We start from the raw sequence: 144179 nt of genomic DNA, 5'->3' as shown, positions 1-144179 counted from the left end.
AGCTAAGTAGTTAAAGTTTTGCCCATTGCTCCTTAAAGCAGCTGTGCAGAACTTAGCTGTTTTGGATCATGGTGGTTAATATAGACCTTTTCCTGCAATTTCAGGGCACACTCACTAGGTCTGTAGCTACTGAATTTCCCGCCAAATGTACTACTCACTCAAAAGCACTGTTTCTTCTAGTTGTGTGATACTATGCCGTTTGCATGATATATGATGAAAGAAAGGTTCATCCAAAACTGGGCCAAGTTCGCTTTGAAATGTTTGTAAACCGCAGCAAAACCTTCAGCTGATCTAAGATGAGATTTAAGTTCATAAAGGAACCAGGCCATTTTACTTGGGTTCAGCTTTTATAATGCATGCCTCTTATAAACTATAGTCTCAAGGGAACATATTCCCTTCTCCAGATGGCATTTACATACTCCCCATACAATCAAGCAAATTATCTTTTTTATATAACATAAAGCTCCAGGATTTATGGCTATGTCCAGGGGAAGGACAATCAGCTTATTAAGACCCAATTCCTTTCCCCTGCACAGGCATATTAGGGCCCAAGAGGCAGCAGAATGATTGTGCTTTCGGAGGGTACGTAGCAGAGCAGGAGTCATCTGCACCCTCATCATAGCACAGAATTGGCTCAGTCCATGCCACTGTGTAGGGGGACTGAGCGAGGGCACAGCGGCCACACAGAGCACTGGAGGAAGAATCCATTCCAGAATCCTGTTCCTAGCAGACAGGGCTCTCCATCCCAGTGGCTGGCATCAGATTGTAGATAGTGTCAGCAAGGAGACCAAGGACTGAAGGCTACTGACACTGAGCTACTGTTTTCTTCCTAGATATGGTCTCTTCAATTCAAGGCTGAAGCACATTAGCAGAATAATATAGGCACCGCTGTATTTCATTCATTTTAAGGATCAACAAAAAAACTTGCGCTTCTAGAATCAGATGCCTTTCATAGCACTAAAAAACAAACAGCATAAAAATCAGAGAAGTGCACAGTACCTGCATTTTACTGCAACTCTGAGCACCCAGATAGGACCCAGAGAGACTTGTATGGGTTTGGTTTCCAGGAACTTTAATGTTGTGTTGTTGAGGTGATGAAATGGTAGCATAAGTCACATTAGCAATTGAGTTGCCCTTCCAGTTCTGTTCTGATAAATACTATAATAATAATACTTTGTGCTTAGGTAATACCTCTTATTTGGGGAGGGCAGAATGGTTTATGAAAGGTGAATACTGTCCTTATTTTATGCACAGGAAAACAAACAGGGGGGTTCCATAATTTGCCCAAGGTTACCCAGAAAATCTCTGGTAGTTGAGAACAGAAACCAGGTTCCCCTGCCTTCTCTAGCCTCTAGACCACACTGCATCCTCTGTTTGTTATCTGTGCACTTCCTTCATGGATTAAGTTTTCCTTTTGTTTAAGCCTACACTCTGTACTCTGTAGTTTTCCCTCTATCCCTTCAGTCTCTCCTGACCACACATTGGCCTTCTAAAGGGAGAAATATTCTGTAACAGACAAGATGGACTTTCAACACTTTTGTAACAACTTTCATTCTAAAAAGAAAAGTAGATGTAAAGAATAGCCTAATTTAAGATCTAGGGACAAATTCAACAAGTCTCCTTCAGCTTGTTTCTACCACAGCTAACTGTTGCTTACTTCACACAAGTACCAAACACTGGGAGAGATCATTTGATCTCTAACCCTTTACCCAATTTCCTTCCTCTCTGACTCTCCCTGCCAAACTAAGCCTCCCCACATACACCCTTTTTATACTGTGTGCAGGGGTATGTGTAGGAATTAATTAACTCCGCACAGCTGGCCCAGCTAATCCCTACAGGCTGTGTAAACCTCTAGCCACAGAGTAAGGGTTAACTCATTCCCTCCCAGTGCCTAGGTGGGGCCTATACACCTTCTCATAGATACATGTATTTATATCAATTTACATATTTCAGCTTTCTGGACCCATAAAATCTTTCAAGCAACAATCTCAAGTACCACATCAAAAAGACACAGGGATATATGATTTTAAATGAGACATAAGTATCCGCAACACATTAAAAACCAAAGTTTGTGTTTATGACCATTATTGTAGATCCAGTCCATGCAAAACTGATCTTGTCCTGCAGAAATTAGGAAGAAAAGCAGGGCTGGTGCTTTTCATCATACAGTAAGTTCTGTATCATTCATGCTTGTACCTTGCTAATAATAAATAATAATAATAATAATACATGGCATTTATATAGCACCTTTCATCTGAGGATCTCAGCACTTTGCAAACAGCTACAAACCTCACAGATGCTAACATCATGGCCTAGGTTCTTTTCGGGTTAAACTTTCAAAACTTTACATACCATATGAGCATGTTAAAACCAGGAAATGAAAGTGCCTGTGACCCCACAGAATTCGACACGCATTCAGTTTTAAAATCTGGTGCAAATATTTGGCCACACTATGCAAGCATGGCCTTGGAGTGTATGGAATTAGAATATTATTGTTACATTTTTTTCTTATCATCACACCAAGGGCTTCACTCAGCCAAAGTCTGCTCTGGGAGATGGAACAGTGGTTCTCAAACGTGTTTATATTGGTGAACAGGTTTAAATAGGGAGTCCTTCGTGAACCACCTTCACTCTCAATCTCCCAATCCCACACCTTTCCGTCATTGCCTTGGGGGAAAGTATTATTAGGACAGTATTAGGGACAGGAGATTAAAATGCACCTACTTTACTGTGAAGGGTATAGATGCTAGGTCAAGATTCCTATTTTTACCTGCTCTGTTTTATTTCCTCTTCCTGAGACAAATCCTGAAGTCAGTGAGAATAGGAGTGGGCTTCAAGTACTCACAAGCATCACTGTTTGAAGACTGATGGCTGCCTCCCCCCTCTGACTGAAAAGCCTCCATGGACCAATCCTAAGTGTGCCTTGGACCACAGTTTGACATTGAGTGAGATAGGATAACTCACTCATTTAAAAACTGATGCTTGCTCTTCATTCTCAGGAGCTTTCTTTAAAGGGAGATGATGATAACTGACAACACAATTGCTTAGGCAATGCAATATTTCATTTTCATTTATAAGCCAGTTTGCTTGGCTAAAACTTCTGTACTCCTCATTTCCACTGCTGCGCACTGTGCTGGGAGCCATCTAGTTGCCACTTTCTACTCTAGAGGCAGCTGCTTTTCAATGGTGCTTTGTAGGTGTATTGTTGCAAAGTGCTTTGGGATTTTCAGGATGGAAGACACTATAGAAATGTGAGATATTCTATTGTGTTTCTGATTAAGATTATTATTAAACCTTCACTTTGTATTAGCCAGTTCTTTTCGTGGCTCTTAACAATCACTTTACTACTGAAGTCAGCGAAATGTCATCAGTCCTTTCAAATTAGAGATAGGGCCCAACCAGATCCATTTAAACATCATTATCCAACCCCAGAACCCTGGGAGATTTTAATGAATGGGACCTGCATCTTACTCATCCCTAGATTTGTAAAACAAAACTGATTCGATTTTGCAAACCCCAAAATACCCTTAAATTTGCCTATTTCTATATGCGGAATGGGATAAACCAGAACCATTTAACTGAATCAGGCTCCCCTCAAAATTGTGGGGGGGTTCAAATACAACCAAATCACCAATGAACATAGTTTTGTCCATCTGTACTTCAAATCCCTATTTTAGTGTAACTCTAGAATATGGCATATTGTGAATAAAAAGGCAGTCTCTTTTACTGTTCAGATCATCTGAAACAAAAACAGTAATTAGAACACACACACACACACACACACACAAACTCACACACACAAAGAAAACCTTTATCAGCCTAAGTTAGTCCAAATGGTCCAGTAAGGAAACAAAAAAAAAAGGAACAAATGCATTGTGCGAGCAGCCTAGTCATTAACAGCTCTACACAGAGACGGGAGCTTAACTAAAACATTATTGTTGAAATGAAAAAATAAAAAAAAGCAACCCACAATTATGACATTCAATTATTCTATTAAGTGAAATTAACTATTCTTCTTGTTCTTTAAAAAGAGCAAGATAAAGCACAGGAACCAAATAATTAGGTCAGCAGCAATGAATTCTGAAGAAAGGCTGTCTAGACTTCTATTTTCAAATTCAAGTGGTTGGGTTTTGTGTGTGCATGTGCGCGTGTGTGTTTGCTCCTTTGAATTCTCAGGGTGGTCACATTAATAAATTTGCCCCGGCAGGTAGAGCAAAGTCTGAATCAAGGTGTAGCATTCTCGCTTTGATGTCGGCTGTCACACTTGAATGCCTCTGGATCTCTTTGGCTGCCGTCAAGTCTGTTGTTGTGGGAGACCAGGTAAACCAGAGCTGTTCTGCTCTTTGGCACAAGTCGAAGGAGAATTGGTTCAGACTTCTTTGAAGCTGTGAGGTATTCTGGTCTTTACCAATCATATACATAAAATGAACATATCCAGTAGCAAACTTTCAAATAAAAACACATTGCTTCTCACTTACCAGAGAGCAATTATCGAGCATCTGTTTGAAAAAGGTCCTCTAATTAGGAACCATACAGTCTCTAAGGTGCCACAAGTACTCCTGTTCTTTTTGCGGATACAGACTAACACGGCTGCTACTCTGAAACCTGTCAAGATAAATAGTGCATTGCAATATGTTTAGCAGATTAGAATGCAAAACACATAAAAACATATAGAGGAGGAGAGGTGGAGGAATACTTTCTCTGGCTGGGAAGTTGTTGTACATTTAGAGACAGAGAGCAGAGAATTTCCCCAGCTTTTCCTTGCCTACAAACAAACAAACATAAAAAAACACACAAACAATGCAACACCCAATGGTGATTATTACTATTAAGGACCTTCTTTGTCCATAAACAAGCATTCTAAAATGAATAGGCAATGTAAAAATAAGAATCCATCATTGGCTTTTTCTTGGGCACAAGGAGACTGATTTCAAAGATGGACTCACCAGAGAATGCCTGTTATTTTATAAAACAGGAGTACTTGTGGCACCTTAGAGACTAACAAATTTATTAGAGCATAAGCTTTCGTGGACTACAGCCCGACTATGCATCCGAAGAAGTGGGCTGTAGTCCACGAAAGCTTATGCTCTAATAAATTTGTTAGTCTCTAAGGTGCCACAAGTACTCTTGTTCTTTTTGCGGATACAGACTAACACGGCTGCTACTCTGAAACCTGTTATTTGATGTATGTTAGGAACTCCCCTGGATCACATCTCTGTTTACCTCAGTGGTTCATAGCACAAAAACTTTCATACACATTGTTCTAAAATGTTTCCATTTTAAAAAAGAGGGTGAAACCAAGATTGAATGTTCTTAGAAACTGGATCATTGCACTATATTCTAAGGATGATATTGTGGAGTAAACTACAAACTTTTCCCTGGAGCACTAAAATCTGAAGGTGCAGGCATTTTAATGGAACTCTTCAGTCTTTTGTATGCTAGAGACCCTATCCTCCAACCCATACTCACATAAGTACTCCTTGCTCATGCAAGCACACACACTGAAGTCAACAGGAATTTTTGAGTGAGCATTGAATAAAAACTGGGTAAGGGCCTCAAGATTTGCCCCATTTAAGATTAAATGAAATAGAGTATGAAAGTACAAAAACAGCTATTAATACTTTTAACCTCATTTTTTTAAATCCAACACAAGTGCATAGTTTACTGATTTATTCCACTCCCTCACACTTGTCATCTCAATACCTAGACCAAAAGTAGGGCTAGAAAAATTCTTCCAAAGCCACCTTAAGCTGAACTAGCATAATAGTAAGGTCTATTTAACTTAGGGGTGAGAGGAGGAGGTCATGGAGAAATTTGAGCAAGCATATAAAATCCAATCAAGCCCAATTGCTGGAATTCACCTTGTTACACGGGTCTCCTGACAGAATACTGAGCAATATAGACATAGCTACAATATACCACACACTTTGAAATAAAAAAATAAGGTAGAAAACACTACAGGTAAGAGTGCACTTATTTATATCTTCTGGAGAGAAAAAGTGATAAACCACAGCTGCTGTGGGAAAACAGAGAGTAAATTATTTCAAAGGAATTTCTAAAGAAGGCTCCAAAGATATTGAGTATAGCTTGCATCCAAAAAGTATCTTATGTCAGGAATAGCCTCATGACCATTTCTAATTAGACTTAAATTTTCAGACGATTAATGTCTAAACTGTACTGGGAGGCACTAAAGTGGATCCTGATTTGGGAACTACAGTACGTTGCAGTCCAACAACAAAAGCTTGTAGAAAATGATCCAGGCAATTTCATCCTGTGACGAAGAGGCATCACACAGCATTATACAACACCAGGCTAGTCATTTGGAGAACATCCTGTTGCCTGATGCATTATAGTAGACTGCCAGAAACTCTTGGGCCAATTTAGCTATGACATCTGGGGAGCTAGTACTCTGGTCAACTCAGTTACTTGAGTGTACAAGTTGTCACATTTTCTCTTTATTTGGATTTTTCTATATGATGTAAATGTTCAGTATCACGTTATTATTTATTATTATTAATTAACAGCAGTATTACGTTAATGCCTAAGGCCCCTAGTCATGGACCAGGATCCCATTGTGCTTGGCACTGTACAAATACCGAATTACTATTATATCAGTGTTAACAATAGAACGTAGGGGTACATTTTCAAAATTGCCTAAGACCCAGATCCTCAGAGATATTTTGGCATCTAACTCCCATCGCTGGGCACCTAAGAAGTTTTAATAATCTAGGTCTAAGTGATTTAGGAGCATAAGACCAATTGGCTTTGGGATTTAGGATTTTAAGTCAATTAGATGTGTTTGAAAATTTTATTCTATATTTTCATGCTACACTATTGAAATTTACTAATCAATCATTTAGAAAGGAAAGAGTAAGAACAAAATGATCCTCAAAAGTACAACGTTTATAGCATGATATACAGATAGTTCTGCTCTCTACTCTCACAGATGGCCCAACTATAATTCCCTAATTTAATTCATTAATTAAAGCCTATGCTAACTGGCAGGACAAATCCAGACAAAAGTCCCTTTTTAGAGCCATACCCAGACTAAAAAAAAAACCCACATCCAAACAGCAAACAAAATTCATGCACACATCATAGTACCACTGAAAGATGGTAGATACATTTTGGGTCATTCAATCTCCCTGCCCATACAGAAGTATTCCTTGCTATACATTCTACTCCGCTGTAAATGTCCCAAATAACGGAGCTTTCATTGCTTGGCTTTCAAATCTGTTCCCTAGCCCTATACATCTCACTGTCAGCCAGTTTGTTCCAGAGATTCAGCTTAAAATGTTCCCTTTCTTTATTTCATCCCCTTCACTCCAATTTATACCTCCTGGCACTATCTTAAATATCGTGATTCCTCTCCTTCCTTGCAAAGTCTGAGCCAAATGGACAATAAGCATAAAGGTCTTAAAAAGCATCTAAACAGAGCAGAATTTGTTTGTTTCACTGTAGTTCCTTTTTTCCAGACTGCTGACATCTCTGCAGGTAGCGCTTTTGCCTCTGGGCAATAGGGTCATAGGTTCATACTACAATAAAGAGGAAAAGGCTGAGGAAACTTCCTTTTCTCCTAGCCTAGCACTGCATGTGTGCTATGCACTGTATTCCTCCACTGCTTCCATCTGCTACATAAACATTTAATATCCCATGACTGTGTTGAAGAGCTGATAAATTCTGACACTTTGGCCCATTTTCTCTCATAAACCTGCAGTAAGTAGTAGTATATCTGGGACAGTCTGTTTGGCAGGAGAATGTATTCAGAGTCTGTACGCATTTCTTCAATGCATTTTCAGTATAAACTATTTAAAATTCTGAACTGAATATCTTTCAGTAATTATTGACCTCACTGTCCTGATAAAATAGAAATCAGCCTCCCTCCCCACTCCAAAACAGCATTGGGATTATTGACGTGAATATTTCTGCTTATTTACAGTAGATCAGAATTAGTAAAAGAGATAAAATGGAGGTTTTGTATTGTCAATTTAACATTAATTACCTAAATCTCTTTGAGGACATGTAACAAAACCCCCCGACATTTGTGTCAGAAAGATTATGAGAACATATTGCCAAATCATAGCATTGCTGTGCTCTTAGACAGAATTCAAATTCAAATCCAGACTAAAGATGCTACATCTGTCACCCTTGCCCAGCAAAGCCCTCTTAGGTTCAAAAGTTAGCCGTCCTCCTGCCTTCCTGCACCAAATCTGCTCCTCATCCCTAGAGATTACTAATCGGGATTTCTCCGCACACAGTTGACAGGGAGAATAAAGCTATTGTGCCTTCCTAATAAATCAGACTAATCACACATTTATAAAAAGCAAATTAGGAACACTCTAGTTCAGCCATTGATAGTGAACAGTAAATAAAGAACTGGCTGGAACAGTTTTAAAATGTGTTTAAATTTTAAAGCACCATTGCTTTAAATAATTAAATAATTGTTAAATAACTACATTTTGGACTGGCCTGATTGTCCAGTAATCCTCTTCACTGCCACACAGGAAACCCAAAAAGGAGGCTTAAAGCAGACTTTCATTTTGGACTATAGAACCAGGAATACCAGATAAAATTGTGACAGGGCCAGCTTAATTGTTCTTCCTTCAGAAGTAAAAGGTGGAATTTAGTATCCATTTGAAATACCCTGGGAAATGTAGGTAATGCAATTGTCTTCATTGAAATTTAGCAAATATTATTCTTATTATTTTTATTGTGGTAGTGCCCAGCAACCTAGTCATGGACCAGAACCCCACTTTGGTAGGTGCTGTATAAATACAGAACAAAAAAGACAGGCTACTGCCCCAAACAGTTTACAATCTAAGTAAGTATCCTATGTTTTAAAACTGTGCCCGGGATCTCTAAGAATCACAGGTAGTGAGGGCTTCAGTTTTATGTCTCACTCAAAGCACAGCACCGTCAGTACCAACTTGTCCCATAACAACATGCGGGGACATAGGGTTAGTGTGGGTTCAGGGAAAAGAGTGCCGCCTATTGGATCACCAACACCACTTTCTGTAGGCTGACCAGATAGCAAGTGTCAAAAATCTGGACAGGAAGTGGGGGGTAATAGGTACCTATGTGAGAAAAAGACCCAAAAATCGGGACTGTCCCTATAAAATCGGGACATCTGGTCACCCTAACTTTGTGTAACATTAGGTGTTCCTTAGCAGTCTCCTACCCAAATATTGACTTGCTTCTAACCTTTTCAGGCTCCCATTCACTGAAGTCAATGAGAACTGAGGTGCTCAGCATGGGGCAGGAGATGATCAGCACCTCAGAGGACTGAGCCCTTAATACGTGAGATCTTACAGGAACATAGCACAAAATGGTATGACTATAGATATAGCCAGACATTAGCAGAAAAATCGTGTGGATTCCAGCTTCATGTGGTATTATGCACTATTATAAGCAATTTTAAAGTGTTCTTATTTGCAGTTACTTCTTTGAAAATAAAATCACTTTTCTATTTCAGTTGCTGAAAATCTCTAGTTTTTGCAAGCACCCAAAGGCATGGATATTGTTAAAAACCTGTGACTTTTGAATTCTTATCCATATATTTGCAATCTATTCAAGCATCCAGAAAAGGAACGGTAAGAGACTGTGCTAATGCTTTTAATATTAACCTTTAAGCTTGGTCTAAAATGAAATGAAAACATAACATTCATATGTAAATCCAACTACGTTTCAGGTCCTTCCTTCCCTTCGGCCCTAACTCCCTAGTTATTCCAGCTACAGAACTGCGGGTTATTAAGGAGAAAGAGAGAGAGAGAGAGACTTTCCACATGTAAAGTCCTGTGGAATTTAATAGGAAATTATCATCTTTCTATGGAATTTTATATCACAGAGAATTATGTATCTCTGCTTTAGAATTCTAGGGGATGGCATCCAAAATTCTAAAAGAAAGGATTCTCTATTACATTCCATAGAGTGTCTCAGTAATTTTTGTAGGCCCCCATCTCATTTCTATAGCTTCATCCCTAATCAGCTGTATAGCTCTTTCCCATAAGGGCTTAAAGGAGGAAGAGTAGGCAGTGATCTGTTTTGACTGAGTCAGATAGGCTGTGCCTTCACTAAGAGAAAAGGATTTTATACATGAAAATCATAGTGGGGACAAGACACCTATAGTTGTAACTTGTAAGGTAGGTGAGGGCCAGGTAAATACAGCATGAAAACCTAGGGTTTACCTCACAGGTTGTTACAAGGAGGAGGGTGAGAAATTGTTCTCCTTAGCCTCTTAGGATAGGACAAGAAGCAATGGGCTTAAATTGCAGCAAGAGAGGTTTAGATTAGACATTAGGAAAAACTTCTTAGCTATCAGGGTAGTTAATAGGTTGCCAACTCTGACTGAAGCTATTGCGGGAGATTTTCTTAAAATATCCTGTTAAAATCTCCTGGATTGCTTTCAATAGTCACCGGGAGATGGATGCCAATTCTGGGAGACTCCAGCCCAATCCTGGAGGGTTGGCAACACTAGTAGTTAAGCACTGGAACAAACTGCCTAGGGAGGTTGTAGAATCTCCATCACTGGAGGTTTTTAAGAACAGGTTAGACAAACATCTATTAGGAATGGTCTAGTTATGATGTAGTCCTGCCTTGAGTGTCGGGAACTGGACTAAATGATCTCTCCCTTCCAGTCCTATTCTTGTATGATTCTATGACTCAATCAGCTAACACATGTTAAAACTAAGTATTATCTTTATATATGGTTGCATAGGCGCCAACTTCTGCTGGCACCGGTGGGTGCTCAACCTCCCTCTGCCCCCGGCCCTTCCCCAACTCCACCCCTGCCCTGACTCCACTCCTGCTCCGCCCCCATTCCAATCCCTTCCCCAAATCCCCACCCCAGCCCTGCCTCTTCCCTGCTTCCTCCCCTGAGCACGCCAGGTTCCCGCTCCTCCCTGCTCCCTTCTAGAGCTTGTTATGCTGCGAAACAGCTGTTTTGCGGTGGCAAGCGCTGGGAGGTAGGCAGAGAAGTGGGGATGTGGCACACTCAGGAGAGGAGGCACTCAGGGGAGGAGGCAGAGGCGGAGGTGAGGTGAGGTGAGGTGGGGCGGCGGGGAGGGGAGTTTGGCTGTCAGTGGGTGCAGAGCACCCACTAATTTTTCCCCATGGATGCTCCAGCTCCAGAGCACCCATGGAGTCGGCACCTATCTATGGTTCTAAACCTGCTTAGAGACTTTATACGCTTTGCCTATTGCCTTTCAGTTGTCACCAGCCTGAGAAAGTGTAAGTATGTAGTCAAGTATCAGAGGGGTAGCCGTGTTAGTCTGAATCTGTAAAAAGCAACAGAGGGTCCTGTGGCACCTTTCTGTTAGTCTTAAAGGTGCCACAGGACCCTCTGTTGCTAAGTATGTAGTGAATGTTTCCTTTCAACCCCTCTCACTGTTCCTTTCTCTAATTTATGCTGAAAGATCATCATACTTTCCTTGTGATGTTTGATTATATACATTTCCCAACCCAGAAAAATCCTAAAGTTACAGGGTAGCTTGTGATGACCTCTTAGTATGAACGAGCAGGAGAAGGAGATGAGTGTTGAGAGAAAAAGCTCTTGTTTACAAACATTTCTCTTTAATTATTAACTATTTATGGAAGAAAATAGCCACAAATACATGATTGGCAAATTGACTTATGTTTAAATAATGTGTCTAAAGTTTGACTGAGCACAGAAGTTCATCTTTAAATAAACAAATAGTACCATAATGTTATAATCATTAAATATAAATGAGGAGCAGCCATGCTACCAACCTGCCACACTAAAGTTATATAGGCACATCTGAGTTTCCTTCAGCTATTTCTGTGAACTGTGAAGAGATTCAGACAAGGAGAATTCAGTGAAATGCATTATACTCACAATCTTTTATTTCATTGTATTCTTTCCTGCTGTAGTTAAACCCACCGGCATACTGAGGTTGCTAGGAAGGGGAATGGAAGACCATTTTCTAACGTTGTCAACATAAAAAGGTAACATGTGTGTTCTCTCTGAACAGAGAGCAGTGGGGATATACCTCAGCTTTTCAACATTTGCTGTAGTGTTTCCTTTAACACCTCTTGGATTAGCTATTCTCTCTGGGGCACAACAGGCAACAACAGAAATAGGCAGGTAAGCAGAGGTTTGTTTTGTGTTTCTGTGCGCTAGATGGGTGCTTATATCTGCCAGTTGGAATGTCCCTCTGTCTCTCCTATGTTCATCACCATAGTGTTTAAGCACCTTAAAGGAAAATAACAAGAGGTTCATTGCCATGTGAGCTCTCTCCTCTCCCATTTGTGGCTGTGAGGAGGTAATAGGTTTTCATTCTTGTGGGGGGGTGGGAGGTTCTGTTTGCTTTACTGAGGGAAAACTATGTCAGAGAGCTTTTGCACTTGGATCTGAAGATGGTGAGAGGTTCACAGTCACTCTGATTTCTTCAGAAAGAGAGCTCCAGAATTAGGACCTAATCGCTGAAAAACAGAATCTTATAGCTGAAAACTCTGGCTTAGATCCCTACTTCAGCTGAGGCTTTCCCTGTGCTAGGAGAATCCTCAGACACTGCCTTAAGGTACCTTAATGTCTTATGTGCACAACTGGAGATTTAGGACTTAGGAGGGGCCAAAGAGCTGGCCCCATATCTCCAGCTCTCACAAGTCTCTCTCTTGTTGTGGATAGCATCTTCCTTCCTGAAGAGTGCAACTGTAGTGAAAGTTCATGGCTGCAGTGCAAGAGGTGTTAGGTTGGTCCTAGCCCATGGAGAGCTTTGAACGGCTCTCCTGCAGAGTAACCTTGGGAAGGTCACTTATCTCTCTGTGCCTCAGTTTCCCACTTTTAAAATGATATGTACTTCTTTTGTAAAAGCACTTTGAGATCTGCTACTGAAAAGCCCTATGTAAAAGCTAGGTATTATTTTATTATTGAAGATTAGGCTCATGATCTTGAACTTGATCCCGTGTTTAATGCAGAACCAAAATGGAGTCCACAGCACTGGGATCAGGGGTTTCCCCTTGCCAGTCATGTCTAGTAGTTTTGTGTTCTGGACTGGCTGGAGGTTTTCATATATTTTTGATATACAATATAAACTATATTTATAATGAAAAGGCCTAAAGATTCTTTAGAGAAGCATCTTTGGCGGCTGCCCCCTTTCAACTCACAGTTACAGCACTGAAGTTCACATTCACTGCCAAAGGGTAATCAAGTTTTAATGCAAATTTGAGAAAGCAAGAGAAACTCTGTTGATAATTATATAAACAAGGAGAAAAATCTGTAAAACAATCTGGGGTGAGTGCAGTACAAACATCAAAGAAATTCCTGCCCCAACGATATTATAGTGTAATTCGGACACAGGTATCAGGTTAATTAACTGTCACCACTGATTCACCACTCATTGCACTTTGTACAATTATTACACCTATACAGATGATCATTCTTCTACTTATTTATGACAATGGTAGCATTTTATAACCACTTTGCACTTTATACAGTAGGAAATGGCTCCACAAGGTGCAAGATCATGGAGAATTAGACCCTATGAGTTTAAAAGATATAAGACAATGTTACAAAGGATGGGCAATGCTATAGAAATCATTGAGGAAGGCAGGATAGAAACGTTGGGATAGAGCAATTAAAAGCCTTGATTTCCTCCTCCCCGCCTCCAGCATATGGCAGGGATTTGGACCAGAAACAAGTGATGTCTCCCCAGTGGAGTCTGACTTCTGACCTACAGGACAATGGAGTCACAAGCTATCCTGAGACTTGATTGAGAAGCCACTTCAACATTTCCATAAGTCATTCTGCCATTGCAGATCTGTCACAATTTTGTCAAAGTTTTGCAGAATTCTGTTGACACAGTGTCATCTCAATAAATGCCAAGGAAAAAAATGAGTTGGGGCAGGTGCGAGCACAGATTTCGAGTCTAATGCGTGGGCTGCTGCATGTCTTCTGACATAATCTAGGCTCTCATACTTGATGTTTTTCTGGAGCCGTGGTGAACTCTTCCATCCTTTAAAACAATCAATCTCACTTAACTAATTTGAGAAGAAAAAATTAAAATCAGAATCACTGCTTCCCGTTGCAAAGCATCCTCACCCAAGCTAGGTCTGTTAAAAAATAACCTAACAGAAATTTGGGGCCTGATTTTCCTTTACTACTTCACACTGACCTGGCTGGGTAAGTAGACCTTAAATTACATTTACATCAACTCTAAGGACCCTTTACGCTTGCCGGAGTGGTGTAAGATGGCGTCAGTATAAATGAGGATTCCGGCCATTCTTTTTAAAGCACGCTTGTAGTTGATGTATCAGGCATACACATCATTTTCAATTCGTTGTTTTAAAGGAAGCATGCTGCTTTTGAAAGGCCAGCAACACTGGACATGGACAACACTGGAACTAAAGTCCACAGAACATATCTCTTGTCTCATACTTAGGCTGTAAGCTCCTTGGGGCAAGAACTGTCTTTTTGTTCTGTGTTTGTATAGCACCTAGCACAATGGGGTCCTGTTCCATGACTAGAGATCCTAGACAATACAATTAACTTCATTTTGGGTCCACGGATGTGCAAAACATGAAAAACAAAAGGCCCAATTGTTCCTGTGCCTCCAGAGTATGAGCATTAATATTTCTGAATATTTATATGAGGGCTCACTATATAAACAGCTGTCCCTTTAAGACAAGATGGGGGAGATGAGGAACGATCAAGTTTCTGCCACTTATTGTAAACCTCTCTCATTGAAGAGCCTCTCTTATTAAGAAATGCTGTACACATAGAAACCACACATGGTAAGGGAGATCCAGCAGCCCACTGGCAATGGGAAAACATTGTGGCTCTGATAGCATTAAAACAAATGGCAGCACACACTGAATTTTCCCTTCTATGGTACTGCTTTCATAGCTTATTCCACAGTCTTTCTGAAACAGGTTGGTGTTCTCAGTCCAATTCTTACTGGACAGATATCTCTGCCTCCAAACCTTTTGGCACAGTTGTTAATGTTCTCAGCTGTGAGCCTGAAGACTTAGGACTAACCCTAAGAGATGGCGTGTGCCTGCTTGTATACCAGCTTGGAGGTGCTTTGTGCCTCAGCCCCCTTAACAAGTATGCCATCTGTGATAGTGGCTTTGATTATCTGGATATCTGTCTAGTAAGGACTACACCGAAACTACTTATCTCAAATAGGCTAGAATAACCATAAAATAGTAACAACTTTTGGTCATTATTTAATTGATCAGGATTCATATCAGTGGCATTGTGGTGACTGGCTCTGCATCCAATCCCCTGAGTCTTCCAGTCCCTCATATATATTCTTATATTCTTCCTATATGTTCCCTTCTTGATCTGGACTCCTTCCCAGGCAACAGCATGAAGGAGATGAGTTAGGAATGAGATGTAAATGGCAAGGGAAGGGTTTACAGTTTTGTACAGAGAATTATGCAAATTTCAGTTTTGCTAGATGGAGTTTGGTGGTTTTCACTGAATTTCATCCAAATCTAAAACTAAAAGGGGTTAGAATCATACAGATCAAAACTGATGGACGTATTTGTATGAACCGCTGAAAAGTGACACGCAACTTGAACCTAAGTAGACTTGTGAGTGGATAACTAGCAAAGTTACCATAGACAATAAAGGGGAAGGGATGCAGATCGGGATAAGTAAAGAATATGTCAGAGATCTTCTGACCAATTTGAATTAATTCAAATCAGCAGCGGCAGATGCTATTCACCTGAGGGTATAGAAGGAATTAGCTGAAGAACTCTCGGATCCACTGGCAATAATATTTACAAACTCATAGATGACATGAGAGGTCCCAGAAGACTGGAGAAGGGCTAACATAGTGCCCATCTTTAAAAAGGGGGGGGGAGGAGCCAGGGAACTATACACCAGTTAGCCTGACTTCGATACCGTGAAGCTACTAGAGCAACGGATAAAACATTCAATTTGTGAATACCTGGAGGATGAAGGGGTAATCCCTAGCAGCCCACATGGATTTACCAAGAAAGAATCATGCCAAACCAAATTGAATCATGCCAAACTAGCTTGATTTCCTTCTTTGACAGGGCAACTGATCTGGTGGATGGAGAAATGCCGTGGACATAATATACCGGGACTTCAGCAAGACTTTTGACACAGCCCCACATTACATTCTGATAAGTGAGCTGGAGAAACGCAGGTTTGACAGAACTAACATTAAGTGGATACATAATTAGTTAAACAACTGCAAACAAACTATTTATGGAATGATGTTGAATTAGAGAGAGGTCTCAAGTGGGGTTCCACAGGGATCTGTTCTGGGTGCAATAACCAATCTTTATTAATAACCTGGATGTATCAATAGAGAGCATACAGATGAAGTATGGCCATGATACAAAGCTGGGTGGATGCCAATACTCTGGAGGACAGAGCTAGAGAGATCTTGATAAATTGGAGGACTGGGCTATAGACAACAAAATGAAATTCAACAAAGACAAGTGTAAGGTGCTACACTTAGGGAAGAAAAAACAAATGCACAAATACAGAATAGGAGATAACTGGTTTGGCATCGGCACTGCTGAAGAATCTTGGTGTTGTGGTGGATCACAACCTCAACATATGTCAACAATGCAATGTTGTTGCAAAAAAATGCAATTTTAAGTTGCATTAAGAGAGGCATAGCATGCAAGTCACTGGAGATGATAGTACTGCTCTACTCGGCGCTGCTTAGGCCTCTGCTGGAGTACTGTGTTCAATTTTGGTCACCAATGTATAGAAAGGATGTAGAAAAACTGGAAAGGATCCAGAGGCAAGCGACAAAGATGATCAAAGAGATGGAGTGCAGGCCATGTGAGCAAAGGCTGAAGAAACTGGGTATGTTTAGTTTGGAAAAGAGGAGTGTAAAAGGGGATTAGATAGCAGTCTTCAGATATTTGAAAGGCTGCCATAAAAAGGATGGAGAAAAGTTCTTCTCTTTTGCCACAGAGGGCAGGACAGGAGGCAAAGGGTTCAAACTGCAGCATAGCAGATGTAGATTAAATCTCAGGAACAACTTCCTAATGTAAGAACAGTAGGACAATCGAACAGATTGCCTAGGGATGGTGTGGAAGCTTCTTCACTGGAGGTTTTCAAAAAGAAGCTGGATAGCCATCTGTCTTAGATGGTTTAGATACAACAAATCCTGCATCTTGGCAGAGGGTTAAAGTAGATGATTCTTGTGGTCCCTTCTAACCCTATGGTTCTATGATTCTGTGACTTCAGTTTTATGGGCCCTATGAGAAGTAACATATGCAGATCTCCATGGAGATTCCTCCACCACTTATGCCCCAGTTGTCTTCTGCCTTTCCCTGATCTCCCTCAGGCTAAGACAAACCCACTCCTCCTCACCAATTTGTATAGTGCCATAGCCTCTGGGAAGTCAGGAGGCAGAGCCAAAGTGCAATTTCCCAAGTAAGGAGCAAAGCGGGACAGCTAGGAAACTCAGTCCACATTGGCCCACAGGTATCCAGAAGGGATCATAGATGGGGAATCTGAGATGCTTCTGTGACCGGTGGATCATGTGTGAGCTGATGGCATTAGGAAGATCAGGACCCTATTCAGCTGCATAGGTTGCACAGACCTAAGATCACCAGTAGCTCTAGCCAATAGAAATACACATACATCTTCAATGATTTGAACAGAAAGCTCCAGTCATTAAGAAGCTGGTCAGGATGTCTTTAGAATTAAGACCTTTGATAACTGTCTGAGTGTGCACAGACAGAGGCACATTTTGAAAACCTGGTCATAATTGACACAACATAACTGTCACAACACCCCGGTGAGGCAGGTCTGTATTAGCGACCCACAGTTTATAGGTGGGGAAGGTGATGCAGAGAAATTGAACACATTGTTTTATTAAGCTAAGTTGGCACAGCCCAGAACTACAAGACAAACTGCACAAACCAGGAAGGGAGCGGGACACATCTGAAAGTATTTTGTCAGTTACTTAGGAAGAAAAAATACACTAGTGCTAATGTTTCAGACTTGTACTGCGAGCCTATTAAACCCAGCATTTGATGCCACAATGCCCATGAACTCAACAGTCTTTCTCCTCAGTAATTATATAAGTTGTAAAATGTCATTTTTTTCCATAAAGGTTAGCCTAGGTGGACAAAGGTGAGTTACTTCTAATATTGGCAGCTGGGTTACACATGCTACGGGTGCGCACACACACATGCACAAAAATCCTCATTATTAAATCACAGAGCAATTAAAAAATTAAAAATTTCATAAGACCCCACATAAAAGAAATACAAGTGTTTAATGATGGATTATAAAGTGAAAGTGAGAAAAAAGTAAAAGCTCAGCTGTCTCTGGGGCTTCCCTTGTAGCCTGTGATACTGATTTCTGTCTTCACCCTCTCAGAAGCCGCAAGAGCTAATAAATTCCTGGCTCCCCTGCCTGGGAGCCAAGGCCGATTAATATCTGCCTACCTTGTTACCTAATTCATTATGGAATAGCAGTTAATTTGATTTGATATTATTTTAATAAAATTCTGTAATATATTAGATTGTTTCAGGCTATCAAAATAATTTTCCAATTATTACGGTTACTCAAGCAAGTCTTTTTTTCCCTTCATGAGCGGCAGTTGGTCTGACTCAGAATACATTAGCTCCTACAGCTTCATCCTGGCCAGAGGAATACGAAGTATATGCATGATTACACCAGAAATGTTATTGCCAGTAATGTGAGCCTGCAGATCAACGCAAAGAGTCCACAGATTGATGTGCAATTACAACCCCCATGACGTCATGACACAGGCGATTGCCCTTCTTCTACAACTGCACTAATGAATAAAAAAATCTTTTTCGTATATCCTGATTCTAGTGGGTCAGCGGGAGCAATATGCTGAGCTATGGTGGAATAGACATTGCATCGCACAGGGAGCTCGCTATTCTTATTTCTTCGGCCTGCAGTGGTTGGTATGACATAACACAACTGGGCCACCCTCCAAGGAGTGAGGCTGCTGTCAGCCACTCTCACAACTTTTGGCCACCTCACACAGAAGCGACTTGAGTTTCTACTTTGCAAGCAGCTGACTGCTCTTTCTTCCTGATAAAAACAAATGCAGGAGAGTCAGTGAAAAGGGGAAACAGGGATGGAAGGTGATTTAAATAGAAAAAGGCAGTCTAGACAAAAGAGCAGGTGAAAACACTGGAGTTCCATTTGCAGTTGTACCAGATGTCATAAAATGTCTGCCTTTATACATGAGAGCACCTTGGTCATAAGCTTCTCAGGTTAGGATAGTAGATGAGATAATCAGTTTCAAATGTCTCGGGCTTTTGTTGGGGATGGATGCCAGTCACCCTCAGCTGTAGATTCCCAGTCACACACATAAGGAACTTCATTGGTTTAGCTATTTTAGAATATATTCATATACAAATAGAAAACAGGAATATAAAACCACATAGCCCAAAAGCCTGCTCCTGTTCCCAATGAATACAATATGAGTTTTCCCATCACCTTCAATGAGAGCAGAATGGGATCCTCATTTATGATTTAAGATGTTCATAATAGAAACTTAATTGATAAGCTTCAAATTCAACAGCCAAATTTCACCTCCCTATGTTTGCACAGTGCCTGTCCCAAAGAGGTCCTGATCCCAACCAGGATCTCTGGGTGCTATCCTAATACTGTATAAGCTTTCAGAGTAGCAGCTGTGTTAGACTGTATCTGCAAAAATACCAGGAGTACTTGTGGCACTTTAGAAACTAACAAATTTATTTGAGCATAAGCTTTCGTGGGCTACAGCCCACTTCATCGGATGCATAGAATGGAACACACCGAAAGAAGATATTTATGCATACAGAGAACATGAAAAGGTGGAAGTAGCCATACCAACTGTAAGAGGCCAATCAATTGAGATGAGCTATCATCAGCAGGAGAAAAAAAAAAAACAAAAAACCTTTGTATAAGCTTTGTTACCAATAATATTAATAAATACCAAACTATGATTTAATTGTGTGTGATAATAAAAGAGGTTGTATGGTGATAGCTTGAATGCCTATGGACATAGGAAGTGGTGTGACCACATGCCCGTCTCTTACATCTTGACACCATCAGCTCTCTATTGAACAGTAATCTCTGACCCTGCTGTGGCCCATCCTATGACAATGTTAAAGTTCACCGAGGATCGCTGGGCTGTTTCCAGTCTTTCCTTGCATGGATTAAAAAGAGAACTGCCAGTACCTGATTTTCAGGCTGCCGATCATTTTTTTTAAATGATGGTTTTCTGCCTTATACAGTGCATCACAGTTCCTTTTTCATATTCTGCCTCCAACATGGTTATTCCTATTCCATTCAGTTATCTTAAAAGAGTGGTGGCTGACCCATGGGATGTATGTCAAATATGATTTACAACCCTTTTCATGCTTCAGCAGAACTCAGTGGAAACATAAATGGATCAGAACATATCCTACATACGTGGAGAAATACAACTTCTTTTTGTTTTAGTATTTGTAAATTGCCTTATTATTTCCATTGCTTAGCTATCATTAGGTGCATGAAATAGCACTGTTAATAGCAGGGGTGTTGCAACTACACTTATTGTATAAAGAGTTTATTATTAAAAGTAAATTGTATGCAACCTGCCAAGTGAAAGCACTATCATACCAAACCCAGGGGTTAGTGTAATTTTTTCCTCTGTGCATCAATGTTTTTTAACTTAAATTCCCATTCTAGTGGGTTTAAAGTATTGAGACCAAAAGGCTATTGTCTATCAGAAGGATATTAGTGAAAGATGACAAAAAGGAAAAAATGTGTGCCTAATATGAGATTACTTGCTGCTGTAATCCTCCAAGATAAGAATATTTTTACGTTTTCATTTTAAAAATCAATGCATCTTTTCTCCAAATTTTATTTTTGCAAGTACTTACTAGATAAAAATATAACAAAATTGTTGGCTTGTCACAGAATTCACATACACAAAAGGCTGCTTGAAAGCATTTGCTGTTTTAAATATACCAGATTTCCAAAAGGAATCTTCAAATACAATATTTGACAGCTAAATGCTGTGGCTTACAATCTAGCTATCTATAGCCTATTGTCAGTTCTGGGAATTTTATGACTTTTTACATTAATAATGAAATTTAAACAATTTTTAAAGGTAACTATCAGATAAAAAAAAAAAAAGAAAACAGCCAAATTTTTACAAAAAATTCTACATTATATCATGAAAAGATCCCAGTGTCATTAATGAAGTTCTTCAGACACTCAGTATTAGTGATACTGAAGTAAATTAACCAGAAGACCTTCAAGCTTCTTGATCTTAGATCTCAATCCTGAAACTCACACAAGTTGTCAATGGATCTCAGGACATAAGTAGGGTTTGAAGAGTGGGGCCTTTACTATATAAAAGCAAGAAACAGGGTTGGTTCTCATGATTCTTGCATAGAAACTGGTAGGTTTAAATTCTTTTCAACATCACTAATGCATAATCAGCTAAAATTATTTTAGATCCTAGAAATTGTTACAAGATGGTTATAAAGTCTTTGTGTGGACAACTTTTCCATTTGGTGGTAAAACTGGAAGACCTTATCACTCTTTTATAACTTTCCATATAATTTTTATGAACACAAACATAAAGCATCAAAGACTGCAGGCTGAAAACTTCTCTGTGATCCAAACCAAGTGGCAAAATTAAGTCCTGAAAAAGTTAAGATTCACATCTGGTTTATGGTCTGCTTAGACAACTTGGCCTGAGAACATAGCACAGGAGTAGACTGATGCAGAGTAAGGCTCAAATTTAATAATCAAGCTTGGTTACTGAATACAGCTATAAAGATGGATGAAATGAAAAGTTTGTATTACATGTCTCCACTCATCACATAACAAAATAAAATAAAATAAAATAAAAGAAAAAGAAAAGAAAAGAAAAGAATGGTATGTTTGAAATTGAAAGGAATGGACCATGCTGAAGAGCCATGAGATATAAACAATACAGAATAAGACATCATTGTAAACAAGGCCATATCAAATATGTCGGAGTGATTTATCAAATAATGGGAGAGAAGAAACTTAGGCCCAAATCCCGCAAACACTTACACATGTTTCACTTTGCATACATAAAAAGTTGAAGGTTGCAGAATCTGGCACTTAGACTTCACTACTTTTATGCCAATGGACAGCACTGCCAGAATAGTTACCATCTGTTCCCCACCCTATTTCCTCTTTCCTTACTCTACCCTTTCCTTCCATGTTAGTCAATCTTCTTTTTTGCCAGCAGAGCCACTATGGTACCTGTGTATTCTTCTAGCCCTGCTCTTATTGCAGGTCCCCTAACAGAGTCTGTTTCAGATGAGGTACATTAGAAAAGGCCTCTAATGGAAAATTTACATACTGTGCTATTACAAAGCCCTTGAAAGGCTCTCATAAGTCTAGCTTTATTTACAGCAGCTGGGAAATAGGCTTGACAGAAAGGAATATCCAGGAAGTGACATAGAGAAATGTTCTCATATTAAACCGATGGCAGCCCAGACAGCAAGGACTTAACTCTAGATCTAAAATGCTTTCATTCCATCACTAGACTTTCTGGATTACTTTTTAGACTTCTAACTAGATAATCTTCACCCTAGCCACAGTATGCTATTTTAGGTATTTGCAGGGGCCCCATTATCATATCTGAGTGTCTCACCATCTTTAATGAATTTATCCTCACTGTGCCCCTGTGAAATAAGGAAGTGTTAGTAACCCCATTTTACAGATGGGGAACTGAGGCACAGAGAGGCTATATGACTGGCCAAGGACACACAAGGAGTCTATGATGGAGCAGGGACTTGAATCTAGGCTTCCCAAGTCTTATGCTAGTGCTCTAACTTCTGGGCCACGATTCCTCTCCAGATAGAGAAGTCAGTGACTATCAGGCAGAAGCAGATGATGTACTCTGCTTATCAGTGTACCTTCATGTTTCTGGTGGATTGCACTCTAATTGCTATTATATTTGGAGAAATAAATACATACAATGGGTAATACTGCTAAGAAACAACACATCTTTGACATGTGCAGTGACTTTTGAGAATATTTTAGGCACTGTACTAATTGTTACAAATTGTTTTTGTTAAATACATGTCACATTATGTCTCTGACATGCCAATAAAAATATAGTATTTCACTTGAGTAAAATATATTTTATATGTTAATATTTTTTTCTGGGTATTTTTTAAGGAAACCAACAGCATGAGTAAAATTCAGGAGGTCAACAGTAAAGTATCTTGCAGTATAGAAACATATCTGCACTTCCTGTATAACGACAGATATAATCAGCATCCGGATAAATAAAAAAAGGTCAACTAAAGGGCAGATCTGAACTCATCAGCATGGAGGAAAGAGCAGTTGATATGTTAGTCAATGCATTAATGACAACAGATTTCTTAAAAATGGAAGTGTTCTGTGGCTTTACAGTCCTCAGATTATTCCATTTGGAAACAGAATGTCCAGTCTTCCACTGAGCAAGTGAGAAAACTTGGCCATGGAAAGAAAGGGCCTTATTCTTCTTCCTCTGACACTGGAGTAACTACTTGAGTTATGAAATTAGGGTGAGGGCAGAATTAAACTCAAAGCTTTCAAACAAGGTTTTCTCCCAAGTTAATATTTGGATCGTTAGCAGCTGAAGGCAGATTTTTATAACTAAAAATATATAACCACTTCAGTCTGAGATCATCTCATGTTTTCTAATATGTACATGATTGGGGTAGTCCAATACTTGGCTGACAGACCTTCAGAGAAAACCCCCAGTGCTACCAGCAGCAGTGATGTTTATTCAGAGATGAAGGATGGTTCATTGGTTTGGACACTACCCTATAACTTGGGAGACCAGCATTCAAGTCTATGTTCCACCTCAGAATTCCTAGTTGACCTTAGCCAAATCACTTAGGCCCAGTTTTTTAAAGGTATGTAGCTGTGCTCAATGTCACAACAGTTAACTGATTTAGGAACCTAAATATTTTCAAAAGGGATTTAGGCACCTAGTCTAAATCCCATTGACAGAAGGAAGTATTTCTTCACACAATGCACACTCAACCTGTGGAACTCGTTGCCAGGAGATATTGTGAAGGCCAAAAGTATAACTGGGTTCAAAAAAGAATTAGTAATTGATGGACCCTATCCTCCATAAATTGATCTATTAGTCAAGATGGTCAGGAACACAACCTTATTCTCTGGGCATACCTAACCCTCTGACTGCTAGAAGCTTGTACTGGATGACATGGGATGGATCACTTGATAATTTCCCTGTTCTGTTCCTCCCTCTGGCCACTGTCAGAAGACAGGATACTAGGCTAGCTGGACATTGGTCTGACACAGTATCACCATTCTTATGTTCTTCTTAGCAATTGTTGCGTAGTATTGTTGTGCAGTGTTAAAAAGTTGCCATGTTTCACCCAAACATGGATGGGCAAAGTGATTCTTTAGTAAACACTTTGCAGTCCATTAGGGTGAAAGTTAATTCACATATAAATGTGAAATAAGCCATGCACTGAAAGGTTTTGTTTCACAGGAGCAGAAACTACAGTTAATCAGACCAAGTTTACTTGGAATTGAGCCTTAGTTTGATCAGAAAGGTTATGAATTTTAACAAACTTTTTCACCATCTTAGCAAGATCCATATGCACAGCAAAACTTGAAACCAGGAGATACTAACATAGTTGCTGGTTTCACTGTGAACCTTTCTCACAATTCTGCCACAGTGGAGAACTTGATGACCTCAAAGATATACTAATTACTTGCACCAAATGTAATACCGCACTTCAAGTACGAAACCCAAAGAATGTGCAGAAGTTCTCACATTGAGACTTCCCACTGGATAAATTAACGTAGCAGAGTGTAAAAAACAGTGCAGCAGAGCGTAAGAGGGAACCCATTGGAGTCACTGGGCCCACCAAATGGGTGGAAGATAGAGCAACACTGGGGAGGCTCATGCTGAATGGGATGATTATTAGTGAATCTTTCTCAAAGCCTTTATAAATCTCTAGTGATTCCTCTTTCTTGAAGCTTCTTAACTTACAATGATCTGTTACTTAAAGCACTGGCCTGGTATTCAGGAAGTCTGCATTACTACAGGCCAGATATGTGATGTCACTTAAAGTATCTGTGCACTACTTTCTCCATCTGTAAAATGAGAATAAAAACACATATGAGCCTCGCCACCAGCCCTTGGGAGGCTGAATTCATCAGTGTTTGCAAAGCACTTTGAGACCCGTAAAGCGACTAGATGATAAAGTACAAAGTGTTATTGTAGAGACTGCAGAGACTCAAGACACCGTGGTTGGGGCAAATGCAAGACACTCTATTTCCTGTTTACACAGTCCGTTACCACCCTTGTATATGCCCCCTAGTGGCCACCCTGAATAATGGCTCTAAATATTCACAATTAACACCACAGTTGTTATAACAAGATAATGTTACAATAAATGAAATATTTTTCAGTGTTCCCTATATGTAAAACTAACGATGGATCATACCTTTGGAAAAGAAGAGCGTGGGGGACCGTATGTTTTGAGGGCAGGTCATAGGATACATGTTGTCTTTATCTGCTAGGATTCTGAAATGAAACCAGCCCAGATTGCTAGGCAGTGTGACGAAAAGTGTCAGTAGATCAATTCCAAAAAAAGTGACAGCAGTGTCAATTCCAGCAGATACATCAAGAAGTGAATGAGCATGAAATAATTAATATGTAGAGGGAAAGTACTGATGGACCTCATATTTAAATCCTCCATCCAATGTGAAGCTGCATAAAGAAGGTTAATGAGATGCTGGCTGGACTCAAAAGAGTAGTATATAACATAAAACCAAGGATATATTTACATTCTGCTTTTAAGCATTGATTGGACCACATTTAGCACTATAATGCCTGATTCTGATCTCGGTTACACCAGTGTAATTCTAGAATATACCCAGTGACATCAAATCAAAGTCAAAGTCACTGACGTAAATTCTGATTTACAGTGGTGTGACTGAGATTGGAATTTGGTCCATACTGTCCATTTAAGGGCACTTTATATAAAGGAAGACAGCAATTCAAGACAGTACAATGTAGTGCAACTAAGTTGATAAATAGAATAGAAGAGTTTGAGGAAAGAGTGACAAAATTGGGATTATTTAGTCTTGGAAGAATAATAAAGATGCTTAAGCAGTGACATGACTGAAGTATTTAAACTAGTTAATGGTTATTATCAAATTAAACTTAATGCTCTATTTGCGTGTGTTGAAGAGACCAGAACTAGGGGATTTAGGTTTAAGTAAAAGGGATATATGTAAGAAGAATTTAAGGAAGTATTTTTTTTACAGGGAGACTGTCAAATATATGGAATGGACTTCAAATTCAGATACGGAAACAAGCAACATTCATATATTTGTTAGTACAGTATGATTATTTGAAACCTAATATATTTATGTTACATCAGTGAGCTTTGGATTCAGGAGTAACAAACCACCCTTCATCAAGAGCTAATTTTTCACTGATTATTTCCACCCACATAGCAAGATCAAATCTGAGGGCCAGATCTTAAATTGGCATAGTTCCACCAAGCTACATCAGTTACACCAGCTGAGGATCTGGCCCTTCGCCATGCTCTCATTCAACAAGACTGACTAATTCTTATGTCTCAAGAGGTCAGTTCTGAGACACATTTGCAAGGGAAGCTTACACTACTGTTGTCAGGGCTGAACCTGTTTTATGAGTAATTAAAGGATTTCAATCTCCAGTGCAGTCAATCTGGAACCTTTCACAACCACAAATTCACATTAGCGGTGGGAAAAAACACAATAAAAGAGAAAAAATAATAATTTAATGAAAAAAAAAATAAGGGCTGTATTAACAATCTATCGTTGTTATCTCATTGAATCGCTAATGGAAAAGATAAAGTCATTCCTATTCTATTCTATATAGGTTTTTATACCATGCCCATCACTAGAGTTTCAGAGCATCTTCCAGTAGTTCATTAAGCAATGCGACTACATATATCATGTGTTGTTTGTTCTCTTATCCTCTCCCCAGAGGGAAGGTCAGGTGCAGTGGAGTGTCTTGTTTTGGTAGGGTTTTTATTACAGATGGCAAGGTCAAAGAAATCTGCCTTGCATTTGGAGCAGAAAGTGGCGAGGTTTATGACGGTACTTCATTCCTGGGGGAGTTCATTTCACAGTCTCAGACCACCCCGAGAGAAGGTTCTGTCACCTGTACAGACAAGTTTTACTCTTACTGTTGAGCGATCCATTCCCATGCAACGTGAGAGAGAGATCAATTTGGAAAATGTCTGAATGGGAAATGTCACAGAATTTTCCTTCCATAGTCCCACATGCAGGTTTTTTCCCTGGGAAGTAGCTAAACCCTTCTATCCCTCCCACCCTTGTAAGGCTTAGAAACAGGATTAGGGTAAGAGAAAATCTGAAGTTGCTTAAATGAGTGGCAATAGGAGAATGTGTGTTAATATGTTATCTTTTTCACACCCGATTTTATTACAAAACCCAGTTGAAGTATCATGTCAGTGACCTGTAAAAATCCCAGAATCACCTTCTAACCTCAGAGTTAACACCATGGCAGTGAGTGTGACATCAAAACTTACACACACAGAGACATCCATGCTGGAAATATCTTATCAATAGCAGCATGTGGGTGCCTCTTTTGTGAAACTGTTCTTCAAATTATAGCTTTTGGGGATGGTGAGTAGTAGCATGCCAGGCATAATTTTAAAGCAAGATCATGGATGGGATTTTGAGACGATCATGCAACAAAAGTGCAACACACAGAAGTGTGGGCAAAGAAATAAGCCAAGACTTTCAAAAATAACTAGTGACTTTGCATATCTCTGTTTCTGAATACTCAGCCTAAGACACCTTAAAAGGGCCTGATTTTCAGAGAGAAGTTGCCCAGCATTTTCTGAGAATCAGGCCCTTGTAGGGTGTCTGAATTTTAAACCCCCAAAATTGAAGCACAGCAAATCACTATTCACTTTTGAAAATCTTTGCCTGTGTCTTTATTTCCTAGCTCTAATCACATGATGTGTCAGGATTACAACACTTCATACCCTTGCCAAATGACACAGTCAGGATCCACTAACTCCACTGGCTATTGATACAAACCACTCATGGAGGCACTAGTCCACGCATGCATTGGCCTATATGGAATAATAGGGGATCTTGAGAGCCATGCTTGCCAAAACACCAGTGCCTACTGCATGGTGGAACTACTTAATGTAATAAGTTGGAGCAAAGCTCTTTTGGAAATGGTTTCTTTCATTCACTTGAACAATTTGCATGTATACTGCCTGAGTACATTGGGAGTCCTTCTACAGATCAATATGTAGACTCAGTGGATGACATTCTAGCTTAATTGAAGTCAATGGGAGTTTTACTATTTACTTCAGGGGGCTTCACTCAAAAACCTTCATGATTCTCTATAAATGACTACATTGATTTGGGTTTCTCAGTCTTTTAGTTTTCTCTTTGGTATTCATCTTTCTCCCATCATTAAGGTATCTGAAAGCCACACAAACTTTAATGCATTCAGCCTTACAACACCTTTGTGAGATGGGGTACAACTATTTCAATTGTGCAGAAGGGGAAATGAGTCACAGAAGGACTTTCTGCAGTATCTGTGGCAGAGCATAGACTTGAACCGAGATCTCCCATGGCCCTGGATAGTGTCCTAACAAGTGGACTATTATTTCCAATGTTACTGTTACAGCTGGTTAGGAAACAGAATCTCTGTCCCATGAAAAATGTCAAGATTTTGGTAAAATAATAAGTCAGACCCCAACTGAAAAGACAAAATTTTGAATATTTGACAAAAAGGAATTCAATTTTGAAACATTCCGTTATGGTAAATTCAAAACATTTAACTTCAATTTCAACCATTTTTATATTTTAAAACCATTTTGAATATGAAATAAAGTAAATTTTGAAACAAAATGAAAAAATGAAACTTGTCATTTTGAAAATGTGGAAACATGACATTGACATTTTTCAGAATTTTTTCGATTTTTTTCACAAACATCTTGTGTTGAAATCTATAAGATTTTACACACAAAAAATTGGTTTCTTCAAAATGACATTTTCCAACAAAAATCTTTTAAAAAATTGACTAGCTCTAGTTACTATGACAGATGAGGCTGTTTCTCTAATAGTTCCTTTATCTGCCATCTCCTAAGAAGATGAAGCAGAGATAGTATCTACCTATGTCAAAGTATTTACCTTTGCATGTTGTTCTGTTGAAGTTATATTTGTATGTGTCTTTATTGACATGACAACAAATATGTTTCCTTGAGCCCATCTTTAGCCCTGCACACCCATGTGAGAGCCAGGCACATCTATCTCTTTATGAGTTACCACTTTCTTCTCTGCATAGGTGATAAATGGGAGCCAAGTAGGAGTTTCTGGTTATATAAGTGTCTTCTGATACTAGCCAGTTTTCCATATTCAGTTTAAATACATAAGCATTTTAGCACTATATCCAAATTCATCTCACTTCCTGTTACGCCATCCCAAATATTGCACTGAGCCTGCTTTACTCCCCAATGATTACACATAATGGGCAATGTCTGGATGGAACTATGCTGCAGGGGCTGTGAGCAAATGAGCCCTACAATGTGAGACAGCCCTACAGTTAGCAGAATCCACTTGCATTATTTCAGGCAGTGAGATTATTAAGTGTCATAGGGAGGTCATTCGATGGAAATATCAGAAACTTAGTCATATTAAAATTTTATTACCAAATGCTTCTATGCCATCTTAGTCCATCTTTGCCTTTTCAGTGCATGAATCAAGAGAAACTTTGGCTCAAACTGGTATGCTAAATAACAATTTTATTTTTGGCATTGTAAGCCAATGCCACCTCTGGGCATGAGAGCCAGTGGCACAGAAGGATGTTTGGGTTCTTAGCTCGACACAAGAAAAGGGACTGAAAGCATTTTGGTAAAGGAAACAAAAAGGAAGCTGGATAGTTTAAAGGAAACACACATAATGGATATGTACATATTAAGAACATTTACGTGAAAAGCTGTGTCATGCCATCTTTCTAAATTTCATCAAATGATCTGAAATTAGAAGGTGAATATTTAATGTAGATAATGTATGGAAAACAGAAAAACCATAATCCCAAAATAACAAATCATATACCAAATCTCTTCTCCTTGAATTTCAAAGGAGCTACTTCTGTCCCTATAACAGCTTGATCTTGAGCTTACAAAATGTGCTTTAGTTTTGGGGTTGGGGAAGGAGCAATATTTTTGTTACACAACATAGCACTGTTATGTTGTGTAACAAAACTAATTAAATGAGGGTGTGGACTTTTCATCATCTCAAACTAATCCCTGGTCTGCACTACGTTGGAAAATCTGTACCCCTGAGCAACGCAGTTATACTGACTGAGTTCCCAGTGTAGACAGCCCTATGTCGACGGGAAGTCTTCTCCCATTGACATAGCTACCACCTTTTGGGGAGGTGGAGTACTTAAACCAGCGGGAAGAAGCTGTGCAGTGGTGGTGCAGCTGCAGTGCTATAAGTGTAGACAAGCCTTCTGTGATGCAATTTTGGTCACGCCTGCTAATGAAAGGCCTGAAAGAAGTAGAAAAAGTTCAGAGAAAAACCTTTGGAAGATGCAGTGTGATCTACTGGATTGGAGCTCAGGGGACCTGGGTCCTATTCCTGCCTCTGCCACTGACCTGATGTGAGTCACTTCACCTCTCTCTCATCCCTTGTCTATTTAGTTTACAAGCATTTAGGGGAAAGGAACCGTCTCTTCCTATATGTGTATACAGCCCCTAGCACAATGAGACCTCAATGTGCTACTATAATAAAATAGTTAGTGACGTCTTGGGATAGTAGCAGTGTTTGTGTGTGCATGTCTGTGGTAGGGAGGAAAATGTTCCATATGAAGAGATTCAAAAGATGAGGACTATTTAATTTAGGAGGGAGAAAAATAAGAGATGTTCTAGAGATATATGAAATGGGCTAGAGAAGGTTAGATGGGCACTGTCCCTTAGCCTGTCCCATAACATAACAACATTCCATGAGATTAAAAGGTAAGAAATTCAGAAGGCATGAATGCAAATACTTCTCTACAAACATAATCAGCCTGTTGAACACACAGCTGCAGACTGTTACAAGGCAAATAGTTTAACAAGGTTTGTAAAAAGGATTAGAAATGTATTGGTCAGTTCCTATGTTCCTATCTATAGCTGTGTTAATTTTGCAATGGTTTTGCAGCATTACATCATATCACCCTATCAAAAGGGTTTATAAATAAAGGGACAACCCACTAACAAAGCTTTGGTAACAAAGCAGGGCCTGATTTCACAGTATTGCAGTGGAAACAGGTGAAAGAAAAGTTGTTTTTGTAGCTAAGGAAATGGACAAGACACAGGTGGTCTGAGATCAATTCCCAAGTCTCCCATAGACACCCTGTGTGACACTGAGCAGTATTCCTTTGCTGTATGCACTGTTATTGTAGCCATGTTGGTGTCTCTCGGACACTGAGCAAGTTATTTAGTCCCTGTGTCTCACTTCCCCATCTGTAAAATGGAGACAATAATACATCCTCTCCCCCATGCTTTGTCTGTCTTGACTAGTTAGACCATAAAGGTGAAATCCTTGCCCCGCTGAATTTGATGGGAGTTTTGTCATTAACTTCAGTTAAGCCAGGATTTCACCCAAAGCTCTAACTATGTTTATGTACAGCATCTAGTACAATGGAATGCTGAACTCAGTTGGAGCTGTCACGTGCTACTGTACTGCAAATAAGAAAGGTTAGTGTACATGGGAATTTTTTTTTATCCATTGTATAAAAGTCCCCACAAACACAAAGGACTTCAGAATATTACATTAAAAATAGCTTTTTATTTTTTGCAAGATCTCCAGCATTTTCTCTGTGCAGACTAAGGACTAACAGCTCTTCATCGTATTTACAGGAAAAAATGCACAGTGCTAACTAATCGCCACACGCCATGGGAGGAACTTCTGTTTTTAATAAAACCAATCTGGTCTAGATCAATGATAAGGGGGCATAATTTCTTCAAATGGGAAGCCAGAACTTTGAAAAGAATCATACAGTCAACATTAATCTGAGATCAGGGTCTGCAAGGGAAGCAGAAATCAGTGGGTTTGCCCTTTACATGAATAAAGGGTATTGTTCCCATCAAGGGGAAATGGTAGCAAAGTGCTTCCACCAAGGGAAGGGGGAATGTTTTGCTGAAGAGAACACAGTGCTCCTGGAGGGTGAAATGTCAATGGATTGGACTTCTTCCTGCCCTCTTCTACTATTTCTGCCCTCTCATTCTGATGTGGATCCTTTTTTGGGGCTGTCTAGATAATGGCTTCCCTCAACCGCCATAGACTACACTCTTACATCTACAGGGTCCTGGCAATTCTTCATATCTTCTCTATCCAAATGATTCCCTATGGCCCCTCTCCTGCAATTTGGTCTATGCAGGTGGCCTCATTGTGTATGCAGACACCCATTCAATGGGCCTTTGCTTGGGTGCAGCAGTTCAGCCAGGAAAAAGCTGTAGGATGAGGGCCTTGGTTTTCTTTCCCTCTGCTTCATGCCTATATTTCCCCGGGGATCTTCTGTCTATTTCCTCATGTACTGTTGCTGCAGAGACAGTGTCCATATTCTCCACTCTGAATTCCTCCCAGCTACACAATCAATCTAATTTTACTGTCCATTATTTCTGTATTAACGCATTGGTGCATAACAAATTGTTAAACAGAGGGAAAACAGAGTTGTCTTTGGACAGTATGGATCCCAAACGGAAACTGCAGGGAGAAGAAAAAGATAGCAGGTGTCTGAACAAACCAATTGTCATATTTGGACTGAAGGACAGTATTCAAATGCTAGACTAGAGCTCAGTTCATTTTAAGCAGCTGTCCAGTTGGATAGCTACTATAAACAGGGTGGCTTGTAACAAGCATATTTTTAGCTTGAAGCATTTCCAAATATTAAGGGTGAACTGAAAAAAGCAAATAGACCATCATCAGTACTGTTAACAACAATAATATCTGAGACTTATATAGTGCATTTGTTCCATAGATCTCAAAAGCATTTCATAAAGGTGGAGATGGGTTATTATCCTTATTATACAAATGAGGAAACTGAAGAACAGAGACATGACATGGTTTACCCAAACTCACATCACAAGTCTATAACGGAATCAAGAACAGGACCCAAGTCTCCTGACTCCAGACAGATGCTCATTCCACTAGATCAGAATTGCACCTCAAGAAAGAAAGAAAAACTGAAACAAGACACTGTATGAGCTTAGATTTAAAAAATCAGAGTTAGTTTCATTCTGAAATCAAAAACAAAAATAAAAATCAGAAAATCTCTTGTATTTACCAGCCAAGACCTACATGCACAGTTCTGTGCTTCCTCTGAGAAAGTCAAGGACCACATAAGTTCTTTCTTCTACTCCCTGCTACAATTTAGATATTAGTTGAGATACCAGCTCTTGTAGAGGGAACAGATCTTTGAACTCAGGTCTTGGCATACAAAAAAAGAGCGGGGTATGGGAACTGATTTTCAGATATTTAGTTTTAAATATAAAATCATCTGTAGTTTTAGTCTATGTAACCTGCACCTAGGGCCACCTCCAATAGACAGTCCCTCTCCCAACTGTAAAATATCCCCAGGGATTCCAGGACAATTTTATTCAACATTTAATTAGAGATATGCTTTGGCTAAAGCATCTGACTTCAGCTGGTCTCTTGAGTGGTCAGCTAGGACAGATTTCACGACATACATTCTGTTATAGATTTGAGATTTCAGAAGTTTACTCATTTAGTTACAAAATCTCTCAATTCACCCTTCAACTAGTGCTTAATTTGTGCTAGGACTTGCCAGGGCTGAGCCCTGGCATCTCTAGGCTTGGCAGTTCATATACCTGGCACCTCTGGGCTTGCTGCATCACTTATGATTGTAAAAAAATTGCTTAAGCCCCAGCACATAATGGCTTGAGCCCTGGCACCTCTTTCATTACAAATTAAGAACTGCCTTCAACTTCTAAGCAAGATAGTGAATGGGCGTGTGCCTTTGAGATCACTGGGGATTTTGGAGGCTCAAGGTCAAATTTTCAAAGGTGAGCACAATGACTGTGCTTGAAAAAAGGCATTCACCGCCAAGACAGTCATTTCTGAACCCATTTGAACTCAGACACACTCACATAACCATGCAGCATTCTCTCTCTCACCATACATATTTATACATATATAAAATCACACATAATATACACCTGCTTTTATTTGAAATAAAAATGTGTTCATATGAATTTACAGCCAAAAGCAAACGTTTTTGTTTTCATTTTTTTTAATGTTTATGGCCAGTTTCTCACAGCTAGCTCTAACTCTAGATGCTGTGAAAACTTTCTGTGCTTTTATAGGGTTCCAGCAGGGGGTTGTCTAAAAGAACACCAGATTTTTCCATTTCTGCTACAGATGAAACCACCAGGAGGATGAATGTGTCCACGGTGTTGGAAAAACAGACAGACAAGACATATAGCCAACCATCAAAGTTACTTTTTGGCAAAGAGTTTAGTGAACAATCAACCATTGTCATTGCAAAAACAATAAACGTTCCCCTATGAAACGGTTTCAGAGTGTTTCCTCTTCACCATTTCCTCTTCAAAAGGGTCAAGTAGAATAACATCTATCAAGAAGAGCATTTAGAAACCACCCACCTGCTCTTGCCAGCCACCATCAACTCATGGAAATGATGCTGGTGTATCTTGGGGAAGGATAACAGGTCATCTGTCTGCAGAGGAGTTTGACTGAATAAAAGAAGAAAACACTGACTGAAATTCACAATCCATTACCTTAAACTAGATCTCTAAGAGCCCCCCAAAGTCAGTAAAGATAATGGCTTTCTATTTCAATGGGTTTTGGATTAGGCCCCTCAATGAAGAGTAGTGAAAAGATACGCGTGAGTGAACCGATAGGAGAAATCTTTTGAAACGATACAGGATCTTCTTACTTTTGGAGCTTATTTCTGGAATCAAGAGTTATTATAATCAATAGATATTTTGTCTAAAAGAGATGCTATGGTTCAAACAGAAGTTATAGGCTTGATGCAGAAATTACTGGATTAGATTTTATGGCCTGAGTTATGCAAAGGATGGATTAAATTATCATAATGATTCCTTTTGGCTTTAAAATCCATTAATCTATGAATAAGAACACCCCCTGAAAATGAACAAAACATTGTTCTTTCATCCATTTATCAGTGCAGTACATTAAAAAATCAAAATATCTTCCATGGTACAAATTCCTCATTCAAATTTGTAATCTTCCCCCACGGCTCTATATCGAACATCTGTCTGGTTCTCTGACTTCGGAAACACACAAAAATATTTTAATGCATTCTGTGAAGGAGAAGCCTTCTAAGAATCTCTCTTCAAAAGATCTGTTTGTTCAGGGTGTTACTGTGTGAGGGTATGCAGTGAGCATCTGATAGTGAAAAGCAGCTGAGTGTTGATAATGTATATGACAAAATGGAAGGGACTACCAAAATCTGGATTCTTACAGCAGAGAAGTTTAATATGCAGGTCAACAAGGAGAGGAGGAAGAATCGGACATCCTGAAGGGCAAATCATGCTACAATTCTATGCAAACCACTGAGCACAAATGACAAGTACACCCAGAGACAACACTCATGTGCACAAATACTTTTTACAATCCCAGACTCTGTAAGGAACATGTAAGCATCTGAGCTTTGCATTTGCATGCATTCTAAAAATGATAGAGGACTTTTTTTCCTACAAGCTGCTATTTAATTTATTCACAAGGTCGATTTGGAAACAGTGTTCAAATGTTTTGGAAATACGTCAAGAACATCGTTTTATTTCATGGTATTGTAGTAGCATCTCATTATATTAGTCTAATAGGAATGCAATACAATGAAAAAGCTATTGTGATGGTATTGTACTAGGCTAAATAGATAGAATGTTATTACAGTACTGTAAAAAGAAAGATTTATAGGTTAGCATTTGCATTGATGAGTAAGAACAGCACATGCAGCCACATATTTGGCTATTTGGACTCCCAAGGAAACTAAGCCTTTTGTTATATTCAGAGTAATCAGGCATTTGATAGTGAACAAACCTGCTTTTGCTAGGGAAAGCAGCAGCAAGGGAGAACAGACGTGTTGACTCAGCTTCTGGACCACTTCTTCTGTCATACTCCCCAGAGGTTTTATCCTCTTTCAACAAGAGTGTCAGCATCTCTGACAGAATCGGATCCCATTGCACATCAAAAAGAGCCTCTTTTTTTTTCAGTTTGCACAAGAAAGGGGCACAATTTTAATTGCCACAGAAATGCAGCCAACTAGGAAACAAACCTACCTTGTGTGAACTGAAGAATGTTTTTGCCTTCTCCAAGATATTTCCCGCCATCACTTCAGGCATCAAGTGATAGTGGAGAGGGCTTTTGGTTTTGTTTTCCCTCGGTTCCCCAGCTATATACATTTGCCAACTCTGAGCAGCCATCAGTAGGGCACTCCCCAAAAAATAATATTTAAAAACAACCTCAGATTTCCCTCCCTGGGTATGTATGAATCAAATCTGTCAGGATGCTATTTAAAGGAAAATAGCACTGAGTATTGCAATATAGTTAAGTAAACAAATGTGTACTAGATAAGAAAAAATTCTGAGTGTCAGATACTCCTCTAGTTGTGCAGCCTTAAATGGAGCTATGTTTGATTTACACCAGTTATCTGGCCCTTTATCATTAATGTAAATGGTAATGCCATTTGTTGTTAAATATCAGGAACTCTTTTGCTCTCCCAATCCCCATGATTATTTCTGGTGTCTCTCAGAAAGGGCCAACATTTTAGTGATACCTGTTCCCAGCAGGAATTCCAGTCTGCTAATGATGTAGTTTAAACCTCAAGAACTAGTGCTCCGCTATGGGAAAAGGCCCTGATTCAAAGCCCATGGAGATTAATGAGGGTCTTTCCATTGACTTCCAGGGGATTCAGATCATTCCTAAAAGAGAAAAATTCAAAAATGCCTGAGATTAGGTTCCCAATTCCCACCGAATGTGAATGTAAGTTAGGTACACAGCTCCCTTAGGCACCTTTAAAATCCCACACAACATGACAAATTTCAAATGTCCTGTGAGATAAATTCTAGGGTGGAATTTTCAAATGTGGAACTAACTGCAGTCACTGGGAGTTTTAACCTTGACTTCATTGGGAGCAGAGAGAAGCCAATGCTAGGGGCTTTTGAAACTCTCACCCTAATGTTTGTTTGGTAACTGAATAGGTCAGTCTGAAAGGTCGATGTTTAGATCAGTCGTTCTCAAACTAGGGCCGCCACTTGTTCAGGGAAAGCCACTGGCAGGCCGGGCCGGTTTGTTTACCAGCCACATCTGCAAGTTCGGCCTATTGTGGCTCCCACTGGCTGCAGTTCGCCGCTCCAGGCCAATGGGGGCTGCAGGAAGCGGCGTGGGCCGAGGGACATGCTGGCCACCCTTCCTGCAGCCCCCATTGGCCTAGAGGTCAGTGGGAGCCATGATCGGCCGAACCTGAGGACACAGCAGGTAAACAAACCAGCCCGGCCTGCCAGGGGCTTTCCCTGAACAAGCAGTGGCCCTAGTTTGAGAACCACTGGTTTAGATAACATTATACTGAACAGACCTCCTAGCCTGACCAAGGGTCCAATCCTGTGAGGTGCTGAGCATTTCTTATGAGGTACTGACTGGTGCCTTCTAGGAAGTTGAAGGCACAGCAGCTTGCAGAGCTGCTCCAGACTAAAAAGCAAGTCCAGTCTTCAATAGGCGTGGCTAAATATTACTGTCATTTTGTAAATAGTTTCACTGACATTGTATCTGTTATCACAGACTTACAAAAAAAAATAGTGTGGACAGAAGCCTGTCAGAAAGGTTTTGATGAGCTAAAGAAAATTCTGGCAGGGAAGCCTGTTTTGGCCAGTTCAGATTTTGACAAAATGTTTGAACTGTGTACTGATGCATTGGACACAGGGTCTAGAAGCAATACTGATTCAAACAGGGGAAAGTAACAAGAAACATCCCGTTGCCTTCTTAAGCAAAACACTGACACCCACTGAACAGAACTCTTCTGTCATAGAAAAAGAATGTTACACAATTGTGTGGGCAATCAAGCTGTTACCTTATCTATTAAACAGAAAATGTAGGATCCTGACAGACCACTTGGCATGGGTATGGCTGCACAGGACAAAAGGTAACAACTTCAAACTGCTATGCTGGAACATCATTCTCCAAGAATATGACATAGAAATGTTACTTGTTAATGGTAGAGAAAATGTAGTGGCAGATGCATTGTCCAGGTAACAGTTCTGAACCAACTCTAAGCCTACAGGTTAGAATAGTGGCTGACCCTACAGCATCACTGTAAGAGGGGAAGAGTGTTCTTCGATAATAAACTTGTTCTTGTTTTCAGTACACAAAGTGGCAATCCTGAGTTGTATGTTACAAGCTGGTGTGTCCTGTTCCTTTGGGAACAGCAGACCTGGTAAATCTGTGAGTGTTTAGTGGACTAGGGGCTGGACACTTCAGGAAAAGCTCTGAGGACTTGGGGTTGGTGTGTGCCTATTGCTACCGATACGGCAAGAAAGCAAGGCCTACAGAAGTCTAGAAGACGGTGCTTGTGCTGCCAGAGTCTGGTGGTTTCAGGGTGTTGATCCACAGCAGGCAGAGACAAGCTCTGCTTCACGCTAAGGGCAGGTGAGCTGCTGCACAACTCTGGGTACCCCTGGGGAGTGTCACAATGTTTGGATAGAGGATGGCCTGAAAGGGCGATGTTTAGACAACATTGTACTGAACAGACCTTCTACTTGGCCAAGGGTCCAATCCTGTGAGGTGTAGAGCTCTTCCTGTGAGGTATTGACTATGCCCTTGTGGAAGTTGAAGGCACTGAGCAGCCTGCAGGAGGTATCAGCACCTCACAAGAACAGATAGTTTAAGAAGGCATTCTCCTTCCTATAGTGACTGTAGGTACAGCCCACGCCACACCAGCTTTATCCATTAACATAATGCTTGCCTTCTTCACAGGAGGTAGAGAAGCCCAATTCATTATTACTCATAGGAATCACAATTTCTTCCCTGCTTCTTCCTAGTTCTTGGGAGGGGAAATAATTCATTCCAACCTTTGTATAGGGTGCAGGTTACTTCCTTCACTCATGCCCAAAGGCCGCTCTAGCTATAGGCAAACAAAGGCATGTCTACACGTACAGCGCTGCAGTGGCGCATCGATATAGCTGAGCCGCTGCAGCGTGTCTGGTGAAGAAGCTCTACACCGACCACAGAGGGATCTCCTGTCAGTATAGCACTGTCCACACCAGTGCTTATGTCGGTGTAATTTATGTCGCTCAGGAGAGGTGGTTCATTCACACATATGAGCTACATAAGTCATCCCAACATAAACTGTAGCGTAGACATAGTCCAAGGCAACTGCCTAGGATGCAGATTTCTGGAAGAATTGATTTTACATGGTACCACAGGCCAGTCTATGGGGGTGTGAACTGCAGAGCCCTTGAATGTGTAGTTCTCCAACTGCCCTGTGGAGATCCTGCTGGCACAAATGACATTGATGTAATCTGCTCAGGTCAGGCAGGCCGCAGGGCAGCCTCGTTCAGAGACACCCCTGTGCACATGCACTGCAGGGGTGCCTGCTTTGATGGCAGGAAGCAGCAGTGGAGAGGAGCCTCCCATCTTGCTGGGCTTGGCAGGTAAGAAGTGGTGGGGGGGCTGGGCACTTGGTACTACCTACTCCCAACAGGGGTTTGCCTGGGGGAGGAGGTGAGGGTGAACCAAGAGCATCCCTGCCTCCCCATCTCCCATAGGCAACCAACTCCCTCCCCACTGCCTCCCACACAATCACCCTGCCTCCACAGGTACCCAGGCTACCCCAGCTCACCAAGAGATGCCAAATACACCCCTGCCTCCCACACAATCCTCACTGCCTCCCACAGGCACCCAGCCCCTGCTTCCCACACAACCACCCTGCTTCCTGCAGGAGCCCACTACCCATAAGCCCCCTGTATTGTCCAAATCACCACCAACCCCCTGCCTCTCACTCTCTCCAGCACTGCCAATTTAGCTGGCTGGGCTATCACTCTCCTGCAGTGGGAGTAACATGAGAACATAAGAACGGCCATATTGGGTCAGACCAAAGGTCCATCTATCCCAGTATCCTGTCTTCAGACAGTGGCCAATGCCAGGTGCCCCCGAGGGAATGACCTGAACAGGTAATCATCAAGTGATCCATTTCCGGTCGCTCATTCCCAGCTTCTGGCAAACAGAGGCTAGGGACACCATCCCTGCCCAACCTGGCTAATAGCAATTGATGGACCTATCCTCCATAAATTTATCTAGCTCTTTTTTTAACTTGGTTATAGTCTTGGCCTTCACAACATCCTCTGGCAAGGAGTTACACGGGTTGACTGTGCATTGTCACACCAGTCATGATTTTATAGACCTCTATCATATCTCCTCTTAGTTGTCTCTTTTCCCAGCTGAAAAGTCCCAGTCTTATTAATCTCTCCTCATACGGAAGCCGTTCCATACCCCTAATCATTTCTGTTGCCCTTTTCTGAAACTTTTCCAATTCCAATATATCTTTTTTTGAGATGGGGCGACCACATCTGCACACAATATTCAAGATGTATTCAGGAAGGCAGGGGCTAGATGATCTCCTGAGGTCCCTTCTAACATGGGAGACACACAGGTATCAGGTTTTATTCCCCTTCATGGCTGCCTTGTTCATTTATTACAGGAGCAAGTGCAAAAGTGTAAACAGAAATGCTGTCATTGGTTCTCCAGCTGTTTTTATTGGTAGAACCATTGGTATGCCATGCTCTGAAGAGCCTATTGCTATTGCCAGCTGCCAAGGAACAAAATCCTGGCCCCATTGATGTTAATGGCAAAACTCCCATGGACTTCAATAGGGTAAGGATTTCACCCTAGGTACCTTAAAAATGCCAGCCAAGCTTGTTATGAAGTAAAACATGCTAAGGGAGCCATGATACTGAGATAATATAATAATAATAAAATCTAAAGAAATAAAAATTAATGCCCTTCCCCAAGAAGCATTTTTACCCCAAAAAGAGAGACGAGCAGAGACTCTAGGAAGTCCACTAGGGACTTTATTATAGCTGTTGATTTTATGTGGAATGCGTGCACTCAGATATTATGGTGACAGGCAACAGAATAAACCCAGTGAGAGAGAGAGAGAGAGAGAGGTGTCCTGTCTAACACTAAAACTCAGAGAGCTTCATATCTCAGAACAAGGACCTTCCCCTCTCCAAGAAAATTACAGCTATCCTGTGGGATGCTGCTACATGACTTTTCCCCTCACTGTTGATGATATTATTACATCAACAAGCAAGTTAGTTGTTCCAGTTTCTCTGTAATAAGACTATATCCTTATTGGACAACCTCTGGTTCTAAGACATCACCCCAAGGAACCTCCAGACATATCAACAATAATACTATTTTATATTTTTTAATAAACCACCTTTATTTAGTCATTAGCTTTTATCAGTCTCTTATGTGGTCACTTTAGACAGGTTTCATCACATTTTAAGTAACCCAAAGAGACAAGTTTAAAACAAGTTAAAGAGACTCACCATGCCCCCCCCCCCCCCCCGATTGCACTACACAAGTTTTATTAATTTCATACCTTTACCTGGACCCCTGGATTACAGATTGCTCCAAGGTCAACGATTCACTGAAGTCTAAACTGGAGAATTATTAAGAAATAGATGGCTGCTAAAACAGATAGCAGATCAGAGTTGGGAGTTTAAACACCCAGCTCTTATGAGTGTTCATGAGAGAAGTGCAGATATTTACCTGCATTCAGCAACAAAAATATATGCCTATTTAGATGCTAATTTCCTTTTTTCAGTATAAATTAAACAAATTCATAGTAAATCCATATATTTCAATTAACTCGATATAGGAGTCTATGATACATTCTAAAATGCCTAGATCTTGGTGTTTCCTAATACAGATAAACTTTAAGGCAGTGAGTGTTGCCTGATGTTGGGCAAATGAGACTGAGAGTTAGGATTCCTGTATCCTGTTTCCAGTTTTTCCACTAATTCATTATGTGATATTGGTCAAATCACATAAGGACAGTTTCTGATACTATTACAATGACCCTACTCCACAAATAGTACCACTCATACTAATGGGACTGCTTGCAGAGTAAGATGCTATTCATTTTGAGTTAAGAGAATTACACTCTGGCCCTAAATGTCCGTGGGACAAATTTGCAGGTGATTTTTGTGCAAATTGGTATAAATATACATATTTTTCCAGGCTGTTCATCATGTAAGTCACACTAGCTTAGACTCTCTTAGGACTAGATTTTAGGGCTGCCGATTAATCGCAGTTAACTCATACGATTAACTCAAAAAAATTAATCAAGATTAATTGCAGTTTTAATCACACTGTTAAAAACAATAGAATACCAACTGAAATGTGTTACAAATTTGTGGATGTTTTTCTATATTTTCAAATATATTGATTTCAATTACAACACAGAATACAAAGTGTACAGTGCTCACTTTATATTATTTTTATTACAAATATTTGCACTGTAAAAATGATAAACAAAAGAAATGGTATTTTTCAATTCACCTCATATAAGTACTGTAGTGCAATCTCTTTATCGTGAAAGTGCAACTTACAAATGTGGACTTTTTTTGGTTACATAACTGCACTCAAAAACAAAACAATGTACAACTTTAGAGCCTACAAGTCCACTCAGTCCTACTTCTTGTTCAGCCAATCACTCAGACAAACAAATTTGTTTACATTTGCAGGAGATAATGCTGCCCTCTTCTTATTTACAATGTCACCTGAAAGTGAGAACAGGCGTTCGCATGGCTTTTTTGTAGCCGGCATTACAAGGTATTTACATGCCACATATGCTAAACATTCATATGCCCCTTTCATGCTTTGGCCACCATTCCAGAGGGCATGATTCCATGCTGATGATGTTCATTTAAAAAAGCACTACAGTACTTGTATTCGGTGAATTGAAAAATACTATTTATTTTGTTTTTTACAGTGTAAATATTTGTAATCAAAAATAAATGTAAAGTGAGCACTCTACACTTTGTATTGTGTGTTGTAATTGAAATCAGTATATTTGAAAATGTAGAAAACATCCAAAAATATTTAAATAAATGGTATTCTATTATCAGCCCAATTAATCACACAATTAATCATGATTAATTTTTTTAATCACTTGACAGCCCACCTAGATTCTAATATCAATACTCCCAGGTAAATATGAGGTAAATCTACTAGTTTCATATTTAAATTAGTGAAACTGAGAGCAGAAGTCTTCCCCTTATGTCTATTTCCTAACTTCTACATCTTTACACTTCCTTCTGCCTTGTCCCTGTATGTCTTGGTTCAGTAATCTGCAAAACTTATGTAAGAATCCATACTGTACTTACAGGTATACAGTATAATAATTAACCAGCTGTGAATATGGTTTGAGACACTCAAATAAAAATCTGTGGGCCCAATCCAGAAAAGAACTTCACCACATGCTTAACTTTAAGCATGTGCAGAAGTGCTTCATTGGACCAGAGTCTTAGATCTCAGTATCATTATTATTCTATCTTCCATACCAATTGATTTATGTATTCAGTTGTTTCTGTGTAAACAGTTAGAAATCTTTTATGATTTCACTCAGATTTCCTGGAATGAATTTATGATTTAAAGTGAAACTCACAGATTCAAGCCAAACACATTAACAGAAAAAAAAAAAAAGGGGGGGGGGGGAATAAAACCATGAACAAATGTCCCTCTTTTTAAGTGTATTGACTGGGTGGCTAAAAATGCGTCAACTGAGTTCCCAACATTTGTGTTGGTTCTACTCATTCAGTTCTGCCCATTTAATAAAGAAAAAAAATAGTGTGTGAGAAATTGGAGCTAAGACACAGAACTACCAATCTCGGTTTTCTTTTTGTTAGCAATAATATGAACAATGAAAGAAATCCAGTAACCTAGGGTGTTTCTAAATATGAGAGGTCTTTCATTTATTCTTACCCACATGGAAAGGCATTTTTGTTTAATTAAAAGTGCAAAAGGTTGACTGTTTACACAAAAGACAAAACACTACAGTCCTTACACAGGTAACTTCAAGGATAAAACCTGGCCACCTACTAAATATATACATAAATTCTTACGTGACCAAAAAAAAAAAAAAGGATTATTGGATTGTATGGCAATGTGCACACACAAACACGCACCCCTGCTTATCAAGGCCATAAGAAAGAAAATGAGAGCAAGTATCTAGTAGGTGAGTTTCGAAGAACAGGGTGTTCTTAGTCCAATTGGAAATAATTACAGTACTCTAAAAAGAGGGAAGATAATTTAGTGCCATTTCAACTGACTAAAGTGGTTGGATTAACTGCTGACATGAAGTAAAGTGGGAGATTTTTGCAGAGGGAAAGATAAAGTTCTAGTAGCATATAAACTTTATAATTACCAATACAAAACCTTTTTGTGCTGGTAAGTTCAAATAAAGGCAGTTACAACAGCAAGCATATGAGTCTTGAAGCAACCACCTGCTCAGAATAAACTAGTTTATTACTGACCAATTAGCATTAGTTTTCCTGTGCAGACCAGAGTGTTGTTATACTGTTCTGTAAAATGAAAAATTAAGTCAAAAGAGGTGTATTATTTTACAAGTGCTACATATGTGTACTCTCCCTTCAGTTTTCCTCAATACAAAGCTATGATCAGAAAAACTTGATATCTGTCTATATAAAATAATCCAAGAAAGAGATACGGTCTAGTGGATTGAACACAGAAATAGGGACCAAAAATTCCTGGCTCCACATTTCCAATTACGCAGAAGAAAAAACTATAATAAATAATAATCTTTGATTGGAGAAACAGATTTGGGAAGCAATGTGGTCTAGATAGGTTACAGGACTGGGAGTCAGAAGACCTGGGCTCTATCCAGTCTTAGCTACTGACTAACTCGCTGTGAGATGTTGGGCAAATTACTTCATCTCTCTGTGCTTCTCTTTCCCCTCCCACCTTTTGCCTGCCTTATCTATTTAGCATGTAAGCTCTCTGGGACAGGGACTGTCCTTAACTATGTGTATATGTAGTGCCTAGTGCAATGGAGCCCTGTTATCTCTCGCTAATGCTATTCTCTATTTATGGTGTTCTGAAACCCATACTTTTCATACTTCAGAGACTTAGTCTGCCCTCATTCAGAACATTTGATGACACCACCTCCTTTCCACTTTCTTCATCACCTTCACAGGCTTCTTATCCATCTCCAAATTTAACTTAAAACTGTCCCCCAGCCATTCATATCTCTGGATGAATTTGCTCTATCCTGTCTCTGTTTCCATACCTATGAGTTCAATCACTCACTGAATTCCTCCATTGTTGGACTCCCCTCTGGCCCCTGGCTGTAATGGGACACAATTGGGGCATGGTATTTCACTTGCACTACCATATGCTGGAAATTCCCTCTTCCTCTGAGTTACTGAATCACTTTCCCTCTTAATCTCACTTTAGAACCTTCCTTTGCTCTGTACTCCCAATCTTGTTGTGAAAATGAGAGGTTCATATATATGTATAAAAATGTTTAGCATTACTTTGTAAAATTGAGTTCGTATTTTTACTAGGGATTGTGATGTGCACTATACAGATGACTTTTTGTCCATGTATTGGTAGCTGTGATCAGGTTAACAAATTTTAAAGCTATCGTATTTGCAAATATATGGGTGGCGAAGGAAATGTTTCTCCATTTAGAGGCAAAGCCAACTCTCCACGTATGATTTGGACACTGCTTTACACACCATATGTCATTGCATAAGTCCCTGGAAAATCTGGGCAGTATCAAAGATATCCAAAGTTGCCATTTTACTCAAGGATATTAACTTCCAGGTTGATTTAGTAAATTTGAAATGCCTTCTGGGAGAGGAACGGAGAGAAACCAGCCAGCCATTCTAGTACAGTCTTAATGGCATACACTGAGAAGATACAGATGATCAGTTCTTGGATAGATACAATGTATCAAAACTATCCAGTTTCCCCTCAGTTTTCCAATCCAAGAAAGCTATTTGGAGCAGGGATTGAAGACAGTTTGGCACAAGCAGTCAATGATTGGCCAGACTTCAGGTCTACTCTCTCCAACCCCCGAGTATTTTTAATTGGAAAGAAACATTAGAAATCCACAGTCTGACGGTTAGATGGCTCCAGCTTTCAGTTTCTGGGTCAACAACACTTGATCAAGGTAACGTGTATCATCCTCACAAATGGGCTTTCTTGTTCAGCTGCATATACTGCCGAAGGAGATGCTGAGCTGTTTGAGGAGGTCCTTTGAACAATAAAGCCTGGAGATTTTATTGGATTATGGGTATAAAAAGTTAGAGCTTCTTTCCTCAGAGGAGCTAACAAACAACAAAGGAACCCTGAACTGGGTCATATTTTTTTCCTCTTTTTTTTTCTTCACCAATAGAAGGCTTGGTCCTTCAAGGTGCTGAGCAACCTCAACTCAAATGGAAATCAGTGCGTGTTCGGGGTGATCAAAATCTCATAAGAGGCTCTTGGCACTTCACTGGTTCGAGTCCAGTCCAGGAAGAAGATTAAGAGAAGACCATCTACCAGGATGTGAAGAAACAGCACCTCTGATGGTGCAGTACTAATTTAAGAGAAAGATTCTGGCTAAAGGAAGAAGGTCATGAATAAAATAATAGTAGAACGAGTGCATAATATAGGTTAGAGGCCTTAAAAAGGACAGCTACTTGTGGAAAGTCTTTCAAATTTACTTCTCAGGTGCTTGTGTCCTGCCTGTTCTGCCATCTATGAACCATCTGTTCATGATCTGAGATGTCTATTCTATCCAGAAGTTCTGAATAATTTGTGCCATAATGATTTGGAGACTAACTGCAATAATGAGCCATAATCTTTTATTTCAAACCCTCATTGCAGGGAAGGTTCTTATGCCTTTAATTTTATTAATTTATTTTCCTCTTTGCCTTTGGGTTGAAGCTGAAAGGAGTTGGGCACTTCAGAGAGATTTTAGTGGAGATTTACAATGCCATATCATCTTCCTATTGTTGGTGGTTGCTCAATGGATGAGAAATACAGAAGCAATCCTAGCCTTTCTGACAGGGGCTGGGGAAGGGTCTGAAAGAAGCTGTATCAGAAATATCCACTGAGCCTCTGTGGTGCTCCCTGGGGATACCCAGGGTTGAGAGGCACCTCACTACTACCTGCCCTTAGTGAGAGAGAGTCTTGTCTATGCCTGCCAGGGATCAGCTCAATGATAACCTCAGCCAAAGGCAGCACAAGTACTCCTCTCTCAGCCTGCACCGACTCTGCTAGCCCTCATGTAGGTTAGTGATAGATACAGTCCATCCATGAGTCCTCCAAGCATCCCCCTGCAATGTCCAGCCCCTTATCCACTGGACATTCACAGAATTACCAGACCTGCTCTTCTCAAAGGAACCAAGGAATACACCACAACTTACTGATTACACCTTAGATCCCAGCTCTGCTTAACTAAAGCACTTAGATATGTTTTTAGTGAGAACAAGAATAAGTTTATTTAACAAAGAACAGAGATTCAAATAATAGCAAGTAGGAATAATGGAAACCAAGGATTTCCATAAAATAAAATCTTAACACACATTCTAGAGCTTAAAATGTAACTAACAAGATACTTCCTTGTCTAATTATGTACTGCTTACCCAAAAAAGCAACAGAGAGTCCTGTGGCACCTTTAAGACTAACAGATGTATTGGAGCATAAGCTTTCGTGGGTGAATGCATGCATGCATCCGACGAAGTGGACATTCACCCACAAAAGCTTATGCTCCAATACATCTGTTAGTCTTAAAGGTGCCACAGGACTCTCTGTTGCTTTTTACAGATCTAGACTAACATGGCTACCCCTCTGATACTGCTTACCCAAAGTCCATCTCATAGCATTTTTCAACCAGGAGGGCTGAGGTCCTCCTTTCATGAGACCAAGACCACTGCCAGTTTGTCTCCCCCAGATGAAAGATGTCAGTGTGTCTTTCTGCACCCCTAGATATATTAGACCAGTCCTTTGTTCTTTACCTGTAAACAGGGTTCCCTTCCCTGATGTTCATCTCTTCCTATTAGTTTCTTCCCCTGAAGCCCCCACAATCTCTTCATTAGGATTTGTCTTAGTTTGTAAACTGATTTCCATTGTAGGACACACAGTACACAATGATCTGCTAGGGAGATAAGTGTCTCCCATCTCCTGTCTGGTGGAACCAGTCTTAAGGTTAAGGTAATGCTACCTCTGGGTGTTCTGCATTTAATTACAAGGTCTTATGAACATAATTTCCAGTATACATACGTATCTATTTACATATTAAACACACATACATTTTGCAAAGATTATGATGATCAGTTTGACACAGGCTTGCAGAAGAAACCTCAAATGATACTTTTTGGTGAACTAGAATGTAAATACCAGACCCATGGGATCCCTGTAGCCCTTATACAGCCCTGTGACTCTGCCAGTTGGCATCAAGGGGTCCTTGGGTCATACTTCCTCCCTAGCAGCAGATAACAGTAATTTGAGGTATCATAATACAAGATAACTGCGGGGGTGGGGAGGAAGGGAGAGATTGTGTTCAAAATTACTTCTGTTTTAGTTTTTACAATTCAGTCTAGCCTAAAATTATTCTTACACCTATCTTAATGAGAGAAAAAGGATGTATGTGTGGGGGAGGAGGGATGAAAAAATAGGATAACTGTGGGGATCTAGAAGTTGTAGTGTGTTCAATTAATCAGAGTCTTCAGTTGTGAAAAAAAAAAGAAAAAACAGTCTGTGAACATATTTAAAAACTGCTAATGAAATATCACTACTGTATCCTATGGAGTCTCTTTGAGATGCTCAATGAAATACTTCAATTACAAAGTAACAATTTCTATTGTTAGGAGTTGCCACTATTCTCTTTTTATTGATGTCATAAAGAAAGTATTTATGAGATGAGGTTATTAAGATCAATAGTATAAATGGAACACCTAATTCTATCTTTTTTAGGCCAGCACAAAGAATTCCTCCAGTGGAATCTGTGAGAATAAAACGTGACTGGATACTGTCATTTAACCCTAATCCAAATGCAAAGAGCTCACCCTATTAACAATGAGTCATTTTTTACATGTTTCTCAGCTCTAAAACTATCTTGTCCCTAAGTAGCCTTTATGAAACGTACAGATTTGAATTCATTGCAGGATGGGATTTTCCACATTTATGTGTAGTACTGAAGCTCTATTTTAAAATAAGAAATAAAGAAGAAGGTACAGGTCTTTTTTATTTCAAAATCCATTTAGTGAAGTGTTTTTAAACTTTACTAGTTTTGTGTTATGAAAAATTTCTACATGCAAGGAAAAGAAATTATGGACTTTACAGACGATACTTTAAGACAACCCTGTTCTTCCACTGAATAGTCTCAGTTCCTAAAAAGCTACTTTATGGACTGGATTAACCAATCTGATAATGAATACATGGATTTTTGTTTTCGTTTTCATTTCCCCTTCCCCCACCACACACACAACAATAGAGAATGCTCTTGGGCCAAGCACTCACAAATAGCTCCCGTGATTCGGTCCTTGTTTGTCTTTTGCAATTGTAATAAATAGCTCCATCAATCATTATTAATCTAGCTCATGTTTAAATAATATCACAGTCTATCTTAGTGGTCACCATTAAAAAGATAATATTTAACAACAATTTACCACACTATAGTATCTGACGTACAGCATTTAAGGTTCAGTTTTGCAAACCCTGTTTCACCTGAATAAGAAAGTAAGGGTTTGCAGGGTCAAGCCCCCATTTTTTCCTAAAATTTCCCTTAATCTAAGGGAAAATACTGCAGATCCTCAAGACCTAATCCTGCAGGGCTATGAGCACCTCCTGAGAAATACCAAGTCCTCTTCTCTCCCAATAGGGACAGGAAATTGAGAGAGCTCAGCACCTCAGATGATTGAACAGACTAGGGGTGTGCAGCTCCACACTGACTGTTGTCAAAGAATGTGTGTATGCAGATAAAATAGACTTTCAAAACAAAAGAGTAGACATTGCTGCACCTCAACACCAGCAATAGTTACTTATTAGGAATACACGTACAACTAGGGTAGGCTCTGTTTGTGTCCTTTAGATGGCTTTAAGGGCTGCAAAAGTCACAGAAGGCTTCGCCAGTTATTGCATGTCAGTGCCTGGTGTAAAAATATATTTTGTAGGACATCCTTAGTCACTGGCTGGGAACGAGGTGTAGAGCTGTGTCTGCAATGGGAAACAGAGAGATCATGGAATTCAAATCACCTTCCACACTGGTCCCATTAGTCCTCTTTGGATCCTAGTTCTCTTTTCCCCTGCAGGTCTGCAGGAGTTACCATAAAACCTTCGAGACTCTAAAAGAGAGATGGCAGCTGTGTCCTGCTGAAAGGTATTTGAGGAGGGATCAACCACTTGACCACTTGTGTGCGTTCATAATGCCTCTTCAATGCTTCCTCATGGGCATTCCCCAAAGCCTGCTGCAGCAAGGGTAGGATAATGAAGCAAACACATTCCCTCCTTTGGATACACATAGGCCTCTGCAGCTCTGGAGTCCTTCATGATCCAGAAGGAGTGATACACAGGCTGTGGGCCCTAACTACTAAAGCTATGCATCATGTAATGTCATCATAGTATTTTTATTTCAGATCTTTTGTTCCAAGGAGCTGGAGAATGTGGCTGTGATCCTGTTATTCACAGACACCAATGTAACATCCTGAAGTTTGTCCAGACTCTACAAAAGTGCAAGGGAAAGTTAAAAAAAAATCCCTATGATAATGACGTCTCGCATCACTGTTGGTGCAGAAGGAGTCAGCAAATAAACACATATGTGTGAGTTCAGAACAATGAAAGAACCACAAACACGGCTACATGTGAGACAGGCAAGATTGTCCATGACCATTGCAGGCTGTTGTATCCTTGCTTTGCGCTGTTCATGTTTTTCACAAAAGATGTTAATGTGCTTTGCTTCAAAGTGGTTAACAATGACACGACAAAGCAGCTGCTTGTAGCTTATAGGATGGTTTGGGTCAAGTAATAAATAAAGTTAAGTTGCGGCCTAAGTTAGCCCATGTGTACAGGAGTGTGGGAAATTGAAGTTTCTAGTGTGAGAAAAGTTAAAGATAAGTTGGAGACAGACTGTTATGGGAAAGGAAGAGTTAGCAAGGGCAAGATCCAGGGTTATGTTACCATTATGTTTTGATTATAACTGGTTTGAGCAAGGTTTTAATGAGTGTTTTTGAAAATTGTCAGTCTTTTATTAAAATGCTATATTGATAGTATGGTAAGGACATTGGTGCAGATGTTAATTTAAATAATGTGTAATGTAAAGAGCCAATAAGAAGGTGGCAGAAATATAATTATGGTAAAGGGCAGTTTAATGTTAATTAGTATTATAATGGAGTATAAAAGGAGTAGTTTTGTTAAATTGCAGGGGAGCTCCAATTAACACACAAAGGGTACCATTATCTTCCAGGATTATAAGGCCATACTTCATTCTGTTGTCACTAGTCTGATCATCCATTTATACCATTTAATCTTTGAGTGTGAGTATAAATGTAGTATTGTATAAGTAGTCAGTGCAGACCTGTTTCCTTAACTAATCATATTTTTCTCCTCTTGAAGTTTGGTTGTACCATTCAAAGTGTCACCTAGTGATCCTCTACTAAAGAAATTTTCTGTAACTGATCTAGAGACTCGAACCTGAAAACTAAGTTGGGTTTTATTGCACCCTTATCTTTCACAACTTAATATTAATTGTGAATATATCAACATAAAGGTTACAGAAGGTTACACGCTCTCTTGCTCTATCATGGGCTGTTGCTTTCCAGTCACTGGAATCAACCTGACATGCTTTCAAGTTTGACTTCAGTGTGTCTTTATGTAGTTTGTACTGACCACCAGGAGAACAGGTGCCTTGCTTTAGCTGACCATAAAATATGGATTTTGGTATTCCTGAGTTGACCATACGAACAAGATCCCCAGATCAGCTCACCTGAGCTTTTATGAGCAGGTTTTGAATGCCAGACATCCAACAACGATTAAGGGTTTCAATACTGGAAATCTCGTTTCAGCATTTGACTCTTCAAACAACAGACCAAAGACAGCACATATGGAACTGATCAAGTTTCCTAATGTGGCAGCGATATATTGTCCATGTCTCACAACCATATAGAAGAACAGGAGTACTTGTGGCACCTTAGAGACTAACAAATTTATTAGAGCATAAGCTTTCGTGGACTACAGCCCACTTCTTCGGATGCAGACTAACACGGCTGTTACTCTGAAACCATATAGAAGCATTGTAGGAACGATTGCCCAATAGACATTTAGCTTAGCACTTATTTTGGCACTCCTATCATTCCATAGGTAGTGTGACAACATTCCAAATGCAGAGAGTGTCTTGGCTATATGATAGCCTCATGTGGCATTCTGTGACAACATACTCATTAAGTAGCAAAACTTCTCCACAGACTTTAAAGGAGCATTGTTGATGTTAATAACCAGGTAGATGTGCAACTCCTAGCTCAGGTTGGTATAGTACTTCACTGTTCTTTAGGCTAATTGTGAAACCAAAACAACTGACAGCAGGAGGGAAGTGATCAGTTATAAATTGAAAGTCATCGAGTGAGCAACCAGTATCAGCAGATAAAAGCTCTTAGTGAGTAAATCTGCTGCTTTTGGGCAAGCAGGGAGGCATTGCAGATTAAATAGCTTCCCAATCAACGACATCAAAAGCTTCTATTTCAACTTTACATGCAGTGTTGATCACAGTTGTTGTAGGAGCAGCAAATTCAACACCATTAATCTGGGCTTGAATAGGGACTGGGAGTGGCTGGCTCACTACAGAAGCAGCTTTTCCTCTCCTGGAATTGACACCTCCTCATCTATTATTGGGAGTGGACTACAGCCACCCTGATTGAATTGGCCCTGTCAACACTGGTTCTCCACTTGTGAAGTAACTCCCTGCTCTCCATGTGTCAGTATATAATGCCTGCATCTGTAACTTTCACTCTATGCATCCGAAGAAGTGAGGTTTTTACTCACGAAAGCTTATGCCCAAATAAATCTGTTAGTCTTTAAGGTGCCACCAGACTCCTTGTTGTTTTAGGAGCAGCAGTGATCTGTATGCTCTGTATAACCTGTATGTTCAAAAGGTTTGTTACATCTTCCCCACTCCCCTTCTGTCTCTTCTCCCTCTGAATACCTGTGAAGTGGCTTTCCCCCTCTCCCTCCCTCTTGGAATGCTTGTGGAATGAATGGGCTGCTTGAACAGCTGGAAGATCAGAAGAGCTCCCAGGTAGAGACTGGGAATGGCTGAGTCATTACTCTACTTGAATCTATTTCCCTATCATAACTATCCTTACACCTCTTGTCAACTGTCTGTAATTGACCATCTTGATTATCACTACAAACGTTTTTTTTTCCTGCTGATAATAGGTCATCTTAATTAATTAGCCTCTCAGAGCTGGTATGGCATCTTCGCTGTATGTATATATGTATATATATATATATATATATATATATATATATATATATATATATATATATATATACTCTTATTATATGTTCCATTCTATGCATCTGATGAAGTGGGCTGTAGCCCACGAAAGCTTATGCTCAAATAAATTTGTTAAAGTCTCTAAGGTGCTACAAGTACTCCTGTTCTTTTTACAGGTAGACAAGATGTCTGGGACTCTAATTAGGCAGCGCTCACACACCCAATGCATGGACACTGTCCGAGGTGGAGTGTGACCAACCAGACATGGCCAAGTGATCTCTAGTTGCAGGCCATGAAGAGCAGGTCCTTAAAAGGGGAAGAGGTCATGTGCTCAGGAGTGCACTCACAAGACTGTACCTCCCGTAAAGGCCCTTCGCCTGGACTGCCTGGCCAGTGGTTTGCAGCATTGCATTCCATCGTGCCTCGGGAAGACTTACCTTAAAGACTTACCTTACCAAGAAAAGAACAGGAGTACTTGTGGCACATTAGAGACTAACAAATTTATTTCAGCATAAGCTTTCGTGGGCTACAGCTCACTTCTTCAGATGCACCATCCATTGCTGCGCTGTGGGACATTTACCTTGAAGGATCCTGACATCTCCAGTGCCATGCTTGTCCTGGGAGTGTGAGTATGTGAGTATGACCCCCCCCCCATTCTTTTGAGCTTAGTTATCAGAATAATAAACATGCTGCTTTCTGCCAAACTCTGGTGGGTCATTAGTCCTCCCTAAGCTTATTAGCTGGCCCAATTTCAGGTAGCAACAGTGAGCTCAGTTTTGAAGTCAAAACAGAAGTACGTCGGGATGTGTCATGTCTGCAACCTTCTTCAACATTGCTATCGACTGGGTAATGCAGCGTACAACAGAAGCCATGCCAAGAGACATTAAATGGACACTCTTCTCATCGCTTGAAGACCTGGACTTTGCAGATGATGTCGCTCTCCTATCACATACCCAACACCAAATACAAGAAAAAACAACTTGAGTCAATGCATTGAGCCAGCAAATCGGACTGAAAATCAACACAATAAGACAGATATCATGATCTTTAATATTGCCTCACCATCACCAGTACAGATAGAGGATTATGTTCTCACCAGTGTAGAAACATTCATATACTTTGGCAGCACCATCAGCCAGGACGGTGGAAAAAGCCAGGACATCCAGAACAAAATCAGTAAAGCCAGGAACACCTTCAGGAGCTTAAATACAGTCTGGATATCATCAAAATACAACACCAAAACCAAATTCAAGATTTATCAGAGCTGCGTACTTTCAACACTACTTTATAGTGCAGAATGCTGGGGAATGAGAAAGTATGACCTGTCCAAACTCTCTTTATTCCATACAACCTGCCTTAGAAAAATCCTTCATATATTTTGGCCCAGAACTATCTCAAACCAAGATCTATTGATACAGTACAGCCAAGAGGATCTGAGCACCATCATTGCCAGGAGGCGCTGGAGATAGATTGGTCATGTGCTTCGGATGGAAACTGATTCCATCTCCAGAGTAGCAATAAGATGGACACCTGAAGGGAAGCGAAAACGAGGCCATCCGAAAGCAACATGGCAAAGAGCTGTGGAAGCTGAGCTGAAAAACCTGGGGCTCAGCTGTGGAACCATTGAAAGATTTGCCAGAAACAGGCAGGAATGGAGGAGCTTCATCACTGCCCTAAATGCCAGAGGCTTAATAGGAACAGGACGATGATGATGATGAACAGTGCAGAACTGGATAAATACTATTTTATTTTTAAAGTACCCTACACCACCTGTGAGTTATCTGGTCTAGACACACGGATGTAAGAGGTGCTATGAGCCCTCTTCAAACTTCACCCCATCCTCAATGCAGGTCAACAAAAAGGGGAGTGAAGTGCACAGGGCTTTGGCTCCCACTATACAATGTGCCTGCCAGAAGAGAAGATCCAGCGTATGAGGTAATAATTTCCTGCTGGGATAGGCCACCAACAAATTATGTCCTGATACAGGGGTGAACAGGAAAGGAAATGTGGCTCAAAGAAATGTGTCCCTTTCCCTAGATGCCCCTGGAGGCATGTTGTAGTGCACCTCCCCGTAGTATGAGCTGTGTTGCTGTGGCCAATCTAGTACATGATAAACAGAGCTGGTGGGATTTTCTTTTTCCCCAACTGACAATTTGTCATTTTTAATAAAAAATCCTGAAACCTCAAAACCCCAAAACTTTTAAGTTTTCAGATTTTTGGTTTTCCAACAAAAAACAAACAAAGTATCATCAAGAAAAAGATACTTTTCACACACACAAATATCAATTTAATCAAAAACTCCATTTTACATAGACAGTTTCAGAGGATTTTTTTTTTTTGACCAGCCCTGTTAATAAAAATTGAGACAAATTGCAGCTGAGTTTAATAGAAAATGCTATCCCTTCTAGGTATTTTAAACCATCCTAAAGAACTCTACAGCTGGGTATAATTTTCAATAAAATTCTATAGGACTTTTCCATAAGAGATACCACTACCATGGGTTAAGAACCACTGATTTAGCTTAAAAGGATTTAGCTATAAAGTTATCAGGATCCAGGATATAATGAGGACTTTGTCCCTTTCTTCAGGACTGATCCCAAAGGATGCTCTGGCTGGATTATCTTCTATAAAGTGCTCGGTCACAAACACCCTGGGGAGAGTTCCTCTTTAAAAGGACAGCATCGTAATTTAATAAAAATCTAATCTATGGAGATCCATTACTATACAAGTGGGAATACCAAACCTAAATGGGCTACTAATATGGAAACTTTTATGAATTTCTTGCTGCACTCCTTCTATTACCACATTTATAAATGACCACATGGATTGTGCCATATCACCTACAGCCGTGAGATTATTTTATATGCCCCTGTGGGCTGCAGTCTTTAGATACAACAGAGGTGAGTGGAGGGGCTGGTTGCAGATTTTACTGGGAATTCCTACATTTTATGGGCTTGTATCTCAACCGTATCATTGTTTTAAAAATTGCTTTTCTGTTTAATAGTAGGAAAGCTCAACCTCAAAATAGTAAGAACTCATGTTTCCCTTTATTCAGCGCTGGATCAGTCTTGAACTGTAATGTAAAGAGATATTAGCTATGTGAGTTAAGATGCCATTAGCTAAACTATCCAGGAAGGGTAGCTTTGTCAATTGTCATTAACACATTTTTTATCCTGGTACTTTAGAGATCAGGAGTGTTAACCTGGAAATGGTGTTCTGATTTAAATCTCTTTAATGCTTTGATGGCTTGGTCATTCTTTCATGATATCCCATTGCTTATTTCAGAGATCAGAGTCCTGCCGTGGTTCAGCACCTGTAAATTGCCAGTATTCGTAACTCACTTAAGAAAGGGGGGAAAGATCCCTTCAATTGTTTCGTGAGTTAGTCAGATGTGTCATAAAACTGTCATCTTGGATTATTGCTTAAATGTTGGCTGCAGGCTGGAAACGGTATGTCCATGCAGCCCTCGCCCGGTTCAGGTGAGGTTTATAAAAGGGAAATTGTTGCTCTGCAGGGAGATATCTGTTAACCATATTCATTTGTAAAACTGGTTACATATTTTGGCACCAGCTTGTATAGTTTGACACTGGCAAAGCTTTTGACAAGATGAAGTGGATACACTGTGTTTATGTAAGGTTCTCATAAAGTGCAGATTCAGAGCAAACTTTATTAGCTAGATCTGAGCTCCATCTGTGTCAACCAGCAACTATTTCTGTAGGAAAGACCTCAGAGCTGCTGCCCTTTACCCTTTAACAAGATACAAAGCAGGGATGCTGGTGACATGGGACTCACAATTAGCAGAGCAGCATTCCAGCATCACATTCATTGTTCTGCTTTGTTATTCAGATGCCCTTCACCAAGCTACAAGGTTGTATAGGCCAGGTCCTGGTTAGTGCGGAGCTCTTCCTGAGAGATGTTAACACCCTCCACTTCCAGGAATAGCAATGGGAGCTCAGCGTGGCCAGAGCAATGTAGGAGGTGCTCAGCATCTCACTGAAGCAGGCTCTCTCTCTATCTGTGTGTGTGTGTGTGTGCGCACGCACACACGTGCAGGTGTGCGCATGTACTTGTTAACATGCCAAACTAGTTTTGAGTAGCTAATCCCAAAACAAAAATGTAATAGACAAATTACATATTTCATCATATACTCAAAGAATAATCATTGCTAATCTATGATAAAGCAGAGTTGAATATAGTTATAGTATATATTTTAAAGCACAATGTTGCCTACTTTTTAAAAAACTGCCATTAAAACCTAACTAATTTATCTAGGTATTTATACAACATTCATCACTGCAGTCTTCATCACCTTAGGAAATTTGGTAAGAGGGAAAAAAAGTAGGAGAAAATAGGACAATAGAGTAATCCCTCTGCAATTTGATTGCTTCTTATGGGGTACTGGATGTAGACTATCCCAGAATGTCACATAATTATTAGTGTATGTGGCTAGTTGCAAGGGTCCACCAACATGGAGTTCATCATAGGATCCTGGCCCAAGTTTGTAAGAAAAGAATAAGAAATAGGTGAGAGTGTAATTAACTTGCTGGCTCATTATTGGACGTTGCGCTAACACCCAGTGCAACATCTAGCCAGTCGGGGGCTCCAGAGTTTCTCCAATACAAGAAAGGGTAGTTTTGCCTTATGTCATCAGGGACCTGGCTCAGGTGGGAGGCAGAGGCAGTGTGTAGAGCTCTGCACAGATACAAAAAGGTGTATCTGCATCCGATCCATGATCTGCAAAAATTGTCTGTGGATTTTCAGGGCTCTAAACAGCTCCATAGGTCACTGCGCAAGAGTGATGCAGGGCTGTGTCAAGCCCACAACCGTCCCTCCAGCCCCACTTCTCCCCAGAGATCTCCTGCCCTGCCGCCCGCTCCGCCCCTGCCGTATCCCCTTCCCCGCTCGGGGCAGGGAGGCTACAATTCTGGGCCTTTCTATGCATCGCCGCCCTCTCCGTGGGGGGCTTGGACATCCCTACGCAGTTGCGGTGGCTCTAATGCACACAGCCATTGCTGCCTGCTCATTTAAAGAACCATCACACCTTCAAAATGGCGCCTGGTCACTCCATTCTGGGAGTTGTAGTTTACCTCCTCCTTCCAAGCAAGCTGGGGACTACAACTCCCAGAATGCCCAGCACACTGCTTCATGACTCAAGATTGCTGAGCTGGAGCCTGCAGGCTGGGTGATAGTCACTCCATTTGGGTGAATGTGTGCTGCAGAGCCCTGTGCGGATACAAATTATGTATCTGCATCCGAGCTGCGAGCTGCAAAAATGATCTGCAGATATCCACATCCAGAGATGTGGACATCCGCGGTTACAAAGCGGATACCCGCGGATTTGCAGGCCTCTAGCAGTGTATGATCAGGAGCAGCAAGCTGGAAGCAGCAACCTGGGAGCCAGACATGGAGGGAAAGCCCAATAGCAGACATGGAGGGAAGGTCTGAGAGCTGGGCTGAGACACACGCTGTTGCTGCCAGGGTCCAGCAGTACCCACAGCAGGATGAGAGCTAAGAGGGCAGTGCAGAAGGATTACCCTGGGACTAGACAGCCTCCAAAGCTGGCCTAGTTTCTGTTGTGTTTATCATTTTAGTTTATTACCATTAAAATCACTATGCCAAGGGTACATGCAACTTTTGTTCTGGCAGCCCTAACAAAATGTGCAAATGTTCTTAGAAACCTACTGATGGCTGAAGCCTAGTGCATGGATCACTTATAGCGCTTGCCTTCAAGCATGCAGTATACCCAGCACACTATCATTCACGTGGCGGACAATTGTATCATAATACATGCAGTTGACACCCTTATCATATCCCTCTGCCAATAAATTCAGGCACAGATCATTCCCTGTTATGGTAAAGCCCATGGGAGAGAACACAAGAGGAGGAAATCTTCGTAAAGATCCCCTCACAGTGTTCCTCCCTATCATTCCAATGAGGAACAAGGTATGTCTGTTGCTTTAATGGTCCTCAGGGTCCACCCATATATCTGGTAGATCTCTAGTGCCCTGCACAGGTTCCAAGGGATCCCCTGGAGGCCAGAGTGATCTTCATGGAGGCCTTATGGCCCTTACAATCATCCACCATTCCATATCAGTGCGGTAGAGCCATGCTACCAGCGACTTTCTCCAGCTGCATCTGTTCCTTGAATGGTCACCCTGAGGCAAAGGGGGCTCTATGGAAAATATAACGTAGCCCCAGGCTCTAGGGCCAGAAGTAAAAAGATCTGTGTCCCCGACCTGGCCTCAGCCTTGGTTCTCCTTCTCCTCCTTCTATCCCACCTAGTCTCAGTCCCATTCCCCACCCCATCCAGGCCATGACAACCCAGTTGTGTTTTCTGCTGATTAGGTGTAAGATACTTATTACAACCACTACTCTAGGATGGGATTTTATATATTATAATTCATTATGATTATTTTATAGCATGTGCTAGGTGCTTCATGAAAAACAAAGAATGACAGGGTTTCTAAAAGAATGGGGATAGGGTGGACAAAGGCAAAGGTTACAGCAATAAGATTGTGCAGTTATTCAGATGAAGCACATGTATGGCTGAGGAAAGGTGGTCCACTTAATTTTTGTATAAGTACAAATTAAAAAAGAAATAAGAAATAAGAGAGAGAGAGAGAGAGAGAGAGAGAGAGAAGATAGTGAATATTCTTGACTTACTATTGTGGGCATTGCAGAACAGGCGAGTTTTCAGGAAGGATTTAAATGTTATAAGGGTTTTAAATACTATATAGATCTTAAAGCTCTTAAGATCCTTTACCTCACCTCCTGATAATCCAGATGGGTGTTTATCCTACACAACTTGAAAGCTAAGTCTGCAACAAGTTTTAACAAATGAAAAGAATCTATTTTCTGCAGTCACTGAGGGTTTGATCCAATGTCCACTGAAGTCAGCAGGACTCTTTCCATTGAGTTCAATGGGCTTTGGATCAGTCCATAGAGAGATAACTCTAAACTGCAAGTGTGATACGTAAAAATGCCTTTTAAGTGCTCCTTGTAATCAGATAAAACCCTCTCATAAATGGCATCATTCAATGTACAGATTGTAGCAGATCATTGTAATTGTAAATGACGGCAGCAGGCTTAGAATCAACTATTAAAGTATTCATGTGGCAAAGCTGAAATAACTAAAGATTTTTCTGACTTTCCAGTATATATTTCATTTTTCATGGCTCCTTAACTCAGATATTAAAGTGGGCAATTTGGATTGAAACTTGGCATAGAAGTTTTCCGCCTATGAGCAAATATTTGTCATTTGGAAATTCTGCAGCTGTTGAGTAAAACTTGGCAAATCCTTTCAAAACTATATATAAGCCATGCATACTAGTAAAATATCTATGCAGAGCGTATGGGCACTAGAAAGTTTTCTAGAAGCCCAACCATCCGCCCCGTCCCTGTGCATAGGTACTTTTCAGAATGCCAGTCTGATGACTATGTATGTCTCAGATTTGAATAAGAATGTCACTTTAAAAGTTCCTTCCATAACAAGCAATGCCTGACGTTTTCTGCACATTGACACAATGCAGTATAACGCTTCCAATGGCGTTTTTATGAATAATAAACATACCGGCAAACACATTTTTAAAGAGCACATGCGCTTTTGAAATGTGGGCCACTGTGTTGATGCCAAATGAAAAAAAATAGTGAAAAATACAGCTATAGCTTAACAGACTCCATAATACTTAATATTATGACTACCCACGTATGGTTTGATCCTGAAAGTTGCCGAGCAACTTCTCGGGGTAAAAAGCACCGTCAATCCGTATTGAATGTATTGGGAGTTGAGGGTGTGCTACATGTTAGGGCTGCTCAGCACATCATGTAGGACTGAGTCCTCTGCAGACAGAATGATGGTGCTTAAAAATCAATAAATAATACCCCACAATGGAGCAGGAGAATTTTCAGCAAGAAAGCTGCTCAAAACCCAGTTAAAATTTCCAAACCATAATTTTCAGTGGAAGTCTTCATTCACCTCATACCACAATTATGAGGACTCACAGACCCAGTATGATATCAAAAGGAGTGAAGGAGCCTTGATAGTAGGACCTCATTGCCCCATGGATGTAATGTAGTGTCAGTGCAAGGATGTTTTGTTAACCCCATTGTTCATTAGTGACTGCAAGTGTCTAAAGGCAGCATATTAGCTCACATGGCAGACACACTACAATAAAAATTACCAGGTAATTTGGGGGCAGAGTGGCAGCCTTAACTTAAACTATCCATACTCATCAGTTCAGTTCCGTGAGAGTTTATTGACAGGACAAACTGGACATATGTTGCCAAAATTAAGACTGTCACAGACTCCTCAGATATCTGTTTGAGGCAGGCATAACCCACCCAGGACAGTTTCATCCCCTGTGTCCATATGTCACTATTGACCATTCCTGATTCAGTGGCATGTTTGCCATCTCTCTCCATATACTCAGTGCCAGGCATTTTTTTTTCTGCCCCCCCCCCCCCCCCCGCCTTATTATGATGGTAAGATGCGGTGAGGTGTTCATGTCGGTCTATATATATCCAGGTATTTTTATTACCTTCAGCACCATGTTTTCTGAGGGCCTAGACTGCAACAAATTCAACAGGTAAAGAGAGCTGAACAGTAAATACTGAAGGGGACTCTGCTATATCCATATGGCAAGTAGCATTGATTTTTGAAGCTCTATACATTAAAAATGAGCTTTAATTATGTGGTATATACCTAATTAAAATGTACTATAATTGTTGAAATATTTTACTGAAGTCATATTTTTTCAAGCGACAGGTTTACCAGATGATAAAACTTGTCTTGTGGTTCCCATGTGCTTGCCAAGAAGCTCTGAGCTAAGTACAGTGGGTGGGGTCAGTCGTGGACATTAAACTCCCTGTGAATGCCAGCATTCTTCACTAAGCTCTTGTTCTGAAGGCTTAAGTCAGGCTTCTTGCCAAACACTCAAGTCCAAGATAAATTGCCTATGTGGGCGTTTTGTGCACAAAGATGACTGAGGTTCAGTTTAGCTAGATGGATAAACCTTTTGAAATGTTGCTTGTTAGAACTGACTATATTATAGATCACAGTTAGTTGCTTATTGAAAAGAACTGTGAGAAGAATGTAAGTTACCCTCAAATCAGAGGCACCTAGGTAGAAGTACTCACAGCATTTTGCAAATATACTCTCACATATACTCACAAAGAATGCAACTGTTTATTAATGATGGACTTGTTTTAAAAAATGATCATACTGCAGTTATGTGGTTTTCAGACTTTATCTTGTTTCTTTTACTGACAAAATCAGTGCATAATATACGAGGAATTTGTAAGGAAGAATTCCTGAACCCTATACACCATGTTTTGATTTGTATCGAACAAGACTGTGTGTGTCAGGTGGTGGAGTTGGTGCTGGTGATTGGGGGTGAAATTTCCTCTTGGATGAAAGTGCCCCAGGGCAATGAGCCCTGAAAAGGCCCTATGCAACACTTAAGCCCCACTTAGGCCTCAGTTTAAGGACTTAAGTGCTCCATGAGGCCCTGTCCTGGACCTCAGCACTGGGGTACATTTTACTCTGGGTCAAGAGCTGAATCTTAAATGTATAAAATGTCACATCATCCTACATTACACCCTCTATGCAGAACAAAGCCAGGCTGTAGTTGAAACATGACACATTCCTGATTCCTCTTGTGCATACAAGTCTCTTAGCCCCTTCAGCACTTCCCTCAATTTGTTTTTCATCATTCTTTCATTACGGGGAAAAATTAATCTTTTCTAACCACCCAAAACTCTTTAAAGAACTTTGAAACCTGGGAAAGTACAATCCAGGATGTCACCTTGTACAGGAATTCAAGGGAAGGGGAAGTGTTTGTAAAATACAGTGTGTCTGCATCAAAGCCACTTCCCTAAGGCACTGGACTAAAATAAAAAGTTATTTTCCCCTGTAGGGACTAGATTTTTTCCTCCCTTTTTCTTACCTGTATGAATGAGTCTGTTCTTTTTTCTGAAGGGCTTATTCCGCCTCAGTTTAAAGACATTTGTTTTTAAATTGTGTTCTTGAAAGGTACTAACTTTAAAGACTGGCTTAACTACAAAACAGGAACAGCCTAGTGTGCTTCCATCCTGTCCTGTGAGGGCTAATTTTGTCCATTCCACCTAGGGTGACCAGATGTCCCAATTTTATAGGGACAGTCCCGATTTTGGGGTCTTTTTCTTATATAGGCTCCTATTACCTCCCCCCCCACCTCCTGTCCTGATTTTTCACATTTGCTGTCTGGTCACCCTAATTCCACCTTTGGCTTCTCTGCTGAGACCACCACAAGGTAAGTACCAAAGTTGGTGGTACAATCTATGATGTGAACATGTGTATCCTGGGAACTGGACTGAGACAACCAAATAATGTCACATAGGGTTCAAGATAACTATCAGATTGTATCAGCTGTTTATTGGTCATCTAGACTGGATTTGATCTAATAGCAACATAAATGAGGCAGGCAGAATCAGGCCTTTGAAGATTCATGTGGAATTAACAGCACCCTACTGGGTGTTATGAAAATTATGACAATGATTATGGTGTTTGTGGCACATTCCCACACTATTCATGGTATTCCACATTTGATATACATGCTAAAAATAGGAATACTGTGAATACCCCAGTAAAATTAATTAGCAATGCAGGTAAAATTACAGTATCAAGTATTTCAAAGGTGATCACAGTTGTAATATATTATGTTGCTCAGATGATATTAAAATTACACACACTGAACAGTGAGCATAAAACAAAATATTGAATAGCTGTTCATTCAGTGAACACCATCCATCCCATGCACTGAATGAGGCAGGGGTCCAGTGGAAAAAAAATAGTATTGGATCATGTAATTAAAGACCATATCCCAAGGCATGCATACAAGAAGGGGTGAATTAAGGCTGCAAAAGTCACCCTCATTCTGGAATATCTTAACTTTTGAATTATGCAAGATTTGCAAACTTAATATCGTTCTTTTTAATATAGGAAATTACATATGTAAACTAGGTTTTTTTTAAAAACCTGAAACAACAAATTCCATTCCATGGCATCCATATTGGGCTGTAATGTATAATATATAAAAGTTAATACAGTGAAATGACAATCAAACTTTTTAAAAAGAAAGTACTCAAAATACCTTAGAAGTATCATAACATTGAAAAAGGGATCCCATAGTTGTTATGGCAACTGTTAGATTTTGTACTGAATTACAAAGTAAACATATTAAAATAACAACAAAGTCGTGAAAACGTTATAGTCTGCAGATGTCAACTGCACATAGGTCTACACAACTTTTCTTTCAAAACCATAATTTTTTTCTATAAAAACCCTCTTAGCACCTGCCCCTGCCCCTCTTGGAGCTGTGTAACCTGTGTAACCTGCCCCTCTTGGAGTAGGTAACACTGGGGCAATTTACACAGTGAGACAGAAGCTCGGCATTCAGAGAGGCCTGATCTGGCATTTGCTGAAGTCAACTTCAGTTCAGTTCAGTGAGATTTTACTGGCATGACAAGCTATACAAGTGTTGCCAAAGTATAAAAGAAACAGACAGACCCTCAGGTACCTATCAAAAGTAAGTAAGAGCCATCCATGGTTGGATTGCACATTGTTTGGGGTTTGATCCCCTTTATCCATTTCTCATTACTGCCCATTGCTGGAGGTAGGTTGTTACAGGCCTCTCTCCTTTCTGCCAGGGCAGAGCACAATTATTCCTCATTGCTTTTTGATGAGATGTCTTTTATAATTCCGGATAGTTTGAGGAAATCTTTCTTAAAGATCATTTAATTAAATTCTACGGGCACTGGATCAGATTGCCAAGAGGCAGGTGTGCTAATTTCTGATTGCAGAAAACTGAACATGCTTTCCCCGCCCCCTGCCCCACCCCTTCCCCGAGGCCCTGTCTTCCTCCCCCCTCCCTCTTCCCCCGCACTCACTCCACCCTCACTCATTTTCACTGGGCTGGGGCAGAGGGTTGTGGTGCAGGAGGCGGTGAGGGCTCTGGCTAGGGGTGTGGGGTCTGAGGTGGGGCCGGGGATGAGGGGTTTGTGGTGCAGGAGAAGGGTCCGGGCTTGAGGGTGGAGCTGAGGGGTTTGGAGTGTGGGAGGGGGGCTCTGGGCTGGAGCAGAGGGTTGGGGAGTAGGAGGTGAGGCTTCTGGCTGAGGGTACGGGCTCCAGGGGTACGGGGCTGAGGGTACGGGGCCAGAAATGTGGGGTTCAGGGTGCGGGAAGGGGCTCTGGGCTGGGGCAAGGGGTTGAGGCCTGGGGGGGGTGAGGGCTCCGGCTGGGGGGGGTGGACTCTGATGTGGGGCCAGGGATGATGGGTTTGGGGTGCAGAAAGTGACTCCGGGCTGGGAGGTTCATAATGTGGGAGAGGGTTCAGGGCTGGGGCAGGGTGTTGGGGCACATCGGGGGTATGGGATTCGGGCTCTTGGTGGCGCTTACCTCGGGCAGCTCCAGGAAATGGCGGCATGTCCCCCCTCTGGCTCCTAGGCACAGCGGTGGTCAGGTGGCTCGGCTCCGCACGCTGCCCTCGCCTGTAGGCGCTGCCCTCGGAGCTTTCATTGGCCATGGTTCTCAGCCAATGGGAGCTGCGGAGCCAGCACTCACCGTGGGGGCAGTGTGCAGAGCCTCCCTGGCTGCTCCTGTACCTAGGAGCCGGAAGGGGTACTTGCTGCTGCTTCACAGAGCCATGCGGAGCCAGGGTAGGCAGGGAGCCTGCCTTAGCCGTGCTACGCCGCCAACCAGACTTTTAACAGCCCGGTCAATGGTGCTGACCGGAGCTGACAGGGTCCCTTTTTAACCGGATGTTCCAGTCTAAAACCAAACGCCTGGCAACCCTAGTGCTAAAGTGAATTTAGTGACCAAAATGGGATTTACATTTTGTATTATCTGAGATCATTTCCCCAAATAGCCCAATACAATTTAACTAGTGTTTTTAAATAATGTGATTTTTTTTTGGTAGAGCTGTATACCATGTGGCCTACTGGGGAGGCCCAGCACCTGGAAGGCAGGATTCCAGTACTGGCTTTGACTCCTGATTTAGTGCCTGGCTTCCTGCTTAACTTCTCTTTGAACCAAGTCTTTGGGGCAGGAGCTATCTTTTTATTCGTGGCCCATAACTGGGGCTCGTAGGTGCTACCATAGTAGAAACTAATAATGAAATAGTCATAATAATCGGGGACCCTTTCACTGTGAAAATAAATTCATTAAGGTTTGTAAAACATTTTGAGATCTTTGTATGAAAGAGTCTAAAGAAGTACCAAAGTGAATGGTTGATACTTGTGCACAGTTTACAGGATTTATGTGTAAATTGAATCTGTGACAGCTGATAAATTGTACACAAATAGCATCTGATCCAGCTCCCGTGGAAGTCAGTGGAAAGACTCATTGGAAGATGGATCAGTCCCCTAATAATTAGAACTGGGAGAAGTAGGATATAAATATAATTTACTTTTATAAAACTTTTAATTGAGTTAATAAAATATCACTGCATGAAAATGCAAAGCTCATAAAAATCCACACCCTGCTTATATCGGCACTGCAATGGATTAAGATAATATACACAAGATTTGTATTACCATGCTAATACAATAGGGAAGTCTCCTGTCTCTCTTTCGAATAACACTTCATGCAAATTTCAAATGTTGACCATGACACCAGACCTTAAGAGGGCACTAAGTTGTGTTTCCCTATGCTTATGATATATTTGATTTCAATGCAAAACAGCAGACTCATCAAAAGCCCACATGCCAGCATTAAGTCATGTAGATACTATACATCAATTTCCCCTGAATCTTGCATAAAGTACTTCAGGCAAGCTCACAAATAATTCAATACAGAAGGGAAAAAAACCAATTAGGGAAAAGATTTTCATCAACAGGGTCATCTTAAAATATTTCTAGCCTCCCTCACCTTTCACCCCGGCTCAAAAAGAATAGCAATATTGCAACTGGCTTCAAAGTGTCTTTGACCACACACTGACAGATGGGACCAACTTCTCTCCCCAGTTATAACTGTGTCGTCTTCCTGAAGTCAATTGTGTTGCACGTTTGCAATTGGGGGCAGTATCTGGTCTTGAAATAACAGATATTAGGATAATGCACAGTTTAATTATTGTTATGTTTTATTTTCTCACTAATGCATTTCTCGCTAATTTCTCACTAATGTATGTTTATGTATTTATAAATACACAGACCCAATCTATAAAAATGTTCTAAGAATAACATCTGAGCATAACGTATGTACACATATGCATCCGAAAGACTAACAGCACCTGCCACTCAAAACTGTAGCTGCACTAGGATACTGCTTTCCTTCACTAGACATGTTAGGACAGATTTGTCCCTGAAAGGGACAGAAATATGGCACTAGAGTGGGAGGCTTTAATCCTACATGCCCATTTTTGGCTTTCACCAAGGAGCCCATTTCATCAGTTCAATGTATTCCTTACACATGCTGGAATAATCACTGTCTCTATAGGCCCCTCCCCACAGCATAGATTCTAGGGAGCAGTCTGCTTATCTATGGTTTTACCCTGCCCCTCAGTTAACTCACACTCACTGCAGAGCCAGGAACATCATGTGGCTTTGTGGCAAACTCTCCTGGGAACTTTGGATCTATAAACCAATAATAGATCCTGGATAATACTGTTCATTCCCTGCCAGGTGATAACAGACCTTTTCATGGGTTCACAGGAGGCGAGGGAGGTAGAGTGCAAAGAACCCCTTTCTCTCCAAACACAAGAGCGTCTTACAATCTTGCATGCACTGCAGACTTTCCAGGCCCCTCAAGGACTTATATCACCTCCAATGGGATGGGGAGCTATGAATGAAATGGCTGCACACTCCTTTCACTGCAGCCTACAAAACAGGCCCTGTGCACTGGCGGGAATATGCTTCACCTCCTAAAAAGGCTGTAGCACTGGGCATGCTATCAATAGGTTTGAACCAAAGCTCACTGAAGCCATTGGAAAGTCTCCCATTGACTTCAGTGGACTTTGGATCAGATTCCAAGGTCCAGAGGAATTTTGCCTCTGATGAGCCTAAGAAGTATGTATGGCTGCATTGCTGGACTAAATGTAATTTAATTCCAATAGTCATGAATAGGACATAAGAAATGGGGAAATACCAATACACCTTTGCTGCTCATACAGTAGGTGTCATTAAAAAGTATAATAGTGTTCGACACTATTGACTTTATCACAATATGTCCTACGCTTAGAGGATATTCTACTGTGAGATATTTGTACAGTGCCATGGTAAATGTTTACTTTTTAACAGCACTCGCTCTACTCCCGATGGAAAAGCTATTTGGACTCTGCAATTTCCACCATATTTGTTTATTTCTCATATTTCAGTTACTCTGCTGATCTATGTTATGTCCAATTTAAACAAACAATGTAATTTACAGCCAGGAGAAGGCAGATGTAGATAATAAAAATGTTAAATAGAAATCCCCAATATACAGACAGGTATGGGTCATATTTTGACTGTATTTGTCTAGAACATGGATATGGAAACCCAGTGTATGTTGAACTGCCAAAACAAATAGAGTCTAGACAATATAAGATGTGCTGACTTTACATCACTTACTTCTACAGTGATTCCACTATTTTGCAAAGGGATCAAAATTTAGTGCAATTATTCCAAGGGGAAAGTAGGAAGGGAAGGGACGATTTTAAGGCAATAAACAAATTAAACAGACCCATCTTTCAAAAGTCAACTACCAGAATGTAAACCACTTCTTCTGTAGCCCACTCTTGTGCCACTGATGTCAACAGAAATGTAACTATCAACTTCTTTTAGAGCAAACAATATGGGCCAGACCCTCAAATCATATAGCAATTTACACTAGTTGAGACTTTGGCCCCCATGAGCTAATTTTCTTCATATTTATCCTTATAAAACCTCAGATTTTAACAAATAAATCTGGCTTGTTAAAAGTATCTTTCATTAGCCATAGAATAAATATATACAATGTGAAAATTCTCCTACCGGCCCAAACTCCTCCTACAATTCCCATTGACCTAGTCCCATTGAGGACTAGGCTATAAAGTGGACAATATGCCTGGAAGGGGAAAACCCAGTGTACTGAAGCACATTAGCTTCAGGTATACATTTCCACTCTGACTAGGCCCAATACTCCAAGATGCTCAGAGCTGTCTCTGGGGGACTCAGCATCCTAAACTACCACTCACTTCACATAGGTGATGAATCTTTATAAATGTTTACACACACACAAAATTGAGTTATTCCTGTTCCAGGAAGTATTTCACAGATTTCTTTTTTTGTGTTTCCCTAAGGAGGTTGCACTAAAGCTGGTCAGAAAAATGTTCTTTTTAGGCAGAAAATTTCAACAAAATCAAAAATTGTTATAAAAAACCCAGAAATGTTCAGTCAAAAAACTTTTAGCTGAAAACTGATAATATTGGTTTGGAAATGCTGCCATGGTGCCTCATGGGTCTTGTAACTCAGGTTCCTCTTGCTCCCATTCTCCTCTCTGAGATAGGCTCCCTAGATGGATTACAACTCAATGCTGGACAATGGTCTCCTCTCTGATTGAGGCACCGCAATGCACCATGGATGTCACAGTGCAGCAGTGCATCACAAGAGATGTAGTGTGGCTGAGGAACCTAGGCCATAGAACAAAATGGGGGCATGAGGTACGTGAACTACAACTCCCATGAGGCACCATGGTGGCACTTTTAAATGGAAATTTTTCAGTTTTCAGGTGTTTCTTTGTTCCATGAAACACTGAAATTATCCATGGAAAGCAGACCTGTTTTGCCCCCCCCCCAAAAAAAATTGTTGAAAATGCATTTTCCATCAAAAAAACAGTTTTGATGGAAAAAATTTAACCAGCCCTCTGATGCAAACATTTATGCAAATGAATATACTTGGCATGAACCTAGAATCTGATACTTTTAAAATGTACTGTAAGACAATGATTTATTGGCATTTTTTGCAAAATGTTATATGACTTCAATGTGTATTGAATTCAACTATACAAACAGGCATTAGAATTCTGAACATGGTATATAAGTAAGTTGTGATGACATTTCATTAAATATATAGATCGTTAGCTTTATCTATGCTATTTGTTAGTATTCAGATTAACCAAACTGAAATTCCTAGGAAACTATCTAGAAAACGTTTATTTTCTTTTCTGTTTAAGCTAGTGATCTGGGGAAAGAAGGTATCAGAGTAGATATGACTGGAGAATTATCATCTCTGAATCTCTTAGTGAATGCCANCTTATAGTAGCAGCTATAAGATTATTACAGAACTTAAAAAAGTATAACTTCCATATACTACTCACTACAGCTGGTCTATATATATTTTTTTTTATTTTTTTTAATGTGGATGGAATTGAGAAATTTAGATGACAGTTTTGAAGAGTTTATCACCAACAAGTATCAGAGGGGTAGCTGTGTTAGTCTGAATCTGTAAAAAGCAACAGAGGGTCCTGTGGCACCTTTAAGACTAACAGAAGTATTGGGAGCATAAGCTTTCGTGGGTAAGAACCTCACTTCTTCAGATGCAAGACTTGCATCTGAAGAAGTGAGGTTCTTACCCACGAAAGCTTACGCTCCCAATACTTCTGTTAGTCTTAAAGGTGCCACAGGACCCTCTGTTGCTTTTTACAGATTCAGACTAACACAGCTACCCCTCTGATACTTGTTGGTGATAAACTCTTCAAAACTGTCATCTAAATTTCTCAATTCCATCCACATTAAAAAAAATAAAAAAAAATATATATAGACCAGCTGTAGTGAGTAGTATATGGAAGTTATACTTTTTTAAGTTCTGTAATAATCTTATAGCTGCTACTATAAGTTACATCAATGAGACAAGCAATCTAATATTGTTTGTGACTGACTTTCAACAGAACACTGTCCTTTAGTTATTATGAACAAATTCAACCTACCTACAAACAGGCAGCTAACATGCTAACCAGTAGTATCCAGGACTGTAGGTATTTTTCAAAAGGGAAAGAAATTCAACCTAAATTAAAGTCTGAGATGAGTGTCATGGATAACTTACTAAAGCAAGAATAAGTATCTGAATGAGTGGATCCAAAAGGAAGCAAGAAAAAAGTAGCTAAAACACCACAGAAAGTGAAAACACAGCCTTAAAGTATGTCTACACTAAAAGCACTACAGTGGCATGCCTGCAGCACTGCAGCTACGCCACTGTAACTCTGTAGCATAGACACTTACTACAGCAATGGAAGGGGGTTTTCTGTGGATGTAGTTAATCCACCTCTCCAAGAGATGGCAACTAGATCAACAGAAGAATTCTTCCATTGACCTAGCTGTGTCTACAATGGCCCTGTGTGACATAGTTAGGTTGATCTACATTTTAGATGTAGACCAGACCTAAGTTAGATGGATCATTTAATCAGTTGTGCAATGCTATATATGTTCAACAATCACAACATCAGAACACATACTAGACTTTTAGTTTATAAAGCGGTGGTAATCCCAACTCTCCTCTACAGCTGTTAGACTTGGGTGACCTTTAGATACCACCTGAAAAATCTGGAACACCAGCATCAGCACTTTCTTCAGAAGATCCTCAACATAAAGTGTGAGGATCGGCACACTAATGTCAGTGTCCTTACAGAGGCCAGCATCTTCAGTGTTGAGGCCCTGATTATCCAGCACCAGCTGTGGTGGAGCAGGCACTGTGTGTGCATGCCTGGTATACGCTTACCAAAACAACCGCTGTACGCCCAACTCACCAAAGGAGAAAGAAAAGGGGGAGGCCAAAATAAATGCTTTAAAGACACCCTCAAGATAAACATCAAGAGATGTGGCATCAACACCACACACTGGGAGACAGCACCCCAAGCTAGAGATAACTGGCCAAGACTTGTCAGAGAGGGAATGTCCACTTCTGAGGAAAATCGCCTTGCCCTGGATGCAGGAAAATGCCAGAAAAGAGAGTAAAGACAACTGTCATGAAACAATTGTGGCCCAAACCTGTCTTCCAACACCACCTGCAATGTCTGCCAATGAACCTGTGGCTCAAGAATCGGAGTCCTTGGTCACCAAAGGACCCATGAAAAATAAAACCTGTGAAAGATCATCCTTGACCTTGAGGGATCACTGATGATGATGCTATATATGGAGAGGGGAAAATGCCTTCTTGATCTCAATTTACATTCTGATCTCAAAACCTGAGATTTAATCTGTATCTAATCCAAATTAACTGACATAGGGAGAGGCATGAGGCTAGAAAAATAAAGTAATAAAGCTCTGTATAGAGCAGAAGGTACCTTATTTACCAGAGATCTAAGCTATGATCTTTTTTGATAGCAGAGCAGCTATCTTCTTTTTAAAATATGCTCATTCACGTTAATATCACAATTGCCTCTTAACTTTCCATTTACTTCATTAGTCTTTGAATCAGGCCCTTGCTCCATAGTAAAAGTGCCTTCCATCACAGAACTGCAATGTCTCCCTCCTTTTTACCCTTTCTAAACAATCAACTCTTGATTTGAAGCTTAAAGAAAAAACAGCCACCAACCAACATGAACCTAACTAGAAGTGTCCTTATAGATGGGAAACAATAAGCAAAAAATCACATCAGCTTCACCCAACATTAAGATAAAATGTTACGTGACCTATAATCCAATACACTCTTGTATGTGATCATCATGCAGTATAATTTTTTAACATTTTTTCTTGGTATACTGAACTTCAGTTATTTCCAAAGTGTTAAAAATGTTCTGTTTGCTAGTATAAATGATTATAATTGACAGTGCATTGTCAATCTATTGCAAAGCTGATTTAATTAAGAATGCCAAGGGGCATCATTTGGGGCCAGGTATCTAAGCTGCAAAAATTTTTTGATCTCAACCTCTCCCTATAGGACTGTCCACACTGGCACCAAAGGCTGGAGGGCAAGAGAACAAAGGGAATTTTATGTGTCTGAATTCAAATTCTTTCCCTTTGAAATGAAGCGTCCAGAATGGGCAATAAAACTGTGAAAATGGATTTCTGGCCGCATTTGATGTTAAGCCTTTAGTGTCAAGAGCCAGGTCTTTTTTTTTTCCCCCTTTCTTTTAGGGTGTTTTCTTTTTCCTGAATGGTCTTATGGGGAATTTGTCCTATAATTTATTTCTTACAGATTGTATGTATACAGTACTGCCTCTCTCATCCCCAGAACTTGAAGGATGAAAAAAAAAAGTAGATTTTTTTAATTAACTTGTATTTTTAGTAAAATTCTAATGGAAAACATTAAATAGATTCATTTCATATTGCTCATTCTCCCCCACCCCGCCCAGCCTATATGTGAAATCCTAATGTTTATTAGGCATCTCTGTAGAAAGAGAATCTTTTTCTCAAGTCTCCTTCCACTTTCATACCAAGTTCTCAGAATCATTTATGTCACCTCTCCCATTCCCATAGTGGGAGATTGCAATGCAATGAGAAAAGCAGAGGATTAGGCCCACTTAGAATGATCATGCAGGGGGATCTATTATAACAATGATTACAATCATTTTATCTTTAATAGCTCGCCACTGATGGGAGGGTGAGAGGGGGGAGAAGAGTGGCATATAAATGAAAGGAATCTTGACATATTGAGATGATGATGATCTTGGCTATAGAGATTGTTTCTAAGCTTTGATTGCATATGAAAATGGATCTTTAAATATTTATCTGTAACAAAAGCAGTTGGCAATACCTTATTAAGGCTGGCTAAATTAATTTAAATTGTTAAGTGCTGTGCAGACAGTCTATTCCTGCTGTCTACAAAAAACTTTTTTTGTGGGTGTTTGCATATTTTACTTTAAAAAAATATATAAACGCGGGAGCACTTCATTATTTATTTATAACCCGTGCTTTCAGCAAGCAAAATTACAGTGATTAGCAGTCCTTTTCCTAGTCTATCAAGTCAAGGTGTCAAAATCCAAACACAGTTCAAAAAGGGCGGGAGAGACCCTATTACCAGGACTTAGAATCTTTGCCAACATAGCATAACAAAATGTCTTTAAAGTACATCTCTTGCCTGTCAATACTGCTAAGTAAAGAAAAACCAAACAAAAATGCATTCTCTTCCCTGCTTCTGGACTTCAGAGTCTCTACTTCTACATCCCTCTTCTAAACCTCCCTTCCTCCCCACCCCCATATGCTTTTTTTTTTTTTTTTTTTTTTTTGTATTTTCTTTCTCCAGGCCTCCTGCTATCTCTCTAGAGTTTTCTCCTTCCTATTCATTCTGATCTTTTTTTCTTTTTGTTTCACATTCCATATTTAGCTCACTTTTCCTATGTTTTCATATATTTACCCCGAATTTTACCTTCTCTTATTTTTCTCTGCACCTTTATGTCTTTCTGAGTCTCTATTTCCTATATTTTTAAGGCAGTTTTTTATCATTTTGAGTTAAATATGCACAGCCTGCTTCCAGTCTGAGTTATATCAGTGTAAATCCATAGTAACAATTAAATCAATGGAATTATTCTGATTTGTAACTCCGGTCAGAATCTGGTACGGTGGACTTACACTGATATAAAACCAGTATACATGAGATCAGAATCAGGGCCAGAATGCTTTAAATCACAGTAGAAAACAGATTATGTTGATAAACTAGGAATTTATGTGAACAGTCGATCATACTCATAGCACTAGTACATAGCAAACAAGTCTCTAGAATGCAGTATCTTGCATGAATCCCTCTTTTTCCAGAATACTAGGAATGATTGCTTCTGAGAATAGTGGCCTGCCATAAAAACCTATAGTACCAGAAGTGCAAATCCTCATTCAAATTCTGGAAGGCTTTTTTTTTTAATATGGTGCATACCAGAGCGCTATGGAAAATAGAGCTTGCCCCCAGCACAGTAAGAAGAGTGTCAATACAACTTAAGAACAAGCCAATATGCAGTTTGTGTACAATAAGGATAGATCACAATGAAAACTGTTTGTTTGAAAGCCAAGTAACTCATAAAGCTTCCTATAAAAATATGGGGTTTGGTTGGTTGGTTGGTTCGTTAGTTTTAAGTTATCATGTTCACAAAACGGAGAAGTATTTCATATGCTACAAGAGATGGCATTTTTCAATACTGGGTCTTCAACCTCCTGATTTTATTTATGTGAGTTCAGAGGTCAAACTCCTTCCATGATTTCAGAGGAGATTCTGAAGAGATTCAGCTGGTTGTATGAACAGAATGGGATGATACATTACCACACAGGTCTAGTAACATTCAAACTAATAAGCTACTATATATTCTCACCTACAGTATAAATAAAGCTATTGATTACATAGGAAGATATTTCACTCAAGATCTACATATTTAATTAAACAACCAACTTACAAAGTGAACTATTTTGATTACTACAGAAGTCTTATGTCATTTATCTAAGTCAGTACAGTACACAACAAACATTGAATTCTGGTGTGGTTATTACTTTGTATATACTTTCCTTTAACTCTAACACAGTTTCATCTTCACCTATGCATAATATCAAATTATAGGACTAGCCCAAGATCATAGCAATTATCTTATAAGCACCAGGGCCTGATTCAGCAAAGCATTTAACACACTCAACTTTAAACAGGTGAGTAATTCTATCCCTATTCTGCAAAGTACCACATGCTCAAAGTTAAGCATATGCTTCAGTGCTTTGCTGGGTTGCACTCTTTACAAGATAGTAAAAACTATACTCACTTTAAGCCTTCCTTCCACTGAGGGACTGCCGGGAATTTTTTTTAAAATGTCCGTGTCTGGAATATGTACTAAGAATCTTTTTTATTGAAGGGCTTGATCCTGTTCTATCTGGACACATGTACTTGCATCTACATTTTAAAATTGGTTTGCTCACTTTTTCACAGTGACCAGTTCTCCAAGATGTGCTGTAACATACACCAAGCAACATACACCTTTACCCTGATATAACGCGACCCGATATAACACGAACTCAGATATAATGCAGTAAAGCAGTGCTCCGGGGAGGGCCGGGCTGCACACTCCGGCGGATCAAAGCAAATTTGACATAACGCGGTTTCACCTATAATGCAGTAAGATTTTTTGGCTCCTGAGGACAGCATTATATCAGGGTAGAGGTGTATATAAATGCAGGATTAAGTCCCAAAAAGTACACATATAAACATAAATGTAAGAAATGTATTATGAATTCTATTGAGTGTCAGACATTTGTAAATTTGGCATAGGACTCAGGAATTTCCAGCTTCCATATTGCTTCTAGGACAGACACATTATATATAATTAAATATTCTACAAACACACAAATTTCCACAACAAATACTACATTTTCACAGAGATTGTGTGAATTAGAAAAACAGGAAGATTTTAAATATTTTACACAGCTCTACCAAAATGACAGGCAAGATTTTTGTATTACATCTGTTAGCCAGGCAGTGTTTCACCATATCCCTGCAGTGGTCAGCCTTCGCATTAAATTTTATGGAAATGAGCTCACCAAGACCCATTGCAGTCATATCACCTCAGACTGTGATAATGTGAGGTTTTATAAACAAAACAGGATTGGTTACTCAGTAAGTATCTGCCCTCTGAGATAGTTTGGATCAATGCCTTGATGTTGTAGGAATGGCACTTTACTGTTGGAGGTGTGTCTTTCAAAAGAGACAATTCCAAAGTTTTTGACCACTTGAAATCATTAAAGAGTCCATATCACTTAACAGATGAAGGCCAGTTAACTAACCCCAGTCTCATAGCCAAATTGGAACTTGGAAGCCTACCTAATAAATATTCCATTGTTTTTCAATTGGGTATGGCATTCTTCACTTCCTGTCCTAAATTATAGTTTTGTGCAACTCAGCAGCTACTATGTTCCTAGAGTTGGCTGCATTTTAGTAGTGAGTGAAATAATTCTAATGCACTTTGGAATCCTCTTGGATGAATGATGGGTAACTGAAAACATATGACTGTTATCAAAGGTTTATTTAACTTGTCCCCTTCATTTTGTTTTCCAAGATGGGTCCTAAGAAATAAGACAAATATTTTCAGCAGTGTTCCTCTCATGCTTGAGGTAAACATCATCTCAAGGGAATATTTTTAACAAACAGGCAGTACGTACATAAAAATGATCTTTTCTGGAATTTAAATTTTGGAAAAGATAGTGAAAAATTAAAGTTCAGTGCAGCATTAAACAATATATAAATGTATACAACCCCTTAGCTGTCTTGTCAACTTGTGATCCTAAGAATCCCTCAATATCAGCTGGAAAGGGGGTTATAAGAATATTCCTATCTTTGTATGTTCATTCTGATTCACCAAAGAATATCATGTGAACTCTTAAATGAGAGCCAACATTGCACTGGTCATTAATATCATTGTGAAATATATATACAGATACTATGCATGAAGTTATGTATGTATACTGAAACATGTTCCTAAAGTCTGTATCAAGGCATAGTTGACAAAAGATGTTGATTCACCTGTCTCTCAGTCGACACAGTGGAAGCTGCATTTAAGATACAAAGGAAATGGGGCAGGGAACGGGAAGATGTAAAATCAACTGAAAGGCAGCACACTTGAAAATAAACTACAGGGATTATCCTGACTCTGGGTACCAGTAATTAATTTTGGTTGATATAAAGAGAAGACAAGAAAGACTCCCTGTTATCCTGAACCTAGGAAGTAACCGGGTAGTGCGATTACATTTGTGAAAACAGGGTGACCACCAACCTTGGTTGAAATGCTGCAAAGGACATTTGGGGTGAAATAAACTCCTTTAGACAGGAGGCTAGCCTGTAAGTTAAGTCTCTAGAAATCATGTTATGATTTTGTTTCATACGTAGCCCTTTTGTTTCCATTATCCTCACCAGGGTCGGCTCCAGGCACCAGCTAAAGAAGTGGGTGCTTGAGGCGGCCAATACCAAGGGGCGGTACTCCGCTCGCTATTGGGGCGGCACATCCGCGTTTTCGGCGGGAATTAGGCGGCGAGTCCCTCAGTCCCTCTCTTCCTCTTTGAGCTGCCGCTGAAGAGGAAGAGAGGGTGTGAAGGACCTGCCAGCAAACTGCCGCCGAAGAGTGGAGCGACGCCATTGCGCTGCCGCAGCTTTTTTTTTTTTTTTGGCCGCTTGGGGCGGCAGAAAACCTGGAGCCAGCCCTGATCCTCACTCACTGACTCTTGCATCTTTAACAATAAACTTATTGTTGTTTTCACTATAAATATACCTCAGTGCTGTGATATTAGGCAAGCTGCTGATCCTGAGCTGAACCATTCAAGGTGGTGTATATCTTGTTCCCTTGGGGACAGCAGACCCGGCAATACTGTGAGTGTTCAGTGGATAAGGGCTGGACTACAGAGGAATACTTCAAGTGTGCTCAGTGGCTGGGTGCACCTATTTGCTTGCCAGGTAAAGTAAGGACTGGCATAGCCCTGAGGAGATTGTCTGAGCAGCTAACAGGCTGGTGGTGTCCAGGATCTGACACCCAGTTAAGCACAAGTCTCCATCTGGTTGGAGGTAGGGGGTAACAAGGTGACTCACCGTCCTGAACTGCCAGAGAACCATCACACAACTTTAATCTTGCAACTTTAAACACAAATCTCTTGATATTTGATGTTTTTCTTAGCACCCAGCTCCTGGAGTTATGTGATTATACAAGAATTTCAGCTGTCTTAAATAAAAATGTTATTAGCCCTTGTGATTGCAGAAAGAAGCTGGATAAGACTCAAACCCAGAAGGCAAATAATCAGAGCCCCAACATTCATTATTTTAAAAATATCTAATGATTTTTAAGCCAGACTAATGATTTTAGAACAGCTGGAGTGGGCAATACTGCAGTAACATATTAGAACAGAATATCACCTTTGCTTAGCTGCATGGCACCATTACACAACCCATATTATCAAAATATAGGTTATGACAGAACATCTTTATTCCTCTAATCACCACAGACATCACACACTGCACTTCACCCAAAGCAAACACATTGAGATCCACCTCACTGTCTAGGTTCCTCCTCTCTTTCTCTCTCTCTCATGCACACACACACAAACACCCCCACACAGAACATGGCATCTCATGAGCATATGATCAGATAATGTTAACACAGCCAAGTGATTTTGTTTAGGGTTAGATATAGCAAAATCTCTTTATTAGTCTAGTACTCTCTACAGGCCCCTAATCAGAAATCCACATCTTAAACACCTTAGACTTTGAATGGAGAATGTTCTCAGTAAGAGATGCTGTAGCTCAGACTCATTTCTGGTACTCACAAGTCAGCCTGTGATGGACTAATAGCTTGACCCACCCAAGAAACAAAGTAGTTATATTGTACGGATGAGCCTCAATGAGAGTGAGTCATGTACACTAAGCTTGCTGCAGCTAGTTTCAGGTATAAAAGCATGTGAAGTCTACCAGGATGTGGTCAGATTGTAGTAAAGTACATATAATTTGTTTTTCCCCAGAGGCCTTTGCAACAAACCCACAACTTCTTTGGAGGTAACTTGACTTCACTGCACTACTTTCAACCTGCTGGAGAAATTATAAAGGTTACTCACTACCTGTGGGTACCACAACAATGGCTAGTGCCATCCTTAAATTAATCTCATCTCTTTTCTTTAGCTTCCATAAGTGTTTGGCAGTGGAAGATAATATCAGAAGATTAGTTAGTTATCTTTTGGATATAAGACTTCAAAAAAGAGAGAATAATGATGAAAACATAATAAATCTTAGTGGAAACTCTGACTATTAGTACTAATAAGAATATTTTTAATTTTTCAAATGCATTATAAATAAAATGCATGTCAGGCTTTCAGCTTTTTAGTATTAACTTTATTAGAAGTAGTTCCATTCAATGTCTTCAGCTGGCAGATGGAATTTTAGTGCAATCTATAAGCAATAAACCAACTCATATTCTTATTTGGATATCTTGACCCATTATTATATGTTCTGGTTTTGAGGTTCTTTAGTAAGACGACAGTAATAAGTGCTAAGTGGTTTTTAAATTAATATTTATAGTAGTGACACCAGCCAAGTTAGAAACAGAGCATTAACCTGAGGTTTTACATAGGAGACATACTGAATGGAAAATCTGGAATATTTTCTTAATTACAAAAATTGGAGCTTTCCCCTTTTTAATTGACAATCTGGCAACCTGATATGTAAACAAAAATCTATTTTTCAGAAGTATGCAGAAGTCGGTGATCAGCGAACTTCCAAAAGTTCAGATAAAATAATTATCATTATTTATTTAGTACCCAAAAATGAGCTAGGCACTTTGCACAATAAGTCAAAGCGTCTGAACAGATTGCAATCTAATAGCCTGATCCAAAGCCCACTGAAGCCCTTTCATGGAGACCTTACTTTTATTCTTTCACACATTTAGTAGAACCATCAAGTTGTGCGTATCTAAACTGAGTGACCATGTGATCGTATTATAATCTTTGTCCTTCCTAGTTCCTTACCCCTTTTTATTCGCTTGTTATTCTCACTCATTGTATCACACCCAAAATTAGGTTCCAAATCTGCCGTTGGCCTCAGGGGTAAATCTAGATAGCAGCTGGGAGGTGTGATTCCCAGCATAGGCAGACAGATGCACTAGCTCTGCTTGAACTAGCATGCTAAAAATAGCAGTGTGGCTGCAGTAGCACAGGTGGTGGTTCAGACTCGCTATTCAAATACAATCCTGCCCTCTTCCCTGGGTACATACTTGAGTGGCTACCCCAAGCTGCCACCCATGCCACTGTGGCCACACACACTGCTACTTTTAGGATGCCAACTCAAGCAGAGCTAGTGCATATCTGTCCACCCATGTGGAGAAACCAGCTACTATGTACACATACCCGATGTGTAGGTGAGGGCCTGTATTTCCCTTAGGGCCTGATCGAAAGGCCACTGAAGTCACTAGTAGCCTGAAGAACAGAAGCTGGTTGGAGGGTCAAAGCATAATTTTGGATATCATACAATGAGGATAAGCAAATAAAAGGGGAAAGGAGTAAGGAAGTATAAGGATTAGAGAGAGAAAAGTCACAGGGCCATTCAGTGTAGACATGTATAATTTAGTAAACCATCAAGATATACATGGGATTGGCAGCACCAGCTATTAATGTTGACCACCACTTCCCATTACAAGACCCTGTTTTCTGTTGCTGACAGCTTTGCCAAAATTCGACCATTTGGGGTAAAACTTTTCATTCTGGGTGTGTCAGACTGAATTCTTTAAAAAATATATATATCAGTCAGTATAGTTCAACTATTTCTGAAAATAAGGCTAGGGGGAAACACCTTGTTTTGCCCATGTTAAAAAATTCTGGTGACCTTTTCTTTCAAAAGTGCTAGTGCTCCCATGCTTTGAAGCAAGGGCTTGAAATTTGGCAAAGGGTTGCTTGGGGCCTTTGCACACCCCTATGAAAGTTGGCCATAATTTGGCCAAGTTATAAGCCTTTCAAAAAATCACAGTTCACACATGCTCTGTAGAGACTTCTTAGATTTTAGCAGCTAAATTCCCCGAAGAGCCCTTCCAACCTGGACATGCTCCACTCTAGGGCTAAGCAGGATTTGCCCCACAGTTGTAGCTCTGTGTTGTTGCAGATATTGTTGAGTCCAGTCTGGGAACCTGAACTGAGGGCAGGGAGACTGTCTCTCCTGTGCACTCAGTGACTCTCCTGGCTGGCCCAGTCAGTTCTGAGGAGGAAGCTGCCTAATTCAAATGCAGAGAGGACAAGAGTCAGAACTGTGGGGTGGGTGGGGTGGAAGACAGACTGGTAGTGGATACTGGGCAAAGAGACTGGGACCTGGCAGGAAAACAGGGGGCAGAGACTGGAAATCACCAGTTGGGGGAGACAGATTGGGTGAAGGGTCCAGGGAGACTGGGATTGGCTGGGCAAGGAGTCTCGGACTGAGAACCAGTGGGGTGGGGGTAAGAAGGTGAGGAGGAAGGGAAGATAGATCTCAAAAGGAGCCAGAGTGTGGGGATAGAGAGGGAATTGGCTGGGCAAGGAGAGAGGGACAAAGAGCAAGGGTGGGCATGGGACATTGAGGTGAGACAGGGAGCCGGGGAATGGAGATTGGACTGGAAGCCAGTGGAGATGGGAAATGTGGTGGAAGAACTGGACATCAGGATGGGCGGAGAGAGAGAGAGAGAGAGATTAGGGGTGGGGGAATCAGACTGGCTGGGAAAGGAGCTGACAGCTGTTTGGGTGGAAGTGGGAATGGCTGAGCAAAGAGACTTGGAGTGAGGTGAGGAGCGGAGACAGGAATTGGCTGGGTGGGGAGAATGGTTCTGAGATAGGAGCTGGGGTGAGGAACAAACAAGACTGGAACAGGGACAGGTTGGATGGGTTGGGGCAGAAGGGGTCAAGTTTGGGGAAATGGGTAAATTAGCATGTGCCCACTAGAGCTCACACTCCTCCAGAGCCTGGAATGGAACCCAAGTTTCCCGAGTCTCACCATTCCTTTGCTGTCAACAGATATCTGTGAAATGCATTGGCAAAGCATTCCATCCCGTCTAGTGCTCGTCCACAAAGAGAACGATAACCTGCTATTGCTATCAGTTACCTGAAGTGGCAGAAGTCTGTGCAGTGGATGTAAAGGTTCCAGTTAGAACTGTATAAAACTTGGGATTTCATTCACAGGAAATTTAAACATTTTGAAACTTGTTTTCATTCAGATTCAGAGACAAACCAATTTTTTTTTTTTTTACAATTCCCTCAAATTGGAAATTCTGTAAAATTTTCATATCAGAAACACCAACACATGGCATTTAAATAAAATATGCACCCCAGAACTCCAGCAGTTGTGAGGATCTGCACCATGGGATCCCCACCATCCTTACTGCCCCAAGGTCAGGGACCCCAGGGCTTCCAGACTCCTAAGCCAGCTGGAAAATATAGTATGATCATATAAAAATGGGGAATAACTGATCTGGTGGCAGTACTGATGTAAAGGAGCTAGGAATTATAGTGGATCACAAATTGAATACGAGTCTATAGTATGGTGGAGTGGTGAAAAAGGCTAATATCATTCTGGGGTGTATTAACAGGAGTGCTGTATGTAAGACATAGAAGGTAAAGGTCCCGCTCTACTCAGTACTTGGTGAGGCCTCAGCTGGAGTTCTGGGTCCAATTCTGGGCACAGAGGAGAGCAACAAAAATAACAGAAGTTTTAGAAAACCTGACCTATGAGGACAGGGTGAAAAAACTGGGCATGTTTAGTACTTGGAAAAGATGATGAGGAAAAGACTGATAACAGTCTTCAAATATGCTAATGGCTGTTATAAAGAGGAAGGTGATCAATGGTTCTCCATGTCCACTGAAGGTAGGACAAGAAATAATGGGCTTAATCTGCAGCAAGGGAGATTTAGGTTAGTTATTAGGAACATTTTCTAACTGTAAGGGTAGTTAAGCACTGGAATAGGCTTCCAAGTAAGGTTGGACAAATTCCTGGAGATTTCATCACATGACATAATCTTTAATTAAAGATTACTCTTTAATTCCTAGAGACTCCATGACAATCCTGGAGGGTTGGCAATGCTACTTCCAAGAGAGGTTGTGGAATCCCTATCACTGCAGGTTTTTAAAACAGGTTAGACAAACACTTGACTGGAATGGTTTAGGTTTACTTAGTCTTGCCTTAGTTCAGGGGGCTGGACTTGATGACCTCTCGAGGTCCCTTCCAGCCCAACATTATTATCATCGTATCTTTAAAGACTATCATAATGCACATGCACAAGGGGGCCAAATTAAAGTTGCACAAGCAACCTTAATTCTGGCATTTCCTGACTTTTGAGTGCTTGAATTTACAACCTTAATGTTCTTTTAACCTAGTTTCTGCATGTGTGTGTGAGAGAGAGAGAGATAACAAAACCAGAAAGAACACAGTACACTGTGACTTAACCCAAAATGGCAACTGTGCCTTTCCAGCAGAGGGTTCCATTTAAAAGTGCAGCACACAGAAAACACACACTCACCCTATGCTAAATAGTGCAAAACCCTCGTGAAATTCAGTGCATCAAGGCTCAGTGCATTCATAGACTTCAAGCCCATACCCATACAGAAGTTTAGCAAACGTGGACAGATTATTTTAACAGCTGGGGAGCTCTCACACCTCCTCCCTCAATTCCTTACCTCTCCTTTAGCCAACATTTTTTCCTACAATCAGCAAATCCCTTTCCCTGAAGATATCAAGATGTCTTTTTTGAGGTGCAACCAAGGGGGATAGAGAGGCAAGCTGTAGGAGTTTCCGCTTGGAGAGTTGAGTTTGACAAACAATTAATTCCTGGGTTAGTTCATGCCATTCTTTGCAAAGCACACTACAAGGTTCAGTTTGCATTCTTCTCCATGACCCAAACCTTGCAGTTTGCATGCCTCTCAGCCAGTGTTTATTGCCTCTGAAATAATAGCTGAATCGAACACAGTATGGTATATTATTATGTGAATGTCTTGAGCTGTTTGTTGCTTCCTTTAACCCAACAAATCCCTATTTCAGATCTCTCTAAAAATTGTATTACAACGAGACATGCAGTGTACAAGGTGTTTAATGCTTTTAATGTTCTGTTGGTCAGTAATATTATATGGCTACAAAGGCTCACAATTGCTAGTGTTAAGAAAAATTATTCTTATGCATCCGAAGAAGTGGGCTGTAGCCCACGAAAGCTTATGCTCTAATAAATTTGTTAGTCTCTAAGGTGCTTAGAGACTCCTAAGTCCTCCTGTTCTTTTGGCGGATACAGATTAACACGGCTGCTACTCTGAAACCTCTCTTATGCCATTGGAAATATTTAATTATGTGCATTACTTGACAAGATATGATAAAAATATCAATAACCTGGTGACACATAGTATGATGATTCTTTTCCATTAGTGACTTTCTGTGAGATTGTGAAAGTTGAGCAACTGAGAACTGAGGTTCTCTATTTGTTCTCTAGTAAAAGTACAGTTCTGGCAGGTTAAATGTAAACTTCATCTGCCGATAGCCTCCAGGGATTTAGCCAAAAATGATTTCACATCCCCTCCAAGAATCTGACCTGTTGTGATAATTGGGGCAACATATTTACTCTAATTGTGAGCTCAACTGTAAAAAGTATGTGAAAGCTCATAAAATGCCACAATAATATCAAGTGTTGATAGAAAAGGGTATGAAAAGGAGTCAGAAAAATGGAATTAGGCTGAACATAAAGCTCTACAGATATAACTCAAGGACTGTGTTAAGATCATCCTTGGTAAACAAGAAAATGTGGGTCTGGAAATTAATGAAACAAAATTGGTGTGTTGGATATTAGACCTAATTGGTGGACAAAATAAATGAGGAGATGGGCTATTCCTCCTATCATTCCCTTTTTGGGTCCTTAAAGAACAGAGAGAAGACGAGATTAAGGCTACTGGATTGAGCTTCACCCTCCTGGCTTCCCTCTCCCCCCTCCACCCGCCATCTCTCGGGACCCCAGGCCTTCGTCATTCTAATCCTGAGAAATGTCCTGACCAGACCATGCCAGAGAGCTGGATCCAGATAACTTCACCACCTCTACCAGCTGCAACTGAATCTCAAACACCACCTGGGATGAAATAGGATTGAATTTTAACATCAGCAGCAGCAGCAAAAACTCCAGCCCTTATCAACTAACTTCTCTTTTCCCCAAAAAGGACAGCGATTACCATCTTTGATAGCATCTACGAAACTGTCAAACAAGGGGGGAGAGGAGGGTTCCTTCTAAAAATCTCACCAGATAAAAGGAAAGGGAACAAGAAATGCTGTTTAAATGACAGCCTTATTTAATACTTTACATTTCAAATGTTGTTACCATTTTTCCTTCTTTTCTGTATCTTTACTAAAAGATTAAAAGGATTTGTAATGGTGTGTCTGCCATAGTACTAAATAGGCTGAGGTCTCTGTACACCAAACCCTGAATCCTGTTTAACACTGTTTAATGTTGGACAGTGACTGGGTTATGCTAACACTTTTGGCCCATATATTACATCCATTTTAATACAACCAATCCCACTCCTCTCTCTTTTCAGATGACTATTTTCTGGATTTATTAGAATATCTAGATGGAAGTTGTCCTGGAAGATATCCATACCTCAGCTGGACTTCCCCTACAGTTCTTGTTGTTGGCAATAGGATCAATAGCAATGTTTTTGCTGGGGGCCCTTTCTACTGTAATTATAGCAAGAGGTTTTCTGTATCTGCTGTTTGTACATTTTTTTTTTTTTTTTTTTTTTTGCAATGTAGAGGCGGGGTGGTACAGTTCTTTTAAATGCATTGTCTGTCCAAAGACAAAGCTGTAAACATTGATTCCCAACAAGATCCTGGTCTAGGTCACAATCTGGGGCACACTGAAATCAATGACAAAACTCAGTGGAGAGCAGTTCTGAGTCTGAAGGAAACTTCAGAGATCCTCACGGGAACAGCGGGTCAAAAGAAATAGAACCTTGTAAGAAGAACAAGGTACATTAGTCACCTGCAGCCATTTATTTAACCCTCAATTGCCTTTTGGTCTGTAGCTTACCTGTAAAGCTAGATTGGATTTTTAGGGTTCCTGTAAGGTGGGTACAGTTCTTATAGCCTTTTAACCCATCAGCTATTCTGGGCAAATGCCTCTTATGACTTTATATAGTTGGGACCATATAGAGTTTAGTTCTAAACATTTGTTTCAATTCCTGAGCAGCACTGAATGGTCATATATGTTGAGCAGACTCATTAAATATTTTGCTTTGATGGGCAGTGGATTCATTTTGAGAGCTCACATTGCTGTAGGTAATCCCTTTAAAAAAAACTGCATCTTTGGGAGAACACCTCTTCCAAGAAGGCTTTTGTATTATGGGGAAAGTTATTTACAACATTTGTGGGTTCTCCTTTGAAGTCATTTGTTTTGCTGAGAGGAGAGGTGAGATGGACTTTGAGGAGTCTCAGTTTGTACTGGATCTCTCTCTTTGAAATACTTTCCCCTCTGTAAGCATTCCCTCCTAGAAAATTTCTCATTCTTTAATGGTCTCCTGAAAAATATTCCCTGGGGGCAAGAATCCCTGAAGAATTATTCACCTCAGAGAAATGTTCAGTAATGCATTTTTTCATTCTTGCTAGCAGTAGGTAGACTCTAGTTGCTCACTATCTCCATCAGTGTATATTAGCATAGCATCTGCTGGGCAGTGGTCTAATGTATATAATGATTTACACTACATTTACCTGGCAAGGTCTCAATAATCCCAGTTTTCATTCTGCTGTTGTTAAAATGCAGAACAGTTTCAGACATAACTCCCTGAGTTCACACACTCAGAACTTTGAGACTGAAACTTTCTCATCCATGTTCTCTGCCTAAAGGTGAATGTTCTCTGAACACCTGAGCAAAATCCTTTCACAGCCATTCTAAGGTCTGAAAATGCTCAGTTATTACAGTGATGGGTTTGGTAAAAACCTAGACAGCTAACCGTGGGGAACATACACTTTTCTCACTTTAAAGAATTCCCACCACAGTTTTTTAGACAGGACGTCAGCAAATTACTGAAATCTGAAGTTTCATTTTTAACATAGCATTCAGTGAGGACTAGTGCCTTTGTTTGGTTTGAAATGCAGGCAGGAGGGAAGGGAGGCAGAAGGGAGGACAGGCGGGGGCACACACAGAGAGAAAGAGACCTTAAAAGCTTTTCAGTTGTTACAGCAACATTCCTTATACTAAATACAGGAAAGTGTAGGACATTGTGCAAATGCTATCAGGACATTATCAAGTTGCAAGCAAAACCACACTTGTAAAGATTTTCAGGGTGACTGCTATGCATATGTATTACACACACATATTGCACATGCACACTGAGTGGCATTTGCTGTGTCTCAGCCAGACTCCATGAAAGAGGTTTGTCCCAGGTAGATTATCAAGCTCATTCTGAGCCTTGTTATCTTTGTCAGCACAGGCAGTGTATAGCCCAGAAAAAAGGAGGGATAGCTCAGTGGTTTGAGCATTAGCCTCCTAAACCCAGGGTTGTGAGTTCAATCCTTGAGGGGGCCACTTAGAGATCTAGGGCAAAATCAGTACTTGGTCCTGCTAGTGAAGGCAGGGGGCTGGACTCAATGACCTTTCAGGGTCCCTTCCAGCTCTATGAGATAGGTATATCTCCATATATTATGGGGAAAGAAATCAACCAGTTTAACTTATTCTGTTTTGCTAAAACCCAAACAAGTGCCAAAAAAAGAGAGTACACACATCTGGTGAAGCTGAGCGAAACAGGATTAAGTTCTTCAATGAGAACCACTCCAATCAGCACACCTCTAAGAGTTTTATGAGGGGATGGGCCTGAGTCAAAACCCTATATCTGAACCCCAGGCATTGCGGTTAGGATATGAACCCAGATCTGGATCTGAATTGTATGGATGGCATCAGTCTGTACAGCAGGCTGAACCAAAACTCCATATCTGAACACTTCTGAATTTGGGGTTAGGGGGTTAAAAATACAGATTTAAATAGTTCAACTTGGAACCACCACTAATTTTAGGTAGGGTGACCAGACAGCAAATGTGAAAAATCAGGACGGGGGTGGGGGGTAATAGGCACCTATATAAGAAAAAGATCCAAAAATCAGGACTGTCCCTATAAAATCGGGACATCTGGTCACCCTAATTTTAGGTTAGACCCCTAAAATTATTGACTCGGGACAAAGTGAAGATTCCTAAACTCCTTTCAATCTGGGCTCTGTCAGTAACAGATTAATGCTACATATCCAAAAGATGTAAAGCTCCTTATTTGTTGTCTGATACTATTTTAGGGTCTTTGTAGATTTTTTTCACCTTGCACATTATTTAAAGGGTTGACCCAACCCCAAAAGCATCTCTTGCTAACGTTAAATTAAACAATAATTGCATTTACTGTGAGCACATGTTCCACTTATTTTGAATATTTACTTTAAAACATTTATGCATTTGCTGAATCTTTCCCACTTTTTACTTTTAACTCCATTTTGGGCATTTTTTGACCTCATAATCTCTCCATGCATGACATCACAATCTGTTGCCATGGAAAGGACCACAATATCAAACAAGTATTATGGTCAAAGGTTACCTTGCAGAAGAGAGATAGAGATTTCATGGAAAAAAATCCATTAATACTTAAATATAGTGCAAAGGAAAATATCATACTATCTTTACCCAAACCAGTTACATAATTTTAAAAGGAAGCACTCAAGTAGGATGAGCCCTTATCTATTGTCAGAATCTTCCATTTTCAGTGGTAATTGAAGTTTATATATACAGTATATAAACTGTGCATACTAAAATCTCCATTGCAATACACTGTATGTTTCCCATATCATTTTGAATGAAATGTGAAAATTTAATCTAATGCCACTGCAAACACAGAGCCCTATTCCACAATCCTTATTCATATGAGCAATAACAAGGTTCTTTTCACCCATACATGTCACAGCACTGTACAAAGGAAGACATGGATTGTTAGTCCCATTTTACAGACGGGGGAAACTGAGGCCCCCGTAGGTACAGTGATTTGGCTCAGTTCATCCAGCAGGCCAGTGTCAAAGCTGAAACTAGAACCCTGGCCTTCTAAGTCCCAGTCTAGGACCTTACCTACTAGACAATACTGCCATCTGCAGAGCTGTTTACTGCAATGGGACTGCTAGTCATATGAATAAGGGTTACAGGACGATCAGAGGGGAGTAATGGTCCAAGATCATCACTATAATAGTAGTTAAATTACTGGCCCACTCCCACCTTCCTCGCACACCAATGGGGCTTTTAGGTGCACAAGAAGGCATTGTGACTGACTCTCATTTCCTCCTTGATCACGGAGCAAGCGGCTCAGAGGTAGTACTTGGCTGCTGGGCTACATCAGCAGGAAGTCACCACACATTCCCAGGGCAGCCAATCTGCACTGATTAGAGAGGAGGGGGTGGAGCCAAGGTGGTGCCCAATTTTTACCTCTCTCCAACCACTCATTGCCCATTCCTAGCTCTACACATCAGCCTACCCCTATTAACCCAGGCCCTAGTCCACATGAGGGTGTAAGGGGGAGGGAGGGGTTTCTTACTCTGCCTTATTCCTTTGCACGGGCATATGGTCCAAATCCCAACTGAGCCCTGTTATTGTCATTCCAGTCCAATGCAGAGAGGACTTCCTTATTTTTGAAACATCGCTTCAAGCTTTATAAGGGGGTGGGAGGGTTAACCATCAATTTTAAAAAACAAGCAAAAGACTTTACACCTAGTTAAATGAATTTATGAAAAGCTGTGTGCTGAGCCAAGCGGCCTGCTACGCTAGACTGAGAGCACACTAACAAGGCTCTAGCATGCTTTCCTTTGATCCCTAACCCCTTTAGGGTCTCTAGACAAGGGAGCAAGGCTTTCAAAAACCAGCTCCTAAGTGACCAGAGGAGATAGCAAACTGAGGAGTTTTGCAAGGGAGTCTGAGGCGCCTTTAAAAACTGAAAGTCAAATCACACTAAGGAAAACAGGCTCAAATTCGGGTGTGTCAAGTGTAAAAATATAATTAGGCAGGCCTAGCAAGAGCAACTGACTCAAGAAAGACAAGGCCATTGCAGAGAAACCAAATTAATTCTGTCAGTCTTCACTGCAGAGGATGTGAGGGAGATTCTTTTAGGTGACAAATCGTAGAAACTGTCCCAGATTGAGGTGTCAATAGAAGAAGTTTTGGAACAAACTGATAAATTAAACAGTAATAAGTCACCAGGACCAGATGGTAGTTACCCAAGAGCTCTGAAAGATCTCTCATAAGAAATTGCAAAACTAACTGTGATATGTAACCTATTATTTAAATCAGCCTCTGTACCAAATGACTGGAGGATAGCTAATGTGACACTGATTTTTTTTAAATGGTTCCAGAAGCAATCCTGGCAGTTACAGTCCAGTAAGCCCAACTTCAGTACTAGGCAAATTGGTTGAAACTATAGTACAGAATTATCACACACATAGATGAACACAATATGTTGGGGAAGAGTCAACATGGCTTTTGTAAAGGGAAATCATGCCTCACTGATCTACTAGAATTCTTTGAGGGTGTCAGCAAACATGTGGACAAAGCTCATCCAGTTATATAGCATACCTCACCTTTCAGGAAGTCTTTGACAAGGTCTCACACCACAGGCTCTTAAGCCAAATAAGCAGTCATAAGAGTCATTAGTCAAAAGATAGGAAACAAAGGGTAGGAATTAATGGGCAGCTTTCACCATGAAAAGTGGTAAATAGCTGGATCCTCAAAGGATTTGTATCAGTACCAGTGCTGTTCAACATATTCATAAATGATCGGGAAAAGAGGTAAATAGTGAGGTTGGTGTAAGTTGCAAAATTACATAGATAGTTAAATCCAAAGCTGACTGCAAAGAGTTACAAAGGGATTTCACAAAACTGGGTGACTGAGCAACAAATTGAAAGATAACATTCAATGTTGATAAATGCAAAGTAATGCACATTGGAATGCACATAATCCCACTATACATACAAAATGATAGGGTCTAAATTATCACTCAAAAAAAGATCTTGGAGTCATTGTGGATAGTTCTCTTAAAAAGAGCTGCTCAACATGCAGCAGCAGTCAAAAAAAGCTATCAGAATGTTAGGAACCATTAGAAAAGGGATAGATAATAAAACAGAAAATATCATAATGCCACTATATAAATCCATGGCGTGCCCACACCTTGAATACTGTGTGCAATTCTGGTCACAGCATCTCAAAAAAAGATATTAGAATTGGAAAAAGTACAGAAAAGGGCAACAAAAATTATTAGGGGTATGGAACAGCTTCCATATGAGGCCAAGATTAAGAAGACTGGGACTGTTCATCGTGGAAAAGAGATGACTAAGAAGGAGGAGTTCATAGAAGCCTATACAATCATGAATGTTGTGGAGAAAGTGAATAGGGAAGTATTACTTACCCCTTCGCATAACACAAGAGCCAGGTGTAACCCAATGAAATTAATAGGCAGCAGGTTTAAAACAAACATATGGAAGTACTTCTTCACACAATGAACAGTCAACCTGTGGATCTGGTTGCCAGGAGATGTTGTGAAGACCAAAAGAATAACGGGGTTCAAAAAATAATTAGCCATTGATGGACCTATCCTCCATGAACTTATTTATTAGTCAAGATTGTCACGGATGCAATCCCATGCTCTGGGTGTCCCTAAATCTCTGACTGCCAGAAGCTGGGACTGTACAACAGGGAATGGATCACTCCATAATTGCCCTATTCTGTTCATTCCCTCTGAAGCATCTGGCATTGGCCACTGTTGGAAGACAGGATATTGGGCTAGATGGACCATTGCTCTGACCCAATATGGCCGTTCTTATGTCCTTAAATCCAAGGGGTACTACGGTTGAACATGCTCTCATAATAAAGTCCATCCTTGTTAAATACAGCCATCACTGAGCTCAAATTTAAACTGTTTATGAACATAACACTGTTTACATCTTCCATTTATGATGATATTTCAAATAAAGTTGTTATAAAAGTGCACTGCTTTTGTGCTATGTCATAAAATGGAAGCACTTATTACATTAAGCAGCAAGGAGCTGTATCTCATTTAAAACACATAACCACATAATTTCATAGATATATATCTATATATAGATATATATCTATGAACAATGAAATTGCCCCAAAATTAAAAACCTTCTGGCGGTGTATTTGTAAACATAATCAGCCCATAATCCAATAAAGAGATTCTGCTTTGAATTAATGTGAATTGCTTCTCTATTCTGCCTTAACATGTATAACTTTTCATCCGAACTTCCGCACTACTACTCTTTGTTTCGCTAAAAAATAATTCTAGTGCCCCCCCAAACTTGTAAACAGTAAAGATAGTACTTTTAAAAAGGAAAATAAAATGGAGTTGAAAAAATATGTATATCTAAAAATAAAAGTAAAAGATATCATTCTTTTATACCTGCAAATAGAAAAAAGGGCAAATCCAATTTCTCAGAACTTCTGGCATGAAACATTTTGCACATTAAAAAGAAATCACTGTTTCAGGTTTTTTTTATTATTCTGATAATGAAAATGAAAGCTAGATTGTTCAATGGAAAATGCAATAATTTTATATAAACATTTTAAAAAGTTTATTTAGTTTTGTTAATTTAAAACAAAACTTTCCATATGACAACCTTTTAGTTATAATTTGTTAACCTACAGTGAGACCAAGTTTGGTACAAAAGTAGCTCTTAAAATACATGAAGACAAATGAAATACTTTGAGGTTAATTCTTAAACAAGACAAGAATTCAAAGATAGTTGTTTGGTTTACAATATTTGCTGACTTTAAAAAAAATAAGACATGTTTTTAATATAAACCACATAGTAATTCAAAGGTAGAGGAAACAGAAGACTGAGACTGGTGAAATAGTCAGTTAAAAAGTTCTTTCCACATACACACACAAAATCTACTTTGTGTATGTGTGTGTGCGCGCGCGCGCGCACACATGCGCAGAACTTTTGTGATATTGGACCAATTGGGGAGTGGGGGGAGGATTTTTTTCCAAACCAGGAAATGGACATTTTGCCATAAATTTTTACCTATCAAATTTTGAGAGGGGGTTGCTTGAAATTAGCTATGTAAGTCACATGGTATCAGTTCAGATTTCCTACTGGATGAGCCAATCCCTCGTAGTGAGGAACATTAGCAGAAGCCATTCGACTCATTTTGTCAGAGGGAGTGGCTGTGTTTTGTGTCTTCTTTCTAAACCAGTCAGAAAAACGCGATTGGTGACAGCAGCTAGTTCTGGCCATACCGAAAAATGGCAAAAATGGCAAAACTCCCATTAGCTTCAATAGGTTCAAAATTTTACCACAAGTAGGAGTGTTGGGAATTGTTGGGTGGGGAAGGGAAGATTTTGTGTGGTGAATGGGCTGTGTGGTCCAGGGGTTTCCTCTGTGGATTTTCACATCCTCTCTCCATGCCACATTGTGGTGTCTTTCTCATGTTATCATTATTGCATTACTGTAGTATTTAAGAACCTCAATCAGGGAGCAGGGTTCTATTGTGCTAGGTGCTGTACAGACAAAGACACTCACTGCCACATGGAGCTTACAGTCAAAGTGTTAGGCAGGACAGGAAAGGTGGACACAACAGGATGTTGGGAGAGTCACAGGATGTGGTTATAAAATTAACAGAATTTAGCAGAAAAATGAAAGCCTCAGCTCACCACTTCTATTCTTGATAATAAGAATCCTTATGTTCCCTGTCCTAACTTACTTAAATTATTGTAGCCTTTATTGACACAGATAGTCTCTCACACACTACAAACCAATGGGATCACCCCACATAAGGGTTGCAGGATCTCCTTACAAGTTTGTAAAGTGCCTTGCACATCTATGTCACTGCATACCAAATAAATGGATGCTCTTTATCATAATAGTAGCCCGCAGAGTATTTATTTCCACCTATTCCTAGCGCTTCTCTTCTAAATGTAAATGCACACTATAAGGTCCCTAATGCTGGGGATGCTTGCAAGTTAAGGACTCTGATTTTTAACAGCAATTGTCTCAGCCGGTGCTTATGAAATCACATAGGGCCAAATTCTGCAATGACCTAACTGCCGGCGACTGAAAGTGCTAGGTTGGCAAGCGGTGTAATTCATTGGCTGAGGTGAGATTGTATGCAATTTACATACTGAAGGTGGGTTTGTAGCAGCAAACGCAGCCAGAAAGAGGCTAGGCGTACACTACAGACCTATAAACTTGGTATAACTATGTCTCTCTAGGGTGTGAAAAATCCACACCCCTTAGCGGTGCATTTGTACTGACCTAGCCCCCTGTGTAGATAGCGCTATGTTGACAGGAGAGCTTCTCCCATCAACATAGCTACCGCCTCTCGGGGAGGTGGATTAATTACGCTGATGGAAGAAGCTCTCTCATCGGCGCAGTAGTGTCTTCACTAAAGCACTACAGTGGTGCAATTGCACTGTTGTATGCGAAGACAAGCCCAGAGAGTATAAGTAGTTTAAGAAAATGCCGGTGCTGGCTTGCCCCATGCCAGTGTACATAAACCCTTTGAGGTGGGGAGACTATTCTCAAGGCCATGGGGGGGCAGGAGGGAGGGAAAGAGGGGCAGTTATTCAGAACTAGGTGTGTCTGCTGAACAGGATTTGAAGTAAATAATCTGGAGGTGAAAAACTTTCCCATGCTTCCTTTCATCCGTGTCTTGGGAAAGCACTTCCCAGGGTTCTTTATAAGGCAAATCTTCCCTCCTTCTCTGCACACTCGCTTCCCCCTTCACTCTCACACTCTCTTCTCTCCTGCTGGCTTCAGATTGGAGACGGACCATTTCTTTAAATTCTCCAGCTAGATTGGTTGCAGGCCTCTGGGAGTCTGTGGCCAAAACTAAAGCCAGGGACAATTCCTGAAGAAGTAAGCTCACAATGCCCTGTTTATTTATATAGCACAAATGATTGAAATCATTATGCCCCAGACTAGCAAGACCTATTTATAAACAGAATTTTAAGATGAGCAACATAGCAGGACTCTCCACTACATCATAACAAGCGCCAACCCCATCCCCACTATAAGCTCTGGGCCCCATCTGACTTGCCACATGAAAGATTCATTCCTTGCCTGTTAAATTAAAATCTAATCATACTCTGCAGTAAACAAGGCACAAAGAACACTTTCTAAATTATGGGATGAAAACCAGCAACATTAAGGGCCAAACTCTCCCCTCAGATCTATCCTACAGATCTCTGACAAGTGCAATCAGTTAAATGTTTGAGCGCTTGACAACAGCCACCCCACTAGACTTTTGATCTGCTTGATATTCTGCTATCCTCCATAAATTATGGATCCTTAGATCTACATGTCCTCCATGTTTATGATGGCGGGTCTCCAGAAGGGAGAAGACTGGGGAAGAGCTGGGTATTTCTCTCAAAACACTTATTCCTATATTTCTCTCCACACAAAGCAAATCTGGAACCAATTAAATGGGCATCAGTCACAATTGACTTTGGAAGGAATAACTTTTGCTCTTGATCCTTCTCAGACATGCAGCCAATAGGGAGCAGGCTAATTTTCATGACTTTTTAAAAAAAATGTATGTGTTTTACCTATCTTTCAGCAAAATCCAAGATCCTAACAGCACAATCTAGCACTCTGGAATGCCATACAGAATTCTGACTCTCACTACAGGACTTTGACTCTTGGAATGATACTAACCCAGAAAAGCAGGGGGGGAGGGGTTTCCCCCCATCTATGACTGACAGAATAATCTTCACACAGCAGAAGAAAAATAGCTTAAATTGTGGGGAAGTAGGAAATTTTATGGCAGGTGATGTCACATGTTAGCTTTTCATTTGTTGCATGCCACATAAGGTCAGCTTTAGTCACAAATCCCTCCATACGCTCCGTGAAATGCGACATTACATGTTAATCAAATACATTTAATCACTGGGATATACGTATTTCGTAATCTTAACAGTTTACTTAAACAGCAGCAATCAGAACCAGCCCTAGATATGACTAGGCTTTGAGGATTAATAATGCTTAGCACTTACACAGTGCTTTACATTTTTCTCCCTAAAGTGCTGAACATAAGAACATAAGAACGGCCACACTGGTCAGACCAAAGGTCCATCTAGCCCAGTATCCTGTCTTCCAACAGTGGCCAGTGCCAGGTGCCCCAGAGGGAATGAACAGAACAGGTAATCATCAAGTGACCCATCCCCTGTCACCCATTCCCAGCTTCTGGCACACGGAGGCTAGGGACACCATCCCTGCCCATCCTAGCTAATAGCGGTCAATGGACCTATCCTCCATGAACTTATCTAGTTCTTTTTCGAACCCTGTTATAGTCTTGGCCTTCACAACATCCTCTGGCAAGGAGTTCCACAGGTTGACTGTGTTGGTGAAAAATACTTCCTTTTGTTTGTTTTAAACTTGCTGCCTATTAATTTCATTTGGTTATGAGGAGTACATAACACTTCCTTATTTACTTTCTCCATGCCAGTCATGATTTTATAGACCACTATCATATCCCCCCCTTAGTCATCTCTTTTCCAAGCTGAAAAGTCCCAGTCTTATTAATCTCTCCTCATACGGCAGTCGTTCCATACCCCTAATCATGCTCAGGGGTCACAAATGTTAACTAATTGTTCCTCACAAAAACTAGATGCTGGGAATCGTTGGGAGAAATTCCATGGCCTTTGTTATGTAAAAGTCTGGGTAGGTGATTGTAATGGTTCCTATTGGTCTTAAAATCTATTCAATCTATGAATGGTGCTTTTACTAGCTTTATAGGAGGTGATCTGTTATAACAGCTTTAAAAAAAAAAGAGGTATCCTAGTGATGGATGTTAAAAATAGGATGCAAGGTTTCCGGGTGCACGTTGAATTTTCTGGTCATACTTTATTGACTAAGCTGCTTGGCTTACACAGATGATTGTTTATTTCTCAGATAAGGCTTCTCACAGATATGATGATATATTGCTTGTGCATTGATTGGCTGGTAAAACAAATGGCTAGGAAGCGCCTCCTGGTTGACCGGATGGTAGATACAGAAATGCTTATGTGCAGAACTACACCTAAGGATAGGTACAGGTTAGGTAATGGTCATGTTTGGGAAAAGCATGGATCTGTTATCCCCGCCTACTGGCATACATTCCACTGTCCTGGTTGCATGCAGAGATCTGACAAAAAATTGTGTGTGCGTATGAATCTTCAGGTGAGTGGAATTTGACCTAATTAGCAATATTATGGCACCGAAAGCATCTTCCACCCAGCATACCTGAGTAGGAGAGATCCATAATGCAGTTGCTTGCATGATTGTACTTGAGACAAAGGGGAGAGGCCTGTTTGTGGTCTCCACAGAGCACCAGCTACCTCTGGGTAGGGATAGTTGTGGAGAGAACACACTACACCATTTACACAGGCACAACAAATGCATCGGCTGAGCCCGATCCTCTACCTAATGACCATGGAGGCATTACTCTTTCTGCAGCCGTTGTGCCTCCCTCCATCACCCTGTGGCTGCTACCCAACCCTAGCACTGCAGTGTTTGTTGTTCTGACCCAGACAGGTGAAGCCAAATTCTGCTCTCATCTACACACGCGCAAACTTGTAGGGTTGCATGCATGAAACAGAGCAAGGCGTGGACCATGGATTTGCCAGGGAAAAACAAGTGCTACATGCAGGCAATTAGAAGCATTAAAGTAAACATTTAGTCACCATTGACTCATGAGCAGAAAAACACAGTAGTCAATTACAGCTTTCGGCTGCAATAATTAATATGGTGTTGATGAAAACTGTGTTTTTCATTCAACATACAAAGCTATTCCAGGTAATTAAATGTAACCTCATATATATGTAATTTGCCTTTAGACTGCACATGTTACAGTGTCTCAGTCTTGTACAGAGCATTCTGGGAGAAAATAGTATAGAAACATTAGTTAGCGTGTATTTGTTTGATTTCAAAGAATCATACTTTATTATTAGGTATTTGACAATAAAAAGGTTTAAAATGTAACCATTTCACACAATCTTTATTTTTGGCATATGAAGATGCACAGAGAGATTGACTGTACCATGCACACAGTAGGCAGGCATATATGCATCTCTCTCTGTTTTAACATCCTGGGGCTCTCTAGAGGCATTGCATAGAGGGTAAGTAAAATACTTAAGGAAAAGAGCATTGTTGTCACTTTTCTTAAAGGGCTTCCCAGTATCATGATGCTAGAGGCTGTGATTTCGGTGAATACAGAAACAGGTGCAATGTACAAGCTAGTGAGTACTGTAGGGGCCTGATTTTCAGAGCTTCTTATCCCCTCCAAAGCCCACTGAAGTCAATGGGAGCTAGAGGTGCTCAGCACCTTTGAAAATCATTTGCCCACTGATTAATGGTTACAGAATTGGATTCTGTGGACCGCGGAAGGTCTGCAAAGTACTTCCAGATGGTCTGCATAGTTGCTTCCATCACAGTGATGTAGCATGAACAACTGAAACTGGAGGTGGCCCTGCCATCCTAAAAAGTTTCTATCTGCCCTCAGGCAGAACTCATTTGTAGACTTGAAGAATTCCTTTGCGCTCTATGCCTTGTAATGGTCCTCCACAAGTGATAAAACTGGTTGCCAGTTCAAGCACCAGATAATTTTATAGCATCATTACCAAGATTGCCAAAATTATTCCAGACTAATAATGACTAGTAGACTCATGAAGTTTGAATTATCAATAGCCACCTGGCCAGCACACCTAAACAGTCAAATATTTTTATTCTGAGCTGCAAATTACCCCCTTATTAGGCTTTTTAAATAACTCTTCAGAACAGATCAAGCCACTTGGAATTTAACAGTTACAAATTTTTAAGCAAAACATATGACAACTTTTAGCCCTTTTTTCATGGAGAGTTCTTGTTTCTGAATAGCATCTCAGCTTTATATTTTCTAAATAAAATAGACTATCATTGTACAACAGCACAACTAGCTACAAGCTGCTTTATGTCATTAAACGGACATTTTTCTGATAACCTTTCACAAAAGGTGACTCTGATTCTTAACATTAAAAACTCTTCCAAATTAAATAGCACAAAGACACATAATATCTCCAAATAATCAAACCCTCTGTCCATGCCTTGCCAAAACAATCTGCATTGACTAACTTGGTCTGAACACCGAATGTAAGGTGGGATTGTTTTCCAGAAGCATTAGCGATGTCTTTGGGTAAAATTCAGGAAAGACTTATGGTCCATTGAGGTGGATTTTCGATCCATGAAATGTACTTAATGTAAAATTGTGAGGCTCTTTGATACCAAGGAAATTCTCTGGCTTGGGCATCAAATAAACACTTCCTCTGAGCAGGAACAATTAAGTCTTTAACACTTATTCAATGGGGGCACAAGCCAAAAAGAATGGCAGTATCATCCTAAGCTTATTCATGTACTTTATGTGGGGGGAGGAAGGGGGAAAGGAGGCTTTTCTATACGTCTTTTGTGCTGTCTCCATCTGTATTGGAGAACTGCATTATTTGTAGCCTTCAAATTAAAACTTGGCTGTTGTAGTTCTCTTTAAGGACAGCAGGACACTGGAGATGGGACTGAACTGCAAAACTCGGACCCAAAGCTGGATTTTGACCTGCCATCTCCACAAAATCCAGGAATGCTTGGTTTAACTCTTTACAGAGATGAAGCTACAACACTCAGATCTGGAACCCTTTTGAGGCCTTCAAGGTTTGGTGTTCAGATCTGGATCTACCTCCTGCAGAATATGCAAGCTACAAGAACAATAATAACTATCTTCTATCAGGAAAAAAAGAAATGGTTATGGTGAACTAGATGCACCACTGCCAACTTCCAAGTGTTCAAAAATCATAAATCAGGCCCTCAAAAATTTAGGACATTTTTAAAAAATAATAAATGTTGGTTCTTTTTATTTGCTTTCTGGTTTCCAAGCATTTCGGGTGCATTTGGATCATGCTTTCAATATTTTTACCACAACCAAAAGGACTAGAAACTTACTCTCTTTTTTTAAATGAGATGAGATTCTCATGTAATCACTCAAATCTGGGAGCTGGGGTTTTATGAAATTCACTAAATATTGTGAGACTCAAAATAATCAAGGGTTGGAAGCATTGTAGATCTGTGACAAACTTATGGATCTCAGAAGAAACCTGGCAAAAGTCACCTGGTTGCAGGTTTCCTTGGAAGCTCAAAACTCAGCCCCACTTAGTCTAAAAAAATCACTAAAATTCATCAGCCTTTCATGTCAACCTGATTTATGGTTTTGTTCCTACACTATATAAAGCTCAGGGCTTTGCAAGGATTTGACATGAGCCAGGTGAAGCTTAGTAGACCTGACTGTCTCACTGAGATTTTGAGTTTCTTTAACAGAAAGCAGACAGTGAAATTCACCATCTCCAAAACAAAGAGAGAGTTTAGCCAGCACCAAAATCACTGGATTCTGCACAGCTTTTGGGGTTTGAACGAGTTCATCCTTGTGTGGGTGTGCAAGGTAAGGAAGAGAACATAAGGCGCCTTCCCCTTGCACAGAGGTCAAGCTCAATATAATACTGGATTCCAGCACCACTATCTGTGGGGGACAATGGGGTGGTGGGAAAGGAGAGGCAAAGAGGAGTAGGGTTATGATCTACCTCAACAAATAGGGAACACATGCCACTTTCAGGGAGACAGAGCACCATTACTCCTCCATGCATCAGGAAGCATTGTGCCTATCTTTGTCACAAATATTTCAGAGGCACGTGCTGAGGTAGTGTCCCGCCACACAGACTACTAGCACTGAGACTGCAAATTCTCTAGGGCAGGGACCATCTTTTTGTTCTGCGTTAGTACAAAAACTCACAACGGGGTCTTGCACCATGACCGAAGCTCCCAGATGCTACTGCAGTACAAATAAATAAATAATAACAGTGTTACTTTAAGCTGTAGTTTGCTGACACAACTGAGACCACAAGGTTATTTTTGAAAGAGAAAAATCTGGTAAAGATTAAGTGAGGAGAAGAAGGACAGGGCTATTAGAGGGCAGCTACCATTAGAACCTCTTGAACAACATTCTCATTGGCAGGACAGCATTGAAGTATCTCCTTTTCATAAGCTATGTAGTATTTGCTGTCTTTGTCTTCAAAGTTGCTGTGCTCCATCTCCCCAAATAAAAATTAATTTTTTCTGCATGCTGAAGGTAAATCACTGTGAAGAATTTAAAGCACACATGGAAAATTCACCAAAATCCCAAATATTACGGTTCATGGGAAAAACTCACAAACCGTATGACTACTGGTCATTTGGCACAGCCATGTTTGCACATGGCAGATCTGCTGCAAATTGGTACAGACCTCTGCTCTTACCTTCTGCAAAGCACTATCCAGTAGAGCTGACTGAAAAAGTTTTTTAGGAGGTTCTCTTCTCCTCTACTGAGGAACATTTTGATGAAAAAAAAAAACAAGAAAAGTTTTTAAATCTAAATTTTCTATGGACAAATTTTAAGTTAGACAGAAGATAAATATTGAAATATTTTGACCAGCAATGAAATATATTGATTTGGAAGTGCTGCAACTTTGCAGTTTGGGTGCCTCTAGCTATTAAAGTTGGCTACTCCAGCCTTCTATGAAGCAATACATCAACATTCTTCTTGGTTTCTTTTATAATTTTGCACAACTCTGTTAATGAACTTCTTGAATGCAATGCATTCATCTTTGGTGTCCAGTACTTCCATTCCTTCAATTGATATGCTCATTAGTTCATTCACATGATCATGCAGAAGGTGACTTCTTTCAGAACACAAAATTCTATTCAATGATGAAAAAGAACGCTCAACTGTAGCTGTTGTGACTGGGAGTAGCAAGAATTCCTACTTCTTTCATCCCAGGAAACATAACACAAAGATCGGTTCGAGCCACTAGTGATGAAAAAAAGAAGTTGAAGTCAAATCTTCATTCATTCATAGTATGATATTCCACTCTGTGTTCAAATTCTCTATTCTGTCCTGAGTACATGGCAGCCCCATTGCTGGTGGTGCCTCATTCCATTCAACTGTCAGTGTGTTATAGGACAGGGATCTCTAAAAGCTACGTAGAGGTTGAGTAGAATCTAGAAGTCGCTGTTGTTGACTTTTAAGAATCAAGTCTGTGTACTTTTTCAGTTGTCTTAACAAACACTTCTTGTCCTCTTCACTTAAGGATTCAATATAAATGCCTTCATTAGTCAACTTCTGGACTGAAGTCTTTGCTTCTTCCAGTACTTTTTCAATTGATAGCTCTCTGATTGATCCAAATGTAGCTTCTATTGCTGGACAAAGATCTACTACTGTTGTAGCAGATGCCTGGATGGCATTGTTTAATGACCCAAGTGGTTTCAACGGTAGACTTACGAGAGAGAATGGCAATAGTCTTCTCTGAATGTAGTAGCAAAAGTAATCCACCGGCTTCACTACTTAGATCCATCCCATCTTGGTAGATACTTTCCAAAGCCAGTAATAATGGCTGGAGTAATTTTAAGACAACAGCCAAGGATCGCTCATGAGAAAGCCAGAGAGTTTTCCCAGGTTGGACTAATTTGAACTTCAGTCCCAGTATATCTTCTATATTTTCCAAGATATTCAGTCTTTTTGGACTCTTTCTGAAAAAAGAATATAATGAAGACATTACATTTATAGCTTTTAAAATGTCTTTTGAAAAGCCTGCAGCTTGTACTAGCGCTAGTTGGAGTAGATGGCCTCTGCAGTGTGTATAGGAGAGATTAGAGTTACACTTTTCTCTGAGAAAAGCTTGTACTCCACCATGTCTTCCAGAGAAGTTTGCAGCTCCATCAAATGCACAAGCAGCCATCTGTTTGGGGTCCAACTGACAAGCATTTAACTCTTCTAAGATGGGGATTGTCACAGATGCAGCCGATGTGTCTTCTATAACTTGAACATCTAGAAATGCATCTACTGGCCTACCACTGACATCAAGATAACATACAAAATGACTTAATACTTGATGCCCATTTGCATCAGTGCATTCATCAGCCATGTATACAAATTTTTTGAATGTGGTGAGGGAGTTCTTCACTTTTTCAGCTGTTGAGTCTTTCACTCTTGCACCACATGCTTCTAGCCAGTCAGTTGAGTTTCTTGCAGAAAGATAGTGAGCATTTGCTGGTCTTGTTCAGAACCAGTGTTCAACTTCAGGATGGGAACAAGTGACAATGCACTTAACATTGACCTTCAGTTTGTAGTGTGTGGTAGGTATCTTTTGCTTAAATAGAAAGTATGATGCCACAGCCATGTTTGTTTGCATGAACTGTGTTGCGTCTCCAGCATTCTTAACAGCCTCATTAACACTCACCTTGGTCAGTGGAGACTCAGAGTTCAGAAGTGCTTTCACATGAGTTCACCTCTCATGTGGTGGGGAAAGAAGGCACCTTGCTCGTCCCTCCAGCTGCTCACTGTTCGTTCTGGCCACTGTTGTTCGTTGTGCCACCATTCACTCCATTGCTCTGTTGCCAATGGCCCTGCACCATCACCTTCTGCTGCCACCTGCCACTGTGACCTCTGCGAGTTGGTCTCTTGAGGTTCCACCCAGCTCTCAGTGATTTCAGCTGAGCTCTCAGTGGGGGAACCTCGCTTCTAGTGCAGACGGGGCCACCTCTTCCACAGAAACACTGTCCCACAGCAGGTCTAAGCTCTTAGACCTGATTATCAGTGATTTCAGATGTAGTGGTCACTTAACAAAACAAAAGTCTATCTATGGCAGGGATGGGCAAATTTTTTGGCTCGAGGGCCACATATTGGTATGGAAATTTTATGGTGGGCCATGAATGCTCACAAAATTGGGGGTTGGGGTGCATGAGGGAGTGAGGGCTCTGGCTGGAGATACGGGCTCTGAAGTGGGACCAGAAATTAGGAGTTCAGGGTGTGGGAGGGGGCTCTGGGTAGGGCAGGGGGTTGGAGTACGGGTGGGGGATGAAGGCTCTGGGTTGCAGGAGGGTGGGACCGAGGGCTTCAGAGGGCAGGAGGGGGATCAGGGCTTGGGCAGGGGGTTGAGGCATGGGAGGGAGTCAGGGGTGCAGGTTCTGGGCAGCACTTACCTCAGGCAACTCCCGGAAGCAGCGGCATATCCCCCCTCCAGTTCCTATGTGGAGGTGCAGCCAGGTGGCTCAGCGCACTGCACCATCTGCAGGCACCCCCCCCGCACCTCCCATTGGCCTGTTTGCTGGCCAATGGGAGCTGTGGAAGCAGTGCTTGTGGTGGGGCAGTGTGCAGAGCCCCCTTGCTGTCTCTATGCGTAGGAGCTGGAGGGGGGATGTGCCGCTGCTTCCAGGAGCTGTGAGGAGCAAGCCCCCGACCCCACTCCCTGTCAGGAGCTCGAGGGTCTTATTAAAACATCTGAAGGGCCTTTTGCAGCCCCCGACCGTAGTTTGCCCACCCCTGATCTATGGAGCCTAATCAGCTCTGTCTTTAAACAGTGGAGAGGGGCAGGTCAAATAATACTTGTGACTCAGGCAGACCATCAAGCAAAACACCTTTCCCCACCCTCTCTCTTGATGACCTCAATCAGCACAGGCTAAGTACAGTTCTACTGCCCTTTACTCATACAATAAGAACAACAACATTTCATTACCCGCCCCCTCTGCATTCAAGTGATTTGTAACCCAACCCCAGCCAAAATCTGTGGGCAACACAGCTCTGTTTGCTGGATACCTAGGTAGATTAGGTGTGACTGTAAATACAATCTGGTCCTGAAGCCTTTCCCCCCAGCCCCCAGCTCATCAAGAGCTGTCAGGGACAGCTCATTTAGACTTTGCTTACAAATCATCATTTGAAATTATTAGGTTGGCCAACGTCAACAAAATGAATGCACTGACATTGTCATAAAAAACAACAGCTGTATAAGGAAGCTAGTCTATGTTCATACTTTTCAAATCTATTATACTTTTTTCAGATACACATATTTTATCATACACTTTATATGCTTTTGAAGTGTGTAGTAATGTTTCAATTTCAATTCAAATTTCCAAACAATCACTAAATTGGCAACACTGCATGTAACTAGTTTACAAAACTGGGGGGAGGAAGGGTGTTGGGGAAATTCAGAGGGGGGTGTACACACACACCCCAAGGGGGGTGTAGGGAAATCCCTGGTCTTAGTGAGGGTATTCTAATGTAGCGTGTAAAGAATAACAGTTTTGAATGAAAGCATTACCTGGCAAGAAAAGAAAATTCATTTGGGCTGGCTTCTACTAATTCTTGATATTAAGATAACGGGAACATCCTGCTCCGACACTTCCTTTCACTTCTTCACCACACACACACACACACACACAGTGCAGAAGGGATTTTAACTGTAGTGATTATTTTTTAAATGGAATTATCTGTTCCCTACCCGTTACTACGCAACATTTATTTATGTGTGTGTTGACTTCGGTTCAGATTTTCAAATTTAGGCATGTGAAGTTGCATGCATATGACTACAAGTATTAACTTATGCACTCAGATCTAGATGAGTGCAAATACCAAGTTTCAACAACCGTGTCAGAAATGTAGACACATAAATTTAGGCACATACAAATTCATTCAACTGCGTCTGAAAACCTAGTCCTCGGTAATGTACACTGTCTGTTTTCTGAGCACCTTGAGTGCTTTAGATTCTGACCTCATTTACACTGGTGTAAATCCAAAGTAACTTCACTTTAGTTAGTTGGGTTCTTAGGGCCCAATTCACCATATTCCAGTCCCTTGTATAATCAATGAAACAAGGGCAAACCAGGTGCACTGTTCTGATTTGGAAACATTTTACATCAATTTAACACTCACTTGCATTAGTATAAAGTACTACAAAGGTGCCATATGAGTCCAGAGAGTAACTCAGGATTTAGCAAAAAAAAAAAAAAATCAGAGGTGTCTGGATCAAGGTTTTTGTTCAGACCAAACTCTTATATTTGAAGTGTGTAAATATCAGAGAGGGAGATACGGTACAAGGGATTATGGGAAGAAATGGGATGAAATTAAGAAATGCTGATAGTTACAATATTTAGCGAATTTTCCTGATATATATTAGATTGTGAACGTCTCCCAAGCAAATTGTTGGAAGCCCCATCAATTAGGATGTTGAAAATTAGAGTGGACAAAAAGCTGAAATAAAAAGCTGTATTGTAGGCTACAATCTTGCATTAGCAAGGAGACAAATGGATGACCTTGCTGTTTTCCATACAGGTGAAATCCTGACCCCATTGTAGTTCATGAGAGTTTGACATTGCCTTCAGTCAGGCCAGGATTTCACCTGATGAATCTGTACCAAAAATCAGATTACAATACTTTGAATCTTTATTTTTCCAGTGTTCAAATTCAAGTTATATACAATTTAACATACTTGTATTGTTCCGCTTATTGTGCCAATACAAATATTTACTGAGATTTAACAAGTAGGCACAAGATATGTACCTTTTAGTTTTATCTACATATCTCTTACACAGTTATTAAACTTCCCCAAAAATAAAATTTTAATAATCTTTAACACACAATAACTATCCTATTAAATTCAACTCTTTAGTTTGGAAAAATAATTATTCATTTGAGAGACTTAATTTAAAGTGTTACCACAGATCTACATCTCTGTAAGTTAGACTGTAATATTTCTTGTTAGAAACATTACAGTAAATTCATTTCATGGTGAGAATCAGCCATTATCCTGGTTTCAAGAGGGTGTGGGGAGAAGATAGTATGTCTGAGAATAGATAGGTGTGCTTCATTCCTGCTGTATCTGAGTCAATAAACCCACATTGTTTAGGTTGCCATTGCACTTTGATGTATGTATTTCATTTTACATTATTTTCCCACCTTCATACATGGGTCCAAAGGGAGCAATTTCCAGCCCTCTTTGGGCAGAATGGTCACTGAGTGTTTGCACATATGCTAGGTTAGTGCATTTGTGTGCTAAATACTGCAACTGCATGCAAAGTCTGTGACTGCATGTGATTGCATGCAGAATCATAGACCCGGTCTACACTACAGGTTACTTTGCTATAATTTACATCACTCAGGGGTGTTAATAATCCATACCCCTGAGAGATGTAAGTTATATTGATTGACCTAAGTGCCAGTGTAGGCAGCGCTACATCAGTGGGAGAGTTTCTCCCGCTGACATAGCTACTGACTCTCACAGAGGCAGGAGTTAAGCCGATGGGAGAGCTCTCTCCCATCAGCTAAGAGCATCTCCACCATAAGCGCTACAGCTGTCGGTGCAGCTGTGCCACTGTAAATGCTGTAGCATAGATGTTGCCATAGTAGCTTGACACAGAAATGCACCCCCAAAGTTATGAAATTCTGGTCTTCTCCCTCCTTCAGCACAGCACTCTCTTGAACCATCATTCGTTTGCCTTTGCCAAAAAAAAATTTCACCTAGGCAGAGCCCTCCTGTGATATCAATGGAGCAACCTATGACAGAGAACTTTCAAACCTCATAGGACTAGAAAAACAATGTTCTGTTCTGGTTTGTTTTATTTGCTTTTGTCTTGTATTATGGAAGTGCTAGTGGTGACTCTATAATGAAGGATGACTTGAGATTTTTCAATTAAAGAGGAATGAAATTCCCATTCCACATTTTAGTGCTTGAAATGTCCAGGGTTTCAATCCAACACGTACTTATGCACACAAGTAACTACACACATTAACAGTCCATTGAACACCTTGGGTCTACACACATGTAAAACTTATGCATGTTCATGTTGCTAGGATCAGGGACTACATTTGTAAAAAAGATTTGTTGCAGAGGCATCTTGTGCCAAATAGTGTCTATTTTACTAACCCCCACAGCTTTGCTTCAGTGTTCAGTGACAGACAAATGGCACTTACTACCTTATATAGTATTTGGCCATGAGCAATATCCCTTAAATAGTTTGCTTCAAATTCTTTAAACATTGGTGATAGCATATAGTTTACTCATCAAGAGGGGAAAAGGCTTTCAGAAAATTAAAAAATGTGTTAGACCCATCTTTACTACAATGTAAATGGAGTTTTTGAAAATCAGATTTAAGAACATGGCAATTGATATTTCATTCTGCATTGCTTAGTGGTCAGAATAAATGGCTTCCTATCTTCAGGCAACATTTTTCACCTGATACGTCAGGTTTTTAAACAACAGTGTAAGCAGAAGAACAGTTTGTGTAAGTAAATGAACCGTGTCAGTGACTGTAATTCAGTCAGCATTGAAAACATGATCAAAATGTATTAAATTATTTGTGATAGTTTCTCTCGGCAAGAAGACAATTCTATTTCAACAACAACAAAATTAACTAGAATATGAAACTGAATAATAATGAAAATGTCAGGTCCCTTTAAATAGTATCTGAGTGCTAAGATTCTCTACATCTTAAGTAGAATTTCATTCTGGAAGAACTAAGAAAAGTAATTTGTGTTTAAATCTACAGTGTTTCAAAAGGATTGCTCTACAGGTAGATTAAACAAAGAAACCCAGGCCAAAGAATCCATCTATATAACCATTTTCAAACAGGCAACACATTTTACACAACATAAAAGACAAGCTCCTACATTATGTGATAGCTAAAAACTCTTGTATTGATTCCTAAAACTATTGACTTAATTTTATCAAAATGTATTTGTTCACCTCTGCTGCATCAATGATCTTCTGTATTTTATATGTAAATAATCTATTCTATTCCCTTGATCATGTTAATCTTACTAATGACAAATTACCATTCTTCACATACAGTTCCTAGATTTACAAATTATCACTCCTGCTTTCAGGGGACTGAGAATCAGCCACGCTTGCTAATGCCTCCATGGATCGCCTGACACATAGCAGATTTTTATATTCCTTTTTAAAGCATTCAGCTCATGAGAAATAATTTATAAATCTGGCTATCACTCGCACTTATCCTCTTACTGCTTGAGGGGGAAAAGAACAAGATCAAATTGGGAGGATTATTAACAATTTAAGAACTTTATTTGCTTCAGTTAACCCTTTTCAGGGAGGACTGCAAACTAAAATGCACTACTTTTTTTTTTTTTTTAAAGGGGGAGAAGTGGCATGTTTATTCAAGTGCAGCAGGGAACTTCCACATAACAGATTCTTGTCTCCAAATACACTTCCATTAGCTGATTTTTTAAAATTTCCATTCATGTAGTTTGTGGGTGTGAAACATTCATTTAAACCTAAAAGCTTGCTCTGCATCCTAGATCAGGGGTTCTCAACCTTTTTCTTTCTGAGGCCCCCCCAACATGCTATAAAAACTCCACGGCCCAGCTGTGCCACAAAAGCTGTTTTTCTGCATATAAAAGTCAGGGCCAGCATTAGGGGATAGCAAGCAGGGCACTTGTCCAGGGCCCCATGCACAGGGAGCACCGTGAAGCTAAGGGCTAGTCTTCACTTACCGGCTGGTCCGGCGGCACGCCATTGATGTTCTGGGATCGATCCCGGAAGTGCTCACAGTCGGCGCCGGTACTCCAGCTCGCCGAGAGGAGTACGCGGCATCGACTGGGGGAGACTTCCTGCCGCGTCTGGACCGCGGTAAGTTCGGACTAAGGTACTTCGAATTCAGCTACGTTATTAACGTAGCTGAATTTGCGTACCTTAGTCCGATTTGGGGACTTAGTGGGGACCAGGCCTAAGTTGCTCAGGCTTCGGCTTCAGCCCCGAGTGATGGGGCTTGGAGCCCTGGGCTGCAGTACTGCCTGGTGGGGCTTTGGCTTTCTGCCCTTGGCCCTAGTGAGTCTAATGCTGGCCATGCTTGGCCAACCCCCTGAAACCTGCCCATGGCCCTCCAAGGGCCTGTGATCCACTGTCCTAGATAACATAACATGACTTGCACTATAGAATTAGAATTGTGACCAAGCAAGCAAGTTGAAAATTCATCCCTTGCCATTACACCTCTGCAAACTGAATGCAATGTGGGTGTAACATGATGCCATCCTGCTCTGACTACACAAGGTGCAGGGTAATGGAGAATCAGGTTCTAAAACTGCCCTTGGTTTTTTCCTTGTTATACTGTAAGGTTACAGCATGCAAATGGTCCAATGCACTCCCATTGCAGTTAGTAAGTGTCTTTCTATTTAGTTTAGTAGGAGTTAGATCAAGCCCATAGTCGTCAGCAACTTGTGTTAGTACCACATGTCCTGCATTAAGCATATAGAGGGAAAAATAGCATACTAGTGACACGAAGGATCAGTGACATCTATTTTTCTTAGATTTTGTGTGCCAAAATCTCAGTTGTTCTACCCAGCAAAGTAAATGGGTTTGATGTAGTTAGGTTCATTGTGATCAGAGAAGAGAGAGTCTCTCCTTGGATCACTGAATCTCATTGCTCAAGCACTATTGTAGCCTCATGCAGTACCTATATCAGAGAGTTTCAGATGATGACTCCATGTCATTGAAGATCCTCCAATCCACTCTCAAAACCCCTTTCCACAGCAGACCGTAAGGAGCCATTGACCTATGACCTCTCCCCTGCTCTCCCTGTAATGACACTATAGGGGTATATGGTTGACAGCTATGATTTGCTTATTAGTTTGAAACATGCATGGGGGCAAGTAGATGAACATAAATATACATGAGTAATTGGGATTATTAAGGTTGCTAAGGGTAACATTCTGTTGTATTAGTACGAGGGCTTGTGGGAGTAGTTAGCCCAAGGCTTGGATTTTGCTAAATTAGTGTAAGCCTGAAGGGATAACCCTAGGCCATAATTCTGCACTTTCATCTGAAGAAGCAAACAAGTGACCATAAAGGGCACTGTACAGCACAAGATTCCCGCAGATGGGAGTTTTGGAGGGATTTTTGCAACAAGGTTTCTATGCAGTATCTATGCAATTAAACCACATTGACACAAATTATTAAATATTAATTATTATGGTTAATTATGGATACCCAGAATGCCACAGATGAGATGGGGGCAGGAACTGACCTTATAATAACTGTGGTAACAGAACGAATATGGATATACATCCATGACATTTACATAATATGATGTATAAGACACCATGCCTAGTTCCTTTTCTTGGGTTCTCTTGGGCACTGAACTGGTGTCAACTGGATCTGTGGCCTTCTGAGGTGCTCCAAAACTGCGTCTTCATCCCTTTATTCTTCTTCTTATCTCTCTTAGAGTGTAAGCATGAAATGTGTTTATTAGCCCTGCCATACTGGGAGCACAGATGTGAGGGAACCCAGGCCTATGGGTCCCTAGGAAGTGCCGAGGCCTGGACTGTCACCTAGCAGCTCACCTGAGTAACCGGGGGAGCACACAGTGAAGGGTTAGCTGACAGAGGGCTCCATCCCCAAAGCTCCTGATTGGAGGAAACACCCAGCCCCATGATTGGCTGAGGGGCTCTATATAAACCAGGAAGTAACAATAGCAACCTGTCTAGGCAATTAGATGAATTCCTGGCTGGCTGCTACAGACCCCTCCTGCTTGTCTCTGCTGAGCCCAGCATCCCTGCCTTTTCCTGGTCTCCTATCCCAGACTCCCACCTACTCCCAGTTCCTGCTGTCCTGCCCTACTCCAGGTCTCTGTTCCTCTGCCTTACCTGTGACACTGCCTCCTGCTCCGACCTTTGGCTTGGTACCCGATGCGGTCTTTGGTTTAGACTCTGGGCTCTGACCACTAACTACAAGCAACAAGAAGTATCACCACAGTGTAATTACATTTTAATTGCATTGTAACCACAGTCACTGTGTTACAAAGTGCAACCCGCTTCCACAAAAGCCTTGGCATCCTCAGGATATATTCATTTTGCCACACACCTTCTCTTCCTATTCTTCTTGCATCCCATCCTGGAATACCTCACATCTGGGCAGCCAAACAAGTTGCTGACTCAATTCCCAGCAGACATCAGAACAGTCTTCAAACAATGTTATTTAACTAATTTAAATGAAGTGAGTCTGTTGTGTCTTTTGCTCTTTACACAACAAATGTAAGTAAGGACCACACAGGCTTAGTGGGGTCAAAATAACCATGTTTACTACAATACACAATATATAAGACCTAGTAATATATACACACATACCCCACTGCTCTACATCTAAACATAGAACACAGTGAGCACTACAAGAGGATTCACAAACTATTTAAAGACGCACTAACCAATTCATCTAGACTACAGGTTCAGATGTTTTGTAGTCATACTAGCTGACTCCCTTCCAGACAGCTAGAAGGATGGCCATATTCTCTACATGTATGTGGGCAATGTAGCAGTGTGACGGAAGTATTTTACAAGGTACATACCCGGTCATTGAATGGGGAAGGAGACAATGCTGGTATGATCGGTGACATTCTATCCCAACTCTTTCCAATACCTGTCAATTAAAATAAAGAATATTAACCTGATAATACTGGTAATTAATAGGTATTTTTAGAAAAAGGCCTTGAGGGTGGAAGTAGGAGCAGCCCTGGATCAATGAGGCTATCCTCTTCCCCTGCAGAAATGCATGTCTGGGTATGTGAAACAAGAATTAAAGGGAAAGGAGAGCCGAGGTTGTCTTGGCACCACAATGGAATTTCATTACTTCATAACAAACTTTTAGGGGCAAGACAGCTTATTTCAGTACATTTTGAGCCCTCTGCTTCCCAGGAGGGAGACAGGAGACTGATGAAAGCAAACTATGCTAATCATGGAGTGCCAGGCAAGTGTAGCAACCTGCTTCATAGCTGAGGCAGGGTGCTGTTGTAATAGAGTCGGGGGAACTCTCTTGGCAGCATTGCCAAACTCAAGAGTTAAAAAGCAAACAAACCAAAATAAACCCAAGAGATTTACTTCCAGCCTGAAATGCACATGGAGCCCATCCACAGGGTATGCATCTCATCCTACATGCATACAAATGCAACATTTCATGTCCTAAAGAGAATAAGAGACGTACCTCAAAGTGGACATGGGGCATTCTCTGTTTGCCATTCAGGAATCAGACTCAGCCACCTTTCCAGCATCGCCCCTTGCAGCTGAGACCCATTCTGTTTTTGTCTGGGCTTAAGAGTCTGGGCAGCTCAATCTACTTTGAGCCTTGGCATACACATTTCTTTTTCCTATGCCCTTCCTCATTTCAGAGTAGAGAACTCCCTTCTCTGAAGTTGTCAATGCCATTTGGTCACTCATCGACTGCTGCAATACTCCTATAGAAGCAGGATCTACATAAAGAAATGCTCCTTTCAGTGAGATGCAAAAGCCATTAGCTGATGTTTAAAACACTACAGCTATAATAAAGCAACTGGAAGAGGAAAAAAAAGAATTAGCAAAGAAAAGCTAGACCTGTAGCAGCTTCACCAAAGAAGCTATCTCCTGACTAGTGGAAATAAAACACTGAGCCAGACACTGTGGTTTGTTGTTGTTGTTGGTTTTTTGTTTTTTTTTAAAGGACAATTGCAAAGGCTTCTGGGAGCTTGCCAGGCTATAAAAACCTGGTGATTTCAAACTGAGGGCAACTGAAGAAAGGTTGTAGAGGAGCTTTCTAATATGGGCTGTAGAAGTTGTACTGCTAAAGTCTGCAATAGTGCAACCAGAGCAGAGGAAAAAGCTGAAGGGAGCTCAGGATAGAGTCTCATGCTAAAGGATAGTTCTACAAAGGGGACTTAGACTCAGCATTGCAACATCCAACATTTGGCTGCCCTACTACCTTGTAGACTCCACAGCCCAAAGTTAGGTGCCCTGTATAAGGCATGGGGGAGACCTAGGGGGCCTCAGAAAAGGATTCACAGATACCAGCAAGCTGATCAGGGAGCAATAGGAAATGCTGAGAAGAGGGGTGTGGCCTAAGTCACAGCCTTCAAAAAGACTTAGGCAACTAAATCTAGGTTGGAGCGAGGCACCTATTTGGTTTGGGAGTCAACCTTGTAAACCCTCTCTTAAGCCCATCCTTGCTGTGGCTGGTGCTGTTGGCTCCCCTTTAGCCCAGTGGTTGGTGCCCTCTCCTAGACTGTAGGAGAATGAGGTTCAATTCCCCGTAGCTGATGTAGGGCAGTGATTGGAATACACATTTCTTACCTCTCTGGAGTGTGCACTAGTTGTTGGGCTGTGGGGTATGCCAGTGGGACACAATCTCTCCTGTTGAAGCTGCTCCTCTTTGTGTAAATAATTAGTTACTGGGTCAGCTGAAGTGTGAGAAAGTCTTTGCAGCTCAGGGGTTAGGGCATTCACTTGGGATGTAGAAGACACAAGTTCAAGTCCTTTTCCTATACATCAGATTACCAGCCCAGGTTCTGCAAGACAAAGAACCAACATGAGGTAACAGAGACATAACCCTGATAAAGCAATTTTAACTCTCTTATTGTGCCTGCAAAGCTAGCTTATGAGATAACTTTGAAGAGAAAAAATCAGGGGAAGAGTCTTGCATAATTTTGGGGCTTATCAGTGAGGTAAGATGGAACTTGAATGACACCGATGTTCATATTTAGTCATGTTTATATCATAACTTGGACCACCAAATTCAGAAATAAACAGAAAGGTTAACTTATGTGTGTACTGTCCACTGCCAAGGTTGCTTAATTTGTGATAGCATCCTAGCTCTGATGACATAGCTCCTTGGGGTGGAGAGTAGCTCACTTGCCAAGATACGACTGATATCACCATCATCTGAGCACACTCCTTGAGCTTTACTACTGGGAAATACTTAAATCCAAGAGGAAAAAAAAACACTTCAGGGAGGCAGCCACCCATCACTCTGTATGTTTTTCCCCAAATGATTGAGTAAATTAAGTTAATGTGTAAAATAATAATAACAACAGTAGTTAATAATTTATGTTAATTTAATATGTTCCTGCCAAAATGCTAGGGGTGCACTACAACAGTATAAAAAGTAATATACTATAAGAAAAACATAATGAAATACCACCTGCTTTAAATACAAACACTTAGAAATTAATGGATTGGAAAGGAAGATAATAAATATAGGTCATCAACTGTGGTCATTCTGCAAACATACTTGAATAGAAAATTTGTGTGTGTGTGTGTTTAAAGTGGGAAGGGAAGGGTGCAATTAGAGTAGAGAGAGTCTCATACTGGACTGCTCAATCCGTCAACCCCTAAACTATGAGTGGTGTCTGAGCATAGATATTCATCAGTACAAGGCTTAAATCTCAAATGTTGCCAAGACAAGCACCATTAAGGACTTTAACAGCTAATAGTGAAGTTGATCGATCACTTTGTAAGACACCAACAAGAACACAGGATGGGTGTAAAATGACCATCATAGCTCAGACCAGGGAGGAATCATTCCACTACAACCAGAGCAAGTAGCAAGCTTTTTTGTCCCTAAGGGTGTGTTGCTATGCAGGTCATTATGGGACAATTAAAGGTGCAGGTGACACAAACTGCACAACTCAAAAAATCCTGGGTACTGTGTCCAGTATATAATTTTCCATGGAAAGGGCAGAGTCAGAAAAGAATACCAAGATTCCTTTTTCATTTATTAAAAAAAAATATTAATGGAGATATCCTATCTCCTAGAACTGGAAGGGACCTTGAAAGGTCATCAAGTCCAGCCCCCTGCCTTCACTAGCAGGACCAAGTAGTGATTTTGCCCCAGATCCCTAAGTGCCCCCCTCAAGGATTGAATTCACAATCCTGGGTATAGCAGGCCAATGCTCAAACCACTGAGCTATCCCTCCCCCCATATTCTGATCATATGTGATAGTTAATAATATGTATGGATTCATCAGCAGATCTCTAAGCATTTCACAATCTTTACTGTATTTATCCTCACAATACCCTTGTGAGGTAGGGAAGTGTTATTATCCCCATTTCACAGATGGGAACTGAAGCAGAGACTAAGTGACTTGTCCACAGTCATCTTGTGTCAGAGTGGGGAATTCAACCCAGGTATCCCAAGTCTTAGGTTAATGTTCTATGTACTGGGCAATCTTTCCTAGCCTATATTAAAATCTGGAATGTGGTCTAGCATATCAGCAAACATTTCTAATATCCAGTGATGTAAGAAAATATGCAATGGGGTAGCCACAGAGTCAGGATTAAGCATAACATCGTGATTTAAAAAAAAGCACTGACACCAAAATTGGGAGCAGCAGTTCAGTAAGCACACAAGGCAGCATCTAGCATGTTATCAGAGCAAGGAAATCTGCAACAAAGAACAAAATGGTGTCCCAGCATAGTAACGACGACAAGGTCTGCAAGTCCCAGTGCTTACAAAGACCACAACAGTAATCTTGGCGCAACACGACCAATCAGCAGCAGCTTACTTGCAGAATTCAACAGGAAACCCTTACATTTATCAACTCACCTCCCTCATCAGTAAATGTCAGTGCACCCATAGAAGTTAGCACAGTGTTAATTTATCAGCAAATCGAAAGCAGAATAAAAATACAACTTCTATCTCTTTTTGAGTCATTTGTTTCCTTCATCTTTTTTTTTTTTTTTTACGCTCAGTGATAAAATGCAAAAGTTTATAGCTTGAAATACTATAAGGAAGAAAAAAAGAGACATTCACTGGGTAAACTCCAACTAAATTCATATTTGGAAAGAGCATTTAGGCCCTGATCTTGCAATCTATCCAGTCAGGCAGACTTTTGTACCTACACAGCGCCGTATTAACTTCAGTGGTGCTCTATATGGGCACAGGTATCTGCCCATGAAGATCTGATTGCAGGATTGGGGCCTTGGTATTCTTATCTGAACACAGACAATGTAATACTTCTTATCCTGGGCTAAGAGGGCTGTGTCCAAAGCATTTGGGCCTGATTCTACCTCCCTTGTTTACACTGAGAAGCACTTTCATGAGTAGATCGAAACTCAACAGGATTTAAGTGCTACTCAACATGAATATTCATCTCAGAATCAGGCCCTAGATTTGGGAGGATTGACCTCCCCCCCGCCCCCAGCCTTTATGTTTCCACTATCTAGTTTTCATTGATCAGTTTCTTAAATGGTATTTCCTTAAATGTGTGCTAATACAAATAAAACAGTGTAGTTCCATGGAAGTCAGATCATTCAGGATCTCGCCCTATCTGTTAAATATGTTCATACTTTAAAAGTAAATATAATTATAAATTGATTTGGTTTTGCACTCAAAACAAAAGAGATTAACTAAGTTTAATAAAATAAAGAAAATTAATAATGCCTTGTATTTCTATAGTGATTTTCATCAGAGGATCTCAAAGCAGGTTAATTAAATATTAATTAATTACTCCTCTCAACATCCTTATGAAGTGGATAATATATAGGCAACACTTAATCCACCATTGAAATTCAGCCCATATGGATTGGTATGCAGAAGGTGATTAATAAGTGCATTAAAATACTGCAAAAGAGTTTAGAGCAGAGTGAAGAACACATATCTAAATGAATCTACAGGAGGTGGCATGCAGTGTAAGTACTACATGGTAATCAAGTAGTGTAATTAGGTCTTTAATAAACACAAGCGGTCAGAATGTTGGCTTTGCATCTCATCTGAAAAGCATCTGCCCTGGAGCCAATGTCCCTAACATTAGACTGGTTTAGTTTTAATACAAAGGAAAAGGTGTCCCTGCAAAGTCACCAACACCACATCTTGCTGCAGCACATCTAGACATTCAGTAGAAGTCTCTTCTTCAAGTTTGAAATGATCCTGCATGTGAGACATGCTGGAATCATTGATATGCATAAGATGTTATGAGAGATTCAGAACAAAAAGTGAAAGGAAAAAGTGAAGCACAACTTTCTGGCTAAATATTCTTCATGAGCCAGAAGTCAAAATTGTTCTTGATGCTGGTTATTAATGGAATACTTTTATGTTATGAGAAATGAAGATACATTTATGTTGTTGGGGGGAGGGATAGCTCAGTGGTTTGAGCATTGGCCCGCTAAACCCAGGGTTGTGAGTTCAATCCTTGAGGGGGCTACTTGGGGATCTGGGGCAAAATCAGTACTTGGTCCTGCTAGTGAAGGCAGGGGGCTGGACTCAATGACCTTTCAAGGTCCCTTCCAGTTCTAGGAGATGGGATATCTCCATTTATTTCTATTCTTGTGTGTTTTAAGTGTTCTAAAAGAGGGCAGTGGTCTTTTTTGGTGTTTTACTTTATAATAATTTTAAAAAATCAAAAATATTTACATTAAAGTGCATAACTAATTCAGGACACCATCTCTGATTATTTAAATAGCATGACTGTTTTTCAGCACCCAGAAGAAAATCACCAAAACAATTCACTGCATCCTAGAAATCTAATGCAAACTCTGTCTGGAGAACATGTGAAATATCACATGCGAACATTTGCTCTGCTTGAGCATTCTGTACTTCAAGTCAGACCTGTGCAGGAAACAAAGATCAGAGCACCATTCTGCATGCTTGTTACCTATGGGTCTTGCAAAAAATAAGAACCAACTGTCAAGACTGAATCATCAAAGAGCAGATATTACTCAAACTGCTGTACTCAAATCATGCCTAAATAGTTTGCCTATGAGGGTAACACCAGAAAGATAAAGAATGAACAGTTAGCTTCATTCAATCCAATTAAAAATGTTGTGTAGGACAGTAACTATACATGAAACAAAAGGTCCTGGTGATAAAGTTGTGCTCTTTAATAAAGACCATTGAGTCAATTAATGTTTACTTAAATACTTGTCAATTGAAGAAGGAGCTGAGAAAACGATCAACATAACCAAAAGCTTGTGACACCAATTTGCATCCAGTTCCCAGTGCATGTTTTATTTATTTTCAATCAGGACCAATCAGGAAAGAAAATAATCAATGAAGTCGCAGTCATGAGTGGTATTCAGCCATCTGGGGGCCCCAGTATCTCTCGGCCTGCATCGGAGGCAAGGGAAATTTTTTTTTCAAGAGCACGGAGGAGTTCCATATGGTTGAGATCAAAGGTGTTGCTGGGTGCATGGTTCTGCTTTATTGCCAGGCACTGCTGTTAATTAGAAAACAAGATCAGAGGCAGTATTAAAATCCAATTAAATTGATATGAACAGATTGCCAAGTGATGTTCACTAATGTATAATTGAGCACCATGCAAATTTCGGTGGCTGCCTTTTGTTTTTTCCCCCCTCACTCTGGAATGAATGATGAAGCTATGAAGTTTTTCCTCGTTGTAAAAGATAAACAAGTTAATGCACTGATCTAGGGGGTATTGCTTCAGTGATTGATGAAAATGAGAGTGGAATATTAAAGTGTGACTTTTGGGGGCTTCTTTTATAATTTTATTTTCTTCTTCAGTCTTTTCTTTTATTATTATTATTGTTGTATACAAGAACATGCGCAGATTCCTCAGCATTCCATCATTTCTGATACAGAGAAAGTTCTTTTGTAGATGGAGATTTGATTTAAACAATTACAAAACCATGAATATTTCAAGTGACAGGCCTGCTACTGCTGGAAATTAACTTTTTCCAAGAACTATATGGACTGTATACAGTATATCTTTGTTTAGAAGCCTCAGCTTCTATTAAATGTAATTACTTCCCTGTGCAGCTTTATATAGAGGGTGACTTCAAAACGAGGGCAGCAGCTATTAAATTTAATTACATTCCCCTGCGGCTAGCATAGTAAAGGTGCATGGTTAAGGTGCAGCTACTAAATGAAGGTAGCTTCTAAATAAAGATATACAATATTTATACTTTATATATTTCTCCTCTCTCTCTATTTAATATATGTGTAGTGTGTGTATGTGTATGTGTAATTTTCAGTACAGGTGCATAGTTAAATTAAATGCTAAATGAAGTGAGCTTCTCAACAAAGATATACTATATTTAAACTGTATATATCTAGCAATCTATTTCTACCTCTATAGATAACCCTAAATATTTTAACACCTAAAGATTTTGTGTCATAATGCACAGATTGTTCAGAAATCATAGTATCATTCTTGAAAGGGCTAATCTTTTAGATTATAAAATTCATTAAAATCTTAAAGAAATTTTAAAAGTACTTTGGAAAATGCATCTTTGGAAAATACATAGACTGTAATCACAGGTAACTGCAACCCCACAAATAAGTGGAAACTAACACCCTTGCTATACCCAAAGAATTAATATTGCGGTGTGTTAGCTAATCAGTTATTTGTTAACTGAAGGCACATTGAACTAAACGCTGGTTTTCACATGTGACAAAGGTAAAAATGCATAAAAGACAATGTCTGATGTACTGTTTATGGGATCCCTGTGGAATTTTAGGAAACAGTTTAAATTCTCTTTAAAAGGAGAAAATATGTCCAATTAAATAATGTCATTCTTACATCTGAACAGTTAAACATTGAAATGTAAACTATTGCTAAATGTGTGCTTGCTTTGGGATCTGAAATGTTTTGTTTATCTATGCTCATCAGTGCAATGAGGACAACACAAGGAATGTTACAGCTGTAGGCAGAAGAAAACGTGGGCATTTATGAAACAGTTAGATTTTTCATCCTCTAGTGAGGGTTCCATTTTAGATAAACACCACAGAATGTTAAGCAGCCTCAAGATGCTGTCAATTCAGTCCTATCCCAATAGGTCACTTACCATTTATGACTCTTTGTGATGCATCATATGTCCACATAAGTAACAAAATAGATTAGTGGTGGGTTTTGTGTAGCATCTTTCATAATAAAGGTAATTTAAAGTCCTTTACTAAGTAGCGCTAAATAATAAACACCGGAAATTCTGGTACAGAATCGGCAAATGGAATAGCCATTAACAACTGTTCCAATACAGCCTTAGATACTAAGGACTCAATCCTGCAGCCATTCAGGTCACTGGCACCCATACCTTTGACTATAATGATAGCAGGATTATGTCCCAGTTTTTCAAAAAGCAGCCTTCTGGGATCTGGACACTACTTGGTTTTCATGCACAAATATCTTTTTTACATGCAAATAAGGGTGATTGTCACATGATTAAAAAAAGGGTGGCTCATAATTGTGGGTCCAAACAAAGAAATGGAAGCCGATAGAAATGTATTGTTTAAAACATTTTTAATTTAAAAATTGCCTTTTAAAAAAAAAAATATATATATATATATATAGGGCAGATAATTTTCCTTTATTTCAAAATGTTCTTAATTCTCCACCACAACAAAAACTAAATTGAATAAATGATATTTTGTTTTTGTTTTGCTTTCAGTTTTCAGGAGGGGTTTTCTTTTCTTTTCTCTACCCTCTTTTCCAGCCAGAAAATGAAAAAAAAGGGGGGGGATAGAGTGGGAGGGAGAAAATGAGGAAAAAAGCAAAAAAGGGAAAGAAGTGAGAAACAATTATTTAAAAATTATTTCATCAAAAATACAAATCAGAATTTTTCATGAAACATTCTTACCATTTTTCAAAAAGCTCTGACAAAGACCACATTCACCCTTGTTGAAATTTTTGCTCTAAAATACACTTGTTTTATGGAGAAGGAGGATTCTGATCAAAATGAGATCTTTCAGTCATACCATGTCCAATGCCTAAATTAAGCTAAAGGACTTTTGAGTTGATATCTAATCTAATCAACAATTTTTTCCTATAAATGACTGTATACGTCTAAGTCCTGATCCAGAATACATTACTATCTGTCGCACCAAGGCACAATGAAATACAAATACTGTATGACACCTGACATTTAAAGAAAGGTACAGTCCTTTCTGAGGATACCTTTCATCTGTTCGAAGTCTTTGGGGAAAAGACTGGTTATCATATGTTTGTACAGCTTCTTGCACAATGGGACCCTGATCCCCGATTGGGGGAAGAAGAATAGTCAACTAGTGGAAAATAAAGCAAAAACATGTTAGCCAGCATTGTTCTTCACATATTAACCCACAGTGATACATGAGATACCATGGTACGCACCTACACCTCCAAAAGCGGATGGCTGTTGCAGGTGTGACTGGATTCTGTAGTATCGCAGGTACCACACACTGCATTTTAAAATACGTGCAAATGATGATTTTTTAATAGTGACCACTGAATTTGATTAGCACTGTAAAATTGGGAATAGAGAGACGATTTTAGGCACAAGCTGAGGGTGGGATAAAAGCAATATTCATAAGCAAAACAGCATGATAGTTTTTCTAATTCTCTTGCCTGTAGGAAGAGCAAGTAGATATCCTGTTGAATGAGGGCATGATTTACAGCCCACTGAAATTAATGGGAACCTTTCCATTGAGTTCAATGGGCTTTGGATCAGGCTCTAAATGTGCCTTTCCTAACAGCATTTTCTGCAGCCAGCAGGACTCATTTTACTTTTGCATGAAAGTACCTGTCTAGACTTGATTTCACTTTTCTGTTCACAGAGTAAGCATCAGCCACTAGTTCCTTGGCAACATTTAGCTTTACAGTACCTTCTTCCATATCTACAGGCAAACATACAGACTACATTTAAAAGGAAATGAAGTTCATTTCTTCTTAGCTAGTCAACATTATAATTGGTGTAGTTATGTATCAGCCCTTTCTCACTTCCTTAGCGCAGCCTTTCCCTTTGAATTCTAAGCTTCATTATCTCCCCAATTTTACATATTGAATGACATGGATAATTTAATATTACGCTGTCAGGGACTCAGTGTAAAGTTTGCTTTTGAGAAAAGGCTAACTGCTGATATTCAGAGCTGGAGCCCAGGTAGCTATCAGCAGAGTTCAAAATTGGTTGTGGTCTTGTGGCCTGAGGCCACGCTGGTAACTAATAGCAATTTTAAAATCATTAGTTTTTGCCTGTCGGGCCAGTAGTAAGTGCAACCATGATCATGGCCCAAAATCTAAGAGAAAGGCCTCCAGGCCCAGCTTTTTTGTTAGGATTACAGTTTTACTTACCTAAGCCAGTGTTATGTTATTACAATTTCTAAGCTGAGGTAAGCTTGATACAGCTAAGATAGTAGCAAAAGATTGACCTAAGCTTAGTGTGGCATCAATCATAAAGGTTGCCTGGAAGGACTTGAATTATAAATCATATGATAAGGGCAAGCCACCCAGGCTCACTCTGGTCAGTGCTCTATAGTCCAAAGGCTTTGGTCCAATTTTGACCCGCAGCACCAGTTTGGAAACTGAAATACAGTACAAGTATGACACTAGCTTTCTCTTCTGAGGCCAAATTGCTCAGTTAAATACCTGCCAGGTTATGTATTTTCCTACAAAGATGTGTTAAAATGTTCAGCTACAAGATAAAAGTTAAAAAAAAAAAAAAAAAAACCTCCAAAGAGCTGGCCTTGTATACTGCAGGAATAATTTCACATCTTGAACTGAAAGTTTCAACATGTGTAGAAAGATTTTAGCAGACAGATTTGCTTTGGGGAAAATTTGATGAATATTGTGCTGCAGAAATAAACATCAAATGGAAATTTCCTTTGCCTTATATTTTAAGAATACTTTGAACAAACTTCTTCAAACACGGATTGGCCATCAGTAAATGGAGTGCCATATTTAGCTGGCAACTTCTATGACATTCAGATCCTAGCATCTGAACGATCTGGAACAGCAGATATATTTGCATTCATTTGGCTGGTAGTCAGCAAAATGCCAGGATATTAAAGGGTTTGATTTTAGTAGGCCTGGGAAAAAGTAGTGTGTTATAGGAACCAGATTGCGATACCCACACTCATGTTGAAATAAATGGGGATAATAGCAGAATAAGGTACTGCTCATCAGGAGAAATTCTATAAAAATCTGGCCCAGTAAACAAACTCCACAACAGGGAAGCATGTGAGTATACGCATAGTGTGATTATATGTATATGTATAAAATATAGGTTAACAGTGTGTGTCTGTGTTCGTCCATGTGTATATGTACACCCACTTTTATGTGTACAATAGAACCTCAATGTTATGAACATCTTAGGAATGGAAGTTGTTTGCACATCTGAAATGTTCGTAACTCTGAACAAAGAGTTGTTCTTTCAAAAGTTTACCACTGAAAATTGACTTACCACAGCTTTGAAACTTTACTATGCAGAAGAAAAATGCTGCAGTTTCCTTACCTTATAAAATCTTTTTTTTAAACTTTTCCTTTTTATTTTTGTAGTTTACGTTTAACACAATACTGTGCTCTATTGTGCCTTTTTTTTTTTTTTTTTTTTTTTTTTTTGTCTCTGCTTGCGTACTTCTGGTTCCAAATGAGGTGTGTGGTTAACCGGTCAATTTTTAACTCGTGTTTGTACCTTTAAGGTTCTACTGTTTATAAACCCAATGGACAGAAATGTAAAGGAAAATTAAGTAAACTGGAAAAATGAAATAATAATGAAACTGCCTCAGCTGCAATGAATATACAAAAGGTTAAAATCATTAACAAGTAAGGTGCATAGAGGAACTTTATAATGAAAAGAGAGAAACTTAACTAATTCTGTTTATATAACCTATAACAATAAGGCACTTTTTTTTCCAGTTGTCCCCTTTGTCAGGACTGGATCCAAACCTCACTGAAATCTTTCCATCAACTTAAATTGGAATTGGACTGGGCCCATTCGAACTAAAAACAAAGGTCTAATTTTGTTCTCATCTATCATTTTCACATACCACAAGCAAAATCTCAGTTTTGCTTTAAAAAGTTGCCAGTTGGGTGACATTTGGTTCAGTCCTAAAAAGTACAGCATTTGTCTGATTCTCATAACTTTAATTACCCATTGAAATGAATGAGACTGCTTGAAAAATTAAACTGGAGAACAGCAAAGCTGTGCTCTGATCAAAGTTAAGAACACAGGACATACTGGAATGTGTAAAATGGGAAAGTGAGAGAATGTGAGAATATTCTAAGGGTTGAATGAGGGTTAATAAACATAATAGAAGAAGAAATTGCATTAAAAGTAATGGGAGTAAAAGAGATCTATTTGAAAGGGGCTGAGGTATTTTAGGTTTGAATGAGTTATTATTTATTAATAATAATAACAAATTAATAATAATTATTTAACCCTAATTATAATATAAGGTCCAGAGACCCTGATCAGAATCCAGACCCTATCACACCAGGCTCTGTTGTGTGCTCAGAGCTGGACACAGTCCCTGCTCTATATATCTTGCAATCTAAGAAGATACAAAAGATGGAGAAGAAGAATGCAATCAAATATATGCAATGTTATATAATTATACACATGTGCTTTATATATAATATGGTTTAACATACATGTAAATAAATACTAATATATAGGACTTATACTGATAAGGTGTGATTTTCAAAAGCCTTCAGTGTCGAGCTAATTTGGCTCTTATTGACTTCAATAGGAACAGAGTAAGGTCCACTGAACACATTTGAAAATCCCACACATAGTACAATAAAATAGAGTAGAATAAAATAATATAATACAAAAGCATAGTATTTCTAGTATAGTCCAATACTTATACAATAAATAACAATATACTTTTTATATATATAAAATAGCTTTTTTTGAGAAAAGGTAGGAGTACATCTTTCAGACACTCATGGTGGTAGTCATCCTAAACTCATGGGATTCTGGCAATCAAACACCAGGTGGGAACCTAAAATGGAATGAGATTCCCATATTCAATATTAGATTCCAGTGTCGTCCTTTGATCAATTATCTCCTGTGTTACTGTCCCAAATGGTGGTATCCTTGCAACTTTGTGTTGTTGGTGCAATTTAACAATTTTGGCTGGTAAAAAGGAATCAAAACATGCAAATATTGCATCAAATATTAACATTTACTGTAGGGTGGAAATAATGCAATCTTATTAAAGAGAGAGAGACGTGGCCTGTTGCCACTATCTCTCTTTCCTCCAGGGCTGCTCATTAACACCTCTCTAAGGGCGGTCGAAGCTGAGGAAGCTTTCACCAACGTTAACTGCTGCGCACACATCTACTCAGAAATCCACCATTTATCAAGGAGCATTCACTTTCAGTAGCTACTTTCTGGTTTTGCCCCTCTGCCTATCCCAACATACCATGGAGAGTAGCTACCTCCCAGCTCTGACCTCTGCTGCTTCCAACAAGCCACACTCCCAAACCTGCTGAGTTCTACCTCACCCCATTTTGGATGTACGTTGGAGAATCAGCCTGATCCAGCATGGTGGTGAACTCTACCTACTAGGTGCCAAACTCCCTTTGCCTTCCCAGAGGGCACTCAGGTTGGAATTTGCAAAGGAGCCTAAACGAGTTAGAAACTCAACCTTCACTCACTTTCAATTGAGTTTAGGTGCCCAACAGCCTCAGGCTCCTTTGAAAATACTGAACTCATCACCTAGCAGAAGCCGTCCCTAAGGGTTTGATCCAGCACTCGATGGAATCAATGGAAAGACTCCATTCAGCTGGGTCAGAACCCAAGTGCCCAATAAAACAGCCCCCAATGATCAAATGCTGCTTCTTGAATGAAAAGATTTTAGCTGCTTAAAGGATAAATAAAAATGAAACTAAACAAATTAACAGAAAGAGTGGAGGGCATCTTCTTTATCAGAAGCTTCAAAAAGTTCCCAACGTTATTCTTAGCAGTCACACTATAAATTATTGACTTTTTGCATAATGTTAAGTTCTGTTACAATGTTGTTTACCCCTCCAGTTATCTGCTTTGAAAGTGTCTGAATCTGCTTATTGAAAATTAAATATAAATATCTATGTATTTTATATATTTATTAACAAACACACATACAAACATGTACAGTGTATTTGCATTGTTGCCTGGGAACCAAAAGCCTATTTTTAGTTAAAATCAGGTGATTTTAATTTATTTGAGTTGCCTCGCCTCTCCGTATTTTAAAGAGCATACACAGAGGCACCTGCATGCTTCCAGCATTTGATGTATCATTAAATATGCCTTCTTACATTTGGCACAGAAACCCTGATAAAGTTTCACCTTTTAACGAAATAAATGACTCAATTAACAAGATGAAAAACAGCAGTGTGGTGGCAGACCCTCTTGGTGGCAAAAAAAAAGGATAAAAAAGAATTATCCCAGCAGGGTGTTAATTCAGGGAGCGCCACAACACACAGCGGGTACCTGATTTGACTGACAGCCACCCAGCAAAGCTGACAGATTTGTCAGCTCGCTGACCGCTGGCTCGAGTCCCTCGCACCACCCTAGGAATAAATTGTTGCTCAAGAATGGCTGGGCAAGCAGTCACTTGTCTCTGTTAATTTAATTGATTTTTTTTTAAAGTTGTTTTCATTTTTATCTGTTGCTATGTAAAAATGCTCTTTCCGTGAGCAGCAAATTTTTTGGCATCCATAGATAGCGAACTTCCTCCCAGTGCTGCAGTGCTACACTGGGCATTTTTAAAGAATGTGTAGATGTGAAGGCTGAATCAAATTCTCTCCACTACATTCATGTAGTCCCATTGATTTTGAGGCAGCTGAATGGATGTAATGTGGGCAGAATTAGGCCCACTGAATGGAAATATGATCTTGTGGCTAAGGTGCTGGGACTGGTATTCTGGAGATCTGGATTCCCAGCTCTGCCACAAGTTCCTTGTACTGGAGCCAGTATTGTTCAACATATTCATCATTGATCTGGAAAAGCAGGTGAACAATGAAGTGGCAAAGTTTGCAGACAATACAGAATTATTCAGGGTAATTAAGTCCAAGGCAGACTGCAAGGAGTTCGAGGGAGCTGACAAAACCGGATGACTGGGCAACAAAACGGCAGATGAAATTCAATGCTGAAAAGTGCAAAGTAATGCACATGTGGAAATATAATCCCAACTACACTATGCAATGATGAGTTCTAAATTAGCTGTTACCACCCAAGAAAGAGACCTGGGGTCACCATGGCTCGTTCTCTGAAAACTTCCACTCAATACACAGCAGCAGTCAAAAAGGCTAACAATATGCTCGGAACCATTAGGGAAAGGATAGAAAATAAAACAGAAAATATCAAAATGCCACGACTTAAATGTATGGTTCACCCATAGCTTAAATACTGTGTTCATTTCTGCTCTCCCCATCTCAAAAAGGATACTGTGAAATTGGAAAAGGTTCAGAGAAGGGCAACAAAGATGATTAGTGGTATGGAACAGCTTCCATATAAGAAGAGATTAAAAAGATCTGGACTGTTCATATTAGAAAGAGATGACTAAGGGGGAATGGTGGGGAAAAAGTAAAAGTAAAGAAGTGTTATTTTCCATTTCAAACAATACAAAAACCAGAGGTCACCCAATGAAATTAATAGGCAGCAGGTTTACTGCAAACAAGATGAAGTACTTTTTCATACAACACACAACTAACATGTGGAACTCATTGCCAGGGGATGTTGTGAAGGCCAAAACTATAACTGGGTTCAAAAAAGAACTGGACAAATTCATAGAGGATAGGTCCACAAATGGCTATTAGCCAAGATGGTTTAGGGTCACCGTGTTTGGAGTGACCCTAAATCTCTGACTACCAAAAGCTAGGAGTGGAAGACGGGTGTCGATCACTCCATAATCGCCCTATTCTGCACATTTCCCTGAAGCTCTGGTATGAGCCATTGTTGAAGATAGGATACTAGGCAAGATGGACCACAGTCTGACACAGTATGGCAGCTCTTATGTTCTTATGTTCCCTGTGTGACCCTGGGTGAGTCATTTATTCCCTCTGAGCCTCAATTTGTCACCCATAGAATGGAGACAACAATACTTTCCTTCTCCTACCTTTTGCTCTGTTAGATCGTAAATCTTAAGGTTTGGGACTAGAGCTATGCATTTTTAGGGGGTGAACAAATTATTTGTTATGAATGACCATGAACAGTCATTGGGCCAGAGGGAAAGAATGAGAATGATGATAGCCTGCAGCTTACAGGCACTAATGTTGTCACAGTGAGGCCAGAGCTGGGCAGAAATGGTACCACTGTGCCCTCTACTCCTGGGGAGGCCTCCTGGTAGTCCCCCCCTGAAGCTGCTTTGGAAATGAGCCACCCTGGGGAAATAAGCTTCATGTCTCCTGTCCCCATACACTCTGACCTGGACACCGAGAGACTGCAAGCCAAAAAATCCATTGTTCACCCAGTTCCACCCAGGTATTGCCTCTCGCTATGTGATTGTACAATGGGACCCTGATCTCAGTTGGGGACTCTAGCTGCTATCATAATACATTGGGGCATTATTATTATTTGTAACATATATACTGGGCACATAGTGATCTTAACTATACAGGTGTCTATCTGGAGTAACTTAATTGACATCAGTGTCTGATCAGATCATGGAGCTAGGGAATTATGTACATCCCAAAAATGATAGGAAAACAGTGGTTTTGTTACTAATTAAGAGCCCAGTTCTGCTACCTTTAAGTACCACCCCATGACCTGCAGTCGCTATGCTGCTGTAAATAACCTAGCTGTTGATCACAAATTGTCATTGTAGGCACTATTCTGCAACCCTCACTCATATTCAGCACTTACTATTCTCATGCATAACTGCTACTCAGTTTAAGCATTGCAGATTTAGACCTTTAATGTGTGACAAATTGAAATCTCCCATTTTCTCATAACTGTTGTAACTGGTCCTAGGGCCAGATTCTATTCTCTGTTACACCACTGTAAATCCCAGTCACCTACAGTACCAGTCCTGGAGATTTTCATATTAGCTGGAGTCATCAGTATGTGTTTGATCTGTATGTCCACTTCAGAGGGGACTGGATACGAGGGACTGATCAGAGAAGGGAGTGATATAGGGAGTGAATGTGTTTGCAGCTGACTGCCTGGTACTCTCTCTCCAGAAGACAACATGTGTGACATACTCTGTACAATTCCCAGCTTAGTCTAAGGAGGCAATCAGACAACAATTCAGTTTGATACTGGGGAGCTCTCTATTGTAACGCTCACAGTTATTTCTGACTGGAGCAATACAGAAGTAGAGTCAGAGAGCAAGAAATTCCAGCTGCAGCTTGGACTGGTGGCACCAGACTTCCAGAAGGCTGGCAAGGAGGCACTTGAAGCCAGGCCCTCAACACAAACTGAACAATGGATATCCCTTTCCCTTTAAGCTGGAAGTCTTTCTGAAAGAAGCTTCCAACAGCACATTAACAAAGCATTATAGGTTCATTCAGAGTCAACTGGAATTTTTAATCAATGATGGTCCAGCAACTTCATGTTTTGAAGAATCTGTCAATAAATTGAAAATCCGGCCACGAAGTTATAGCCTCAATGGTAGAGGCAATGATCAGGCATTGCATAAAATCAGTCTGTTGGCTGTCAGAATTTTTGAGGATAGGAGAGGGAAAATTGCCACAGATGTATTGGGCATGTGTTTGAGTGAGTCATGTACTCTTGATGACACTTTTTTCAGCTATAAATGGTGTCTTCAAATGATACACAGCTTTTCCATGTGAGGTTGTATCATTAAGCACTGACAATACATCTGTTAACACTGAGTCTAGGAACTATAGTTTTACAAAATTATAAAGAGATATGGTATATAAAGCCATATATGTTCTTGACTAATAATAATTATTAATGGAGATATCCCATCTCATAGAACTGGAAGGGCCCCTGAAAGGTCATTGAGTCCAGTCCCCTGCCTTCACTAGTAGGACCAAGTATTAATTTTGCCCCAGATCCCCAAGTGGCCCCTTCAAGGATTGAACTCACAACCCTGGGTTTAGCAGGCCAATGCTCAAACTACTGAGCTATCCCTCCCCCACCAGTACCTTTCACATTCTCAACAAAGCTATTAAGAAAAAAACATGTCACTTTTAGTAAGCCATTAGTATTCAATGTAGGAGACATGATGGATTTATTCTGATGTGTTAAATGCCAGGAGACAAGAAAGAAGCAACTTAAATAATTTTGTGATGTATTTAGTTGTGTGAGACAATTACACCTATGTATATGCGGCAGGAAAACATTAAAACAGTACAATGCTGTAAAGTTCATTTAGTTTCAAATGAAGATGCCTCTGGTCACTGGAGAAGGCCCCAAGACAGGTTCTCAGATACTACAAATTAAGAGTGCCAATTTATTTTCAATTACTCTTCTCACATTGCTTCAGTCCAACCAGACTTTACTTGACATTTTCCCACAAGACCTTGACAAGTTGAACAGCAGATTCTGACAACCCTACCCATGTTAGATAGCACTATACTCCACAAGTACCCTGTTCTATCGATCAATCTTGGAGTTTTATATTGCCGCCCACCATTGTAGTATCTGAGCACTTTTCTCATAAAATCAGTAGGAATAGTGAAGTCCCTAGTGGTCTTCTTTGAGTGTTCCTATTAAAGTCATTGGGACTATTTGCTGAGTAAGTTGTTACTGAAACAGAGTAAAGATATCAAAACCTGGCATTCAGTAAGCAAACTTTTGTGATTGTTAGGCAGAGATGTAGTTATTACTAAAATAGATTAGGTTTCTCAGAGTGACTTATTAAGAAATGCCTACCATAATAAATGGAGACTATATATTTATATTTCATAATTTCATAGAGTTTTAAGGCCAAAAGGGACCATTAGATCATCTAGTCTGACCTCCTGCCTATCACAGACTATTCATTTCCACCCAGATACCCTAAAGCCCAAATACTTTAATTAAACCGAAGTGTTTCAGTCCTCAGAAGACTAAACTGTGTGCCACAGGTAGAGAACAGGAGAAATCAAAGTGCCACCATTGCCCAAGGCAAGGAACTGATTAACGTAGTTTTTCCTTTTATTTATTTAATTTATTCATTCATTTATTTATTTGCACAACTCTAGCAAGGAGCACAACTCCCCATTTCCACAGAGGAGACAAGCGGTCTTTCCCTACACTTGGCTTACTCTTCCACATGTTCTCCTGTTCTCCTTAACTGTCCCATTCCTGTTCTGAAGCAAAGTCACTTCCACACCATTTCCTCCTAACCCCTGTGTGCCCCAAACAAGCCCATATTCCCACCCTCTCAAAGTATAGCACTCTGGTTCAAATTCCTTCTTTGGACAATACTACTCCCATTTCCTTAATTTAATTTTTTGTCTGGTATGAACAAATTATGGGGAGTAGTATCAAAAATCTTCTGCCTCCTTCTCCACTGTCCGCAAAGTAAAAGCCTTTTCTTCAAGACAAGTAAATCATTTGTATTCTGGAGCAAATGTATTCTAATTTGCTTGAAAACCTCCTTTTAGCTACTATCAGGTTTTGAAACATGCCATCATCAATATATACTGAGAGAGAATTTGGTAACACTTTCTCAACTTCAGTACAGTACCTTCTCAAAAAGGTACACAGACATCTGCTGCTTCATATGCAGAGAGAATGATATTCTATAGGATGAGTTTAAGGACTATTTTAAATTTCACATTAGTATTGAAAATGAATCCAGAGATGAAATACAGAACAAGAAGAATGGAAAGCACTTATTTCCATGAATTATCAAGAAGATCATTCATTTCTAGCATTTTCCAGCATTTCCTATAATGTCTGGGAAGGGAGGATATTCAGAGGAAAAGCATGGCTCTTTTGCTCCTAACCTAGATTTCTTATACTTTTTGTTATTTTCCTTGGTGGCAGTCTTCTTTGGAGCGAATCAAAAATAAGAGAGAATAAACAGATACAGACTGTAGTTAGCCTCTTCTCAAGGAGAACAAAGCAATGGGATGCAGACTCCAACTACTAAAATATCACAATCAGCATTTTACATTGACCTTTCTGTGTGGTAAGATGTTTGCTTGTGTTAATTATTAGCTTGATAGATATAGATATAGATATAGATATGACAGGAACAATGCTACATGAAACAACATCAGTTCATCCCTCCCCTCCCTCCAGTAATCTCTTTTTGAAAGAAAACATGCACCCATTCAAGTTCTTCAATTATCAGTTCTACTTGCTTTGTACACACTTTCTACCAATCAGCCTCTGAATACCTGACACAGCACTTCCCTATCAAGTAGATACTCTATCCAGATAAGTTCAGTAGTTAAAAGAGAGCCAAGCTTACATCTAGGGAACCCAGAATGGCTCTGTGGGTATTCAGGTTTATAGTCCACTTGATTTTTTTTCCTGTCCAAATATCAACACAAATATTAGGCTTGATTCACCATTGCATTATTTCAGTTTTACACAGGAAATCGAAGGAATGGATTTACACTGAGGTATAGCTAGAGTTACTCCACATTAAATAAGTCTCATTGTGTCTGCAATAAATGAATAATTTTAAAGTAAGATATTTTATCACTTTTCCTCTCTTTCTATAGTTCTATCTATAGTAACCAAATTCAGACCCCAGCAGGTAAAACTGGAACAAATGCAGGCTAACAGGCCTATATCATCTCACTTCATTGAAACTGTGCCTTCTTACTACAGGACTGAATATGGTCCAGTGTGTGTATCTTGTATTTTTATTTTCTTCTTCCCCTCTATGAACTTCACTGAACAATCAGCTCAATGTTGTTTCATAATGCAAAATACTTCATACTTCAAGCTCGTGCCCTGATAATCCAATCAGGGTACAGAAACAACACCAGGTGACTTACGTGATCAATCACAACTAACCAAGATGGCTCAAATTTTGAATGTAAAATATCAAATGCTTGCAGTGAACCTTGGATAATCAATCAATAGATTGGGGGGAGGGGGAGAATCACAAAAACATTGTGATTGGGTTGCAGAAACTCTACCACCAGAAAAGAGGGTAAATTCATTGAGTAAATTATTTGCTGTTAATTATTTGCCAAGCTCTATTAGTATTAAAGTATTAAATAGTCTGGCTATTTTCTTACAATAAACCTGGAATGCTTCAGATATTTTGCCTTTCTAATTTGGATAAAACTTGGTTTAAAGGCAATGTTAGGGGGCTTATTCCTTCACCCTCTCACTTCCCTGGTCCTTCTCACATGAACAGAGAGCAACAATACCTGAAGTCCGAAGGTGCAAACAATTTGATGTTTATTGGGGTGAACTTCCAGCAAGCATGATTCCAGTTTCCTTCCTCAGTGTCTCCCTTCCTAGCTCTGACACCACAGAGCCTTGCCTGTGTCCCTGTTCCCAGTCCCTGTTCCAATTCCCGCTCTTACTTCCTGATTGACTGCATACTATATAGTAAAACTTGAGTTCTGCTTAGCTATACCTTAACCAATCATTTTACTGAAATTTAACCAATCCTAACATATTGTAACATGATTATTTAACCAATTATATCCCACCACCTTAATTGGTTTACACCCAACAAAATTAATTATACAGCAGACAGAAACAATCACAGAACCAGACAGAGATTATACAGACAAACAATAGAGAAGTGGAGACTACAGTAATGGAACAATACAGAAATGAGGATTTCACATCCCAGCTATTGATAAGTGAGTTCTTGCCAGACAGGATGCTGTCAAACTAAGTTTCTTTTTACATCTTCTAGGCACTTCCCTTTCTCTGGAGGTGATAGGAATATCAGGACTGGATTGTATTCCTAACAGCCCAATAGCACCTTATTTCAATGTGACTAGTTTGCAATGTGAGGATGTGACCATACACTTCCCAGCTTATGGCCGCCTCTGCTGCTTAGCCGAAGGCCTTAGCCGAAGAACAGGCCTCAGACTGTCACAGTGAGAGAAGGCCCTTACACAGACAGACAGTGATTTTGATTCTTTCTTTTATACCTCTATAACTAGCTTAGTGATAAGAATACACCTAAATTCTTAAAGTATAGGCCTTTGCAGACAGGCCTGAATATCTATATCCTAACAGGCAATAGAATACACACCAGTATTTAGAAGAGTCCCACAGAAGCATGCTTAAGGATCTCATGCACTCTTCCCACTTTGCCTGCAAGAGAAGAGAAAAAGGCAATGAACTTCAGCACATAGTTGCATAAAACCATGATTTATTAAATCACTTTTGCCCTTTTGCTAAGGGAATAGTTTAAAGAAAAGAGGTCAGATGCACTACACGATTGATGGAATCTTTGAACACATATTGATACATTTTTATTACATTTTCAAACCCTCATCTGTGAATAATTCCTAATAATACAATAACTGGAGTAAATATTATTTGCTGTTCTTAACCATGGTAGATATCCTTTCCCTCTAAAGATCATGACCAAAGAACTATTTACATCCAATGTACAATGCAAATGTACAGTAGATTGAATTTTATACACTGTTCTCTTTTCCGCTTTCATTTCTTAGAGCATTTCACATCTGTATTTGACACTATCTGGACTAACACATTTTAGTCACATATAGAATCCCCAACAAACTTCCCTGACAATATAAATTGTTACTGCAAAATAGTATAATGATGTGTTAGACCTCTAACCCCCAAAAAACCTTCACTGCCTTATTCATTACTTAAATAAAAAGAAAAAGCCAAGTTAACTGTCAGGAGTTTTTTCTCAGAGCTGTAGAATTTCACAAGGAATTCAATCTACAGGGAAAATAGAGGATAGTTGGTCGCCAAGACAGGCCTGCCAGGAGAAAGTCTTTCTGCTGCTTCTGTTTGACACAGCTTGAGGCAAAGCAGGTTGTATAGGCCTTGACCCAGCAAGGTCATCATTTTGTGAGGAATTCTGAGGTCTGACATCTGCTGCCTGGCTTTGAGTAAAAACCAAGCCCTGTTAGCCAAAACAGAGGCCTGTGTAAAATAACCCCTCAGCAAGGATCCTAGACTTCAGTGAAAAGGTTAAATGGCCCTCTTTTTGTCTCGGTGTCCAGGCTTTTTAGTCCTTCCTCATCAGGTAGTACAGAAGTTCAGAACAAATCCATTCCCAGGACACAGAAAAAGCCCATCTTCTTTGAACTCCATGCCAATACTCCTTCACCTCATGTGAGACCTTCATTTAAGTTCTGGGCACTTTGCTATACAAATTCAAAGGGAAGCACATATACACTAGCTTAAAGATGGACAAGCTTTTATTCTAAAAATGTATTTGAAAGGGTTCCTTTTCTCTATACAGTTTTTAGGAAGAAAAAGTACTTTGCTTGAATAAAGCAGGTGATGTACAGATACAGTTTAAAAATCATCAGAACCACACACTAGAACTGTGCTTGGAGCGGGGAACTGGGGGCAGGGGGTCAGGTGAGCCAGGGAAAGATGGTTTTAAATCATCTTTGCACTCCCTCTGCCTGATTTTGAATTACACTGAAGCCATTTTACACCACTCTGGAAGCATAAAGGGACCTTAAAGAGGGCATGAATGGACCCCTGAGAATATCCCCTTTACAAGAAGTCTCCCTGGTTAGTGCAGAATTGGTATAAGGACTCTGAACTGGCATCAACATATGGGACAGAACCAGGGTGCTATGACTATTCTCAGCTTCCTAGGGCCGGGCCAGGAAATGCAAAGTGCATGTTAAAGCAGCCCTGATGCTGATGTAATTTACACTGATGCCTGGGCAAGCCCTGCACGATCCCAGAATACAGGGCATGCAAAAGTGTCTCCATGCTACTTTGGCCCCTACCACTCCATCCTTGCCCCAAGGACAAGAACAGAGTAATTCAGTTCCATAGTAGTGGAGTAATCAAGGATCAAAATGGTCATATTTGCTGAGAAGATGGCAAAAAATGTTTTTACAACTTAGTGCAAAATGCTCAGCCTGGGCCTACTTGTTAAAATATTCTGCCTTCTCTATATAAGCTCACAATTGCCACCCTCACAACCATCACCATCTGCTGCAATAAGTCCCTTCCTGTATCCTCCATTATAGCCTACAGGTGAGTATGTCTGTACGCTCCATCCACTCCACCCGCCCCCCTGAGCCATGCCAGCAGAATACAATGAAATAGGAGAGGAGGTACAGCCAAGTTACTGTTGCACAAAGTGGGAGTCCTATCACCAGTTTAGCCCCTCTCTCTTTTCTGGTGTGTGGAACCAAGTCCCCTACCAACTAGTCTGTGAAGATCATACCCCACGCTAGCCTGAGGCATCCACTCCACCTTTCCACAGACCTACCCACAGAATCATTGAAGATCCATTGACCAGCTAACCAATCATTTTGCAGGCAGACCACCTCCCTGCCACCAATTATGCGTCTGCTGTGAAGAATTTTTTTATTAAAAAACTAGAATAATATCAAATTAATATGGCATACATTATATGGAATACATGCTGGATAACTAATAGGTCTAATAATGTAACTGTAAATGGGGAATATCATTGAGCGGGTGTGTTACTAGTGGGGTCCCCCAAGGACCACTATTTAACATTTTAATCAATGACCTGGAAGAAAACATAAAACCATCAGTGATAAAGTTTGCAGATGACACAAAAATTGGGGGTGTGGTAAATAATGAAGAGGACACATCACTGATTTAGAGCACTCTGGATTGCTTGGTTAGCGTTTTAATATGACTAAATGTGATTATATATATTTAGGAAGAAAGAACATGGGCCATACTTACAGAATGGGGGAAGCAGTGACTCTGAAAAAGATTTGAGGGTCATAGTGGATAATCAGCTGAACGTGAATTCCCAGCGCAATGCTGTGGCCAAAAAGGGCAAATGAGAAATTAGACAAATTCTGATTGGAAATAAGGTGTCGCTTTTTAACAGTGAGAGTAATTAACCATTGCAACAATTTACCAAAAGTTATGGTGACATCTCTATCAGGGCCGGCTCTGGCTTTTTTGCCGCCCCAGGCCAAAAAGCCTCCCGCCGCCCCCGGCCCCTTGGCAAGGAATGCAGCAGGGGAGGGCGCCGAGCCCGGCTGCAGCCCCGCTCTCCCCGGCTGGCCGGAGCACTGCAGGGAGGGCGGCGAGCCCAGCCGGGGCCCCGCTCTCCCCGACTGGCCAGTGTGCCGGGGGGGAGGGCGGCAAGCCTGGCCGTTTTCCTGGCCGGCCGGAGTGCCGGGGGAGGGCGGCGAGCACGCCGCGGCTCCGCTCTCCCCAAACAGCGGGAGCGGAGGGAGGAGGGCGGAGAGCCCAGCCACGGCCCTGCTCTCCCCGACCGGCCGCAGCGCCGGGAGGAGGGCGGCCCCGCTCTTCCCGGCTGGCCCGGAGCGCCGGGGGGAGGGCGGCGAGCCTGCCGCGGCTCCGCTCTCCCCGACCGGCTGGAGCGCAGGGAGGAGGGCGGAGAGCCCGGCCGCAGCCCCGCTCTCCCCAACCGGCCGGAGTGCCGGGGGAGGGCGGCGAGCCCGGCCGCGGCTCCGTTCTCCCCTGCCAGCTGGAGTGCCAGGAGAGGGCAGCGAGCCCGGCCGCGGCCCCGCTCTCCCCGGGTGAGTGCTGCCCCCCTCCAGGTGCCACCCCAAGCACATGCTTGGAGGGCTGGTGCCTGGATCCGGCCCTGGTCTCTATTACTGGCCATTTTTAAACCAAGCTGAGATCATTTTTTCTAAAAGATATGCTCTAAGAATTTTTCTGGGAAATTCTATGGCCTGTGTTACACCAGTAATCAAACTAGATGACCACAATGGTCCCTTCTGGCTGTGGAATCTATGGGTACGTCTATACTGACCTCCGGGTCCGGCAGTAAGCAATCAATCTTCTGGGATTGATCCCGGAAGTGCTCGCTGTCGACGCCGGTACTCCTGCTCCACGAGAGGAGTACGCGGAGTCGATCGGGGAGCCTGCCTGCCGCGTGTGGACCCGCGGTAAGTTCGAACTAAGATACTTCGACTTCAGCTACGTTATTCACTTAGCTGAAGTTGCGTATCTTAGTTCGAAGTGGGGGGTTAGTATGGATCAGGTCTATGAGTAGCTGCCTGGTAAGATAGTAACCTAGAATACCTTCGGTGAAGTACAGGAGTTGGGATGCATAGTGGGTCAACAGGTAGTGGGCTGGAGGCTGAGGATTGGGATGGAAGGATTGATAGATTTCAGAAGCGAAAAGTGCAAGAGTGGAAGAATCTGGGGTGGAGGGAAAGGAAGTATGGAATTCAGTGGCACTGGTGGAGGCAAACCCTTTCCCCCGCAAAGTTTTTGCACTAGTTCAAAGTTCCGTATGCCACAGAGCTCGGGGAGTTGGGGAGAGCACATGGCACGATCACTTTTAAGCAGTGGTCCGTTACTAAATCAGCATGGCTGCAGCCAGAGAGGTCTCGAGTGTTGCTCTGTCTGTGCAGTTTGCAATGTCACTGGAATTTGACTTGGCCAGCCCTCTATACAGATTGAGGGGTGGGTGGGGTAAATTGAAGAGTGGCATTGCAACCTGGTGCATGGGGTCCTAATACCATTCAAATTTGGTTTGACTGCATCTCCGTCCAGATGGCAGGGAAGCCACACCAAATGGTGTTGCAACCAGGTGCACAGGGAGTCAGTTCCTATATGGGAGAGCCCAGGGGAGTCCTCCGAGAATGCGTCTCCTGGTGGCACCAACTTATACACTGTGTGGGTAAGAGAGAAGGAAGATTCTCCAGCTGAGAGAGACCCAGGATCCCTGTGGGAGGAGAGAAGGAGCAAACAGAGTCCAGAATGAGGTCCCTGTTCGGGGGAGAAGGAAGGGGGAGGGCAGAAACTGGAATTTGCTCCTTAACCCCTCCCAAGAAATATCTGAAATGGTGCCACTGAACTGCTGGATATTTTTGTTCAGGGTGAAGAGAGGGAGGGAGAAAGAATCTCACACGGATCACTGACTGAAAAGTTCTCAGGAGCTCCATGTTAAAATGAATGAGACAAAGTGATATGGGATTGATGGGAATGATATTATTTAATTCTGGCCATCTTTATGGAGAGCCACCAAGAGACCTCACTCAAATATCTGAGCAAGAAGGGAAAGCATCTCCCTGCTAAACCACAGCAGCAGTTGCGAAATACAATCCCAAGGCTTGTTATACCATATGACTTGAACTCACATCTCACCACTCTAGTAACAGACATACTACCTGCCAAGCCACACTAGGAGAGAGCAAGACATACAGAGAAAATGCAGGGCCAAGGGATGACTTTTGACAGTTCTGGGCTTCAGAGGGAGCTCTGCCTGAGGAAGGACTGTGGGGCAAATTATGAAAAGTGTGCAGTGTGGGCAGTATATCGGGGGGTTTCTTCCTGTTGAGTGTCACACCCAAGAGTCTGTCACAGACACAGCGGTGTATTGGTCTACAAAGGACTGAGCATGTGTAGGGTAAAAAAAGAGAATAAGCATAAAAAAAGGAGCAGAGAGAGGCTTCTCTTCGAGTTTCTTTGAATTTCTTTGAGTTCTGTGCTGTCCAGTATCAGGAACGTAGTGTTCACAACCTAATTCTTAAATTTTATGAATCACTATCAACTTGGATAGTTGAAGAGCTTAATATAAATAAGTTGTTCTGTAGACTGTGGGCCTGAGCTCTTTAGGGGAATGTCTAGAATCTTCTACATCCCTTACAATATTTCAAGCATTGAGTCTACCATGTGCACTTAAACCCTCACCCTCCATCAGTTGCTTCCTATTTACTCTCAGATTTTTATTAACACAGAATATGCTTTTTGAAGCATTAGTTTCAAAGAAGCAAAAGCTGGGAAGGACATCAGCTTCCCTGCTTTTCAAGAACAGGACTTGGTTTATCAAGAATGGCAAAATCTTTCACAATATTATTCTTGCACTGCAATAAAAGGCTCAGATGTAGTCAGGCAAACAGGTAAAAATCTATTCACCTGGTTCACTTTCAGGAAACCTTGCCAATCCAAATGGCAACTCATTCTGTCAACATATTAGCCATGCTGGCGACACAGGCCATGGAACAGTTCTTAAACTGCGATGACTTGATGTCACAAAACTTACGTCCAGGGGGGAAATGCAGTCATATTGCTGGATGCAGCAGAATTCCAAACCAAAGCAAATGCGTTCCAGCGGTCTTTCTTGGCCTATCAAGGAGCTGCAGACCCTTAAGGTACTGTATCTGAGCCTGTGCCCCTTCTCCCAAGGTACAATCACTAATCTCAGTCTTCTTTTTTTTCCCAAGGATGCAACCTACTTACCTAGCACATAAAATGCAGAAACTCGTATTATCACTGTTCAGCTTTAGAGATTTACATTAGAATCAGAGAACCTTATTTTAGCACAATATATATGGTGAGCAATACAGTGAGAGAAGACTGGGTTTATTCCCCAGATAAGTCATTTATTTCTTACCTCAAAGAAAAATCCAATATCCTGAGATCAGATGCATATTGAAGCTTTGGTGGAAGAAAAAAAACTGACTTAGGCTGGATTAACGTGTTCAAATTGGACATTCACCATCTGTATTCTCTGCAGAGCTGACTTTGTACATATTGCATACAGTATACAAATGCATGAGCCTGGCTTTAACATTTTTCTCCAGGAGGCTATGGAACCATGAAATTATTTACCTAGCAAATAATTTATGAAAGCCTCATGTTTCTTTTCGTGTCAATGTTTTATTGTCTTATTGTTTAATGCATTTGTCAACTATGAATTTTAGAGATTCAGGCAATAAAATGGATGTATGCAGGAAGGCTGTATGCAAACAAACTCTTCTCACTAAAGTGGGAATTCATATTTTAAAGAGTTAAAACCTGAGAACAGAGAGTTCAGGAGATTGATAGGAATTACGGAGCCTTTTGCTTTTAGGTTACTGGTGTGTTTCTGGTCCCTGATCAGTGATAACTAAAAATCACTACCATCTTTTTTTGGGCGGAAGGTTTGTTAAATAGAGTGGGTCAAAACAACTATGCAACTAAAAAAAATTTTCCAAAAAGTTTCTGTTTTCCACAGAAAAATTTCAGTTTTCGTCAAAAACATGAAAACCAAAACAGTTTTGGCTGAAACAAAAACATTTCCAGCCAAAAGCCAACATTTTTCAGTTTTCATTTTTTCAATGACAAGTTGCCGTGTGGGTGATCAAAAAATGTCAGACCATTATAATGTTAAATGTTCTGTCAGGTCTCAGTCTCGTTTCTGAGAAATCATTATTGCAATTTGTATTCCTGTTGACAGCCTGAGTAAAGAGGCCATGGATTGAACTAGATTGGAAACTGAATTTATCTTTCATTTCTAGAGATGATCAGTCTCTTAAGGGCCAAACTGATGCTTGTTAGAGGGCTCTCCCTGCACCCCCCTCCCCTAGTTCTTGTCATGCAGACAGAAAGCAGAAGACCAGAAGTCCGAAGTGCAGCAAAGCCATGTTTATTTGGGTTAGTTCTAAGCAAGCATATCCATACCTCTACATGCCAGCAGAGTCTGCCTCCTAGTCATCCGCTCCCAGTTCAGGCGCCACAGAGTATTTACCACGTGTCCCCGTTCCCAACTATGATGCTGCAGAGCCTTGCCTGTTCCCACCTCCTCTTTCTTAGCAGGCCCAAATATACCTGCAGTACACACCCCTTGTCCCACCCCTTACAACTTATGGTCATGTTCTGTTTTGGAGAGTTGTGAGTCTGGGGTCTTGGTCCCACCACTTTTGTCTCCCATGGGAGGGGTAAGAGGTGAGGTTGTGCTCTGGCCAAGGCCTGGCTTTTCTTTGGCTTTTAGTGTTTCTTATGCCTCTTGCCCCATTTCCCCTTGCTCCTCCTAACTGGTTGCTTGATCTTGGCTTAAAAGAAGAGCCAAGCAGCCTTTCAGTGTATGCTCATATATTACACTCCCACCACACCCCGTAACACTTTAACTGTTCCTATTATACTAACAAACCCATCTGGCCAGGCAGAAACAACATACACAGTGTCTTTGCTCTTTGTTCACACACATTAGTATAAGATATAAGAGTATCAAAAAGTCAAACCCAAAATTCTATCCCAGGCTAACAAACAGGTCTATATACTAACAATGCTCACTGGTGTAAAGAAAAGAGGGTTGGAGGGGGGGGAGGTAAAGATGTGTGTGTGAGAGAGAGAGAGAGAGAGAGAGAGAGAGCGCACACCTCTCTTAGTTTGCGCTCAATACAGTGGAATCTCAGAGCTATGCACATCTTGGGAATAGGTTGTTTGTAACTCTGAAATGTTTGTAACACTGAACAAAACTTTCTGGTTGTTCTTTCAAAAGTTTACAACTGAACATTGACTTACTACAGCTTTGAAACTTTACTATGCAGAAGAAAATGCTGCTTTTAACCATCTTAATTTAAATAAAATAAGCACAGGAACAATTTCCTTGTCAAATCTTTTTTTTCCCAAAAACTTTCCCTTTATTGTTTTAGTAGTTTACATTTAACACAGTACTGTAGAGTATGTGCTGCTTCTTTTTTTGTCTCTGCTGCATGAAGAAAGTTCCAGATGGGGTATGTAGTTGATGGATCAGTTTGTAACTCTGGTGTTCATAACTCTGAGGTTCTATTGTACTTCTTTCTGTGCTGGGATATTGAGAGCTGAAGCAGTTGTAGTTAAAGCTCATGTTCAGGGCCAGGGCTCAGGAAATGTTGGTTCTGCCAGACTTCCTGTATGATGTCAAATAAGTCACTTTAGCCTCTCTGTGCTCCTGTTCCCCATATGTAAGCTGGGGGGTGGGGAGGAGAGGCCAGAATAGTGCCTACCTCCCTCACATGGATATTCTGAGGATAAATACATTAAAGACTGTGAGGTGCTCAGATGCTATGGTAATGCTGCAAAATGGGGATACTAATATTTCCTTTCTCCCAAGTTTGTAAATTGTTTGTGGCAAGGCCTCTCTCACATTTTAAGTGTATTTGTGTCCAGCACAATGAGGCTCTGGTCACAGCTGAGGGCTCTAGGTGATACTGTAATGCAAATTATAACAACAGTAGG

General features: G+C 40.5%; 1 long non-coding RNA gene across 1 annotated transcript; it reads right to left on the bottom strand.

Moving 5' to 3' along the window:
* Positions 1-34535: 34535 nt before the first annotated feature.
* On the bottom strand, positions 34536-115042 carry LOC117876120. Its single transcript, XR_004645426.1, has 3 exons — positions 114840-115042; positions 113090-113160; positions 34536-34722 (listed from the first exon to the last, which is right to left on the bottom strand). It is a non-coding gene; the product is annotated as an uncharacterized LOC117876120 (long non-coding RNA).
* Between the last annotated feature and the right edge of the window lie 29137 nt (positions 115043-144179).

The sequence above is a fragment of the Trachemys scripta genome, chromosome 4 (assembly GCF_013100865.1).
Source record: "Trachemys scripta elegans isolate TJP31775 chromosome 4, CAS_Tse_1.0, whole genome shotgun sequence".
Taxonomy (NCBI): Eukaryota; Metazoa; Chordata; order Testudines; family Emydidae; genus Trachemys; species Trachemys scripta.
Note: the sequence above shows the minus strand (reverse complement) of the source record. Positions and strands in the feature narration are given on the sequence as shown.